This window comes from Salmo salar, chromosome ssa18 (genome assembly GCF_905237065.1).
Source record: "Salmo salar chromosome ssa18, Ssal_v3.1, whole genome shotgun sequence".
Lineage (NCBI taxonomy): Eukaryota > Metazoa > Chordata > Actinopteri > Salmoniformes > Salmonidae > Salmo > Salmo salar.
The window spans coordinates 57881533-58025711 of record NC_059459.1 but is presented as its reverse complement, the minus strand read 5'-3'; the positions used below and the strand labels follow the sequence as shown (position 1 = coordinate 58025711).

Below are 144179 nucleotides of genomic sequence, written 5' to 3'. Positions count from 1 at the left end.
GTCATTGTTTGCCTTTGACCAGGTTATGGGGTGTAAAATGAGCAGATGAGATGGGCCATTGCTTTCTGAATTTTCTGTCAATAAAGATACATTGAGCTTGTAGTAGATGATCCTGTTGGCGCATCAGTCTCATTATTGTGCAATATTGAATAGGACTAAATCTAAAACTTTATTTAAAGTGTAGTTTGATTTTATTGTATTTAGTTCTATTCTTTAACTTAGATTTTTGGTTGAGATGGAGATGTAAATCCAACATATCAATGATTCATTTGTGGACAAACTGGATATTGAATTGTTTGCTTGTCAACGCAACCAAATATCAACATTTAAAGGATGTATCTTCTGCTTGGATAGTTCCATCTGTGCCACTGACTTAGTCTGGCTTTAATTCCAGTTTGTCTACAAATGAATAATTGATATGTTGGATTCATACCTCCGTCTCAACCAAACATCTAAGTTAAAGAATAGATCTAAGTCAAATCAAACTTTAAATGTACTTTAAATAAAGTCTGATTTGATTTAGTTCTATTCTTTAAATGTTGATATCTGGTTGAGTTGTCAACCAAACACAATTCATTACTTTTCTAATACAGTAAATAGCCTAAAGGTATGGCTGTATTGCAAACTAGTCTGACAGTATTTATTCAACCTCAAAATGATTAACACATCCATGGTCACTTTGAGGTTACTATAATTTACGGATAGCCAGAGGCACAGTTCAACACTCAGACACAATTTACAAACTAAGCATTTGTGTTTAGTGAATCTGCCAGATCAAAGGCAGTAAGGATGACCAGGGATGTTGTTCTCTTGATAAGTGTGTGAATTAGTCCATTTTCCTGCCCTGCTAAGCATTCTAAATGTAAGGAGTACTTTTGGGTGTCGGTTAAATGTATGGAGTAAAAAGTACATTATTTTCTTTAGGAACATAGTGGAGTAAAAGTAAAAGCTGTCAAAAATATAAATAGTAAAGTAAAGTACAGATACCCAAAAAAACGACTTAATTAGTATTTAAAATATTTTTATTTAAGTACTTTACACCAGTGGTTACTATAACTATAAATGTCTTCTTATGTAATCATAGAAAGTGTGCATGTTCAAAGATACAATTGTAACGCCCTGGCCATAGAGAGGGGTTTTGTTCTTTATTTTGGTTAGGCCAGGGTGTTACATTGAGTGGGCGTTCTATGTGCATTTTTCTATGTTGGTTTGTTTCATTGATTTTGGCCGTGTGGCTTCCAATCAGGCACAGCTGTAGAGTGTTGTTACTGATTGGGAGTCACACATAAGTGCCTGTTTTTCTTTTGGGGTTTTGTGGGTAATTGTTTCTGTTTAGTGTTTGCACCTGACAGGACTGATTGGCTGTCGGTTTTCTTGTTTTGTTTTGTGTAGTGTTCTTTAGTAAATTAAACTTCAATGATGAACACTAACTCCGCTGCGCCTTGGTCTACTCTCTCTCCCGACAGCCGTTACAACAGTGGAAAGGTCACATAATAATCTGTGCAAAATCTCAAACAGCATTGATCACTTGCACCATGTACTTTTAATGAAATCTCAGGTAATTTAGTTGTGCTATTAGACGAAGCACAGTGATAACACATTACAGGGTTACAACGTTTTAGAAGTGGGGGGGGGCATCAATTAAAAAATGTAAATAAAACAAGATCAGCTTTAATATTGCAGAGATATTGTGGCTTCCATCAATGTAATTGTCTGCATTATTTCCAATCCACCATATATACACTATTGTTCAAAAGTTTGGGGTCACTTAGAAATGTCCTTGTTTTTGAAAGAAAAAAAATGGTCTATTAAAATAACATCAAAATGATCAGAAATACACCATAGACATTGTTAATGTTGTAAATGACTATTGTAGCTGGAAACTGCAGCATTTTATGGAATATCTACATTAACGGTTGTCGTCAGGAATGGAGGACCAAAACGCAGCAGGAATGTGGATGCTCATCTTCATATTTATTTTTAATACTATAACAAAAACGAAAAAGTCACGAACAGCAAAACAGTCTTGTCAGGCACACTCAGCAAAACAAGAAACAATCTCCCACAAAGAATTAACCAAACACATACCCATATATAGGACTCTCAATCAGAGGCAACTAGAAAACACCTGCCTCCAATTGAGAGTCCAACCCCAATAAACTAGACAAAGAAATACAAAAGACTAGAGACCACATAGAAATACAAACCTAGAACATAACCCCAAAAACCTGGAAATAATAAATCAAACACCCTACTACATAAAACACCACCCCGAACCACATAAATAAAATACCCTCTGCCACGTCCTGACCAAACTACAATAACAAATAACCCTTATACTGGTCAGGACGTGACACGTACAGAGGCCCATTATCAGGAACCTACACTCCTGTGTTCCAATGGCACGTTGTGTTAGTTAATCCAAGTTGATTATTTTAAAGGCTAATTGATCATTAGAAAACCCTTTTGCAATTATGTTAGCACAGCTGAAAACTGTTGTCTGATTAAAGAATCAATAAAACTGGCCTTTTTTTTTTTAGACTAGTTGAGTATCTGGAGCATCAGCAATTGTGGGTTCGATTACAGGCTCAAAATGGCCAGAAACAAAGAACTTTCTTCTGAAACTCGTCAGTCTATTCTTGTTCTGAGAAATTAAGGCTATTCCATGTGAGAAATTGACAAGAAACTGAAGATCTCATACAACGTTGTGTACTACTCCCTTCACAGAACAGCGCAAATTGGCTCGAACCAGAATAGAAAGAGGAGTGGGAGGCCCCGGTGCACAACTGAGCAAGAGAACAAGTACATTAGTGTCTAGTTTAAGAAACAGACGCCTCACAAGTCCTCAACGGGCAGCTTCATTAAAAAGTACCCGCAAAACACCATTCTCAACGTCAATAGTGAAGAGGCAACTCCGGGATGCTGGCCTTCTAGGCAGAGTTTCAAAGAAAAAGCCATATCTAAGATTGGCCAATAAAAATAAAAGATTAAGATGGGCAAAAGAACACAGACACTGAACAGACAGCCTACCCGACTGCTCAAAGGCGTTCACATGGTCCTAAAGCACAACGTTGCCTCGTTTTGTAACACATTACAATGATAAAACTGGGAGGGACAAAAATTCTATTTCAGACATGTCCCCCCTGTCCCCATTGAAAGTTGCGCCCTTGACACATTAAGTTGTTGTATATGTACAAAATATTTGAAGTTTTAACTGTCCTTTTAGATGGTTGAAAGGATAGTGATAACACATTGGGAATTCAACAAACTTCTGGCTGTCTTTTTAAGTGGGCGAATAAAGGTTGAATTTTCAATGATCAACATCTCAACCAAATATTACCCACATTTCCACGTTGAAATGATATGGTGTACCCAGTGGGTAGTTACTTTGTGTTGTGACATACAGATCACATTTTTCACTTTTACAGTGTTTTTTTTCTGTGCAAAAATGACATAAAACTCCAAATCAGAATGTTGACTGCACTGGGTTTTTAAGCAGTCATGAAGTAGTGAGAATACGCAGTTAGAATTGAGAAAGAGTCAGTGCTGTACTGAAAATCTGCAAGAACGATGCTCTGAAACCATAGCAACCCACAAGGCTGAAGTGTCAAACTGCAGTAAACTGCAATTGAGCACCAGTGGGAGTGACCATGCTGAACCCATTTGTTTCAAACAGACGCATTACCAGACAGTTTCACAATGTGCCTACTGAAAAAAATAATAATAATACGTTTTCATCATGAAAGGTTGTTTTTACTCATGTCTTAATGATAGAAATAAAAGCCCAACTGCCTTCCCCATGGTCTCGCATAAAGTCGTAGGTTTGCCTGACCAATATAGAGATGGATTATGAATGAGACACCGTACTGCTGAATTAGTAGCTATAGAATTAGACACCTTGAAATTACGTGCAGCTTATAAAGGCCTCAATAAGCCTTCATAAAGTCTTCATAAACACGACATAAATGTGTCAGAAATCATCTATAACCATATGTCATGCTCTACAAAGGGTTAATAAATTTGCCATAACTGTGTGACATAACCACCAATGTCAAATGTGACATAACCCACTATATCAAATATGACATAAACCTGTGTTTTACAAAGGGTGACATAAGCACTGCTTAATAAAGGTTTTATAAATCATATTAAATTGAGGCGTCACAAAGTATTTATAACCTTGTCATGCATCTTGGTAGAGCATTGCTACGTCAGGATAGTGGGTTCTATTCCCAGGACCACCTATACATACAAATGTTTGCACACATGACTGGAAGTTGCTTTGGATAAAAGTGTCTGTTAAATTGTATATATGATATTATATTCCTCTAAAACATTTCAAGGATGGCCCAACCTATTTCCCTCTGCAGTATGAAAACAATCACAGGAAGGTATTTCATTGTTACCTAGAAATAATTTGATATTGAGATAAAAACAGCTGCATTTGACCTTTAAGTTTACATCCTTTTTTGTACTTAATCAATTTAAGGGATTCTGTATACATGTAACGCCCTGGCCATAGAGAGGGGTTTTTGTTCTTTATTTTGGTTAGGCCAGGGTGTTACATTGGGTGGGCGTTCTATGTTATTTTTTCTATGTTGATTTGTTTCGTTGATTTTGGCCGTGTGTAGCTCCCAATCAGGCACAGCTGTAGTTCGTTGTTGCTGATTGGGAGTCACACATAAGTAGCCTGTTTTTCCTTTGGGGTTGGTGGGTGATTGTTTTCTGTTTTGTTCATGTAGGACCAGACAGGACTGTTTGCTGTCGAGTATTTTGTTTATAGTGGTTCATTTGATTAAGTCTTTAAAATGAATACACATCCTCCGCTGCATCTTGGTTTTCTTACAACGACAGCCCTTACAATACGTTTTGAATTCATGTTGGAAAATAATAACAGGGTGGGAAGTCTTCATAAATTTCGCTTTGTGGATTAAAGATTTTGCAAGATGTATTACTACATTGGTCAGATATTCCATATTTTTAATATTTTATAATAGCACCATATTATATAATTTCTTGAAAGCTCAATCTCTGGTAGCCAAACCAGTCTTAAAGTGCAGCCCAGAATTTTTGGGTGAAGGTACAGAAGAAGAATATATGGTCCATAGATTTGATTTCAGTAGTACAAAATACACTCAAGTTTTGATCAAGGTTGAAAGGAAGCCTTAGAAATTCACTGTCTGGATAAATATTGAGAATTTGAATGTGCACTTCTTTAGCTTTCGGGGGAATTGGAAAGCTAAGGTAATTAGTTCTCAATTTATTTAATGATGCTTTATCAAACATACAAAGGATAAAGTTGGTAATTTTTCTAATAAACTTGTCATGACAACCTTTCTCAAGGATATTAGTGTATTTGCTTAAAAGAGAAGGCAGATGTGGTCTTACTAAGTTACTCATAACTATGTTGCTAATTAACAAAATAAGGGCCATAGCATTAAGGTATTTCCTGTACTGCAAAGTAGGGGGTAAAAAAGAGCTAAAGTTGTAAATTAAAATCAGTTTATTGTTGGGGTGCGATTCGTCAAGCCTATTGGTTTTAATGATGTTTGATGACTTTCTCCCGACATTTGTAATGCTGGGGTATGTGAGATACGCGGTGAGATCGTGCCCAAGTCGTTGCAATGTCGCAAGTGTCAAGTGGTTGCAGACGTGTAAAGTGTTTGAGGAGACACTGGAAATAGTTGAAGAACCGAATGGAGATGAGGAAGACATGGGAGTGGATGCACCGCAGAGTGATGAGAATGTTCAGCAGTTGAGGGATATATTTTGTTGTGTTTATTGTACAGGTGAAAATTATGAGTGTTTTTCAGTCTTCCCCCTATTTGGGCTACCGAATGGTGCAGCGGTTTAAGGCACTGCCTCACAGTGCTAGAGGCATCCCTACAGACCCTGGTTTGATTCCAGGCTGTATCACAACCGGCCGTGATTGGGAGCCTCATAGGGCAGCGCACAACTGCCCCAGCGTTGACCGGGTTAGGGTTTGGCCGGTGTAGGCCGTCATTGTAAATAAGTATTTGTTCTTAACTGACTTGCCTAGTTAAATAAAGGTTAAATAAAAATAAAATAAAACATTTAGCAATTTCCCTTTTTGCGTTTCTCAGTTTTCACCCCACACAGTAGGTGGCGACAATATAACATTAAAGGATATAGTTCGCTGTAAAACCTCACCGAAGAAGAAGGAGGACGAGGGAGGACGAGTACAGTCGTGGCCAAAAGTTTTGAGAATGACACAAATATTCATTTCCACAAAGTTTGCTGCTTCAGTGACTTTAGATATTTTTTGTCAGATGTGACTATGGAATACTGAAGTATAATTACAAGCATTTCATAAGTGTCAAAGGCTTTTATTGACAATTACATGAAGTTGATGCAAAGAGTCAATATTTGCAGTGTTGACCCTTCTTTTTCAAGACCTCTGCAATCCACCCTGGCATGCTGTCAATTAACTTCTGTGCCACATCCTGACTGATGGCAGCCCATTCTTGCATAATCAATGCTTGGAGTTTGTCAGAATTTGTGGGGTTTTGTTTGTCCACCCGCCTCTTGAGGATTGACCACAAGTTCTCAATGGGATTAAGGTCTGGGGAGTTTCCTGGCCATGGACCCAAAATATCGATGTTTTGTTCCCCGAGCCACTTAGTTATAACTTTTGCCTTATGGCAAGGTGCTCCATCATGCTGGAAAAGGCATTGTTCGTCACCAATGTCACGACTTCCGCCGAAGTCGGTTCCTCTCCTTGTTCGGGCGGCGTTCGGCGGTCGACATCACCGGTCTTCTAGCCATCGCCGATCCACCTTTCATTTTCCATTTGTTTTGTCTTGTTTTCCCACACACCTGGTTTACATTTTCTCTCATTACTTGTCGTGTATTTAACCCTCTGTTCCCCCCCATGTCTGTGTGTGAAATTGTTTGTTGAGGTTGGCACGCTTCCGGCTGGTTTGCGCCGGGTTTTGTTTTATACCCGTGCTTTCTGGCAGCCTGTACTTTGTACTTGGGTTTTTTTGTACTTTGTGCTGCCTCACTTGTTCGTTGGGCATTTGTATTGGGACGCGGTTGCGTTCTGTGCAAATGATTGCCTAAGTAAAGTGCTTTGTCCACTCATCTCTGCTCTCCTGTGCCTGACTTCTATGCACCAGCTACACTCACTCCTTGACAACCAAACTGTTCCTGGATGGTTGGGAGAAGTTGGATGTGTTGGTACCATTATTTATTCATGGCTGTGTTCTTAGGCAAAATTGTGAGTGAGCCCACTCCCTTGGCTGAGAAGCAACCCCACACATGAATGGCCTCAGGATGCTTTACTGTTGGCATGACACAGGACTGATGGTAGCGCTCACCTTGTTTTCTCCGGACAAGCTTTTTTTCCGGATGCCCCAAACAATCGGAAAGGGGATTCATCAGAGAAAATGACTTTACCACAGTCCTCAGCAGTCCAATCCCTGTACCTTTTGCAGAATATCAGTCTGTCCCTGATGTTTTTCCTGGAGTGAAGTGGCTTCTTTGCTGCCCTTCTTGACACCAGGCCATCCTCCAAAAGTCTTTGCCTCACTGTGCGTGCAGATGCACTCACACCTGCCTGCTGCCATTCCTGAGCAAGCTCTGTACTGGTGGTGCCCCGATCCCGCAGCTGAATCAACTTTAGGAGACGGTCCTGGTGCTTGCTGGACTTTCTTGGGTGCCCTGAAGCCATCTTCACAACATTTGAATCGCTCTCCTTGAAGTTCTTGATGATCTGATAAATGGTTGATTTAGGTGCAATCTTATTGGCAGCAATATCCTTGCCTGTGAAGCCCTTTTTGTGCAAAGCAATGACGATGGCACGTGTTTCCTCGGAGGTAACCATGGTTGACAGAGGAAGAACAATGATTCCAAGCACTACCCTCCTTTTGAAGCTTCCAGTCTGTTATTCAAACTCAATCAGCATGACAGAGTGATCTCCAGCCTTGTCCTCGTCAACACTCACACCTGTGTTAACGAGAGAATCACTGACATGATGTCAGCTGGTCCTTTTGTGGCAGGGCTGAAATGCAGTGGAAATGTTTTTTGGGTGATTCAGTTCATTTGCATTGCAAAGAGGGACTTTGCAATTAATTGCAATTCATCTGATCACTCTTCATAACATTCTGGAGTATATGCAAATTGCCATCATACAAACTGAGGCAGCAGACTTTGTGAAAATTAATATTTGTGTCATTCTCAAAACTTTTGGCCACGACTGTACAGGGTCACAGAGTTTCTTAACCAATAGGCGCTACATCGCAAGACTTTCGGGAACGCTTCCGAAACAGACCAGGCCTGGGTTGTAGTGTTTGAGAAGTCAATGAAAGATGTGTAAAATGATTGCTGATTTTCTCGAAATCTAAAGGCACAACCTAGATTCAAGCCAATGTCTTAAGTAGTTGAACATGTTGTTACTCCAACCTCGTGAAAGTGACAAACTGACACGTTTTAATTTCCGTCAAAACAACTTTATATAGGAGTGCCTTTGATTGACTGCCAGCACATGGGCAGTTCGGCGCCAGACGACCGTTAGACCCGATGACGTGTTTCTACGCATGGGCTTTGATAGCCAACGTCGCCATGATCTCGCCAACAAGTGTCATCGGGCATTTCTATTGGAGGAGCAGTTTTGGTCTGTACTGTTTGACAGGGTCGTCCCTAGTTACCACAGCCACAAAGACGTAATTATGGCTAAATCCCGCTAATTTATCTTCCTAAAATCTGATTGTAAACCTAGCCCTAAACACACTGCTAACCTTATGCATAACTCGAACTTTAAATAAACCAAAAGCAATTTGTTGTTGTCATGAATTTGTACGATATAGCCACTTTGTGGCTGGGGTAACTATCGACATCCAAAGGACAGTAGCTAGCTAGACCTATGTGGAGCTAGCCACAATAATGGAATTTGCGGTTCCCCTTCAAAATAAAAGTAAGTCATTGAAAGTGATGCGTGGTTACAAATAGTGGTATCATGATATATTTGGACTAGACAATGCTAAACAAGATTGTAATGTTGTTATATAAATTCAACAAAAGACAATAATTAGTTAATTTGACAAAAAAATGTCACATCAGTTGAAATCTCACTGTATTATACTTCAGAATTGGGGTCATACTTATATTTCACTCTGCAGCCTTGCCTATAGATTGTGAATCAATAAAATTGAGTATCAGTCTACTCAGTGACACCCACAGTAGACAACTAAGAAGAGATTACACAAATATTAGCGTCGTAGCTCTTATTGCTGGACTCTAACTGTGGGAAATCACCTCCCGTCAGACTATCGTGAATATTTACATTCACATTGTACTTTACAGCCTTACCAATGTATTGTGGATAAATGAAATGGGCTATCAGTCTACTCAGTGACAACCACAGAACACAAATGAGAAGAGATTACACAAATTGTTTCTTGAAATAAATACTGATTAAAACATTATTTCTGTTGCAATTTGTCATTATTCAGAATTGTGTTCTCTGGGTGTCACTGAGTAGGACTTCTAATAAGACAAAGGCCAAGTAGTAATCACTTGTATTTTCTCACAAATTACAATTTCGAGAGATGGGCTATATGGGCCATGAATCTGTCCAAAACCCAAGTATAAAAAGCAAACCTTTTGAATGATTGCGACCAAGGTGGGTTTAAGAAAATTGTTTGAAGACAATGCATACTTGGGGTAATCTAAACCTATAACAACATGATTTTACTAAGATACTGCCCGTCAAAAATATTTCATTTGTTAGGCCAAGAGATTGACCTGATTTATTTTATGTCATGGCTGGCCAAGCTTGGGCTGATTTTAATGTGTAAAATACACAACTGGCTCATTATCATAAGGTTAATCTAGGTTGTTCTATGGGGTTCCATATGTGCCAATACTGTATTGTATAATGCATTTGCTGATGTCTATTGTTTTGTTGTTTGCTATCCACCATGCACAGGTTGATGTCATTTGCTATTATGCACAGATTGATCACATTGTCTATTGCTTCGTTTCATGCTATAGCTTCCTGACCTGTCCCATTGTCGACTGCTGTTGTCGATCGCTTGTTCCAGACGTTCAAGACCCCAGTGGCGTGTATTGATGGAAGCCAAGGGAAGCCAGGCTTCCCCCAAAAAATGTAGTAAGAAAAAAAACAAAATAATTTATCTTTTGTCTCTCTGTTTCATATTTTTTCTTCAATTCACAAGAGGCTGAATGCATCTCACCGGAGAAAGCATCCGAGTGAGTGAAACAGCGCCCCTCTGTCTCAGTATGTGTTGCCCATCTATCTGATGCTATCTTGTCAAAAAGAGTATGACATTTTTGCCACCCGTAGCATTGAATGCAAGGGAAGCCAGTAAGCATTTGGCCTCCCTTGATAATTTCAAATAATAATAAAATAATAGCCAACCAGCGTTGAGCTAAACTGAGCGAGCTCAACTGTGAATGGTCCTGGTGCATCAACAACAACAAAAAATGTCAAGGGAAGACAGTTTGGATTTGGCCTCACACCAATCACATAACATCAAAAGCCAAACGTCATTGATTGAAAAACTTGAATTGTTGCATCTTGTTGTGTTGTTGTCCTCTGGTGGCTAGCTAGCTAAAATTGACCCTTTCTTAAATTAGTCATGGATGAAGATAGGGATTTGGACTTATAATGGTGATTCTGATCCAACCATAATTTTATACATTGTGCCCCTGGCCTGAGAGGATGGAAGTTCAATATGTAGCTAGATGTAGTTAGTAAGCTAATGTTAACTAGCTAGCTTATCGTTGCCCATGAAAGGAAGTTAGGCTAACGAGCAACCAGTTTTAGCCATGTAGCCTAGGACAACAAAAACGAATAGTGTGTACTGTATGACAGTCATAGACCGTTTCGGCAACATGAAAGAGAGGAGGATGGCATTGGCATTTGTGCATGCATTTCTCTACAAGTAGGGTGAGTCAACATGTTTTTTCTACTTGAACATAAATCGATACCATGGATAGCCACATCATATTTAGCTTACGTTGATTGGACTAAATAGTTTTGGGTATCTTTTAATGGTGCTGGAATAGTGGACGCAGCTCCTGTTTTCTTTGCTAGTTGCGGTAACTCTCTGTGGTTCTAAATCAATAGTAAATTAAACATGAATTATTATCTCCTAGATGTAAAGTACCCTGTTTGGGGACCTGTGTGCTTCTGGTACCGGTTCCGACTTACATTTTTGCTTATAAATAGCCCTGGTTCCCACACAGAGTATATTTTCTGAGCCTGTGATATCTGAAACACTTGAGGCTGGAATGTCCCTCTTCCCATTTCATTCGCTCATCCGACTGTCCATCAACACCTGGCTGAACCCTACATCACAGCCACTGACAAAGCGCATGCCTGCAATCGTTAAATCGTAGCGCAGCAGGAGAGAGTGTTTTCATCATGGTAGCACATTCAGAGAACGATTTATAGCCATTAATCTAAAATAATTCATAGATTTTAAACAAAAAACACTTTCTGTGTGTCATACATGGACATAAACTCAGCAAAAAAAGAAACTTTTTCAGGACCCTGTCTTTCAAAGATAATTCGTAAAAATCCAAATAACTTCACAGATCTTCATTGTAAAGGGTTTAAACACTGTTTCCCATGCTTGTTCAATGAACCATAACCAATGAATGAACCTGCACCTGTGGAACAGTCGTTAAGACACTAACAGCTTACAGACGGTAGGCAATTAAGGTCACAGTTATGAAAACTTAGGACACTAAAGAGGCCTTTCTACTGACTCTGAAAAACACCAGGGTCCCTGCTCATCTGCGTGAACGTGCCTTAGGCATGCTGCAAGGAGGCATGAGGACTGCAGATGTGGCCAGGGCAATAAATTGCAATGTCCGTACTGTGAGACGCCTAAGACAGCGCTACGGGGAGACAGGACAGACAGCTGATCACCCTCGCAGTGGCAGACCACGTGTAACAACACCTGCACAGGATTGGTATATCCGAACATCACACCTGCGGGACAGGTACAGGATGGCAACAACAACTGCCCAAGTTACACCAGGAACGCACAATCCCTCCATCAGTGCTCCGACTGTCCGCAATAGGCTGAGAGAGGCTGGACTGAGGGCTTGTAGGCCTGTTGTAAGGCAGGTCCTCACCAGACATTACCGGCAACAGCGTCGCCTATGGGCACAAACCCACCGTCGCTGGACCAGACAGGACTGGCAAAAAGTGCTCTTCACTGACGAGTCGCGGTTTTGTCTCACCAGGGGTGATTGCTGGATTCGCGTTTATCATTGAAGGAATGAGCGTTACACAGAGGCCTGTACTTTAGAGCGGGATCGATTTGGAGGTGAGGGTCCGTCATGGTCTGGGGCAGTGTGTCACAGCACCATCGGACTGAGCTTATTGTCATTGCAGGCAATCTCAAAGCTGTGCGTTACAGGGAAGACATCCTCCTCCCTCATGTGGTACCCTTCCTGCAGGCTCATCCTGACATGACCCTCCAGCATGACAATGCCACCAGCCATACCGCTCGTTCTGTGCGTAATTTCCTGCAAGACAGGAATGTCAGTGTTCTGCCATGGCCAGCGAAAAGCCCGGATCTCAATCCTATTGAGCACGTCTGGGACCTGTTGGATCGGAGGGTGAGGGCTAGGGCCATTCCCCCCAGAAATGTCCGGGAACTTGCAGGTGCCTTAGTGGAAGAGTAGGGTAACATCTCACAGTAAGAACTGGCAAATCTGGTACAGTCCATGAGGAGGAGATGCACTGCAGTACTTAATGCACCTGGTGGCCACACCAGATACTGACTGTTACTTTAGATTTTTTACCCCCCCCCCTTTGTTCAGGGACACATTATTCAATTTCTGTTAGTCACATGTCTGTGGAACTTGTTCAGTTTATGTCTCAGTTGTTGAATCTTGTTATGTTCATACAAATATTTACACATGTTAAGTTTGCTGAAAATAAACGCAGTTGACAGTGAGAGGAAATTTCTTCCTAACGAGTTCAGGAAGCCAAGCTAGATCTCTGTGAGACATTCACAGAAATCTTATAGTTAGTCGTTTTATAATTTGATTATACTATATTTCGAAAGCATATAAGTAATTTCAAGCCTTATTCCTACAGTTTTGTTGAATAGGAAATACATATGAAATGTTATTGTTGTCTCATGATAAATAATTTATTTTGGAGATTACATAGATTACATTTAGTTACATTTAACTGGTTTTAACTTGCTTGACCATGCTGTAGGCCATGTAACTGTTTGTTACATGCAATATGCTTTGTGGACTTCACCGGACAGATTTTGCTCAGGTTTTGTGATGAAACAAAGATGTGGTTGAATTTATTCTGCCACTGTTTCTTCTTATTTGCTCGGCCTTAGGCCTATCACAGTGACAAGGCATATGAACTAACAGGTTATAAAGCAAACAACGCAATTATTACAGCACATCGGTTATAATGAGGCTGTAATGTGACTTTTTTTAGGTTGTAATATGGCATTTTCTCCCCCCCGGGCTTGGCTTCCCAGTGATCTTACCCTTCTAATTGCCTTAATTTTGTGGCTAGAGTCAAATTAGATGCACTATTGTAAAGTGGTTGTTCCACTGGATATCATAAGGTGAATGCACCAATTTGTAAGTCGCTCTGGATAAGAGCGTCTGCTAAATGACTTAAATGTAAATGTAAATACTTTCTGTGGCACACATCAGAGTCAAATACTTTCTATAGAACAAAGTTCACGTCAGGATAGGCAACCGAAATTACTAATTAATGTATGTGTGTTTGTTATATTAAACATAGAGGAGGGAGTCAAATGTAGGCAAGCAATACACATCTCAGTACAACTACTAGTCTAATAAGACATGGGAGAGATGACGAATTTTGGCAAACAGATTTATTTATAGACTAATACACTTGAAACAAATAGCCAAACCGAAAACTGCAGACATTACTCGTGCCTCCCCGCCATCATAAACAAGTAACAGAATCGATCTTCTCAGTACCTGTTAGTGTATTAAGCTGAGACAGAGCAGAATCATTATTTTATGTGGGGTCCTTTACTGGCATATTGGTTGGCCTCCTGCTACATCGTTGTGAACGTATGACAGGTATTGCTTGCAGTTTCATGCATGTTACAGAGGTTTAAGCTAAACATTTAACAAATAGATAAATCAGCTATTTTGCTTACTGTTGAAGAATGATAAATAGCCAGACTTGTCGCATTTTACTGTAAAGCTAATATTGCATGCATTGGGACTGCTGGTGTTTTATTTCTAATGATCAGGCTTGCATTGTATACATTCATACAACTATAACACCCATTCGTATTATTAAATGACTCTGATGTTCAAGATAGCTTGGTTTTATATTCAACTCATACATTGATAACTAATATTGCTAGGCGATATGATGCAATATAACTACATTAGAAGGCCTAGGCTACTTCATCCTAATGTAAGCTAAATGCATTGGACACAAAACAATCACTGGCATATTGTAAAGGATAACTTGTCCAATTGAATTATTTGCATGCATGTAAAACAATAATATATTACATTAAATGAATACACTATTGTAATATTATTCATGCCTTTCTCTCCTTGAAGGGAATTAGACAGATGAACTACAGCCCCCAGATGCCCAAGCTTCAAAACCAGAACTTTGGGGAATGGCGAGACGTCAACACTTGTCATTTTTTATAAATATTAACACTTATTGGTTTTCCTGTATCTGTGCATGAATCCTTAGAACACAGTCCATTGTACAAAATAAGTCATCCCCAAGTGGGGGACATATGAAGGAGATGAACCTCCAACATTGTTGTCTCAATTGTAGACCATGGATAGTTGAACAAGGTGTTTGTGCTGGGCAGGAATAAAAACTTGCACACACTCCAGTACCCTGGGACACAAATCGCCCACATCTTTATTTTAGAATGAGCTGACAATTCTGCATGATAGAGAATAAAGTGTGGATCTACTTCTATCTAACATAGGGATGTTGCACACTGCTGAAAGAACTCCCGACTAAACTCACTGCTCAGATTCGAGTGCTGGTTCAAGTTGTGAGAACCACAACTACCTTTATTCATGTGCAATGGTTCTGTAAACAGTTTTGCATATTCATAGGCTTGATCAAGTTGTCACCGATTTATTTTTAATTGATAATTGAAAAAATTGTCTTCATATGCAATGGTGCAACAAGCTGGGAGGGGAAAATGACAACAAGAAAGTTAGCAAACAGACACTGCATGCATGTATTTACTGATCACATAAGAATGCATAAATAACCTGGCTGGCTGGCTAGCAAGCCTAGATTGAACCAAACACAGCCAACTGCATTTCCTACGTTTTTACTCAGATGTTAAAACATCGTACCTCCAAACCAGTCGGACACGACTGTTATGTACTGCCAAGCCGATGCCATGGAGTGAAATGAACACATCAGTTGCCAGCTGTCCTTGGAAAAAACCGATTTGCTAGATTTGCCTTTAGCTGGTTAGCAAATTCACGAGCTCAGGATTATAAAACTGTTAGTGTCTTCACAATTGACACAATTCTAACCTTAAAGATCGCCTGCTAGCTAGCTATCAAGTCAGACGTTAGCTAGCAAGTAAGCTAATTTAGCTTGGCTAGTGGGCTGATAAATGTCACCAGTGATTCAACATGTTCATTCAAAATTAGAAAGTAATTTGTTGAACTTTAACATAATTTGGTGAATAAATAGACGTAATAATTACATTTCACAAGGTTATTCCAAGTGTGAACTTCTGTCCATCGTTAATTAAAATGTTTGTGTCGCAATAAGTTATGGGATACGGGTCCCAGGCGAAGGGTTTCGACCAGAAAGAATACAGCCAAAGACAGAACAGTATGAAGATAAGCAAAAATTGAAATCCCCGATCTAAGCTCATGCGTAAAAACACATCATCAGGTCTAACGGTAAACTGCGCATGTGTAGGCTGTCAAATCAAAGGCAGTACTTTGATATAAAGTTGTTTTTGACAGTGAGGGCTTTTGCATAGGTGCTTTTTTTTGCGATTTTTGTGGGACAGAAAAAAAATGCCCTGAATGTAAGTTTACGTTATTAACTGGTTCCCATGCTTTTACAATAAAGGTCCTGTTCTGGAACAGTATAGATCACTTTTGTTTTTCGGTTTGGGTTCTGTTCCTCAAATAATTTCTTTATTTTCATGTTTTTGGTTCTGTTCCCTGAATCGGTTCCAACCCTACACTTAAGACATCTGCTCGAATCTACAAAGCGAACTATAAAATATGGTTCATGTGTGCTTTGTTTTCCAGATCTCCCAAGTATCCTTATAGAACTTCCGGTAAAGTAAGTACATACTTAAGTTTACAGAAATATATGGAGATAAATGAAACTCTGGAAAATCATCTGAACACGTGCATACTATGATTGACAGTCCATGCTGTAGGATGGTTCATGAAGTATATTTTTCATTGTGTCGACCTAACTTTTTCAATGCATTTGTCCTTAGGAATGCAGTCTTTTTTTGTGTACCCCACACGGTCCCCACGTGTTTGCCCAAGAGGGTTTCATCTACAATAGGTTAAAAATGGGTAGATGCGCGTGAGGGCCCCCACCGACCCAGAGGACTGGGTCATCTCCCTCTCCAAGGCCAACAACAGTAAGGACTTTAATCAGGTCGACACTAGCAAGGACAGACGGTATTCCAGGGCGCGTTCTCGGAGCATGCACAGAACAGCTGGCAGGGATATTCATTGTCATTTTCAAACTTTCTTTGTCCCAGTCTGTAATCTCCACATGTTAAGCTGACCACCATCATTCCTGTTCCCAAAAACCTCCCTGTAGCACTCAAATCTGTAATCATGAAGTGCTTTGAAAGGCTGGATATGGCACACGTCAACTCCCTCATCCCAGACACCCTAGACTCTAATTTGCATACTGCTCCAACAGATCCATAGATGACACAATCTCAATTGCACTCCACACTGCCCTCACCCACTAAGATAATAGGAATACCTATGTGGGAATGCTGTTCACTGACTACAGCACAGCGTTCAAAACCATTGTCCCGTCCATGCTCGTCACCAAGCTTAGGACCCTGGTACTGAACACCTCCCTCTGCAACTGGGTCCTGGACTTCCGACGGCTGACTCCAGGTAGTGAGGGTAGGTGTAACAGTGTAGGTTCCGTCCCTCTCTTCGCCCCAACCTGGGCTCCTTGCACACATCAACAACTGACACCCACGAAGCATCGTTACCCATCGCGCCACAAAAGCTGCGGCCCTTGCAACGCAAGGGGAAAAACCACTTCCGGTCTCAGAGCGAGTGACGTCGCCGATTGAAACACTATTAGTGCGCACCACCGCTAACTAACTAGCCATTTCACATCGGTTACACCCCCCCTTTTGACCTGCTCCTCCTTTTCCGCAGCAACCAATGATCCGGGTCAACAGCATCAATGTAACATGGTAGGTTCCGTCGCTCTCTTCGCACCAACCTGGGCACGAACCAGGGACCCTTGCACACATCAACAACTGACACCCACGAAGCATCGTTACCCTTCGCGCCACAAAAGCCGCAGCCCTTGCCACGCAAGGGGAACAACCACTTCAGGTCTCAGAGCGAGTGACGTCGCCGATTGAAACGCTATTAGCGCGCACCACCGCTAACTAACTAGCCATTTCACATCGGTTACATAGGCAACATCACCTCCGCCACTCTGACCCTCAACACGGGGTGTGTGCTTAGTCCCCTCCTATACCCCCTGTTCACCCACAACTGCATGGCCACTCACGACTCCAACACCATTAAGTTTGCTAACGACACAACATGGTAGGCCTGATCACTGGTGGCGATGGGACAGCCTACAGGGAGGAGGTCAGTGACCTGGCAGTGTGGAGCCAGGACAACAACCTCTCAATGTCAGTAAGACCAAGGAGCTGATCGTGGGAACGGAGGGCCCAGCACGCCCCTATCCACACTGATGGGGCTGCAGTGGAGCTGGTTGAGCGGTTCAAGTTTCTCGGTGTACAAATCACCTACACTTGGTATGGCAACAGCACCGCTCTCGATCGCATGGCGCTACAAAGGGTGGTGCAGAAAGCCCAGTACATCACTGGGGCTGAGCTCCCTGCCATCCAAGACCTCTATTTCAGGTGGTGTGAAAGGAAGATCCGGAAGATCGTGTAACTCAGTAAAATCTTTGAACTTGTTGCATGTTGCGTTTATATTTCTGTTCAGTATATACACCTTGTTCAACTATTCATGGTTTACAATTGAGTCCACAATTAGTTGAGGTGTTAGTGAAGGGCTGGAACAAATACCTGTAAACTCCTGTCCTGTGTAAAAACAACAACAACCGGTAGTTGTCAGGACTACATTTTCCCTCATGTACTAAACAAGCTTTTGAGGTTCCTCCTCTTGTTATGTACCCCACTTGGGGATGACTTATTTTGTACAATGGACTGTGTTCTAAAGACTCATGCACAGATACAGGAAAGCCAATCAGTTAATATTTCTTACAATTACAAGTATTGTCTCGCCACGGTGTTGAGGCTTGGGCAACTGGGGGCTGCAGTTCATCTGTCTAATCCCCTGCAAGCAGAGAAAGGCATTAATAATATTAGAATGGTGTATTCATTTCATTTAATATATAATGAACAAAAATATAAAAGCAACATGCAACAAGTTCATAAATGGACATCAGTCAATTTAAATAATGTCATTAGGCCCTAATATATGGATTTCACATGACTGGGCAGGGGCTCAGCCATAGGTGGGCCTGGGAGGGCATAGTCCCACCCACTGGGGAGCCAGACCCAGCCAATCAGAATGATTTTTTCCCACAAAAAGTCTTTATTACGGACAGAAATACTCCTCAGTTTCATCAGCTGCCTGGGTGGCTGGTCTCAGATGATCCCGCAGGTGAAGAAGCTGGATGTGGAGGTCCAGAACTGCTGTGGTTACACGTGGTCAGCAGTTGTGAGGCCGGTCGGATGTACTGCCAAATTCTCTAAAACGATGTTGGAGGTGGCTTATGCTAGAGAAATGAACATTAAATTATCTGGCAAAAGGTCTGTTGGACATTCCTGCACTCAGCATGCCAATTGCATGATCCCTCAAAACTTGAGACACGTGTGGCATTATGTTGTGTGACAAAACTGCACATTTTAGTGTGTCCTTTTATTGTCCCCAGCACTAGGTGCACCTGTAACAATTATGCTGTTTAATCAGCTTCTTGATATGCCACACCTGTCAGGTGGGTGGATTATCTTGGCAAAGGAGAAATGCTAACAACACCTTTGTAATATTGAGTTGCCCTCAATGAAGGACTTTTATTTTAAAAACGAACAACAAATCCCCCTATTGTGGCTAGCTTCACATAGGTGCTAGCACTATCACCTTCAAACTACTTAGCACGTTCACATACTTGTCATTGTATAAAGAAAGAGACGACCATGGCGAATTGTGACTATTTACAAACTCAGCTAACATCTGTTTTGAACTCGCTTGTTAAAATTGCGGTCGTAGAACTACTGCGAATTGTAGAGGATAGCGCCGTTGAACTTCGTCTGGAGGTGTCCAAGAGTAAATTTGAGAACGAAGCACTGAAAATTGAGAACGAATCTAACAAAAATAAGTTACAGAGTTTGGAAGCAGAACTGTGGACAGCGGGAAATCGACCATGTTCAATATGTTATCGTTGTGTTGGTATTCCAGCTCGCGGTAAAGGTAGTTCAATTTGCTAACATAGCTAACGTTAGTTTATTCGCTTGCAATGATGGAGGTGTTACAAACTGGACAGTGCATGGATAAGCAAGATAGAGTATCTAGCTAGTTAACGTTCGCTTGCTAATGGTGTTTCTTCTGTTTGTGGCCCAGGTGGATGCGTCAGCCCCAAAAGAGATAGAGATGCTGCTGGTCCTCCTAATTCTTCAGAGGAGGACAATGCATCATCATGGCTGCAACAATCTGCTCATACCATGGAAGAGGTACAGTAGCTAGCTGTCTAACCTATATTGCTACCTAGCAAATATCATAAAAGCAGTCTGTTACCTAATATATTTAGCTAGTTAGATGCTATCATTATTCTGTTCTATTACACATAAATCGGACGAAGGCGTGTTATGTACAGTTTTGTTAAGAGTTTAAGAGCCCGACACTCAATCTGAACATTGAGACGCATTGCTTGCGGTACTGTTACGGTTTTAGAAGCACAAGGACCTTATTTTTCATATCAGATAGAAATAATTTCCAATAAACAAAAGGTTAAATTGATACACACCTTTTTACAGGGTTATCTCCATATTACAGCGTGCGTTTATGAAAGACAGAGCGACCGCCTGTGCTAATTAGCTGTCTAGCGTTCTCTGAACACCTGTGTGTAACGGAAAAAGGCCGCTAGAAATTCACGTTTATAAGAGTACATCTAGCCCAAGAGTAAATCTTGGACTACGTAGATGGATCATTTTCATCCATGTGCATATTCTTTCATGGTCTGTATGCAAACATGTGGGACTTCATTCCACTCTACTTGATTCAGACTACAGCAGCCATGGAGAGGGATGGGATTCACATCGTTGTCATTAAGAACGAAGCGGGGCATGAAGGCACACATCGGAAGAAAGACACACAGGCTGGAAGTTCAACAGAAGGTAACAATTCATATTTGTCTCACGTAGAAAGTATTGTTACATCAGATTGTATCAGGTCCCATTGTCGACGATTTGAAATTATGTACTTCAAACTGTCCTACACCTCATTTACAAAGCTTGTGTCTCTGTTTGCAGGTGAGCAGCCGTGTCCCAAAGTGGACATGGTGTATGGCAAGGAGTGGAGCCAAAGCCTGTGGCGAGACAGAGATGCTGTCAAGGAGGACTCTGCAGGACCATCGGTGACCCAGCGACAGGTCAGTTCTCTTTCTAAGGCAGAGGTCCTTATCTGATAAAGGCATGTAGGCTTTACATACAGAAGCTGTTGACACGGTTGGGAGTGTCCGATTGAGACCTACAGCCACAGAATTAGATTAGAAAATGTTTCTCTACGTCTTCAGTGCAAAATGTGATGACGCAAGTGCATCATATGATAACACTTTTAGATATTAACTTCACCGCTGGCATGCAAAAACATTTGGGGTCCATTTCAACAGTGGACTAATGAAACAATACCACACGGTTCTTTTGAGTAAAATATCCCTTTTTAAGTAGATAAGTCTCTCATACCTTCTCTTGCTACTTCACTTGACTGAGTTCACATTCCAATCGCAACAGACTCAGAGCCTTTGGCAATGAATGGGAAAGAAAACGAAAGGATGTAACGCAAACTCAGAGTTGACAGAAGTGAACTTTGGAGGAGTATGATGGCAAGAACAGTAGGGATGTAATAATTCACTTAAGTTCAAATGTTTAAGAGGAGCCAAACCGATTGAACATTGTGAATCACAGGTTCACTAATGATTTTTAGTCATTATTATATTCTGAAAATATCTCTTATCTGTTGTGACTGAATTGATGCTTCCTCTCCTTCGGTTCAGTAGCCTATGAACTTTTACGCTTGTAACTGTATGACTGTCAGATAACAACTGTGCGCACAGTTCAGGAGACAGCTGCTCGAGCCAACGAGAGGTAGGCCTATCCCTGTACCAATAGGCTATTCATACATCTGCGTGGCATCTTTAACATTCAGATGTTTATAAAATGTCTTTCACAATGTCAAATCATAGGCTTTATTAGTTGAGTGACAAGCAATGTAATTTGCTTGTCACTAAACTAATTGTAACTCGACTAATTGTTATCAAATGCACTGTAGAAAATGGTGTTTTACCGGAGTTGTGTGGCCTAGTCATTTTTACCTGAACTGGGTAAGACGGCAACATTTTTTGGAGCTGTGCATGGTCTCATTCATTGGTCAAAGTATAAAATTCCAAACGGTCTAACCATTCGAGTTTGAGACCCCGTAAAATCCAAAAGCTTTGTTATATTAATTGGCTAAATGCCAGGCTAATTTCTAAAGATAAATATTGTCATAGGACTAGCTCACAATATTTTTTTATCTGTAAAAATTAGAAGTTAATCAATGGGTGATGGTGATTTCAGATTTAAAAAGTGGGGGGACAAAAAGCATAAATTGCCCACACCCCTAATCTGATAGTGGGATGGTAGATGCTCAGTCTGCCCTATGGCTCAGGGGCAGTGCTATCCGGGATCCTTGGGACATCCCTACCCTAATTTTGTTATTATTCTTTAATAAAAAGTTAACTGTACAATCTGCTTCCTGCTGTTTAGGGAAAGGCAAGATCTATTTCTAAAAAAATAAGCTCACTTTAATTCTTAGCTTTTTAATTAACTAGCCCATCAGTATGTTTTTTTAAAACTTTAAATCCTAGTCAATCCAAAAGCCCAGATTTTTATAGGTGGGAACCTGATCAATGGGAGAACCATTCAATTAATAAATAAATTGAGTGTACAAAACATTACGAACACCTGCTCTTTCCATGACAGACTCACCAGGTGAATCCAGGTGAAAGCTATGATCCTTTATTGATGTCACCGGTTAAATCCACTTCAATCAGTGTAGATGAAGGGGAGGAGACAGGTTAAAGAAGGATTTTTAAGCCTTCAGACAATTGAGACATGGATTGTGTGTGTTTGCCATTCAGAGGGTGAATGGGCAAGACAAAATATTTAAGTGCCTTTGAACGGGGCATGGTAGTACATGCCAGGCACACCCGTTTGTGTGTCAAGAACTGCAACGCTGCTGGGTTTTTCATGCTCAACAGTTTCCCGTGTGTATCAAGAATGGTCCACCACCCAAAGGACATCCAGCCAACTTGACCCAACTGTGGGAAGTATTGGAGTCAACATGGGCCAGCATTCCTGTGGAACACTTTTGAGACCTTGTAGAGCCCATGCCCTGACAAACTGAGGCTGTTCTTAGGGCAAAAGGGGTGGGTGGGTGCAACTCAATATTAAGGTGTTCCTAATGTTTTGTACACTGTATGTAGTCCATCAGATTTTTTTGTTGTTGTTGCAAGAATTAGAGAACAACATATATTTAATCTTGGCCAACCAGGGCATTTCGTGAGGCAACAAAGTCAGATTGCAGCTCTAACAACGCCTGGTCTACAGTTGGGGCAATGACATACATTACAGCATAGTCTGCATGCAGATTAATATTACAAGTTAACAGACCAATATTATTTCTATAAATAGTAAAGAGAACATGTCCCAGTACCGAACCCTGTAGTACACCTTCGTTAATATCCAGGAACTTAGACATAACACCATCAGAAATCACAATGTTCTGTCTGACAATTCTCAAACCACTTGCAAGAAGCCAGATACAGGCCTATTTTAGTCAACCTCTGAATTAAATTGTGATGGTCAACCGTGTCAAAGGCTTTCGAACGGTCTATAAATAAGGCAGCACAATGGTTTTTATGATCTAAGCAATTTAACACATCTAAAACAAGAGTAGCAGCTGAAACTGTTCTATGTCCAGGTCTAAATCCAGATTGGTGCACATTAACCATAACCCTAACCATTTTTAAAGTTAAACTTCAATGGGGAAGGGATGTCCCAGGGATCCCGGATAGCACGGATCTGTAGCTCAGCTCCGGTACTGACACACATTCTCTTTATTTGTTTTATTTCTAACACGCTGATTGAAAAACATAGCTCTCTCTCCACAGTGGCTTACACCTGGGCAGTCAAGCTCTGTGGACTTACGAAATCTGCGCCGGCGCCGAAGAGTAAGAACTCAACCGCATCCGCAAAGGAGAGGGACCTACCTCAGGTACACCCCCGAGCAAAGGGCCAAGATTGCGCGGATGTGCATGGAGGTGGGTGCACAGATGGCCGCAGCCATGATGTCTGAGGAATTGGGAAGACGCATCAGCCCCAACACTGTGAGGTCCATGAGGATCAGCTACGAACAGACGGTCGAAAGCATGGGCGTCCAGAAAGTGGAAGACCTACCCCATTTGAGGCCATTCAGAACAGACATGTTTGATGAGGAGATTACTCGCTTCGTAATGGTGAGGAGAAGAGCTGGAGGTCAGGTTAGCCCGTCCATGCTGATGGTAGCCACGCGAGACATTGTGATGCGCAGAAACCCGGAGATGCTGGCAGAGAATGGCGGTCATATCCTAATCAGCACAAATTGGGCCCGTTGTTGGCTCCGGCGGTTGGCAGGAAATAGAATCACGTCAAAGAGGTAGTGAAGATATTGCAGGAGTCCTCTACTGTTAGGACAGTGTTTTTACATGAATGAGAATTCCTCATGTCTGTGTGTTGAAGTTAAGGAAGATGTGTAACATTCCGTGTTGACTGGTGTCCGGTGTGATGTTAGGAGAATCTGCATGCAGCATGTAACTGGATGCCATTGTGCTGTGTTCTCTGAAGTTGGTGTTGGCAGTTCATATCTTTAGTATTTACATTTTCTGAATATTCAAACTTTTTGAAGCGAACTATTCAGATCAATGCTTTTCATATATTTCATAAGGGGATGGATGGGTTTGGTGTTATAACAATGGTATGTAACTTGGCTAATGTCTTGTATGAGGTAACCACATACGGTTTTGTTAGCTTTTTAAATTGGTGTGTATTGTGTATATTGATGTGTGTATTGTGTATATTGATGTGTGTGTGTGTAGTGTAATTGATGTTATCATGCAGGGCTCACCTGCAAAAGAGACCATGGTATCAGCATGACTCCCTGTTTAAATAAAGGTTAAATTAAATCAACTGTATTAGAAGTTTATGAAAATAAATATATATACACCTCACAATCCTTAGTGCCTCTTATGTTTTATTCATTTAGTACCGTGAGAGAGAATGTGTTTATGCGATTGTGCTACCACTACAGAGACGCATCGGCATATGCCATGAAAAAAGTAACAAATGAAAGCTGTAACATGTAATATGTCAAACACACAGGTCAAGACTGTTTCGGCTCAGAAAAGGCGGAGTGTTTGTGTAAAGAAGTCGGTCATAGAAGATGAACCTGCTGACTCATCAGATGCTGGTACCCAGGTACATCAAAATGGACCTCTTTCAATTATTTGTGGTATAAAATAGCTGCTTGTTGCACTCAGTGTGAGAGGAAAAATGATGCTTCTGATCAGTCAAGCCCTGAGAGTGAGGCTGATTACTCCATCAGAATCAAGTACATTTACATATACCTGGAATTTGACTTAGTGAATAGGTGCTGCCAGCAATGGACAATGTACAAACAGAATACAGACAGTCGACATACAGAATATACAGTAAACGTAAAGCTGATTTACAGTGAGGATATACAATTTACAGAGGGGATGGATATCTTTATATGCAGAGGGAAGGGATGCTACCATTACACACACATACAGTGTTGTGTACATAGTGCAAATGCAGTATAGTGCAGTTATTAGTATGAGGTAATTAATGGAAAGGTGCAGTGTTGGGCTCAAATGCGTTGTATCAGGTACAACTTCAGTATATGGAAATGTGTAGACAGTGTGACAAACGTACCTCTTGGTCTTTCCACAGCACCAGAACACCACTGAGTCCTGTGATGTGGAGAAAAGTTGTGCATTTGGAAGTTTTAAACCAGAAAGTTGTTTGAACTTTGAAGAAAACCACTTCTTGACTTCACCAGTCAACATCATGGTCCAGAAATGTGTGAAGCTACCAGGTGCAGCAGCTGTCATGGACACCCAATTAGACAAGTCCAAGGACTTTGACAACATGAACAACTCCGGAAGAAAGAAGAGAGGGAGAAAAAATGGCCCTTGTAAAGGCAATGTAAATTACTGTTTTGTATGTGGAGAGCCTCAATCAAAGATCTCCCGCCACTTGAAACAGCATGAGAAGGAAAATGCTGAAATTGCTTATGTCTTAAGTCTTGACATAGCTTCAAGACAGCGGAAAGTGTTGCTGGAGAAACTGAGGAACAAGGGAAATTTCCAACACAACACTAACGTCGTAAACAAGGGATCCGGCTGTCTCAAAGTAAAAAGGAAACCCAAACCGAATAGTGGCGCGAAGAGATTTGAACCTTGTCTTTACTGTAAAGGTATGTTCATTTGGCAAGATGTGCGAAGGCACATGGGAAGATGCCCTTGTAGACCTGAGGGTGGAGATAAAAACCAAGAGCATCATTATGGCAAGAAGCGGTTCCTACAGAGCTGCTACACTGGACGAGTGAGCAGCATGTTTAATAAAATCGATGTGCAGCTCACGCCTGACGGGGGCGATTAACTAGCACTTGTATTTTGCCTTGCCAAGCTGGCTAAGCACTCGTGTGGGTGCTATCAAGCATGCTAGGCATCAACAGCCAATCCATTAGGGTCTAGAAGCTATAGTGAGCTTCAATTGGTCAATCGCGCTGCGTAATCAATCAAATGTATTTATTAAGCCCTTTTTTATATATCAGCAGATGTCACAAAGTGCTATACAGAAACCCTACCTAAAACCCCAAATAGCAAGAAATGCAGAAGCACGTTGGCTAGGAAAAACTCCCTAGAAAGGCAGGAACCTAGGAAAAAACCTAGAGAGGAACCAGGCTCTGAGGGGTGGCCAGTCCTCTTTTGTCTGTGCCGGGTGGCGATTATAACAGTACATAGTCATTAAGGCCAGATTGTTCTCCAAAATGTTCAAACGTTCATAGATGACCAGCAGGGTCAGATAATAATCACAGTGGTTGTAGAGGGTGCAACAGGTCAGTATATTAACAGTAAATGTCACTTGACTTTTCATAGCTGGGCATTCAGAGGTTGAAATAGCAGGTGCGGTAGAGAGAGGGAGAGGTGAAAACAGGAGGTCTGGGACAAGGTAGCACGTCCGGTGAACAGGTCAGGGTTCCATAGCTGCAGGCAGAACAGTTGAAACTGGAGCAGCAGCACGACCAGGTGGACTGGGGACAGCAAGGAGTCATCAGGCCAGGTAGTCCTGAGGCATGGTCCTAGGGCTCAGGTTCTCCGGGAGGGGAAGGAGAGGGAGAATTAGAGGGAGCATACTTAAATTCACACAAGACAAGAGAATAATACCAGATATAACAGACTGACCCTAGCCCCCCGGCACATAGAGTATTGCAGCATAGATACTGGAGGCTGAGACGGGGTCAGGAGTCCCTGTGGCCCTGTCTGATGATACCCCCAGACAGGGCCAACCAGGCAGGATATAACCCCACCCACTTTGCCAAAGCACAGCCCCCACACCACTAGAGGGATATCTTCAACCACCAACGTACTATCCTGAGACAAGGCCGAGTATAGCCCACAAAGATCTCCACCGCACGAGCCCGAGGAGATGACAAACGGGACAGGAAGATCACGTCAGTGACTCAACCCACCTAGGGATGGCATGGAAGAGCACTAATAAGCCAGTGACTCAGCCCCTGTAATAGGGTCAGAGGCAGAGAATCCCAATGGAGAGGGGAACGGGCCAGACTACACTCAATCATAGGACCTACTGAAGAGATGAGTCTTCAATAAAGACAAAGGTCGAGACCGGGTCTGCGTCTCACATGGATAGGTAGACCATTCCATAAAAATGTATCTCAATAGGAGAAAGCCCTGCCTCCAGCTGTTTGCTTAGAAATTCTAGGGACAGTAAGGAGGCCTGCGTCTTGTGACCGTAGCATATGTGTAGGTATGTACGGCAGGACCAAACCTTGAAATCAGCCTTAGCCTGAGTATTCGAAGAGTTTTTGCTTAAAGTTCAGCTTTCCCCAACTAAGGTCCCGCTCTGTTCACGCTCCCTTGCCAATGCTCACATTGCCCAATGCTCACATTGCCCAACTTCACTTCTCTTCCACTGAAAATGATTGGCTTACCGTAGTTTAATTGTCCACATCGTCTTTAGTTAAAAGGTACCGTGAGAGCGTTTGATGAAGTGGCTCAACCTTTCTCCAGGATACATTCTGTAGCAGCTAAATGCCTACAATGACGGTCTGCTTTCGTTACACCAACGCTACGCCCCCAGTATAGCAGCTCTGTTAGGGGCTGAACTCAAATCGCTAAGCTCATAAACCAGGTTGCAACCATAATGTGTAATACTCTATACATTATCCCAACAGTGTTCAGAGTGGACTGTCAGATTTTTGTTTTGTCCTGTTCTTTTATAGAATTTCCTGATTTAGCCTCGGTTTAAATTCTCCTCTCTAGGAAATGCGACAGAACGAGATTTGGTGTGTGTGTGTTTGAACATGGGAAGCGTTTGTACTTTCACCCTGCCAAAACATTAGTCACTCACCTTTCTAGATAACGTGTAACCAGGTGTTGTCTTGAAGTAGCTTAGACTAGCTAGCAAGCTTTCCAACTTCTTTCGCCAATTAGCTTCAGCCGGCAGGTGTGCGACCGTGGCAGTTGGTTTGAATTTGGTTAGCCTATCTGTGAGGCTAGCAGGAGTTAAAGTTCTCAGTCACTGCTGGTTTGGAGATGACATGGCCTAATACAGACAGAAGCATGTCTGTTCTACAAAATGTATTCCCAAATAAATTTATTCTCAAATATTTTATTTTCTCTGTTACACTGTGTGCACCGAACTGACACGCATGATTGTTGATGACACTGATGTTCAGATGAAGGGAATGAAATAGTCTATAATGTGCACCAAAGCAGAGCTTAACTCAAACAGCGGTGTGTAGCCTACCATAGCTGGTAATTCAAAGCTTATCACTCAGTTTGTAACTTTCAGTGCTACTATTTTTGCCATGTAATGTTATTAAAACATAATGACAGCCCCATAGTAGAATAGTTTACCTATTTACTTAGTTGGCTTGTGTGTTCTGTATGCAAGATAAATATTCCAATCGAGCACAGTAGGTTGGTGGTACCTTAATTGGGGAGGATGGGCTCGTAGTAATGGCTGGAGTGGAATGGTATCAAATGCATCAAACGTATGGTTTCCATGTGTTTGATGCCGTTCCGGCCATTATCATGAGCCGTCCTCCCCTTAGCAGCCTCCTGTGCTCTCAAGATGCATTCAAGTTGCTAGAGCCATAGGAGGGAAAAGTATTCTGACAAATCAATGCACAAAAGTTCTCCATGCAATCGCGGGAAAACACTTTTGGCCTTTGTTGCTAAAACATGTTTAATTCACACAAACTTACACTGAAAGTTTCAGTATTGATTATTTTAAACGGAAGAACATGTTAATTTGCTTTCATGAGTTTATTCTCTCACTGCCCTGAGTTTAAGACAAGGGTTTTGCTATCTTGGAATTAAGAACATTTCCAATAACTTATTTTCAAGAATCTAATTTCTTAACTTTTTGCTTAGTGCAATACATTTTTCAACAACTTTTTTGAGGAATACCAACTTTGCTAAATTTTCTTCTTAAGTCTATAGTTAAGAAAAAAAATGGTAGTTAAGAAGAAATGTCTTATGAAGGTTTTGTGAATCTGGGCCCTTGACTTTTTCCACATTTTGTTACGTTACAGCCTTATTCTAAAATTGATGGGGGAAAAAAACTATTTAATCCGTCTACACACAATACCCCCATAATGACAAAGCAAAAACTGTTTTTTTGAAATTTTTGCTAAATTTATAACAAACTATATGTGATATTTCACATCAGTATTCAAACCCTTTGCTATGAGACTTGAAATTGAGCTCAGGTGCATCCTGTTTCCATTGATCATCCTTGAGCTGTTTCTACAGTTGACAGTGCATGTCAGAGCAAAAACCAACCTATGCTGTTCCTAGGCTGTCATTGTAAATAGGAATTTGTTCTTAACTGACTTGCCTAGTTAAAATAATGGTTAAATAAAAAATAAATGATGTCGAAGGAATTGTCCATAGGCCTCCAAGACAGGATTGTGTTGGCACAGATCGGGGGAAGGGTACCAAGAATTGGCAATGGAGTAGAATGTCCTTTTTACAAGTAATCAGAACTGAGCTTCCCAGTTCATCCATATAAAAATTATCCTGGGGAGGACCCTGTACCCTCTAAGCAAGGGGACTGGAATTGGTAAAACTCGCAGTTTAACACACATACACAATGAACCTCTTTCCCTAAACAGGGGTGGTTCTGGGAGGGGGGGGCAGTGCCCCTGTGACAACAATTTTGGACCCCCTTTGTGAGGTATGAAACAATTTTTACATAACACATTTTTGCTATCGTTCTGTTATTAGACAGTGGCAACACGAAACACTAATGATTATGAACATGGTCTTTTGCCTGCTAATGCCTGCAATGCAGTGAAGAAAACGATATGACAACAATGTCTAATGTAACTGGCCCCTCTAATAGTACAACTGGCCCCAGCTTGGCCCCCCCAGTTTAAATGGTCTAGAACTGCCACTGTCCCTAAAGTATGAAAGGGGAGGTTAACTTGGCCCCAATCGATATAAGATCGACTTTAAGTTTCAGTCATGAGATTTTTTGTTGTTGCTTTAACCAGTTAGGTACCGTCAATAAATTACACAATGTAAATGGGACAATATTTTCATGTTGCACACCTTTTAGTTGTCTAATTTAAATGCGTTCAATATTTGTATATGCATTTTTACAATTTATAGCTGGTTTGAAGTTGTCATTGAAATTTAGAGCTACTGACATTTTACAATATTGTCCCATGTACATTGTGTAATTTGCTGATGGTTCTTATCGAATGCCACAACAAATTGACAATGGGCATTAAGCGTCTATCATAGTCCTAAACGTGTATGCGTACACACTGCAGTGTTGTAGAATAATGGACCGTTGACTTTAATACTTTTTAAATTCTCGGCACAGCTCAAACAGTTTCTCTAACTTTCAACACATTCAAATTAGTAGAGGACGCATACCGGAGCTTTGTTGGTTGGGAATTGTGGGGAGGGGGCGTTAAATTTTTCAGAGCAGTGTATCTATGTCACAAAAAGATGCTGGACTATCGCGTCTCAGCGTCTGGACTAGGATTTGGGATCGGGTCGCGTACAGCAGCACAACGAATTTATGATTTACTTGGATGCTGCCAGCTGTGGGCAGGTTTATGTGTGGTGTTGTTTTAAATGCACCCCCCCCCTTCCCCATTTCTACTGGTATTAGAAATAGTTGATTAATATTGAGATTAAGAATTTAAGACGTCATTTGAGAGACATTTGTAGCACATTGAGTAAACATAATATTTTGACTAGTGACATCACAGTTGCTTGTTGTATAGTTGAATTGATGGCAATTACATTTTAAATCAATCTCAAATTAAATTAATTCAATTCGAAATTAATTTTGTATTTGCACAACACGACACTTAATGCGTGACCTCGTGATAAAATCTCGTCAATAGCTCCGCCCCAAATAGGAAGTCATGCACAACCATTGTTCAACCATTTGTTTTGCCAGGGAAAAGGTAAACGTGGAGGATACGAGTAGATTTAGATAAAGTCTAAACACTTGCGTTCTAAACAAAGTTAAAGATTTACTAGCAAATGACAATGGAGAATGCTGCCCACCTTCAAAGTCAGCTAACCTCTCTCATGAACGCGGTAATGAGGGCAGCGGTCGTGGAAATAGTCAGACTTGTAGAGGGCAGCGCCGTGGCCCTTCGCGAAGAGTTGTCCAAGAGTAAACGGGAGAACGAAGCACTGAAAGCCGAGAACGAGTCGAATAAAAATAAGATGCAAAATTTGGAAGCAAAACTAGCTGCAGAGCAGCGTTCTGTCGGTTGTCATGTAGCCGAAGCTGGTGGCGGTAAGGTAGTGTGTGTGGATAGTTGAAATCTTTCTATTGTATTGATTTTGTTGAAGTTACACGATTTCTTTCCTGGCAAATAAAAATGTCATGGTTTCTGTTTATGGTAATTATATAGATCCGTTTTTCCAAACAAAGGAAGATGTTAAGGCTTGTGCAGAGAAGACCCGTGCAAGGCTGCAATCTTTGGAGCCAGCAGGCCAATCCCAGGTTAGTATATTGTATAAGCACAGATGGAACAATGAGCCAGATATTTCACTGGATGTATATTCAATACCAAATCTGGTAAAGAGCACACTCGCTTCAGAATAGGCGTTCACTAACGGAAATATGCAAATACAAGCTAGAATGCGCCAATAGGATCTGGCTAGATCGTACTTGGCTCTGCCCCACCCTCCTTGTTCTGCCAACTATGAATAATTTGTTCCCATTGGAAATGACAGGCTGTGGTCCGTCTTGTTAGTTATAAAACATCTTTGGTATAAGGGCTGTTCCATGGTAACAGACTGATCCTTGGGAAGGCCCTATACCATCAAAGTTCACATTTTAAATGGTAAGCTTAGGGTTTTGGTATGTGCGCTCTAGCCAACAGCTTGCAGCTACACTGCAGGTTGAGAGCTTGAAGTTCCTTGGTGTACACATCACCAACAAACTATCATGGTCCAAACACACCAAGACAGTCGTGAAGAGGGCACGACAAAGCCTTTTCCCCTCTGGAAACTGAAAAGATTTGGCATTGGTCCTCAGATCCTCAAAAAGTTATACAGCTGCACCATCGAGAGCATCCTGACTGATTGCATCACTGTCTGGTATGGCAACTGCTCAGCCTCCGACTGTAAGGCACTACAGAGGGTAGTGCGTACAGCCCAGTACATCATTGGGGCCAAGCTTCCTGCCATCCAGGACCTTTATACAATGCGGTGTCAGAGGAAGGCCCTAAAAAATGTAAAAAGATTCCATCCACCCTAGTCATAGACTTTCTCTCTGCTACCCCACGGCAAGCGGTACCAGAGCGCCAAGTCTATGTCCAAAAGGCTTCTTAACAGCTTCTACCCCCAAGCCATAAGGCTCCTGAATAGCTAATCAAATGGCAACCCAGACTATTTGCATTGTCCCTCCGCTTTTACGCTGCTGCTACTCTGTTTATTATCTATGTATAGTCACTTTAACTCTACCTACATGTACATATTAACTCGACTAACCTGTTCTCCCGCACATTGACTCTACCGGTACCCCCTGAATATAGCCTCGCTACTGTTATTTTCCGGCTGCTCTTTAATTATTTGTTTTTTTACTTGTCTATCTTTTACTTAACACTTATTTTTCTTAACTGCGTTGTTGCTTAAGGGCTTCTAAGTAAGCATTTCACTGTAAGGTCTACACCTGTTGTATTCAGCGCATGTGACAAATTAAATGTGATTTATAGCCTACTACATGGTGAGATTGTTATGGACAAAAGTGAGAATTTTTTGGTCAAACGGCAGCCAATCATTGATCGTCAATGTCACCAGAATAAGACCCACTATTTATTGGAATGCAGCATCAAGCTCATCACTGCACTTTCATCACCCTGTGAAGTTCATCATAACTTATTTCATCTGTAGCCTAATAAACTACAAGCTTTCCCGAGTGGTAATGGGAGGACCACACAACATATCATAGTGTTTACTTCGATATGGTTGTTATACACTGCTCAAAAAAATAAAGGGAACACTTAAACAACACAAGTCAATCACACTTCTGTGAAATCAAACTGTCCACTTAGGAAGCAACACTGATTGACAATAAATTTCACATGCTGTTGTGCAAATGGAATAGACAACAGGTGGAAATTATAGGCAATTAGCAAGACACCCCCAATAAAGGAGTGGTTCTGCAGGTGGGGACCACAGGCCACTTCTCAGTTCCTATGTTTCCTGGCTGATGTTTTGGTCACTTTTGAATGCTGGCGGTGCTTTCACTCTAGTGGTAGCATGAGATGGAGTCTACAACCCACACAAATGGCTCAGGTAGTGCAGCTCATCCAGGATGGCACATCAATGCGAGCTGTGGCAAGAAGGTTTGCTGTGTCTGTCAGCGTAGTGTCCAGAGCATGGAGGCGCTACCAGGAGACAGGCCAGTACATCAGGAGACGTGGAGGAGGCCGTAGGAGGGCAACAATCCATCAGCAGGACGGCTACCTCCGCCTTTGTGCAAGGAGGAGCAGGAGTATCACTGCCAGAGCCCTGCAAGATGACCTCCAGCAGGCCACAAATGTGCATGTGTCTGCTCAAACGGTCAGAAACAGACTCCATGAGGGTGGTATAAGGGCCCGACGTCCACAGGTGGGGGTTGGGCTTACAGCCCAACACCGTGTAGGACATTTGGCATTTGCCAGAGAACACCAAGATTGGCAAATTCGCCACTGGCGCCCTGTGCTCTTCACAGATGAAAGCAGGTTCACACTGAGCACATGTGACAGACGTGACAGAGTCTGGAGACGCCGTGGAGAACGTTCTGCTGCCTGCAACATCCTCCAGCATGACCGGTTTGGCGGTGGGTCAGTCATGGTGTGGGGTGGCATTTCTTTGGGGGGGCCGCACAGCCCTCCATGTGCTCGCCAGAGGTAGCCTGACTGCCATTAGGTACCGAGATGAGATCCTCAGACCCCTTGTGAGACCATATGCTGGTGCGGTTGGCCCTGGGTTCCTCCTAATGCAAGACAATGCTAGACCTCATTTGGCTGGAGTGTGTCAGCAGTTCCTGCAAGAGGAAGGCATTGATGCTATGGACTGGCCCGCCCGTTCCCCAGACCTGAATCCAATTGAGCACATCATGTCTCACTCCATCCACCAACGCCACGTTGCACCACAGACTGTCCAGGAGTTGGCGGATGCTTTAGACCAGGTCTGGGAGGAGATCCCTCAGGAGCATGCCCAAGCGTTGTAGGGAGGTCATACAGGCACGTGGAGGCCACACACACTACTGAGCCTCATTTTGACTTGTACTTTAAGGACATTACATCAAAGTTGGATCAGCCTGTAGTGTGGTTTTCTACTTTAATTTTGAGTGTGACTCCAAATCCAGACCTCCATGGGTTGATAAATTGGATTTCCATTGATTATTTTTGTGTGGTTTTGTTGTCAGCACATTCAACTATGTAAAAAAATAAATATTTAATAAGATTATTTCTTTCATTCAGATCTAGGATGTGTTGTTTACGTATTCCCTTTATTTTTTTGAGCAGTATATCAATATTTGCGCATAAAGGCATTTCAACCACCATTTCTCATGTAATTCATTTTACAGACATAAAAAGATCCCTTCTTGTCTAGCCTATTTTACTTTTGTCGACATTTTAGAAAGCTAACTGACAAATTAGCTGTTTCCATCAGGCCTGTCGTGACGTTTTGGTATCCGCCATGTACTTTACAAACATAAAAAGGTTGGATGGAAACCTGGTTACTGAGACTCAGATTTTTCACTTTAAAATGTACATGTACCAGTCAAAAGTTTGACACTACAGCCTCCTAGCGCTGTGCCACCAGAGATTCTGGGTTCGAGCCCAGGCTCTGTCGCAGCCGGCCGCGACCGGGAGGCCCATGGGGCGGCGCACAATTGGCCCAGCGTCGTCCAGGTTAGGGAGGGTTTGGCCGGCATGGATATCCTTGTCTCATCGTGCACTAGCGACTCCTGTGGCGGACCGAGCGCAGTGCACGCTGACCAGGTCGCCAGTTGTACGGTGTTTCCTCCAACACATTGGTGCGGCTGGCTTCCGGGTTAGATGTGCATTGTGTCAGGAAGCAGTGCGTTTGGGTTGTGTTTCGGAGGACGCATGGCTCTCAACCTTTGCCTCTCCCGAGTCCATACGGGAGTTGCAGCGATGAGACAAGACTGTAACTACTACCAATTGGATACCACTAAATTGGGGAGGAAAAAAAGGGTAAAAAAAAACAAAACAAGTTTGACACTACTCATTCAAGAGTTTTTATTTTTACTATTTTCAACATTGTAGAATTATAGTGAATACATCAAAACTATGAAATAACACATGGAATCATGAGGTAACCAAGAAAGTGTTAAACAAATCAATTTAATTTTAGATTCTTCAAAGTAGCCACCCTTTGCCTTGATGACAGCTTTTCACACGCTTGGCATTCTCACAACCAGCTTCACCTGGAATGCCACATATGCTGAGCACTTGTTGGCTGCTTTTCCTTCACTCTGCGGTCCAACTCATCCCAAACCATCTCATTTGGGTTGAGGTCGGGTGATTGTGGAAGCCAGGTCATCTGATGCAGCACTCCATCACACTCTTTCTTGGTCAAATAGCCCTTACACAGCCTGGAGGTGTGTTGGGTCATTGACCTGTTGAAAAACAAATGACTGTCCCACTAAGTGCAAACCAGATGGGATGGTGTATCGCTGCATAATCCTGTGGTAGCCATGCTGGTTAAGTGTGCTTTGAATTCTAAATTTATTACTGACTGTCACCAGCAAAGCACACCATCACACCACCTCTTCTATGCTTCATGGTTGGGACCACGCATGCGGAGATCATCGTTACCCGACTCTGCTTTTTACAAAGAAACAGCGGTTGGAACCAAACATTTCAAATTTGGTCTCATCAGACCAAAGGACAGATTTTCACCGGTCTAATGTCCATTGCTCGTGTTTCTTGGTCCAAGCAAGTCTCTTCTTCTTATTGGTGTCCTTTAGTAGTGGTTTCTTTGCAGGAATTTGACCATGAAGGCCAGATTCAGAGTCTACTCTGTTGAGATGTCTGTTACTTGAACTCTGAAGCATTTATTTGGGCTGCAAATTCTTGTAACTCTAATGAACTTATCCTCTGCAGCAGAAGTAACTCTGGGTCTTCCTTTTCTGTGGGGGTCGTCATGTGAGCCAGTTTCATCATAGTGGTTGATGGTTTTTGCGACTGCACTTGAAGAAACTTTCAAAGTTCTTAACTTTCCGTATTAACTGACCTTCATGTCTTTAAAGTAATGATGGACTGTCGTTTCTCTTTGCTTATTTGAGCTGTTCTTGCCATAATATGGACTTAGCCTTATTTGGTAAAAGACCATCTTCTGTTACCATCCCTACCATGTCACTACACAAATATATATTTTGATTAACTCTTTTTTTTTTAGGTTACTACATGATTCCGTATATGTTATTTCATAGTTTTGATGTCTTCACTATTATTCTACAATGTAGAAAATAGTAAAAATAAAGAAGAACCCTGGAATGAGTAGGTGTCAACTTTTAAAGTACCACTTTTAAAATGTACTGAAGATTTTACAAAAACACATTTACTTGAACAGTGCAGATGCACAGTTTGGTAACATAATTATGTTTGTTATTTGTCATCATTCTTTTGCCAAACTTTGCATCTGTACTGTTATTATTGTGCATATATGTGTATGCTTTATTTAACTCTGCAATCATTAAATTTTTAGTTTGACACATTTTAAAGTGAAATATCTGAGTCTATTATTGTGGAATTGCCTATAATTATATACTAACCTGTATATTCAGATGTGTTCAATGCATGTGTTTCCGAGTGGAAATCATGTGGGATGTTATTGTGTTTGATGCAGGCTACAGCTTTCAATAAAGGGGAAGGCCTAAAAGTTGTTGCCACGGAGAAGGATGGAATAAAAGTACTTCGCATCAAGAAGGAAATAAATGAAGGCACAGAACATGACACACCATGTCCAATGACAGGTGAGTGCTACAGTAAATCATCATTGCCCCATAGGTGTTGGAAATATGGATACATCACAACTCTGTTTGAGAATAGTGGATCATTATTTTTCTCCCCTAGACACACAATAAGTTCATTTGAAGAGAAAGTTGTTTTTACTGTAATGGCACCGGTCTCTGTTTGCAGGTGAGCAGCCGTGTCCCAAAGTGGACATGGTGTACGGCAAGGAGTGGAGCCAAAGCCTGTGGCGAGACGGAAAAGAAATAGGAGACCATAGCGACAGAACAGAGGAGAAAGAAACTCCAGGACCGTCAATGACCCAGCATCAGGTCAGTCCCCTTCCCCATCAGAGGTTTTTATCTGAAAGAAGGCCTATGTAATACAAACACACGTGATGTTAACATGGTTGCGATTATCAGGTTGTTTGTGAACTATACACACACACACACCAAGACGGAACTCACACAGTGCTTCATTCCATGATTTGATTCTATTGAGCCACGTTGTGGTCATAAAATAAAAACGAATCAGACATGACGAAGGATGGGAATGGAAAGAGAAGTAAAACACAGCAGTCCAACAGTCAAACCAAACAATGCAAACGTTCTTCAAGAAGGAAACTTGTACCAGCTCTTCAAGTGCTTTGTGTCTCCCAAAGTCCTGCAGCATTAGGACATGAACAACAAACTCAAATCCCCTAAAATGACAATGGAGAACAATAAAAATAAACTCTTGAAGCTTATTGAATGTTCAGAGATATCCCTTTGTATCAACATGGACCTCAGACTACCAGACAGGCTACTGAGTCCCTTTACGTGTTTATTTACATACAATTCGTCGTCTTCTTACAGAACGGAGGTCCACTTCAGTGCAGTAAGCTGAATCCATCCACTCCTAACTTCAAAGTCTTCTGTGATCCTGAACGAGACACGTATCTCGACTAATGACTTGAGGGAATTTCTGAATTCTGTTCTCCTTGTCACTGACTGGTCATGACAGATAGACGGCAACGTTAAGGATCCTTGTCTTTACTTACTGGTTGGCCCACGGGACCTCCTATAAAACTGTCTCAGAGACTTTCGGAATCCCTCTGTCCAATGCTACCTGACTCGTCCGCGACGTTGTGGACAAACTGGCCAAGCTGTCCCCTCTTCAGACGAGCTGGCTCTCATGGTGGGTTTCGGGAAACTGGCCCTTCACCGGAGGTTTGAGAAGGCTGTGGGGGGCCATAGTCGTGTGCCACGTCAGGGTCAAGATCCCCAGTGCACCATTCCCCCAACAATGTCAAGGTGAGAAGCCCCTCCCCACCATCAACTTCCAAGGGGTCTGCGACCACACATGCCGCTTCATCAATGTCTTCGTGGGGCTGCCTGGGTCTATGAGCGACTTGAAGGTGCTCAGGCATAGTCCCCTGTGGAAAAGTGCTCCGAAGCACGACCAGTTTAACCAGCACCGTGCCATGGCTCTCTTCTACTAACCGAGAGGACCTTCGACATGAGAAAGTGCTGACACATCTTCCTCCAGCCCCTCAAGCTCCACCCAAGCTTCATCCCGAAAGTGCTTGCAATGTGCACTGTGCTGCATAACATCTGCCTCCGGTCCGGGGACGTGCTGGAGCCAGTAAAGGTTGAGGACAGAAACAAGGTGACTGAGGCTCTGAAGGAGTGGCTAGTGTCGAATGAGACCAGCAGAGAGGCGTTGAGGGACAGTTTGGCTTAACAGATCTCTACAATGAAATGAATGGCCTCAGTGAATGATGTGCAAGGGACATCTGCACCGGCAAACATGGCGGCAGTGCAAAAAGAATAGGCTTACAACATAGTGGTGATGGAGATTGATTACTTCAGGAGCCCATAAGCGGTGGTGGAACTGTCACTGCCGACCTTCTACGTTTTTCCTAAAACAATTTAGCAAAGTCACCTCTCCTATTCTAATGCTAATATACAGTTCCATGTATAAGATCCTCCACTTTATTTCAAATTTTTATACTGTACATGGTGAAGTGAAACACGATTGATTTTTTTTGTTGTTGGTATGGTGTGAATGTGGGACTGGTATTCTAACTATTAACTTGTTTTTTAAAATAATTGTTATTACTGTATGCATAATAAAAGCATCCCCTGTGGTCTGCAGTGCAGCCCTGGATGTGGTATGCATATGTCTTTGATAAAGCCTTCTTCATTGTGTCACTTAAAGGGACATTTTACCTTAGCGGAAAATACATGATAAGTTCATTATGCCAGGCGTATTTCAAACACTAATGCATTGTATACCAGTGATGAAACAGACCAAACCATCCTTGTATTCTTATGTCGTTACTGAATGCTTTTACCTTGTGTGGTGTTCGGGTCTGCGGGACCCATTTTCAATGTTTACTAAAATGAAAAACCTGAGACTCATTGGCCTTGGCTCATTTTCTGTGAACAACATGTAAAATAACACATTTTCATTGAGTGCACACTGTGTACTCCCCTACACATCTATATTACATACAGTGGGGGGGAAAAGTATTTGATCCCCTGACGATTTTGTACGTTTGCCCACTGATAAAGTATCAGCCTATAATTTTAATGGTAGGTTTATTTGAACAGTGAGAGACAGAATAACAACAAAAATATCCAGAAAAACGCATGTCAAAAATGTTATAAATTGATTTGCATTTTAATGAGGGAAATAAGTATTTGACCCCCTCTCAATCAGAAAGATTTCTGGCTCCCAGGTGTCTTTTATACAGGTAACGAGCTGAGATTAGGAGCACACTCTTAAAGGGAGTGCTCCTAATGCTTGTTACCTGTAAAAAAGACACCTGTCCACAGAAGCAATCAATCAGATTCCAAACTCTCCACCATGGCCAAGACCAAAGAGCTCTCCAAGGATGTCAGGGACAAGATTGTAGACCTACACAAGGCTGGAATGGCCTACAAGACCATCGCCAAGCAGCTTGGTGAGAAGGTGACAACATTTGGTGCGATTATTCGCAAATGGAAGAAACACAAAAGAACTGTCAATATCCCTCGGCCTGGGGCTCCATGCAAGATCTAACCTCGTGGGGTTGCAATGATCATGAGAACGGTGAGGAATCAGCCCAGATCTACACGGGGGGATCTTGTCAATGATCTCAAGGCAGCTGGGACCATAGTCACCAAGAAAACAATTGGTAACACACTACGCCGTGAAGGACTGAAATCCTGCAGTGCCCGCAAGGTCCCCCTGCTCAAGAATACATATACATGCCTGTCTGAAGTTTGCCAATGAACATCTGAATGATTCAGAGGACAACTGGGTGAAAGTGTTGTGGTCAGATGAGACCAAAATGGAGCTCTTTGGCATCAACTCAACTTGCCGTGTTTGGAGGAGGAGGAATGCTGCCTATGACCCCAAGAACACCATCTCCACCGTCAAACATGGAGGTGGAAACATTATGCTTTGGGGTGTTTTTCTGCTAAGGGGACAGGACAACTTCACCGCATCAAAGGGACGATGGACGGGGCCATGTACCGTCTAATCTTGGGTGAGAACATCCTTCCCTCAGCCAGGGCATTGAAAATGGGTCGTGGATGGGTATTCCAGCATGACAATGACCCAAAACACACGGCCAAGGCAACAAAGGAGTGGCTCAAGAAGAAGCACATTTAGATCCTGGAGTGGCCTAGCCAGTCTCCAGACCTTAATCCCATAGAAAATCTGTGGAGGGAGCTGAAGGTTCGAGTTGCCAAACGTCAGCCTCAACCTTAATGACTTGGAGAAGATCTGCAAAGAGGAGTGGGACAAAATCCCTCCTGAGATGTGTGCAAACCTGGTGGCCAACTACAAGAAACGTCTGACCTCAGTACTTGGTGGCAAAACCCTTGTTGGCAATCACAGTCATGTTTTGCAGAGGGGTCAAATACTTATTTCCCCCATTAAAATGCAAATCATTTTATAACATTTTTTACATGCGTTTTTTTTCAGGATTTTTTTGGTTATTCTGTCTCACTGTTCAAATAAACCTACTATTAAAATTATAGACTGATCATTTCTTTGTAAGTGGGCAAACGTACAAAATCAGCAGGGGATCAAATACTTTTCCCCCCTACTGTATGTGGTGTTCGGGTTCACTGGACCAGAGGGTAATAAAAGTGTGTTTGTAGGTGAAAACAAAAAAGGTTTGCGATGTGCCTTCACTCCGTCTTCCTCCTCCCTGCGTGTGCTGTTTCAACAGCACCAAGACCCTATATGTCTCCCTGCCTGTCTCCCGCTTTTCTCGCACTTTTTACCCTTTGTGGTGTGTGAAAGTACACAATGTCTTGCCTGGAACCTGCACAATGTTATTACAATAAATTATTTTGATACGTTGTAAAAAATGCAGTATTTTCCTACACTCTTCCCCAGCCAGGTGCAAATTGGGGGAGGGACACAACAAATAAATAGCTTTGCGTGTGTGTCTCCTTACAACAATCATTCAGTATGGCAAAAATCATCTCTGCTCAGAGGGCCTTTAGAAATCATTTTTGCAGAGAGAGAAGCTAGTCTTGAAGGAGTGTCTTCCACTTTGGAAGATTAAGAATTTTCCAAATATGAGGATCATGTCTCTGTCAATTTGGAGTCTGACAGTTAGTTGGAAGAGGAGGATGAGATTGACCCGCAGCCAGCCCTAGGACCAGCCTGTCAACGGTCTGCAGGAGGAGAAATATAGATGTCAAAATTGTTTGAAATTGAATGGTCTTCTTGACCAAGGAATGAGCCACCCCGCATGGCTGCCAATGTGATACGGATGCAACCAGGGCCGACGCGGATGGCGGATACTCATGTGCAGGACATAGTCTTCTAATGAACTGTTCATCCCAGACACCATCCAGAAAATCATTCTGGACTGCACTAATTTGGAGGGAAGGTATGTTTTAGGAGAGGGATGGAAGGAGATGGACCAAACTCATTTACATGCATACTTTGGGGTTCTTATCCCTGCTGGTGTTTTCAGATCGAATGGTGAATCCACAGAATCCCTGTGGGATGCAGAAACTGGCAGAGAACCATTCTGTGCAACAATGTCTCTGGAAAACTTCCACATTATTTCCAGCATTATCTGCTTCGATAACCGAGACACCAGACCAGCTCAGCAGCAGAGAGACAAGCTAGCTGCAATCAAGTCAGTGTGGGACAAGTGGATGGACAGCCTCCCACTGTTTTACAACCCTGGGCCCAACGTTACTGTTGATGAGCAGGTTACGCCATTTAGGGGCCGCTGCCCCTTCAGGCAGTACATACTGTCTAAACTCGCAAAATATGTAATCAAGATCTGGGCTGCCTGTGTTGCTGCTTCATCATATGCATGGAACTTCTAAGTGTATACGGAAGCCAGATGGAGCCTCTGAGAGGGACCAAGGGATGCAGGTTGTCCTGGACGTGACACAGGGACTCTGTGGCCACAACATCACCTGCGATAACTTTTTTAATTTTTTACTTCGCAAGCTGGGACAGGAGCTCCTCAAGAGGAAGCTGACAATGGTAGGAGGGATATGAAAAAAACAAGTCAGAGCTCCCACCTCAGCTGTTGAATACACAGAACAGGCCTATCAATTCCTCTGTCTTCACGGCCGACATGTCCCTACTGTCCTACCTGCCAAAGAAAGGCAAAAATGTGGTGCTCTTGAGAACGCTGCATAGGGATGGGAGAATTTGTGCCCAGAAATCATAATGGATTACAATGCCACAAAAGGAGGGGTGGACAATTTAGACAAGCTGGTGACTGGCTACAGCTGCAAAAAGAAGAACCCTACGCTGGCCACTTGTGATATTCTTGGACATCTCAGCATACAACACTTATGTCATGTGGAAAGCGTTGAACCCAGATTGGAACAGAGGGAAGCTCCCGGCTCATTCTCGAGGAGCTGGGCAAGGCATTGGTAAGACCACAAATCCAGAGGAAGCAACATCCCAAGGACCCTTGCTTCTGCAGCCATCGTGAGGAGGATGCTGGTGCGCCATCCGCCCGACCCACGGAATCAACTACTCCAATACCGGAAGTAAGTTTGAGTGATGTTGGTGTGTGTGTGTGACTCTCCTACCTTGGCCTGCTGTAACTATATATGTGAGTGAGATGTTTAGTAAAATTCCTGAACTAAGTGTTTTCATCATTCTAGATTGCAACTGGTAGCAACAAGAAGAAGCGCTGCGATGTGTGTGGACCCAAGAAGGACAGGAAGACACAGTACACATGCGTCAAGTGCAAGAAATACATTTGCAGCACACATACAGTAAAACTCTGTCCCTCATGTGGTGTGTAGACCGGCCTTAATTTGTGTTCAATGCGGCTCATTTATCATTTCCATAAAATACTGTATGTAAAATTTGTCCTTCCAATTTGTTCAGTTCAAAGCATTAAACATCGATAGTGATGAAAACCCCTGTTTCATTTATTTGTTCAGTATAACCTTGATTTATTCCACCCATGTCTTGATTATAATAGATTTTCTTCCTAGATTTAAAAAACGAATAGCGCTTTTATTGATAAATGTGATCTAGCAGAGGTAAATGGCAAATATTAACCATGTATGCTGTCTATATTGCTTGTAATTAATATAAGTCAACATTTTAAGTATTTTTACGTAAATTAAGGCTGTATTGTTTTAACCCAATAATGTTGTGGGTCCATCAGACCCAAGAACATTGGGTGAAAAACAAAAACATGAACCACCGCACAACGGTTAATATGCTACTTGACTTTTTCCATATTATGTTGTTACAGCCTGAATTTAAACTGGATTAAAGATGCAATATGCAGAAATCGCTACACCATTTCCTGGTTGCTAAAATTGTAATAGTTCGCCTTATTTCAGTTTGTGACAAAACAAGCAATACAGTGTATTCAGATCTCTTGACTTTTTACACATTTTTGTTACATTACAGCCTTATTCTAAAATGTATTAAATAGTTTTTTCCTCATCAAGCAATATCCCGTAATGACATAAGTATTCAGACCCATTACTCAGTACTTTGTTGAAGCACCTTTGGCAGCGATTACAGCCTTGAGTCTTCTTGGGTATGACACTACAAGCTTGGCACACCTGTATTTGGGGAGTTTCTCTCATTCTTCTCTGCAGGTCCTCTCAAGATCTGTCTGGTTTGATGGGGAGCGTCACTGCACCGCTATTTTCAAGTCTCTCCAGAGATGTTCGATCGGATTCAAGTCCAGGCTCTGGCTGGGGCCACTCAAGGACATTCAGCGACTCCTGCATTGTCTTGGCTGTGTGCTTAGGGTCGTTGTCCTGTTGGAAGGTGAACTTTCGCCCCCAGTCTAAAGTCCTGAGCGCTCTGGAGCAGGTTTTCATCAAGAATCTCTCAGTATTCTGCTCCGTTCACCTTTCCCTCGATCCTAACTAGTCTTCCAGTCCCTGCCTGGCACCATCCTTCGTCGTAGGGATGGTGCCAGGCTTCTTCGTCGTAGGGATGGTGCCAGGCTTCTTCCAGACGTGATGCTTGGCATTCAGGCCAAAGAGTTCAATCTTCATTTCATCAGACCAGAGAATCTTGTTTCTCATTGTCTGAGAGTCCTATAGGTGCTTTTTGGCAAACTTCAAGCGGGCTGTCGTGCCTTTTACTGAGTGGTTGCCGTCTGCCCCCTCTACCATAAAGGCCTGATTGGTGGAGTGCTGCAGAGATGGTTGTCCTTATGGAAGGTTCTCCATTTCTGCAGAGGAACTCTGGAGCTCTGTCGGAGTGACCATCGGGTTCTTGGTCACCTTCCTTCTCCCCCGATTGCTTAGTTTGGCAGGGCAGCCAGCTCTAGGAAGTGTCTTGGTGGTTCCAAACTTCTTCCATTTAAGAATGATGGAGGACACTGTGTTCTTGGGGACCTTCAATGCTGCAGAAAGTTTTTGGTACCCTTGCCCAGATCTGTGCCTCGACACAATCCTGTCTCGAACCTCTACGGACAATTTCTTCGACCTCATGGTTTAGTTTTTGATCTGACATGCACTGTCAACTGTGGGACCTTATCTAGACAGGGGTGTGCCTTTCCTAATCATGTCCAATCAATTGAATCTACCACAGGTGGACTCCAATCAAGTTGTAGAAACATCTCAAGGATGATCAATGGAAACCGGATGCACCTGAGCTCAATTTCGAGTCTCATAGCAAAGGGTCTGAATACTTATGTAAATAAGGTATGTTTTTTTATTTGTAATAAATATGCAATAATGTCTAAACCTGATTTTGCTTTGTCATTATGGGGTATTGTGTGTAGGAATGGGGTATTGTGTGTAGGAAAAAAATGTAATTTATTCCATTTTAGAATAAGGCTGTCACATAACCTAATGTGGGAAAAAGTCAAGGGTTCTGAATACTTTCCAAATGCACTGTATATAGTGTACAGAATCATTGTACCATCTAAACCGCTGTGATATTTTCAATAACCAAAAATATTGTATTTTCAGCTGTTTGAAGCTGGTGTACAAAACCCGAAAAGTAAAAGACTCAAAAAGCAGATGGGAAGCATAGAAATAGAACACACAACACATCTACAGCTTCTTAGACCTGCTTTCAATGAGTGACAGATCTTTAACTCACATTTCTATTTGAATTTGATCGGGTCGCCTAAAAAGTTATATATTGCAGCTTTAAATAGGGCTTGTTGGTCACTGGCCAACACAATACCCCATAATGTCAAAGTGGAATTGTGTTTTTAGAATATTTTTACAAATGATTAAAAAATGCCTTGTCATTCAACCCGTTTGTTATGGCAAGCCTAAATAAGATCAGGAGTTAACGTTTGCTTAAGTCACATAAGTTGCATGGACTCTGTGTGCAATAATAGTGTTTAACCTGATTTTTGATTTACTAGCCTCATCTCTTTACCCCACACATAATTATCTGTAAGGTCCCTCAGTCGAGCAGTGAATTTCAGACAACGATTCAAGCACAAAGACAAGGTAGATGTTCCAGTGCCTCGCAAAGACGGGCACATATTGGTAGATGGGATAAAATAAAAAAGCAGACAATGAATATCCCTTTGAGCATGGTGAAGTTATTAATTACATTTTGGATGGTGTATCAATACACCCAGTCACTACAAAGATACAGGTGTCCTTCCTAACTCAGTTGCTGGACAGGAAGGAAACCACTCAGGAATTTCACCATGAGGCCAACGGTGACTTGAAATCTGTTTTAATGGCAGTGATATGAGAAAACTGAGGATGGATCAACAACATTGTAGTTACTCAACAATACTAACCTAAATGACAGTGAAAAGGAAGCCTGTTCAGAACAAAACATATTCCAAAACATGCATCCTGTTTGCAACAAGGCACTAAAGTAATACTGCAAAAAAGGTGGCAAAGCAATTCACTTTTTGTCCCGAGTACAAAGTGTTATGTTTGGGGCAAATCCAATACAACACATTACTGAGTACCACTCTCCATATTTTCAAGCATAGTGGTGGCTGCATCATGTTATAGGTATGCTTGTAATCCGTTAAGGACTGGGAGTTTTCCAGGATAAAAAATAATCAAAATGGAGCAAAAAATCTTAGAGGAAAACCTTGTTTTCTGCTTTCTACCAGACATTAGGAGATTAATTCACCTTTCAGCAGGACAATAACCTAAAACGAATGGCCAAATCTCTACACTGGAGTTGCTTACTAAGAAGACGGTGAATATTCCTGAGTGGCCGAGTTACAGTTTTGCCTGAAATCTACTTGAACATTTATGGCATGACCTGGAAATGGTTGTCTAGCAATGATCAACAACCAAATTGACCGCTTGAAGAATTTGTATTTTTTTTGTGTGTACATTTTACACATTTTTCTCCCCAATTTCTTGATGTCCAATTAATAGTTAAAGTCTTGTCCCATTGCTGCAACTCCCGTACGGATTCGGGAGAGGTGAAGGTCGAGAGCCATGCTTCTTGACACACTGCTTGCTTAACCCGGAAGCCAGCCACGCCAATGTGTCGGAGGAAACACTGTACAGCTGGCAACCGAAGTCTGTGTGCATTCCCCCAGCCCACCACAAGGAGTCACTAGAGCGCGATGGGACAAGGACATCCCAGCCGGCCAAACCCTCCCCTAACCCGGACGACGCTGGGCCAATTGTGCGCCGCCTCATGGGTCTCCCGCTCGCGGCCGGCTGTGACACAGCCCGTGATCGAACCCGGATCTGTAGTGACGTCTCTAGCACTGCGATGCAGTGCCTTAGACTGCTGCGCGACTTGGAAAGCTTGAATAATTTTTTTAAAGAATAATGGGCAAATGTTGCACAATCCAGGTGTGGAAAGCTCTTAGAGACTTACCCAGAAAGACTCACAGCTGTAAATGCTGCCAAAGGTGCTTCTACAAAGTATTGACTCAGGGGTGTGAATACTTATGTACATTTGATTTCTGTATTTAATTTTCAATAAATTTGTGACAATTTCTAAAAACATGTTTTCACGGCGTAATAGGATATTGTGTGTAGAGGGGTGAGAAAAAAATATTTAATCCATTTTGAATTAAGGCTGTAACACAACAAAATGTGGAATAAGTCTATGGGTATGAATACGTTCCGAAGGCACTGTATATTATTTTGACAACTGATCATTTTGATTATTTCGTTAATTATCATTATTTGGACTTTTCACAGAAAAGGAGAATTGTACATTATGCGGATGATTGGATTGAAGAGGACTGGATTAAAGAGGAGGGCGTACCAGTGGAAACCAATGAAAGTGTAAGTGTTTGCCGAGTAACCATATTTAGTGTTGGTGAAATGAATGTTAAGGTCACTTAGTAGCACAACATTTACAGTCAAAACCAAAATAATGTTATTTTACAATTGAAACCTTGTTTATAATAAACAAATCATTGTTTATAATAAACAAATCGTTGTTTATAATAAACAAATCGTTGTTTTCCATGTTTTTGCAGATTGATACTTCAGTCATCCCATTCATGGCGGACAGTGATTTGTCAGAGTATGGAGACGGACTGTCCACACTTTGCAGCCAAGCGAATTACATGGATGCCATGACAGAGAGCTTGAAAGGCAGATTAGGGTCTGTTAGGGATAAACAAACCACACGATTAAAAACTGGATTGTTGGGGAATACCAATGCCAAGAAGAAACAGAGAATAATTGAACTAGGCTGGATGGACTTCAATGAAAAGGGGCAAGAGTTCAAGCAAGTCAGGACAGTAAACGGTGGCGGTACAAGACACCTCTATGTTGACAAAAAGAAATCTGTTGAGGAAATCAAAGTAATGGCAGAGGAAATGTTTTTCCCAAATGGACTTTCAAAGAAAAACACCCAACTGGAGGACTATCGCAGAGAAATCAGATGGAGGTACACTCAAGTAAACAATTCAAGCACTGTGGAAGAACTTTATGAGGAAACCAAAGTGGGATGTCTACGACTCTATCTTTGCACAAAGGCACACAATGTCCGAGATTTTGGGGTTGTAGTCGGTGCCGCCTCCGCCTATACCCAGAGTACGCGCTGCGCGTAGGGCCCCGCCTATACACAGTACACGTTGCGCTTAGGGCCCCGCGGCCCCTAGAGGGCTCCCCACCCAGGGACTTTAGGAACTCAGTCGGGGTCTCAACTTACTGTTGGGAGTTAAAACAGCAGAATACATATGGTTGCAATTCCAAATGTGGTTGTGCATCAGCAGTTTTCTTTTCGTGTCTGTCACTGACAGTCACTCAATTAGCCCATGTCAACTAACATTTTATAGATTGCTAGGTAACTTAGTCTGGCCAGCTTGTAGTAATCATGGCTGAATTACATGGAGGGGGGGCCCTCCAACCAAATTATTTGATCAAATTTGGTCTTTACTACTATAGCCCATAGAAACACGTTGAATAGCACATTCATAAATGGCAAAAAAAATACAGTCAAAAATAAATCATAAGGTTTTGTAGTGTCTTTCCTATGTCTAGGAGATCTAAGAAAGCTCAGGAAATATTTTAGTTTTTTGGACACATTTTAACCCCTTATTCTTGTTGGCACAACTACCTCCATTCATTTGTATGGTTTACCTTCAGACGAGTCCCGAGACACTTGTGTTGGTCGTAGAGCAAAATGGAGAACACCATCGATTGGTCTGACAATCAGGGCTGTAGCTCTGCCACATTCCAGATATCTATAGTTTAAACTGACGGATTTTGATGGGGGTATCTTTATCACATTAGTTAGATTGCATCAAATAGACTCAACAGCCTAATTCTTGAGGACACAATTACCATATATTTTTTACTCATTAGATTATAATGTATATACAATAATCTAGCGTGGAAATGTTTACTCAATGTATTAAAACTGTGACTTGTTTTGTTTGTACCAATGATCTCAAATGTCATTTTTTGCTGATGTGGAATTTTTTTATGATGCTTTCTTTAGTTAGGCGGCAGGTAGCCTAATGGTTAGAGCGTTGGGCCGGTAACCGAAAGTTTGCTGGATCGAATCCCCGAGCTGACAAGGTAAACATCTGTCGTTCTACCCCTGAGCAAGGCAGTTAACCCACTGTTCCCCGGGCGCAGAAGACGTGGAATGTCGATTAAGGGATTGGGTTAACCCTTGTGCGTTTGCTGAAAAAAATGACGTCCATTGTGATATGGGTCAGATTGACCAGCACAGTTTAAACACTCAAGACAGTCAAAGAATCAAGTAAAAACATGACAACTTTATTTAGTCTTCTGAGACCTTTCAGAAAGAAGAAATACAATACCAAAACTCTTTATTTAATAACTATTTGTTAAACATATTTCACAAACAAGCATTTGTTTCCCCAAGTGGGCATTTTATTTTGTATTTCCCAGTAACAGTAACACTTAGGTGTCATTTGACCCTGTTGTTCAAAAGTATCCCTTCAGTCTTTCTCTCCGCATGTTGAACACAATGTACGTGTGTGCTTTCTGCAGCTGTATTTATTGCATTCTACACAAGTGGTGCTGGTTTTACTGTCTTGGCGAGGGAGGCAGAGCAAATCCTGTAGGCCCTGGAACAATTTTGTATTACATTGGAAGCTGACAGTCTACCTTGACTTTGTTATGGTGACGGTGACCATTCCATATTACCATCTTTAGACTTCCATGTCCTCTCTTCTCTGGATGCTGGTTGTTGCATGCTCTCTCTCTCTCATCTGATGGAGGAGATGGTATGGCAGAGTCCTCCTCTGAATCCTCTTCCCCAAAGAAAAATTCACAATCTGGATCATCAACAGCATTGTCCTCATCTCTGAAACCTCTTCTTCTATTTCACTGTCACAGTCCAGAATTTGTGACAAGGCTTCATTGACTGAAAATCTTTTGGAGCTCATTTTTGACTGTCTGTGTCCAGGGGCGAAAATCTGATATCAACTTTGGAGGGGACAATTACATGAAATTTTCTCAAGAGCAATTCCTGAGGGGGACTCCAAAAGTAGTGCTGTAACACATAGCCTACATTGTAATATGGTAAATGTATATTGAGGAACCAAAGAAATAAGGTGTTTGCTGTACTCCTAACTACCGGTACCCAAAACTACACAACTAATCACAACAGCAATACCATCGCCTTTAACAAATCTTAATTCAGTCACCAGTTTAAGTTGAGAGTGGGGGTATCCATGGCATTTTCCAATTATGTTCCTATTTTACAAGTCAAAAAAATTGAGAACCTTTCATAATGTTGCCAAACAAAGACTCAACAAACTTACCTGAGACTCCCTGTCTCTGCCAGTCTGTCCCTGCATATCTGTCCCCAACTCTGCTGTCTGTGTGCCATCTTTGCCTGCTCTGCCTAATGACATCATTGTGAAACATTTCCATTAGAATTTCATTTCTTTCTTATGAACATTTTATCAACTAGTCTGAGATATTAGGCTACTAGGGTTCTTACTATGCGTTTTGGTGTACTGAAAAATACTCTGATGTCCGTCTTTTATTTTTCTGCCATTTTTCTACCTGGCAGTAGGAGATGGGCTTCTATCATCTTCAATCATTCTATTTGGGCTTCGATCTAAAAGGTAGCTAGCAAATGTGAAACGGATTAAAATGCCAAGAGTTGACAGCTGTATGAGTTCACCATTTACACAACATATGCTGCAACCTTTTGTAATTTTAATAGTTTGTTTCATATTGGCTGGCTTCCAACAATAGCTGAATTTGCAAAGCTAGCGAGCACCAATTCAGTTTCAGTGGTGTTTGCTATAATCTTTGCTACCCGAGTTAAATAAAGGTGAAATAAAATAAATAAAAAGTTCACTTGCGACAATTTAGCTTTTGCAACGAGACCATTAAATATATTTAAGACAATGGTAGAAGAGAGTGTAGTTCTGTTAAGTTTGGATTTCAGTTAATAGCTAACCTTATCACAGGGACTTTGAAGCACTAATTTACATCATCTGCATGCTGATTCCATTTTTGACGACGCCACATAAATGGAATAGGTACTAGCTAGCTTAAGAGTTAATATTTGCGCGCTAGCTCTGCATATTCAGCTACTGTGTGTGCGAGATTGACTGGATTAACCTCACGTCAGTTACGTTCATTGAGTGCCTTTCAGACAGTGGATACCACCCCTCTGTTACCTTGCCAACTAAGGAACTGGCAGTGGATCAAACCATTGTGAGGCAAAGGGTGGGGGGGTTGCAATCTTTTGAAACTTAAAAACGCGCTATTAAGTGTCTATAATCAGCACAATTGCTTTCATTGCGTATTATTAATATTATTTAAATTACATAGTTATGTTTCAGTGATATATTGGGGGGGGACAAATCATATTTTTCCCAGGAAATCCCCCCCCGGGATTTCCGCCCCTGTCTGTGTCAGAGATCTGCTGCTCTCGCACTGAGAAAGAGAAGCTTTGGAAACTCTTTTTCACCCAACATAATCATAAAAGTGCAAACAGAACCAGTCAAAGCAAAATACATTTAAGACACTTGTTTATTTTGGACCCGTGCAAATATCGATACACATGAAAGCCTCCGGGTCGAAATGACCCACAACATCATGTTTGTACACAGAATATACACAGACATTCCACAACATATCAGTTTCCACATTTTGAAGTTAGGTTCATGACCCTAAATGAGGAAAAGGTATTTCATTTCATGAAGAAAAAGACAGGGTAACTAGTATTTTAGACAACTCAAACGTGGAAATGGGTCAAACTGACCCGCAACATTAAGACACATTTCAGTTGAATGCATTCAGTTGTACAACTGACTAGGTATCCCCTTTCCATTGCCCCTGTGTGGGAAGTTGAACACAACAGTTCATTGCAGCCCTACCATTATCACTTCATATTGCCGAAAACAAATAGTAGGTTTTGATTTACATAATGGGGAGGATCACAGCAATATGCTATGCTGTTTTTGATTCTACCGGTATCACGGAAAATGAAGGTTACGCTCAACGTTAGCTTGTTACTTCCGTTCTTAACGATTTGACGCTCGGGCCACGTGGAGTGATACATTTACCGTGTAACATTTTTTAACTATGACCTTCATTTTATCGCTTTGGTATTCACAACGACATCAGCTTTGTTTACCGTCGCGACAGTGAAAACATTGAGCTGACTACCACGTTTCTCGTCGCTACAAGGTGAGTAGGCGCAATATGAGTCTGGCCTCTTCTGCGGCTTGATACGGAAGGCGCGAATGAATTAGTACAATTGTTTCAGTTAATTGTAGCAATCAATTGTTTGGGAGTATAATCGTGTGAATTGGTTTTCTTCATTGTCGGTCTTGCCGTTAGGTCATGCGACAGACAAAGCCGCTCTTGTTCGCCTGGTTTCTGGGATTTATAAAGGGGCCCCGTTTTGTAGTGTTGCTAGAATACTGTTGCCTGCTACTGTCAAATGGGTTGTTTAGTGAAATTAGATAATTGTACTTAATATGCTGAAGGGAAATATACATCACATTCCCCGACATCTTTAGGCTGAGTACAAGTAACGTTACTCAAGTTTGCTCGTAATGCAAATGCCAACGGAGGGATGCTGTAATTCACAGAAGTCTACGTCTAATTCTAAACTGTATTTTCAATTAACTAGATGTATTTAATTCTATTGAAATTGCATATCTGTTTAAGAATGGCGCGGCAGGTGTATTACAGCATGCTCTCAACATTCAGCCAGTCAGCCTTTACAAACGGAGTCTTTCACATCATGCGCCATGACGGAGTGCTTGGAAATCGTCACCAAAGGACACGCAGATTTGAAAATTCATAATGGAAATTTCAGTAAATCGCTATGCGACATGCTTGCTTTCTGGACACCACATGGCCAAGACTGACGCCGTCGAGAATTACTCGTAATCCCTGATAAGAGATTCAGTGATAAACTGCGCGGCCTTTAGGCTATCTCTTCTGGAAATTCTGGGTGATCGATCAGACGGGTTTATTTTGTGTACTGGTGTCTGCCATATGATTTGGAAGTGAAAATCAACAGTTCCACTGAGAAGGGCTCTTTCATTATTTGTTACTTTTATTTATTGTATTTTTCTTAACCGCATTGTTGCTTAAGAGCTTGTGAGTAAGCATTTCACTGTAAGGTCTACTACAACTGTTGTATTTGGCGCATGTGACATATACAATTGGATTTGATAGGCTATATTTACATCTAGGTTCTTAAAATGTTTCCCTTCATAGCCTAAGTAAATAAATCCTAATCTTTCTGTTTTGGTTATGACAGTAAAAACTAGGCCAGTTGGTGTTCAGACACACTGATAAATCTGGAAGTGGAGCAGCGCCCTATCTAGTTTACACGCTTGTGTGTGTGTGAGTGAGATGGAGAGAAGAAAGAGCAAGAGAGTATGTGTGTTGCCCATGAAAGTAATTTCACAATTACACAGTGCTATGACACATCTATGGCTTGGGAAAACTGGTAAAGATCTCTTTGTAGTCCTGCTGTTCAAGCGAGCCCATGTCCCCATTAAATGCCGCTTTAATCTGATGGACAGCAATTCTGTATGCAAGACGGCCCATTCGCAGTCATGGAATTAAAAACCTAAAATGATTGTCATTTATCCTACTGTACCGTTAATAGGCTACTGTCTGTGTGGACTAGTCTGCTAGTGTGACTTCTAGTCTAGAGGAACAGCAAGGTGCTGAATTGGTGCCTGGGGGCTAGTTTAAGGCAGTGACAGAGCGTTCCCAGAAACAGCCCAGAATCAGCGCTACAAACACTTTACTTACTAATTCACGAGACAAAGGGTGTCCTGTTCATGAGGATCCTGAGTGCTGTGCTTCCCTCATCACAGAGCAGCAGCATATTTACAACACCACTCTGGTGGTTCTGGGCCCTGTTTCTCAAAAGCTTCTTAAAGGAAAACTCTACCCCCCAAAAATATTTTGGTATTTGTTTAATTAGTCCATTGTTGATATAGTCCCAAAATGTTTTGCATGTTAGCAATCAGGTTTTCAAGATGTATAGCTTAAAAAATACAGAAATACAGCTTCTCTATTCGCTGTAGAAAATTGTAGAGGAATAATGTTGGGAAACAAGAATCTCAACCTACAGTGGTCAAATGATTTGGCATAAATAGAAGCAGGCACCAACAGCTTGAGGAAAAGTCTAAAACACAAATGTCAAAGCTTAATTACAATATTAGTGGGAATATGTCCATTCAAAACAAGAGCAAGGAATATAATTGGATAAATTAGAAAAAAGATTAGAGATGCAGCCAGATCTGTTTCTAAAATCAATATGGACAGCGGCCAGTGCTGAAAGTTGAGTCGGCACATTTTACTAACAAGAGGGCTTTGTTGGAGCACTAAGAAATAAGAGGTATGCTTACCTGTTTGACCGACGCAATTATATTTATCCATATATTTGTCGGTATAGCTATTTCCTTCAATACTGTCACCATGCACTCCTTAAATAGGCCACCTACCCCCTTTCTGCGTCGGCCTGAGCAGGTGTGGTATTAGGCCAATATACCACAGCTAAGGGCTGGTCTTGTGCAAGACGCAATGCGGAGTGTGGACCACAGCCCTTAGCCGTGGTATATTGGCGATCTATCACAAAACCCTGAGGTGCCTTACTGCTATTTTAAACTGGTTACGAACGTAATTAGAAGAATAAAAATAACAGTTTTGTCAAACCCGTGGTATGTGGTCTGATATCCTCTACGGGATTGGTGACCCTATACCGGGATGGTTGATGCTAATGTGCGCTAATGTGACTGGAGTGACGTTGTAACTCACAGCAAACTTTCCAGGACATAGACATGTCTTATATGGGCAGAAAGCTTAAATTCTTCTTAATCTAACCTCGCTGTCCAATTTACAGTAGCTGTTACAGTGAAAAAATACCATGCTGTTGTTTGAGGAGAGTGCACAACATCAAACTTATCACTTCAACTGGTTTGATACATTCACCTCTGAAGGTAAATAATGTACTTACATTCAGTAATCTTGCTCTGATATGTCATCCTGAGGCTACCAGAGATAAAATGTAGCATAGTTTTGTTTGATAAAATCCATTTTTATATTCAAATTGGGAACTGGGTTTCTAAAGTCTGAACCCCTGCGGTTTCTGGCTCCACACCCACCCCGCCCGGCCATCAAGATGTGTGGAAGTTAGTGTATAAGCTAATGATCCATCATGTGTGACATTCCTGGGAGTGGGTAAACTTCCATTTTGTATTATCATATCATTTTTGTATGTTCTCTATAGTTATGTACTTAAATGTATCAATTGACCAATTCGGCACATTTGGACAGACTTGATTAAACATTTTGTGCAGTATTGCAATGCTTCACTGGATCAGTCTGAAACTTTGCACATACACAGCTGCCATCTAGTGGCCAAAATCTAAATTGTGCCTAAACTCCAATATTATATTATGGCTTTTCTCTTGCGTTTTCAAAGATGAAAACACAAACCAAAAAACATGCATTCTTTTAAGATGTAATGTGTTATATTCTCCTACATTTAATTTCACATTTCCACAAACAAAGTGTTTCCTTTCAAATGATATCAAGAATATGCATATCCTTGCTTCAGGTCCTGAGCTACAGGCAGTTAGATTTGGGTATGTTATTTTAGGTGCAAATTTAAAAAAGGGTACGATCCTTTAAGAGGATATACCACGGCTGTCAGCCAATCAGTATTCAGAGCTCAAACCAACCGGTTTATAATGTAAATTCAATCACCCCGTTCACCACCATCATCATTCAAAAATGTGTGGATACACTGCTAAACCAAGAGAACCAGGAGTTCTTCAAGTTAAGTGAAATTATGTTGTTGCTCGCCAGTTTGCTCTGAAGAAGAAACAACGATACAATGTAGCCTAACATCGCTTGCAAACTGCAAAGATGTGAGATTTGTTTCACTATAGAAGCACTGGTCATCTAACATTTTTATTCCAGGTTGCTTCGAAGTATTTAAGGGCATATCGGATGATCTCCTCTTCCCATAACAGTCACGTTTAGGTTTGCTATAAGATTGAAATCGGAAAGTAATATACCCATGAAAAAACTATGAAATATCTCCACAATACCGTTTGACGTATATACAGTGCCTTCTGAAATTATTCAGACTCCTTGACTTTTTCCACATTTTGTTAAGTTACAGCCGTATTCTAAAATGGGTTAAATTAAGCTGTCCAGTGACACCACAAGTGGGCATTTGATTTGCGAACTCATCACGTGAGCTTAATGCGCTAAAGAAACAACGCAAACCAAACATGTGCACTGAATTAAAGGGCAACTAGATTTTTCCCAGAACTCAAAAGTCATCCCGATGTGGTTTAAGCATGGTTGTGAACACAGGAAATCAAATGTTGTTTTTCTATTATAAAGGTGTGAAAACCAGAAAAAATGGGGAAATCAGAAACCTGGAAAAACAAAACCGAGAAAATTGAATTTTGGGGGGGGGGGGAATGAATTAGAATAAAAATGTATTTTAAAAGGCCTTCCAGTCTTTTTTGCTGTACATGACTGCACTTTAGAGTGTGTGTCATCCTGCAGCACAGCATTTTGGGGAAAGTTGAGGACCGGTCCAATATTTGCTATGCACCCAAGAGGGAAGAGATTGGGTCATCCTAGAAATGTTTTAAAGGAATATAATATATACAACACAGCTGACACTTTTATCCAAAGCGACTTAGTCATGCGCGCATACATTTTTACGTATGGGTGGTCCCGGGAATAGAACCCATTATCTTGGCGTTGCAATGCTCTACCAAGATGCATGACAAGGTTGTAAATACTTTGAAGCCTTAATTTAATGATTTATAAAGCCTTTATTAAGCTGTGCTTATGTCACCCTTTATAAAACACAGGTTTATGTCATATTTGATATAGTGGGTTTCAACAAAGAAACCACTGATTTGCTCATGGCAAAATGCTATAAATTGGAAGGGAAACAGAAGAAGGGGGGGAAAACCAGATGAAAAGCAAGGAAATCAGTAAAAAATAAGCTAAAAACCTACTTGGCTTGTGAGACGTATTATTTTGATATAGTGTGAAAACATTAGTAGACCCTTATTGCTATGTTATTAGCTTTTATCGTACTGTTCAAGTGTTGAACTTGAAAGTGCGATGGGGGAAAATGCTGAGAAGAACATTGTCCAAGCCTCATCTTATAGCTAAAAGTCCTGTATTTTTTTAAAGAACGCATATCATAAGGTTATATAACCTTCAAGTACCAGTCCTTACTTACCCATTCTTTGCATTAAGTCATAATGCATTTATAATCCCTAACATCACCTGGCATGTGATTGTGTGCTGATAAATCAGCTAGACAGCTGGCTGATTCTGCGTTTTTCATTTTCCTCCCAAAACCTGTTTGACAGCAGCCAATGCCAAGTTATGTGAATGTGGGAGTAACATTTTGGTGTTCTTTTTGACAGATTCCATTAAAAGTTCCCAAGGTCTGTTATCACACGACTACTGGCCACAGTGAAACCTTCCCCTAGTGTGACCTCGCCTGTCTATGACCTTCTGTGATTTGTCTTGAAAAAAATGACAAGTAGCCTGAAACACTGAAAGGACAACTTTACTGAAATGACTCTTTCATGCCACAGAATCAGGTTGCCCTGTTCTGTTTTTTTTCTTCTTCAGAGCCCTCGGTATATAGGTGTTTTCTAATGTCTCTTTCAGGAATTGTAATATTAGTCTGTAATAAACTTTTTTTTTTTACATATTCCCCAACCCATCAATTCTTAGCCTCTAGTCTGCGAAAATAAGTACACAAGAATCCTCAGTCTCCAAGTTTCTGCTTAATCAGCTGATTAAATTGTCATGGGGGAGTGATTTGTGTACGTGCTATTCTCTTGATCGTCTAAAGCTCCCCTTCTCTCTGGGTGATGAGGTTGAGCAGGTCTCTCTCTCATTCCTTCGTAAGGTAGCGTTGTCCATGGTTTACCCAGTTTCATCAGTTCTGCTTGACTGCTTGTTGTGTAGTTAGTTATGTTGAAATGACTTTGACCAGACAGATTCACAGCATGGCCGAGCTATAGGCCTACCTCCGGTCTATCCCTAGAGGACTGGGTGATCGCGGTCTCCGAGGCCGAGGTGAGTAAGGTCTTGAATCAGGTCAACACTCACAAGGCTGCGGGGCCGGACGGTATTCCAGGGCGCTTTCTCAGAGCATGCGCAGATCAGTTGGCAGGCGTATTCACTGCAATTTCACATGTAATCCCCACATTTTAAGATGGCTACCATCATTCCTGTTCCCAAGAACTCTAAGGCTTCATGCCACAATGACTACCCTCCTGTTGTACTCACATCTGTAATCATGAAGTGCTTTGAAAGACTGGTTATGGCACACATCAACTCCATCATCCCAGACACCCTAGACCCACCCACCTAGATAAGAGGAATACCAATGTAAGAGTCCTGTTCATTGACTACAGCTAAGCGTTCAACAGCATTGTCCTCTCCGAGCCTGTCACAGAGCTTGTCACCAAGTTTAGGACTGGGTGACTGAACCTTTTTTATACATTTACATTTAAGTCATTTAGCAGACGCTCTTATCCAGAGCGACTTACAAATTGGTGCATTCACCTTATGATATCCAGTGGAACAACCACTTTACAATAGTGCATCTAAATCTTTTAGGGGGGTTAGAAGGATTACTTTATCCTATCCTAGGTATTCCTTAAAGAGGTGGGGTTTCAGGTGTCTCCGGAAGGTGGTGATTGACTCCGCTGTCCTGGCGTCGTGAGGGAGCTTATTCCACCATTGGGGTGCCAGAGCAGCGAACAGTTTTAACTGGGCTGAGCGGGAACTGTGCTTCCTCAGAGGTAGGGGGGCCAGCAGGCCAGAGGTGGATGAACGCAGTGCCCTTGTTTGGGTGTAGGGCCTGATCAGAGCCTGAAGGTATGGAGGTGCCGTTCCCTTCACAGCTCCGTAGGCAATCACCATGGTCTTGTAGCGGATGCGAGCTTCAACTGGAAGCCAGTGGAGAGAGCGGAGGAGCGGGGTGACGTGAGAGAACTTGGGAAGGTTGAACACCAGACGGGCTGCGGCGTTCTGGATGAGTTGTAGGGGTTTAATGGCTAAGGCAGGGAGCCCAGCCAACAGCGAGTTGCAGTAATCCAGACGGGAGATGACAAGTGCCTGGATTAGGACCTGCGCCGCTTCCTGTGTGAGGCAGGGTCGTACTCTGCGAATGTTGTAGAGCATGAACCTACAGGATCGGATCACCGCCTTGATGTTAGTGGAGAACGACAGGGTGTTGTCCAGGATCACGCCAAGGTTCTTAGCACTCTGGGAGGAGGACACAAGGGAGTTGTCAACCGTGATGGCGAGATCATGGAACGGGAGTCCTTCCCCGGGAGGAAGAGCAGCTCCGTCTTGCCGAGGTTCAGCTTGAGGTGGTGATCCATCATCCACACTGATATGTCTGACAGACATGCAGAGATGCGATTCGCCGCCTGGTTATCAGAAGGGGGAAAGGAGAAGATTAATTGTGTGTCGTCTGCATAGCAATGATAGGAGAGACCATGTGAGGATATGACAGAGCCAAGTGACTTGGTATATAGCGAGAATAGGAGAGGGCCTAGAACAGAGCCCTGGGGGACACCAGTGGTGAGAGCGCATGGTGCGGAGCCTTGGAAAATAATACATCATCATGCTACTTCCCTAGCAACACGGCAAACAAAATAAATAATACATCATCATGCCACTTCCCTAGCAACACAGCAAAACAAAATAAATAATACATCATCATGCTACTTCCCTAGCAACACGGCAAAACAAAATAAATAATACATCATCATGCCACTTCCCTAGCAACACGGCAAAATAAAATAAATAATACATTATTTATGTCACTGTACTTGTGCACGTGACATTAAAAACTTAACTACTACAGTGCCTGGTGGAAGTCTACACACCCCTTGCATATGGAACGCCGTTTTGGTCTTTACGTGTCAAATAACACTATTTGACGCGTTAAATAAACTGGTTGACCAATCAGGACCTGAATATGACGTCACATAGTAATTTAACACATTCATACATTTTTTTCATAGTGTAATCGATGTGTAATAACTATCGCTCGTATTTCATATGCACAGCGATTCACCGATACGTATGCCATGATGCTGGTAAAGTTTTGTCTCGTGCACCTGGCGCTGCCGCAGAAGCGCAGACATTTCCCCAAGCTCTGGACAGTGCTGGTCATAAAAAAAAGCTAGCTAGCTGATGGATACAAACCAATGTTCTAACCTTATCATAGCAAAACGACATCTAGTTCAGTAGCTACATCTAAAATACCTCTAATTTATAAGACTGTTCTTATTTGATTGATGGTGGGCGGATCCACCTATGTGAAGCTAGCCACAATAGGGATTAGCCACAGTAGTGGACTTTGCGATTTGCCTTCAAAATAAAAGGCTGTCATTGACAGTGATGCAAATGAATACAAATAGTGGAATTATGCCATAATTGAATATATCATGCTAAACGAGGTTGGAATGTCATAGAAATTCAACAAAAGACAATTTGTTAATTTGACAAATCTATTGTAATCACACTGGATATATTAGATTTTAGAATTGCATTGGGGGTGTACTTATTTCATTGTACAGCCTTACCTATAGACTATAGATTGTGGATCAATGACATGGGGTATCAGTCTACTCAGTGACACCCAGACAACATTAGTGTTGTAGCTGTTATTGCGGGACTCTGAAACCACTGAATTAAGCCACATTTATTGTACCAGTCAACCTACTATGTGTATTGAACACTATTCCAGAGGAAAAACAATACTGTGTGGATGTTTTGGAGTCTGAGAACTCTGAACTCTGAGGAAGACATTGGGGGGGGGAGCACTTGGGTACTGAGTAGACTGATACCCCATTTCGGTCAAGCAGCCTCCGGTCAAGCAGCCTCTCTAGTCAGAGGAAGCTAGCTGGCTGCTTATAACATAAGCTTTGGACAACAAATGCTAGCTAGTTATTTACATGAACTGAAGTTAAACAAAAGTGGTTACCTAGCTAATACTTACTCACATGGATTCCTAAATCATTGCTAAGAATATTGAAAATTACTGCAGTTTTTACTGGTCATTGTTTTCAGGCTGGTTGCATTGGTGCTAGCTAGGTACCAAGCTAAAGCTAGCTAGCTTCCGCAGAAGTTGCTAATAACGTCTGTATCAAAGATATTTGCAAACATTTTTGATCCTGATCATATTTCAAATGCTCACACAGACGTTTTCCCATTTCGTTGAACAAATAATGCCTTATTACCAACGCCGTATTGTAAACGCATCGTTCGTGGTTGGTGTGTGCTTGTTTGCAAATGTATTTTTTGTTAAAAGTTTGTTAAAAGAAATGAAAAGCTTATTTGATACAGTTCAAATAACACTATTTGACGCATCGTTTTTGACACGCAAAGACCCAAACAGCGTTCCATACTTGCAGTCTTCACATTTTGCTGCCTTTAAATTAAATTGGGTCAATTCTTTTTTTTTTTCTACAAATCTGCACAACGTACTCCACATATTCAAATTGAGTGAAAGTTAGAGAACATTTTCTAAATTAAAAATAAATTGAAAAAAATGATTGATTGCAGATGTTTTTACACCCCAGAGTAAATAGTTAGTGGATTACCTTTGGCAGACATTACAGCTGTGAATAATATTCTACCAATTTTGCACAACTCTTATGGCAACATTCAGTGCCTTCGGAAAGTATTCATACCCCTTCACTTATTCTACATTTGTTGTGTTGCAACCTGAATTCCATATGGACACATTTTTCCTCACTTATCTACACACAATACCCCCCAAAGCGAAAACATGTTCTTAGAAATTGTTGCTAATTTAATGAAAATGAAATATCTAATTTATATAAATATTCACACCCCTGAGTCAATATATGTTAGAATCACTTTTGGCAGCGATTACAGCTGTGTCTTTCTGGGTAAGTCTAAGAGCTTTGCACACCTGGATTGTTTAATATTTGCACATGATTATTTCAACAATTCTTCAAACTATGTCAAGTTGGTTGTTGATCATTGCTAGACAGCCATTTTCAATTCTTGCCATAGATTTTCAAGAAGTTTTCAGTCAACTGTAACTTAGGCCACTCTGGAACATTCAATGTCGTCTTGGTAAGCAACTCCAGTGCATGTTTGGCCTTGTGTTTTAGGTTATTGTCATGCAGAAAGGTGAATTTGTCACCCAGTGTCTGTTGGAAAGCAGACTGAACCAGGGTTTCCTCTAGGATTTAGCCTATTCTTAGCTCTGTTCCGTTTATTTTTGTCCTAAATAAACTCCATAGTCCTTTCCGATGCCAGTGATGTGTTGGATTTGCCCCAAACATGACGCTTTGTATTCAGGACATAGAGTACATTTCTTTGCCACCTTTTTTGCTTTACTTTAGTGCCTTATTGCAAACAGGATGCATGATTTGGAAAATGTGTATTCTGTACAGGCTTCCTTCTTTTCACTCTGTCATTTAGGTTAGTATTGTGGAGTAACTACAATGTTGTTGTTCCATCCTCAGTTTTCTCCTATCCTTGCCATTAAACTCTAACTGTTTGAAAGTCACCATTGGCCTTATGGTGAAATCCCTGAGCGGTTTTCTTCCTCTCCGGCAACTGAGTCAGGAAGGATCATCTATGAACATTTGAACATCTTGGCCATGTTCTGTTATAATCTCCACCCGGCACAGCCAGAAGAGGACTGGCCACCTCTCATAGCCTGGTTCCTCTCTAGGTTTCTTCCCAGGTTCTGGCCTTTCTAGGGAGTTTTTCCTATCCACGGTGCTTCTACACCTGCATTGCTTGCTGTTTGGGGTTTTAGGCTGGGTTTCTGTACAGCACTTTGTGACATCAGCTGATGTAAGAATGGCTTTATAAATACATTTGATTAATTGATGCCTGTATCCTTGTAGTGACTGGGTGTATTAATACACCATCCAAAGTGTAATAATTTCACCATGTTCAATGCGATAGTCAATGTCTGCTTTTTTTTTTACCCATCTACCAATAGGTGCCCTTTCTTGCGGGCGTTGGAAAACCTCCCTGATCTTTGTGGTTGAAACTGTGTTTGAGATTGAGTGCTTGACTGAGTGACCTTACAGTGTTGTTGAAAAGTATTTGCCCCCTTTATAATTTTCTCTACTTTTGAGTATTTTTTTTATACTGAATTATCAGATCTTCAACCAAAACCTAATATTAGATAAAGGGAACTTGAGTGAACAAAACACAACAATTACATACTTTTTCCCTTTATTTCATGAACAAAGTTATGCCCGTGTGAAAAAGTAATTTCCCCTTTACACTCAATAATTGGTTGTGTCACCTTTAGCTAAACGCTTCCTGTAGTTGTTGCTCAGTCTCTCACGTCACTGTGGAGGAATTTTGGCCCACTCATCCATGCAGAATTGCTTTAACTCAGCAACATTTGTGGGTTTTCAAGCATGAACTGCTCCTTCAGGTCCTGCCACAACATCTCAATTGGGATTAGGTGTGGACTTTGACTATGCCGTTCCAAAACGTAAAATGTGTTGCTTTTTAACAATTTTCACGTATACTTGATTGTGTGTTTTTTATCATTGTCTTGCTGCATGACCCAGCTGCGATTCAGCTTCAGCTCACAGACGGATAGCCTGACATTGTCCTGTAGAATTCTCTGATACAGAGCAGAATTTATGGTTCCTTTTGTTGAGGCAAGTCATCCAGGACCTGAGGCAGCAAAGCATCCCCTAACCATCACACTACCTCCACTATGCTTGACCGTTGGTGTGAGGTTCTTACTGTGGGAATGTAGTGTTTGGTTTTCACCAGACATAATGGGACCCATGTCGTCCAAAAAGTTTACTCAAGTTTGCCAAAAAGCACCTGGATGATCATGAAGACTCTTGGAAGAATGTTCTATTGACACGCGAGTCAAAAGTATAACTTTTTGGACGACACGGGTCCCATTATGCCTCGCGGATTTTGTGTTTCTTAGTAATTTGGAAAATGTAAAAAATATTATTTTACTTTGAAAATGTGTCGGTTGTGTCGATCGCTAGGGGGGGAAAAAATCACATGCAGCCATTCATTTTGAGGGAGAAAAATGTGAAGAATATGTGTTTCGCTCACGTCTTTTTGTCCATAGTGAATGGTTTGTGTTAATGGATGGTGTAAAAAATATTATTTTAAATAGATGTTTTACTACTTATTTTTTCCCCATAATTCTTTGTATTTTGCTAAGCTTTTTTGTTGATAAATGTTTTCTAGTGAATGGTTGGCGTTAGTGGATGGTGTAAACAGTAGATAAAATTAAAATACAATCTTTAAAATGAAAATACAATGTAAAAACTAGAAATAGGCCTAGGTATAGTCTGTTTTTAGCCTTCAGTCTGTATATAACCATATGAATGAATTTATATACAATATTCTGCCCATATTAATGAATTTATATAGCCAAGGGGTTCCCAGACCTTTTCACCCCTTCCAGCACTGGGGAACATCCCATGGCCCTCCCTTGCGTGCTCACACCACATCTATTTCTATGGGCACAATTATTCTTCATGACAAACACCTCTCTTCTTGGTGGAGAGAATTTGGAGAGAACTTTGCTGGTTTTAAAGCTTATTTCCTGCAATTCTACACATTTTGTCATGGGGTGCAAAGAAAATGTTGCCGGTTTTTAAAGCAAATGTTCATGCACTTCTATTCACTTTGCCATGTCTAATGTGTATTCATGTGATATTTGAGTGAGTAATAAATTATAATAATATCTATAGGCTAAAAAACCTACCTTAAAAATAAAATAAAAAAACTGTTGCTGACATGGGCTAGTCGATCTGGACATTTCTTTTTTTCTTTTCCCATTTTTCTCCCCAATTTCGTGGTATCCAATTGGTAGTTACAGTCTTGTCTCGTCGCTGCAACTCCCGTACGGACTCGGGAGAGGCGAAGGTCGAGAGCCATGCGTCCTCCAAAACACAACCCAACCAAGCTGCACTGCTTCTTGACACAATGCCCATCCAACCCAGAAGCCAGCCGCACCAATGTGTCGGAGGAAACGCAGTACACCTGGCAACCTGGTCAGCGTGCACTGCGCCCGGCCTGCCATAGGAGTCGCTAGTGTGCGATGAGACAAGGATATCCCGCCGGCCAAACCCTCCCTAACCCGGATGACGCTGGGCCAATTGTGCGCCGCCCCATGGGCCTCCCGGTCACAGCCGGGCGACAGAGCCTGGACTCGAACCCAGAATCTCTGGTGGTACAGCTGGCACTGCAATGCAGTGCCTTAGACCACTGCGCCACCCCGGAGGCTGATATGGACATTTCTGACAAGTTATAAATAGCTCTCTAAGGTATGCAATGACTAACATGACGAGGAACTGATGAAGCCTTGTACATTCTACTATTACAACTTTCAAAACTAAGTTTAAAGCACGGCAGGGAAGTGCGGCAAATTGCATCCAATTTGCTGAGTAGAGTGTTGGAGGCTATTTTATAAATGACATCGCCGAAGTCAAGGATCAGTAGGATAGTCAGTTTTGCGAGGGTATGTTTGGCAGCATGAGTGAAGAAGGCTTGAGAAACAAGTCCTCAACTGGCAGCTTCATTAAATAGTACCCGCAAAACACCAGTCTCACCGGGATGCTGCCTAGAAGGCCAGCATCCCGGTGTCGCATCTTCACTGTTGACGTTGAGACTGGTGTTTTGCGGGTACTATTTAATGAAGCTGCCAGTTGAGGACTTGTGAGGCATCTGTTTCTTAAACTAGACACCAATGTACTTGTCCTCTTGCTCAGTTGTGCACCAGGGCCTCCCACTCCTCTTTCAATTCTGGTTAGATCCAGTTTGCGCTGTTCTATGAAGGGAGTAGTACACAGCATTGTACGAGATCTTCAGTTTCTTGGCAATTTCTCACATGGAATTGCCTTCATTTCTCAGAACAAGAATAGACTGACGAGTTTCAGAAGAAAGTTATTTGTTTCTGGCCATTTTGAACCTGTAATCGAACCCACAAATGCTGATGCTCCAGATACTCAACTAATCTAAAGAAGGCCAGTTTTATTGCTTCTGTAAATCAGCACAACAGTTTTAAGCTGTGCTAACATAATTTCAAAATGGTTTTCTAATGATCAATTAGCCTTTTAAAATTATAAACTTGGATTAGCTAACACAACGTGCCATTGGAACACAGGAGTGATGGTTGCTGATAATGGGCCTCTTTACACCTATGTAGATATTCCATAAAAAAACAGCCGTTTCCAGTTACAATAGTCATTTACAACATTAACAATGTCTACACTGTATTTCTGATACATTTTATGTTATTTTAATGGACGAAGAATGTGCTTTTCTTTCAGAAAAGTGTAAATACAATATTTATAGCCGTACATGGTTTAATGAAACGTAGTAAACATAACATTGTTTCACACAATCACGCCTATAGACTACAGCTCGCTTCAGATTCCCCGGCGCTTCACAGCTTCCCTGGGGAAACTCAATGTATTGTAGCCTCATGTGGAGAAAAGAGTAGCGGTGGAAGGTTAGCTTCTGTTGCAGTGTTCTTGGTAAAATATTAATGGTTGTGGTGGTGCTTCAAGACCTTCACTAGCGACTGTTTTATAATGCTTCTGTGACTTTCATGCATTGGTGAGCACTTCAAAGGAAATGGAGTGTATGAATCAGACATCACACCAATAGAAAGCTTGGCTTTTAACTCAGCCTTAGTGTGAACATGCTGGCAAGTGGTTGGTTCTTGGTGAAAGCATGTCTCCTGGCAGACATGTTGCTCTCTGTGAAATTAAATGTAACAAAGCAAAGAGTGGAAGGGTTGTTTGCATGAATGCCTTGCTTGTTCTCACCCACTCACGTTCTGAATTGAAATATCACTCTCCAACTTAAATTCTTCATTAATATTCTCCTGGTAGGCCACAGGTGTGTGTGCATGTTAGAGCTGGGCGAAATGGCCAAAAATCCCTATCGTGATAAATTGCCTGAATTGATAAGTAACATTAATGTGCTCTGCAGATTTAATTTTTTTTTATCCTTTTAAACTACTACTACTGTGATAGTTGAATTGATAAGTAACATTAATGTGCTCTGCAGATTTTTTTTTAAATTATCCTTTTAAACTACTACTACTAGTGTGATAGTTGAATGGGTGTAACTATCACTCATATTAGCAAACTTATTTTTATTTATTTTTATTTCACCTTTATTAAACCAGGTAGGCAAGTTGAGAACAAGTTCTCATTTACAATTGCGACCCGGCCAAGATAAAGCAAAGCAGTTCGACACATACAACAACACAGAGTTAAACATGGAGTAAAACAAACATAATATAGTAGAAAAATAAGTCTATATACAATGTGAGAAAATTAGGTGAGAAAATGAGGTGAGATAAGGGAGGTAAAGGCAAAAAAGGCCACAGTGGCAAAGTCAATACAATATAGCAAGTAAAACACTGGAATGGTAGATTTGCAGTGGAAGAAAGTGCAAAGTAGAAATAGAAATAATGGGGTGCAAATGAGCTAAATAAATAAATACAGTAGGGGAAGTGGTAGCTAAATTATAGATGGGCTATGTACAGGTGCAGTGATCTGTGAGCTGCTCTGACAGCTGGTGCTTAAAGCTAGTGAGGGAGATGTGTTTACAGTTTCAGAGATTTGTGTAGTTCGTTCCAGTCATTGGCAGCAGAGAACTGGAAGGAGAGACGGCCAAAGGAGGAATTGGCTTTGGGGGTGACCAGAGAGATATACCTGCTGGAGCGCGTGCTGGAGCGCGTGCTACAGGTGGGTGCTGCTATGGTGACCAGTGAGCAGAGATAAGGGGGGACTTTACCTAGCAGGGTCTTGTAGATGACCTGGAGCCAGTGGGTTTGGCGACAAGTATGAAGCGAGGGCCAGCCAACGAGAGCATACAGGTCGCAGTGGTGGGTAGTATATGGGGCTTTGGTGACAAAACGGATGGCACTGTTATAGACTGCATCCAGTTTATTGAGTAGGGTATTGGAGGCTATTTTGTAGATGACATCGGCGAAGTCGAGGATCGGTAATATGGTCAGTTTTACGAGGGTATGTTTGGCAGCATGAGTGAAGGTTGCTTTGTTTGCGAAATAGGAAGCCAATTCTAGATTTAACTTTGGATTGGAGATGTTTGATGTGAGTCTGGAAGGAGAGCTTATAGTCTAGCCAGACACCTAGGTATTTGTAGTTGTCCACATATTCTAAGTCAGAACCGTCCAGAGTAGTGATGCTGGACGGGCGGGCAGGTGCAGGCAGCGATCGGTTGAAGAGCATGCATTTAGATTTACTTGTATTTAAGAGCAGTTGGAGGCCACGGAAGGAGAGTTGTATGGCATTGAATCTCATCTGGAGGGTTGTTAACACAGTGTCCAAAGAAGGGCCAGAAGTATACAGAATGGTGTCGTCTGCGTAGAGGTGGATCAGAGACTCACCAGCAGCAAGAGCGACATCATTGATGCATACAGAGAAAAGAGTTGGCCCAAGAATTGAACCCTGAGGCACCCCCATAGAGACTACCAGAGGCCCGGACAACAGGCCATCCGATTTGACACATTGAACTCTATCAGAAAAGTAGTTGGTGAACCAGGCGAGGCAATCATTTGAGAAACCAAGGCTATTGAGTCTGCCGATGAGGATGTGGTGATTGACAGAGTCGAAAGCTTTGGCCAGGTCAATGAATACGGCAGCACAGTATTGTTTCTTATCGATGGCGGTTACGATATCGTTTAGGACCTTGAGCGTGGCTGAGGTGCACCCATGACCAGCTCTGAAACCAGACTGCATAGCGGAGAAGGTGCGGTGTGATTCGAAATGGTCGGTAATCTGTTTGTTGACTTGGCTTTCGAAGACCTTAGAAAGGCAGGGTAGGATAAATATAGGTCTGTAGCAGTTTGGGTCAAGAGTGTCCCCTCCTTTGAAGAGGGGGATGACAGCAGCTGCTTTCCAATCTTTTGGAATCTCAGACGACACGAAAGAGAGGTTGAACAGGCTAGTAATAGGGGTTGCAACAATTTCGGCAGATAATTTAAGAAAGAAAGGGTCAAGAGTGTCTAGCCCGGCTGATTTGTAGGGGTCCAGATTTTGCAGCTCTTTCAGAACATCAGCTGATTGGATTTGGGAGAAGGAGAAATGGGGAAGGCTTGGGCGAGTAGCTGTGTGGGGTGCAGTGCTGTTGACCGCGGTAGGGGTTGCCAGGTGGAAAGCATGGCCAGCCGTAGAAAAATGCTCAATTATAGTGGATTTATCAGAGGTGACAGAGTGTCCTATCCTCAGTGCAGTGGGCAGCTGGGAGGAGGTGTTCTTATTCTCCATGGACTTTACAGTGTCCCAGAACTTTTTTTGAGTTTGTGTTGCAGGAAGCAAATTTAATTTCCTACATCACATTTCTCTAGTATAGGCTATCGTAATGAATGATATCATCAGAATGCTTGAGATAAGTGATCGGTATGGTCAGTTTATCTTCCCAGCTCTGGTGTGCGTGCGTGTGCAGGTAGTGTTTGTTTTTTTGGAGACAGGGCGTTGTTGATGACTGAGGTCAGCTATGTCCAAGAGGGCAACAAAGCACGTCTGAAATGCAACCCACGCTTTGTGTACTAGCGACCAAGCTCAGGCAATATTTGGGATGTGTGGTGTGGGTTACAAACACACTTTTCATTGCCAGGTAAATGACGAGACCCAAAACCCAAGAGCTTTCTGTCAAATGACAGCCCTTTTTAAAATGTTAATCCTACCTCAACAACTGGGATTTGTAAATACAAATTTAAAAAAGTCACCCCCCCCTTCAATTTATGGATTTCTGCATTGAAAAGAATATCTCTGTTTGACGCTCACAGATATGGTTTCTCCCAGTCAGCACAGGTAGGGACTTGCCAGCCCATCCCTTCACACCCACCCTGCCACTGTTCCACACAGACTAGTCAAAACATGTTGGGTAGCCGTGTTTTTCTCCCACAACAGAGCTCAATGGCAGACTCAGATGATACGTTTCAACTGACGGGATTGTCAATGGGGTACAACTTTCAAATAGAGTTACGTTCTTCGTACGGCAGAAGCACTAGGACCTAAACAACTTTTGGATAGATTTTTGTCAACTACACAGCTGTGCTACCTGGGCCATTTCTATTTGTGTTGGGTGCGGGGCCTATCAGTTTGTGTGTGTACAGAACCAAGTGTGTACATAGGGAGTGGACTCTTGCTTAATCCACAGCTTTATAGAACTGACTGTTCCTATTGAAATCAATAGAGTGTTTAGTTGTTGAACTGGGAGAGGGGTCAGGTCTCTCTCTATCCAGCTAACATCCTCACAGTACAGGCTACTATCAAGTGGCTCTTGAACTAGGCTTGGGCCGTATACCGTATACCGGGGTATTTGGAAAAAGCCACGGGAAGCTTTTTCAATAACGTCAGTGCCGTCAACTATTTCTTTTGAAGTTTTTCAATAAATTAGAATATTTGTAGCTACTTTAAGTTACCACCTGCAGTCAACTTGTGTAATACGCTAGGAGGTGAAGCAGATTGTGTTCTTCATTTCACCTGTCACATTATTTTACATTATGAAGCTTACCGTAGTTCACCAGAACAGTTGAGCCAGTCACGTGTTTGTAAATAGCACAACGGGAGAAAGCGGGAGCTGGCGAGTCCAGCTGTGTCTTTGGTTTAACTTGCTAGTTAGCTACAGTGCATTCGTTAAGTATTCAGACTACTTCACTTTTCCACATTTTGTTATGTTACAGTCTTATTCTAAAATTGATTAAATTGTTTCCCCCTCATTAATCGACACACAATACCCAATAATGACAAAGGGAAAAACTGTTTATTTGAGAGAGAAAAAATACAACTACTAATACAAATACTTTCCGAATGCACTGCAAGTAAGTGGCTGAATATACAAGGAAACAGGGCATTTTATTTATTTATGTGTGTGTGTGTGTTTAGCTTTTTGCCTTGTTTGAGAAGTCAAAGCGCTTTGGATGAGTGATCTGTACAGCTGTTAACTTGATTTCCTGTTTTTTTTTCTCCTCCGTTCTCAGCCCATCTGCTCCTCCCTTTTCTTAGAGCAGAGCAGGCAGGCCTGTTGCCCTAGCGATTCCACACAGACACAGCATATACACATACTGCTCCAGAACCAGCCCTGTTCTTCCTTCAGACAAGCATGCGTCAAAACATTGTTCATTTGCACTCAGCTACTACCTATACTTGTATTTATTTATTGAACCTTTTATTTAACTAGGCAAGTCAGTTAAGAACAAATTCTTATTTACAATGACGGCCTGGGAACAGTGGGTTAACTGCCTTGTTCAGGGGCAGAATTACATATTTTTACCATGTCAGCTCAGGGATTTGATCTAGCAACCTTTCGGTTACTGGCCCAACACTCTAACCACTAGGCTACCTGCCGCCCCCTGCCGTATAACTTTATGAGCTGGATTGCCTGACTTTGCGCTTGTTAGCATATTTAGCTATCATCCTCTATTGAAATTCTCTATTAGTTTGTGACAATTTTGTTAGCATTCTGTTTATAGATGCCCAATGGGCTTTTTTGCGTTTTTAGAGCCCCTTTTTATATACTAAGACTGTAATACCATAAATCCCGGGATGAGAGAAGGCCGGTATCACAATATGAAAATCTGAATACCGCCCAACCCTATCTTGGACATACTGTCGTGTAGTGGGAATGGCTCCTACTCCTTGCCGCAATGTTCTAGAATGTGGAAAATGAACTGTATTTTTATTCTGTAAATAAAGTGCTTAGAGAGGATAGACAAATCTACACTTGGTCTTTATGTTGACTATGTTCCCCTTTCTTTTGCCCCTAGTTTCAACCGAACCCCATAGCACAGGATGAAGGACCGGACAGACGCCCCACGTGATAGGTGAGTCGCTGGCGACGCTTCCTCTTGCAAACTATAAGTATCTACTCTCATTTCTTTCTCGTTTCTGCTCTCACTCTCAACCAGAGTCCTATTTTTATATTTTGAGTTTAAGTGAAATGCGCTCCAAGCAAAGCAGTGGTGCTGAAAAGGAACTTTGTACTGTTTTTAATCAATTTACGTAGTGAATTGATTTTAATTTCTGATGTACTTCTATAAAGTTCACTATTGTTGCATTTTATCTCCCTGACTGGTCGCACTTTATTTCACGGTACATAAACTACCTGCTATTTTTTAAGAAATAACATGGTAAATACATATAAAAAAAACTAAGAATGACATGCTTGTTTCTGATCTTTTCATATTATCCTCCCGTTCCCAGGGGCTGGTTGGTGGGGATCACCTTCTTCATTCTGGGCCTCGGGACGCTGCTACCATGGAATTTCTTTATGACCGCCTCCATGGTAAACCCAACCTCATATGTCTTCATAACAACAGGTCCAGTGTCAGATAGTTATTCACCACCCTAAAAGCTACAGTCAGGATTAGGGCAAGGTAGATCTGATCCTAGATCTGTAGCTTTGGGGAAACTTTTGTATTAAAGTTTCCCAAAGCTACAGATCGAAGAGCAGATCTACTTTGGCTCTGGTTCAGCAAGTGCAATACTTTATGTATCATGCCAAAGTAGAGCATTGGCTTCTTAGGGAATTATCTTGGAAAAGTAGTTTTTAAAAAGCAGCCCCTGAAAGTCAGATGTTTGTATTTGTTCTGTGTGTGTATTGTACATAGAGGATTAGCTGAGTTGTTGGTATGTTCAAGTCAAGTATTTTGTCCGAGAGGGATTTAGTGTGACTGGCCCCCTGTTGTTATGTAGTCTTGGTGTCCACTAAGTATCTGTATGTTGAAGTTTACCCCTTATGGTGTGGTTGGAGGCCCCTTAAGCTATAGAACATTACATGAGTTTTCCACTTTGGAGGTGTGTGTGTGTGTGTGTGTGTGGCCTAGCCTCTAAGGCTAAGCTCTCCCCATGTTCAAATGTCAAACCCCACAGCTCGTAGGGTTAGCTCATAGGGTTAGCTTTGATTCTTGGTATACAGTACACGTTTGTAGAATGACTAGACCTATTTGTATAGGAACAAGTGACGTGTGACCACTGATGTACCATTACTGTATGTACTTAGCCGATAGCAACTAACAGCATATTGATTGTTGATCTAAACTGGGTCATCTCTTGAGTCCTGTGTGGCTCAGTTGATCGGGCATCCTTGTAACCTACCAAAATGTGGATAAGTGTTTGCAAAAAGACCATTTTATCTCTTCTGTCAACAGTATTTCAATAGACGCCTCAACAAGGTAGAATGGAGCAACGGCACGATGGTGGTCCAGAAAGAGTACTACTTCAACAACTGGATGACTCTGCTGTCCCAGCTCCCCCTGCTGCTCTGCACTCTGCTCAACTCCTTCTTTTATCAGCGGTGAGACAGCACTTCTCCCTCAGGTTTACATGTCATCCAAATGCTAAACACACACCTTTTCTTTTTACTGTATACTTGGCTGACAGTCTAGTGTGTGTGTGTGAACAACCCTTTTGTGTTGGCCATTTTATTCAACTGCAAATAGGTGCAAAAAAGCCAATATGCTTTGTGATACAGTGGATTTTAGGTTGGCCTCAGTTTAAAGTAAAAATGTGTAATATTGCGTGAAGGTGGTGTTGCTGTCTAATCCAGTGAGATTGTGAACTAACCTTTTTTAAATTTGTGCGTAGGATATCGGAGATGGTGCGTATAGCGGGCAGCCTGGTCTTCATCCTCGTCCTCTTCATCCTCACTGCCATCCTGGTCAAGGTCCCTATGGAGGAGGACTGCTTCTTCTCTGTTACCATGGCTACCATCTGGTTCATCAACTGTGAGTAGGACATGGTTGTCTGTGTATGTGGGGGGGATCATTGTGGTTTGTGTGTGTGAAAGAGAGAAACCATTTGTCACAACATGTGTGTGTGATGGCATTAATATAGTGTGCGTGTGTGTGTGTGGGCGGGGTCGGGGGGTGGTATCATTAACTGTTTGTTGATGATGATGATGATGATGTGCGCTATATTATTAACCCTGCCTCTCTCTCTCTCCCTCTCTCTCTCTCCTTGTAGCGTTTGGAGCGGTGCTGCAGGGCAGTCTGTTTGGCCTGGTGGGCTTGCTGCCTCAGAGGTACAGCGCTGTGTTTATGAGTGGCCAGGGGCTGGCCGGCACCTTCGCCTCTCTCGCCATGCTGGTCTCCATAGCCAGTGAGTCACACACACAAACCGATATATCAAATATACAAAGAAATACTTGGAAATAAACACGCACAGCTCCCATCAGATTTGCTCAGTGGCTGACTAGCAAACCATTCAAATGAGGCAATTAGTCAAAAGAGTACGGTGTGGCCTTTGCAACCCCACTTGGAATTGACCTCTCCTTTTTCTTTCCTGCGTGTGTGACAGGTGACACAGACCTTGAGACGGCTGCGTTGGGTTACTTCATCACTCCTTGTGTAGGAACCCTGCTCACTCTCCTCAGCTACCTCCTCCTGCCTCGCCTGGTGAGTGGCTCAGCCCTACGAAGCCTCAGGACTGGAATGTAATAGAATCATTTGATAGATATCACACGTTGGGCCTCAGAACAGACCCTGTATCCCTCGGGACTACAGCCAAGTTTTATTTTGTAACGTCGACGCAGGGAGACAGGAAGCAGGTGCAGTTAGTGAGTTAAATAACAACGAAAATGGACCGATAACAAAACAAGAGCAGCGTCTGATATGGAAACACAAACATACTACCCGATGACTGATAACAAAAGAGTGCTATATAAAGGGTTCGTAATCAAGGGAGTAATGAAGTCCAGGTGTGACTGATAATGAGACGCAGGTGTGCGTAATGACGGTTGCCAGGTGTGCTTAAAGGCGGGTTGCCAGGACCGGTGGTTAGTAGACCGGCGACGTCCAGCACCAGAGAGGGGGAGTGGGAGTAGGCGTGACATATCTAAAGAATCTGTGTCACAGGTTGGGGCTCAGAACAGACGTTGTGTCCCCCAGGGCTGTAGCTGACCAGCACAGCATTACTATGTTTCATCAAAGGAATCCGTGTTCGAGTTCAACGAATGTTCTGTCTGTCTCATTTGGCCTCTGCTCCGGTCTTATCTAGGAGTTTGCCCAGTTCTACTTGGACAAGAGCAGGAGCTATGAGGTGGAGACCATAGACGAGCTGCTGAAAGGTGAGGCTGCTGAAAGCTCTGAGAGACCTATTCATTTTGTGCTCCTATACATCTCAATGACCATCCAGTACAGTGCGGTCTGTCACTGCTAGTATTCCCCTTTAAACTCAGGGGGGCTGTATGTATCAAGCATCTCAGAGTAGGAGTTTCGATCTAGCATCAGGTCCCCCTGTCCATGAGGGTCATTGGCTGCCACCTGCCCTCCATCGAGATCTGCACGACTCCAGGGCAAGGAAGCGTGCAGGAAAGATCTTTGCCGACCCCCTTCCACCCCGGTCACCCCCTCCTTCAACAATTCCCTTTTGGCAGGCAGTTCAGATCACTCATGACCAAAACCTACCCACCACCTGAACAGTTTCTTCCCCCGGGCTGTGGCCCTCACTAACCGTAGTAGTCTGGTGGGCACATGCCCCAGAAACTAGTGTCACAGATGGCGCTGCATCCCTCCCCCCAACATTGGCCATTACTCCCTTACACATTTACACATGCCTGTTAATTTATCAATGTGAGGTCAAGTTGACCGTTTTCCCTGGCATTTTCCCCGTTCTTCCTCACCTGGCAGAGAGTGGCACGGCGCAGAACGGCAAGCTGAATGGCAAGGCCAACGGCTCATTGGCCAATGGTGATGCCAGCGGCGAGGAGGTGGAGGTAGACGGGGGCAGTCCCAAGCATAACTTCCTACCCCTGGAGCAGGCTGAGGACAGGGACCGGAAGTCCACCGTCATGGAGGTGTTTAAAAAGGTAACGCTGACCTCTGTTATTACTCAGCTGTGTCTGTAGCGGAGATATATTAAATAAATAAACTCAGCAAAAAAGAAACGTCCCCTTTTCAGAACACCGTCTTTCTAAGATAATTCGTAATAATCAAATTAACTTCACAGATCTTCATTGTAAAGGGTTTAAGCACTGTTTCCCATGCATAAACAATTAATGAACATGCACCTGTGGAACGGTCGTTAAGACACTAACAGCTTACAAACGGTATGCAATTAAGGTTACAGTTATGAAAACTTAGGACACTAAAGAGGCCTTTCTACTGACTCTGAAAAACACCAAAAATAAAGATGCCCAGGGTCCCTGCTCATCTGCGTGAATGTGCCTTAGGCATGCTGCAAGGAGGCATGAGGACTGCAGATGTGGCAAGGGCAATAAATGGCAATCTCCGTACTGTGAGAAACCTAAGACAGCGCTACAGGGAGACGGGCCGGACAGCTGATCGTCCTCGCAGTGGCAGACCACGTGTAACAACGCCTGCACAGGATCGGTACAGCCGAACATCACACCTGCGGGACAGGAGCAGGATGGCAGCAACAACTACCTGCACAATCCATCCATCAGTGCTCAGACTGTCCGCAATAGGCTGAGAGAGGCTGGAATGAGGGCTTGTAGGACTGTTGTAAAGGCAGGTCCTCACCAGACATCACCGGCAACAACGTCACACCAGATACTGACTGTTACTTTTGATTTTTACCCCCCCTTTGTTCAGGGACACATTATTCAATTTCTGTTAGTCACATGTCTGTGGAACTTGTTCAGTTTGTCTCAGTTGTGGAATCTTGTTATGTTCATACAAATATTTACACATATTAAGTTTGCTGAAAATAAACGCAGTTGACAGTGAGAGGACATTTATTTTTTTGCTGAGTTTATATAATTTTTATTTTATATATATATTTTATATAAGGCTCTGGTCTATAGTTGCGGTCCAATTCCCTACCCTTTTCCCAAAGTGTACACTTGTTCACTCCCCTACATGCATTTAGAAGTAGTGTAAGCATGGACAAAAATTTTCCACCATATTTTTTACCTTGTCCCTGTCCCCCTCTCTTCAGATATGGGTGATGGCGTTCTGTGTGGTTTTTGTCTTCACCGTCACTCTCTCTGTGTTTCCTGCCGTCACTGTGGACGTCAAAACCATATACCCTGGGAAATGGGGTATGTATACTCTCTTTGATAAATAGGTTTCAAAAGGGTTCTTCGGCTGTCTCCATAGGAGAACCCTTTCTCGTTCCAGGTAGAACCCTTTTTGGTTCGAGGTAGAACCCTTTTAGGTTCTATATAGCACCTTTTTGTATACTGTATGTTTAGTATGCATGTCATGAGACTTAAAACCACCTATTAACCACCTCTTCCTCCCCATCAGAGTCCTATTTCATCTCAGTGTGTTGCTTCCTCATCTTCAACGTGTGTGACTGGATCGGTAGAACCGTCACCACCCTGTTCCAATGGGTAGGTTTCTGATTCATTTGATCTGTGTGGATTGTCCTTGATAGGATCATTTTTCCAAGTTTCTCAGTGTTTTATAATCCTCTACAAATTGAAATTCTCTCACTTTCTACCCCTGCATGAAAGCTTCGGTTATTACTCGTATTACATTTAGTTGTTATTATTACTTTGTCTTATTAGTGTCTTACTAGTAACATTTCTCTCTGTATTTGTTCCGCAGCCTCCCAAGGAGAGTCATCTGTTCCCGGTGCTGGTGGTCTCCAGGGTGGTGTTTGTTCCCCTGCTGATGTTCTGTAACGTCCAGAGGCGCTCCTACCTCCCCGTCCTCTTCTCCCACGACGCTGCCTTCGCCTTCATCATGATGCTCTTCTCCCTCTCTAGTGGCTACTGCGTCTGCCTGTCCATGACCTACGCCCCACAGTGAGTAGAAGTAACACACACACACACGGCGGCAGCTTACACTGCAGGTAGCCTAGCGGTTAGGGCTGCTGGTTCAAATCCCCGCGCAGACAAGGTGAGAAATCGTGCCGATGTGCCCTTGAGCTAGGCACTTAACTAATTGCTCCAGGTGCGCCGTTCATAATGGTAAACCCCGGCTGTGACCCTACTCTCCAAGGGTGTCTCAGGGAGAGTGGGATATGCAAAAAAAACAAATTTAAATCACACACTTGGTAACGTGTGAAATAGGACAAGTACAAGTGCACGCTCCGCACGTGACAGTCCACTGTCGTAACACTACGCCAGTTATGCACATATTAACTCCTTCAATCTCATTTTCATGGCTTGTTTACACACAATCTCTCTCTCTGGCATGTCACTCTGTTGACTTAATCAAATTAGTCTAATTAGCATAATAACAAAGTCTGTTTAAACTAGCTATATTTGTTTTTTTTGCGTGGGCTGTGTCTCAATCCACCACATCCGCTGATGTCGGTCTTCCACATCTACGGTTGAAGGTGGCTGAGCTACAGCAGTGTTTGTCAGACCAGGAGACATAGCCAAAATGGGTCTTCTCACCAAAACGTCTGTAGTGTCTGAACGGTTTGGCCTACAAACTAATATGCACAAAGCGAGCTCCATATAGAAATGGTTTGTTGAGATCGGTGTGGAAGAACTTGACTGGCCTGCACAGAGCCCTGATCTCAACCCCATCGAACGCCTTTGGGATGAATTGGAACGCAGGCTGTGAGCCAGGCCTAATCGCCCAACATCAGTGCCCGACCTCACTAATGCTCTTGTGGCTGAATGGAAGCAAGTCCCCGCAGAAATGTTCCAACATCTAGTGGAAAGCCTTCCCAGAAGAGTGGAGGCTGTTATAGCAGGAAATGGGGGTACCAACTCTATATTAATGTCCATGATTTTGGAATGAAATGTTCGACAAACAGGTTTCCACATACTTTTGGTCATATAGATATAAGAAAGATGAAGAATATACACTATCTCTCAGATATAGGACAGACGCTTCAAAACAAACTCCTTTTTGATAGTAAAATATTTTACTATCTGTTTTGCCATGTAATAATGTTATTCAATGTGTTTCTAATCGTTAATAGCAGTTAGGCCAAATTCAATGTTTTATAAAATATTTTAGATAATTCAGGGATGTTTTTAAATGTTTTACTTTTTAGTAGTTACAGTCTTGTCCCATCGGTGCAACTCCCGTACGGACTCGAGAGAGGCGACGGTTGAGAGCCAAGCGTCCTCCAAAACACGACCCTACCAAGCAACACTGCTTCTTGACACACTGCTCGCTTAACCCGGAAGCCAGCTGCACCAATGTGTCGGAGTAAACACCGTCCAGCTGGCGACCGAAGTCAGCGTGCATGCGCCCTTCCCGCCACAAGGAGTTGCTAGAGTGCGATGGGACAAGGACATCCTGGCTGGCCAAACCCTCCCGTAACCCGGACGACGCTCGGCCAATTGTGCGCCGCCTCATGGGTCTCCCGCTCGCGGCTGGCTGCGACACAGCCTGGTGTCGAACCCGGGTCTGTATTGAAACCTCGAGCACTGCGATGCAGTGCCTTACACAGCTGCGCCACTCGGGAGGCCCCATAATTTGAGGTACTTACAGGGGTCCCAAAATTCAAAATCAAATAGCTAAATGATCCTTGGTATGACCATCTTAAAACAATTCCATATGTTAGCTTAGTAGAAACCCAGCCCCCACACATACACATTCTTCTGAAATTACATTTTCTATCTCAGGCCAACTTCCTTGTTTACTTCCTGTAAAACCAGAACCATGTACTGACTCTACACACACACACATACAGTACCAGTAAAAAGTTTGGACATACCTACTCATTCAAGGGTTTTTCTTTATTTTTCATATTTTCTACATTGTAGAATAATAGTGAAGACATCAAAACTATGAAATAACACAGATGGAATCATGTAGTAACCAAAAAAAGTGTTAAACAAATCAAAATATATTTCATATTTAAGATTCTTCAAAGTTCCCACCGTTTGCCTTGATTTGCACACTCTTAGCATTCTCTCAACCAGCTTCATGAGGTAGTCACCTGGAATGCATTTCAATTAACAGATGTGCCTTGTTAAAAGTTAATTTGTGGAATTTCTTTCCTTAATGCATTTTAGCCAATCAATTGTGTTGTGACAAGTTAGGGGTGGTATACAGAAGATAGACCTATTTGGTAAAATATCCAGTCGATATTATGGCCAGAACAGCTAAAATAGGCAAAGAGAAACAACAGTCATTCGTTGCTTTAAGACATGAAGGTCAGTCAATCCAGAAAATGCCAAGAACTTTGAAAGTTTCTTCAAGTGCAGTCGCAAAAACCATCAAACCATGAAACTGGCTCTCATCAGGACCGCCACAAAAAAGGAAGACCCAGAGTTACCTCTGCTGCAGAGGATAAGTTAATTAGAGTTACCAGCCTGAAATTGCTGCCCAAATAAATGTTTCAGAGTTCAAGTAACAGACATCTCAACCAGGGGCGAAAATCTGATATCAACTTTGGAGGGGACAATTACATGACATTTTCTCAAGAGCAATTCCTGAGGGGGACGCCAAAAGTAGTGCTGTAACACATAGCCTACGTTGTAATATGGTAAATGTATATTGAGGAACCAAAGAAATAAGGTGTTTGCCCGTACTCCTAACTACCGGTACCCAAAACTACACAACTAATCACAACAGCAATACCATTGCCTTTAACAAATCTTAGTTCAGTCACCAGTTTAAGTTGAGAGTGGGGGTATCCATGGCATTTTCCAATTATGTTCCTATTTTACAAGTCAAAAAAAATTGAGAACCTTTCATAATGTTGCCAAACCAAGACTCAACAAACTTACCTGAGACTCCCTGTCTCTGCCAGTCTGTCCCTGCATAGCTGTCCCCAACTCTGCTGTCTGTGTGCCATCTGTTGCCTGCTCTGCCTAATGACATCATTGTGAAACATTTCCATTAGAATTTCATTTCTTTCTTATGAACATTTTATCAACTAGTCTGAGATATTAGGCTACTAGGGTTCTTACTTTGCGTTTTGGTGTACTGAAAAATACTCTGATGTCCGTCTTTTATTTTTCTGCCATTTTTCTACCTGGCTGGCTGGCTGGCTACACACACACACACACACACACACACACACACACACACACACACACACACACACACACACACACACACACAGTGTGTAGGTTATTTACAGTAGGAGATGGGCTTCTATCATCTTCTATCATTCTATTTGTGCTTCGATCTAAAAGGTAGCTAGCAAATGTGAAACGGATTAAAATGACAAGAGTTGACAGCTGTATGAGTTCACCATTTACACAACATATGCTGCAACCTTTTGTAATTTTAATAGTTTGTTTCATATTGGCTGGCTTCCAACAATAGCTGAATTTGCAAAGCTAGCGAGCACCAATTCAGTTTCAGTGGTTTTTGCTATAATCTTTGCTACCCGGGTTAAATAACGGTGAAATAAAATAAATAAATAAAAGTTCCCTTGCGACAATTTAGCTTTTGCAACGAGACCATTAAATATATTTAAGACAATGGTAGAAGAGAGTGTAGTTCTGTTCAGTTTGGACTTCAGTTTATCGCTAACCTTATCACAGGGACTTTGAAGCACTAACTTACATCATCTGCATGCTGATCTTGGAATAAATTGACGATAGCAAAGATTCCATCTTAGACGACGCCACATAAATGGAATAGGTACTAGCTAGCTTAATAGTTCATATTTGCGCGCTAGCTCTGCATATTCAGCTAGTGTGTGTGCGCGATTGACTGGATTAACCTTACGTCAGTTACGTTCATTGAGTGCCTTTCAGACAGTAGACACGACCCCTCTGTTACCTTGCCAACTAAGGAACTGGCAGTGGATCAAACCATGGTGAGGCAAAGGGTGGGGGGGTCGCAATCTTTTGAAACTTAAAAACGCGCTATTAAGTGTCTATAATCAGCACAATTGCATTCATTGCGTATTATTAATATTATTTAAATTACATAGTTATGTTTCAGTGATATATTGGGGGGGACAAATCATATTTTTCCCAGGATGGGGGGGGGGGTCGTGTCCCCCCCGTCCCCCCCGGGATTTCCGCCCCTGATCTCAACATCAACTGTTCAGAGGAGACTTCGTAAATCAGGCCTTCATGGTAGATTTGCTGCAAAGAAACCACTACTAAAGGACACCAATAAGAAGAAGAGACTTGCTTGGGCCAAGAAACACGAGCAATGGACATTAGACCGGTGGAAATCTGTCCTTTGGTCTGATGTGTCCAAATGTCTTTGTGAGACGCAGAGCAGGTGAACAGATGATCTCTGCATGTGTGGTTCCCATGTGAAGCATGGAGGAGGTGGTGTGGAGGTGCTTTGCTGGTGACACTGTCAGTGATTTATTTAGAATTCAAGGCACACTTAACCAGCATGGCTACCACAGCATTCTGCAGCGATACGCCATCCCATCTGGTTTGCGCTTAGTGGGAATATCATTTGTTTTTAAACAGGACAATGACCCAACAACCCTCCAGGCTGTGTAAGGGCTATTTGACCAAGAAGGAGAGTGATGGAGTGCTGCATCAGATGACCTGGCCTCCACAATCACCTGACCTCAACCTAAATGAGATGGTTTGGGATGAGTTGGACAGCAGAGAGAAGGAAAGCAGCCAACATGTGCTCAGCATATGTGGGAACTCCTTCAAGACTGTTGGAAAAGAGAATGCCAAGAGTTTGCAAAGCTCTCAAAGGCAAAGAGTGGCTACTTTGAAGAATCTCAAATATAAAATATATTTTGATTTGTTTAACACTTTTTTTTGGTTACTACATGATTCCATATGTTATTTAATAGTTTGATGTCTTCACTATTATTGTACAATGTAGAAAATATAAACAATTATATTTTAAAGAAAAACCCTTGAATGAGTAGTTGTCCAAACTTTGGACTGGTACTGTACATACAATCATCATATACACTGCTGCTACTCTGTTGATCATATATCCTGATGCCTAGTCACCTCACCCCTCTACATATCTACCTCTATCACTCCAGTATCCCTGCACATTGTAAATATGGTATTGGAACTGACCCTGTATATAGCTTAATTACTTTGCTGTGTTCTTATTTCTATTTCTTGTGTTTTTGTTCTACTTCACTTTATTGAATAGTACCACTGATATTGAGTACTGCATTGTTGGGCAAGAGCAAGAAATACATTTCACTGTACCTGCATACTGTATCTATGTGTATACTGTCTGGCTCATCATATCTATCAGTATGTGTCATCCTCTATCTCCACTAACATCAAGGCGGTGACCCGATCCTGTAGGTTCATGCTCTACAACATTCGCAGAGTACGACCCTGCCTCCCACAGGAAGCGGCGCAGGTCCTAATCCAGGCATTTGTCATCTCCCGTCTGGATTACTGCAACTCGCTGTTGGCTGGGCTCCCTGCCTGTGCCATTAAACCCCTACAACTCATCCAGAACGCCGCAGCCCGTCTGGTGTTCAAACTTCCCAAGTTCTCTCACGTCACCCCGCTCCTCCGCTCTCTCCACTGGCTTCCAGTTGAAGCTCGCATCTGCTACAAGACCATGGTGCTTGCCTACGGAGCTGTGAGGGGAACGGCACCTCCGTACCTTCAGGCTCTGATCAGGCCCTACACCCAAACAAGGGCACTGCGTTCATCCACCTCTGGCCTGCTGGCCCCCCTACCTCTGAGGAAGCACAGCTCCCGCTCAGCCCAGTCAAAACTGTTCGCTGCTCTGGCACCCCTATGGTGGAACAAGCTCCCCCACGACGCCAGGACAGTGGAGTCAATCACCACCTTCCGGAGACACCTGAAACCCCACCTCTTTAAGGAATACCTAGGATAGGATAAAGTAATCCTTCTAACCCCCCCCCCCCTAAAAGATTTAGATGCACTATTGTAAAGTGGTTGTTCCACTGGATATCATAAGGTGAATGCACCAATTTGTAAGTCACTCTGGATAAGAGCGTCTGCTAAATGACTTAAATGTAAATGTTAAATGTATTTCTACATCCCTGTAACCCTTTCTCTCTGTCCTCCCAGGCTGGTGGCGTCCAAAGATGCAGAGACGGCCGGGGCCCTGATGGCTTTCTTCCTGGGCCTGGGCCTCTCCATCGGGGCTGGCCTTTCTTTCCTGCTGCGTCTACTTGTCTAGACAGGCACACCAGAGGGACCACCGTCACCAGTCCCTGTTGTTTTCGAACAACGGTCGCCTACATGGCCATTCGTAAATTGAGCGACCACTGCCACCAAATGCCCTTTTTATTCCTAGAAGGACCTAGGCTGGGAATAGAGAGCTGCCTGCATCAAAATGTATTTAGTACTGACCACAATAGATATTATACAAGCGATTTGAGTATTACCTCTCCATCTGCCACATACATACACTATACTCACTGAAATAACTGAGAGAATGGCCTTAAGAGCCGACTTTGAGGGAATAATGCTACATGAATGCTAGCTACCTACTTCACAAGTGGTTTACAGTGATAAGAAGGCATCACTGGTTGACTCCCGGAATAATGGACACAGTCAGTACCAGACCGCTCTAAACTTGGGTCGTTTTCGTTATTTTTGAGTTGGGCCATTTTAAGGATTTTTTTATTGTTGTATAAAGTTATTTGTTTTCTTAGCTTTAGATCTTTTTACGTAAGGCATTAACTTTAGTCAAGTACTGTAGCTGTGAGTTTTTCGAGAGCTAATCTATTGTTACACTAAGTAGTTCCATTTATTATAATCCTCTCTGGAAACGACATCAGAGCAAATCATACGATTACCGGCTCTGAAGTTGATTTACTTATTCTTTTCAACTACCGTAATTTCCGGACTATTAAGCGCACCTGAATATAAGCCGCACCCACTGAATTTAAAACAAAATATTATTTTGAACATAAATAAGCCGCACATGTCTATAAGCCGCAGGTGCCTACCGGTACATTGAAACAAATGAACTTTACACAGGCTTTAACGAAACACGGCTTGTAACAAAAAATTAGCAGTAAGCTTTAGTTGTATTTTTGTACTGAGTCAATTCCTCACGCTGCTGTTTCCAACGTCTTATCATCGACTCATTAAGACCAAGCTCCCGTGCAGCAGCTCTATTTCCTTTTCCAACAGCCAGATCAATCACCTTCAACTTGAAATCTGAATTATATGCATTTCTCCGTGTCTTTGCCATGATGAGGGTGACAAAATTACTACGTAATCAGAATGATGGGAAGTTTGAGAGCGCTCGATTTAATCTAAACAGTAAACAAAAAAGTTGTTTGACCTTAACCCGTTCGGCAATTTCATTGGTCTAATGAAAGCTTCATGCCGCCCAAAAACTGAGCACGTCACAGAATGTGTTTTTTTGGAGAGAAAAAAATTGAAAGCGGGAAAAATCCATATATTAGCCGCGTCATTGTTTAAGCCGCGAGGTTCAAAGCCTGGGAAAAAAGTTGCGGCTAATAGTCCGGAATTTACGGTAAACCTTTAATTTGATTTAAAACATACGTTTCAGTTTTATTGACACATCAGAACAAAGTTACCATATTACACAGAAAACGTGGCCATTAGTCTGTCGACATCAGCACAGTCATAACTTTTTAGCCCATCGGAGTGGAGAGGACCGCCTATGGCGTGTTCAGTAGAGTAAAACGGATGTCATGGACAGGAAAAAACCCTATTCACCATTCCACATTATAAGATTATCGTGTCTGCTCAATTATGTTACCTTTCTATCTGTGACTCATCGTTTCAACCACCTGACCTAGGTGTCACAGTCATCCGATTGCCCTGTGTCTGACTCACTTCCTGTTTACGCGAGGATAATGGCCCAGTAGGACTGGTTTTAGAAACAAAATATGTTTATTGACAGGACCACTCCAGCCCCCTGTTAGCCAAGCTGCTTCTGTTTCGATGTATTTTCACGAGAGGGCAGGCAGGTTATGGGAGCCTAAAAATATTCCTAACCCATTCCTGTCCTCTGTTCTAAGGGTACTGTCGAGTCTGACCTTAACACCATTCCGCTTGGCCAACCTACCCAGTCACTTTGTTTAAATAGAATTTTTGCCTTAGGTGCGGTGTACAAAGGCGTGCTGTTCCAGCTAACTCAAAAAGGAAAAACCTAGGCTTCATGCTTTGTCGTAAGCAAGGGTGTGTTTGTCTCTATGTAATTAAATGTTTCATGTCTGACAATGACCACGAAAAAGTGGCAGCTATTCTGTAGGGTTGATGAGGTGAATTGGTTGGATTTAAAGTAATGGTTTTGTTTCGCTGTTGGTCATTTTACTAGAGTAAACTATAGTGTTTGAAGTAGGATCACAGACTAGAATGGCTTCTAGCTGTCATTGATTGACGAGTTAGCTCTGGGCAAGGTGTCTGTATCTGCCAATCTTTGAGCTTCATACTTCATAGAGTGTCACACAGACAGTGGGAGTACTAGCTAAACTGCATTACAGTAGGCCATTATAGGGCCTTACATTTTAAGACATTACCATAACACTAAATCACAATTCGAGACACAATTCTCTGCCAATTTTCATTTATTGAATGTGTCATGGCCACAATGACTGACTTGGAGTCAGATTTTACATTTTTAAACTGCCAGTATTAAGAGTGCCATGAACACAATAAATGACAACAAATCACTTTATTTTCTAAAACTGGGCTTTCAAGCTATAGATTTTTAGGACTATAAATGTATTTATTTTTGCCCATTTCCAGTTTTGTTCTAGAAATGAACGCAATGATTAGAACCTTACAAACTATTGCATGAACCATTTTGTGTGTGTTTGCTCTTTTTTGGTTTCTAGACTTTCTCCATTACTCTTATTTTATTCTCCATTGTTTTATTGTTTAATGCTCCGGAACTTGTGACTTCTAAGTATTTTTTTAACCTTCCACTTTGGGCTGTGTCAAGGTGTAATTTATACATGCGTAGTCTATGAGCAGAATTACTGTCTTACCTCAATTAGCAACAAAATCCCTAGTTTGAAAGCCACTTTTTCTAGAAGCTGTTTCATTTTCCCCGACATTTTCCCCCACGTTGGGCCAACATAGCAATTCGAGTTATAGCCATTTGAGTGACCGCTAGCAAGATGCACACACAGCAGTGGGAGAGCCATGACGTGGTGGACATATCTGCACGTGACGTAGTATGCAATTTTCGGGAACCGCTTTTGGCTCATGAGCGCTACTTTCACAACTACTAGCTAAAAGGTATACAAAAGTACCAGAGAATCTCTTTATTCTAATTTCCCTCTCATGAAATCTTTGCTTTTGATTTGATCAAGGTGTATGAGTGAGTTTTCGGAATGGAGTGAACTAAGTCATAAACGAGGTACCAGTGCATAAAGTGTTATTGAGTGAAACAGCCGTTTGGTTTCAAAAGGGCTGGATGAAGGGCTGATGAGAACAATGGCCCTGTTTGACCCTGGTTATGAGAAGAGAGTATTCTCAGGAATATAAATGCCATTGTTGCATACATGTATACGGTACACTGTTTTGTTTTATGGAACCACAATGGTGCCAATCAGTTTTAGGTTGTGGCTGTGAGCAGGGCTTTGCTCTGTCAGGGTCGTACTGTATGATTGCGCAACAAACATTTAACATGCGCTACTACAGCGAAGGGAATCGTGGCTATGTCTATGTACATGTTTTGCGTAGTTATTCTGTGTTGAGGAATTTGACTTGCTGTTGGAATAGTTTTTATGCCATTAAATGGATTGTTTTTAGATTTTGGTTCATGTCTTTGTTCAGTACTTGAGTGGACATCGAAACAAACAAGGATTAATAATGGATTAGGTGTTCTATTTGTTTCTGCATCGAAGGCACGATCAATAAAATAAAAAATACAAAATCGCAGCATCTAATAAAAAGGTTTATTCCCCATTTGAATTTATTGAAAACCCAGCAGTCGTCATTAACACCTGTTCTTACTGGATAGGAATGAAATGCTCAACTGGAACTAGTAGCCCGTCATTCTGTCATAAGCCCAAAAACGCAAGAAGGGAAACAATGAAGAAGAAAAAACACTTCTGCAAACAGAATGACTACTTTAAAAACATCAAGTGTGGTTGGTTACACAGTTGCTAAAAAAGCCTATGGCAGGAGAGCGGTGCGTGACAAAAGTTCAGAGGGAAATTAAAGTAAAAAAAAATGGGTGGGGGTGGTGGGGGGCATAAAATCAAAAACTTTGCTTTGGGTTTTATCTACTTTCTCTGACAAGTGTTTCTCTTGTGGAAAGCGGATGAGGGACCGTCGCTCGTCCACGACGTCCGTTCATCTCCTTCCTCGCTCTCGCTCCCGCCTTCACCGTTTCTTTGGCGGGACGGCTGTGCGGGGCGGGGTGACGGGTCGGCCGGAGTTCATCCCTCCGTACTGGTACTTGGCCTTCTTCTCAGATGGCTTCAGGATCTGCACAGTTATAGTGGACAGGGACAGATACACGGTCATACATCTAAATCCCAATCAAAGGCATACACCACCTGTATAATTGTACCCAATTCTTTAATATGTTTGGGGAATCATTAATACTAATAGACACAATAAGAGACTAAACAGTATAATTATATCACACCTAAGGGTTGTTCGGCCCCAGGTGTATCCGAGTGGTAGTCGTGATATAGTTACAATATAGAATGGACAAGAGGCTTATTGCTGAAACATTGTACAAACTTCACTGTGTGGAATGATACATTTTAGGGACTTATGAGAATGTTCGCAGTCGGTGTCTCTTATTTTTACATCCGCACCAATTGTACGCCATACAGACGGAAGCCAGCTGTGGTTGTCAGTGGTGGCAATGGCACTGCTTTTACCTGGAAGGAGCACATCAGGGTCTCGTCAACACTCATCATGCCGCCGGCGTTGTCAAACTCTCCACAGTAGTTAGGAGCTGAGAACAGAGTCACCAGCTGCCGCTTGGCAAAGAACTCATATCCATCCTCCACCACCTGGTGGAGACACACACACACACACACACAGTCAGCACATCAGAGGACCCGCAGTATCACAGTCAAGATAGTCAATGTATTTTACAGAGTTAAGTTGTAGTATTGCAACAGCAAGTGAGGTGTATGATACTTTTCATGTGCTGTTGTCTGTGTGTATGTCAGTGTATGAGTGCTTTATCTAAGAGTGAAGGTAGTAAAAAAAATGTTTTTAAAGAGTGGCTTATGAGCCTGGAGGGTAGGAGCGTTGGGCCAGTAACCAAAAGGTCGCTGGATCAAATCCCCGAGCTGACAAGGTAATAATCTGTCGTTCTGCCCCTGAGTAAGGGAACCCACTGTTCCCCCGGGCGCCGATGACGTGGATGCCGATTAAGGCAGCCCCCCGCACCTCTCTGATTCAGAAAGGTTGGGTTAAATGCGGAAGACAAATTTCAGTTGTACAACTTACTAGGTATCCCCCTATCCTTTATGGGAAAGATAGACCGTTGGAAAGACACAGGAAAGGTAGAATAGGAAGGGCAAAGGTCACTGGCCATGAATGTAGTACATTATGATTATGAAGTTGCTTAGTCTAGAACCTAGCATAAACTATAGGCTACCCACTGGGCATATGTGGATAATTGGGTCATATTTGGTTGAGACGTTAATCAATGAGTTTACAACCTATATTCACCCACTCAAAAAGACAGACAAAATGTAGTTGAATTTGCAATGTGTTATCACTATGCTTTAAACCACCTAAAAGCACAACCAAATTCCAATGGAAAAATTAGGTCAGATATTTGGTTCAGTTCAGTTGTCACCCAAATGTCTTTCGCTGTGCTTTCAACCATTTAAAAGCACAGCAAAGTTCAAATGGGAATACAATGTCAGATATTTTTGATAACAGATGAATGTGTTATCACTGTGGTTCATTTAATAGCAGAACCAAATGACCTGGATTGCAGTTGAGATTACATTAAAAGTACATGGTACAGGGCCTCCCGAGTGGCGCAGCGGTCTAAGGCACTGCATGTCAGTGCTTGAGGCGTCACTGCAGACCCGGGTTTGATCCCAGGCTGTGCCGCGACCGGGAGATCCATGAGGCGGCGCACAATTAGCCCAGCGTCATCCGGGTTAGGGGAGGGTTTGGCCGGCCGGGATGTCCTTGTCCCATCGCGCTCTAGTGACTCGTTGTGGCGGGCCTGGACACATGCACGCTGACTTTGGGCGCCAGTTGTACGGTGTTTCCTCAGACACATTGGTGCAGCTGGCTTACGGGTTAAGCGAGCAGTACGGCTTGACAGAGTCATGTTTCGGAGGCTCTCGACCTTCGCCTCTCCGGAGTCCATACGGGACTCACAAAATTAGGGGTAAAAAGTCAAAAAAATAAAACTAAATCGTACCTGGTACAAGTAATCAATACTGTACAAGATTCTGCGCAGACTATTACAGCAATTGTGAAGTTCTCTACAGACCTGCGACAACCTACGCATGCGATCTTGAACATTCATCTTTTACATGATTACAGAAAGAAGACCTTAACATGTGGCCATGGATGTGTTACTCATTTTAAGGTTGAACGTTACAAACGTTCGTAAAAGAGCCTTAACTTTTAGTCTATTTACTGTATTACAATGTAATATTGAATTGTGTTTGGTTGACAATATAACCCAATATCAACATTTAAAGGAGATGTATCTACTGCTGTGATAGTTCCATCTGAGAAACTCCCATTCTTTAACTTACATTTTTTTGGTTGAGATGGAGATGTGAATCCAACATAACAACGATTCATTTGAAAACCGATTGGAATTAACACCAGACTAATTCAGTGGCACCGGTGGAAGTATCTAAGCAGAAGATACATCGCCTTCAAATGTTGATATTTGGTAGCGTTGGCACTAAATATCATTACATTTTTAATCAACCAGAGCTTGAAGCCCTAGGCCTATTGTATTGTCTATTTTTAGTTGCATCCTTGGTTTAATTGAAACAATAGCTGTTGATGACTTTGCAGATGCTATATAGGCCTAAATAGCGTCATTGATGATAAAAGCGATAAAGTATGGTCACATTTCATTTGCTCTGTTAAATATACCCTTTGAAATGACGTATAGCAACAGTGAATCTATTTAGTTTTAAAGTGGCGATCTCCCAACGATCATTCTCACGATAGCACATTGGTAATAGTCAGTGTCAAATATCATAGATAATCAGGGCTGGGCTTGGTTAAAACCCTGGATGGGAGACTGTAGATATATCAATTCTTTAGTAGGAGGTGCTGACCCAGCCTATTGTTTTTTTTTTTTTTCTGATAGTGGATATAACATTGAAGATCTGACATTGTTTTATAGGTACAAATTCAACATATTTCATACAAGGTTTGTCTATGTTGAAATTTGGTTACCATGATGACACAATCGTGTGGTTGAAATGTTACCGTCAAAACAACAGTTTATGTTGATGTCTTTTTTTTCCAATAAAATGTATGTTCCACATAGATTCCACGTCACAATGCGTTGACTAATTATGTTGAAACAATGTTGACTCAACCAGTTTGTGCCCAGTGGGTAGTGCCTTTATTTCCTATCAGAATGACAGGTCAGTTCAGTTGTACCTGGTGGGCTCTGCAGATGAGGTCCAGATCGTGACGGTTGAGGAACTTGCTGACCACATCAGCCCCAAATGTGAACGAGACCCCACGGTCGTTCTCCCCCCAACCCTGAACGTCTTTGTCTGGGTCCGACCACAGCAGGTCACACAGCAACCCTGGAACACACACACACACACACACACACACACACACACACACACACACACACACCAGCAGGATCTGAGACATGAACAATGGCTTCGGTGGTTCACATCGCTCCCATATAAGGAGATGTGTTCTAGAAAGGTCTGATGAGCCGATACTGGACTTGGTCAAAATGTACTTCTCTTTAAAATGAACCAGACAGTCAGGTTTTCTGTGACTTATACAGTGAGTATCAGAACCTTATTTAGATATAACTATACATAGGTCTACTGTAGTGACATAACAATAGGTTGATCCTGGACACATGAACAGTCTTTTAAATAATTTTTAAATATCCCATATATGGTCATGTCAAAAGTCAATTGATTTAGAGAATCTGAAAATCTTTAAAGAATTAGCTACATTGTACAGTACAATAATCTGGGATCACACTTTACTGTGGGCAATTCAATCACATTTTGCTTAGGAAATACTGACCACTACTGTCCGCTAAAGGAAATAGCACTTGTTTTTGTAACGTTGGAGAGGTGTGTGTGTGTGTGTGTGTGTGTGTGGACCTACCCGTGTCAGGGACGTCTGTGGGTCTCATGATGCGACGGATCTGCTCCATAGACTGCAGGTCTGGAGAGAGGCCTGGTAGGAGACAGAGGAGCACAGAGACAATAGCACTCAGTCACAGTAATCGAAAACACATCCATTTAAAATCCACACACTTTCAAGGTCACTTTTCCTGCCAGAACCAGCACGTTGTAGGATACTGCTCTACACAGAGCCTTTAACTATTTTTTTGCACCTAGTCATAGTCATGACTCATGTCCAATGCCTGCTTGCATTGTTATTCCATTGTACACACGTTGAATACATGCGTAGTATGTAATAATTATTGTAACGCACAAAATAATGATGTGACTTATTTGTTCTATAGGGTGTTCGTTTGACTGACAGTTAGGAGAAAAGGTTTGCTACATCAACTTTCACATTTCACGTTTTGCTGAGCAAGACGATGATCGTTTAACAGCCAAGTCATCGACAGGGAGTTTGAGTGACAGCTCCTCCAGCCGTGCCGTACCTCCATGGCAACAGAAGATCTTCTCATCCACGATGGCAGCGATGGGAAGGCAGTTGAAGCAGTCAGTAAATGTCTTCCACAGTTTTATGTTGAATCTGCGCTTACCTGGAGAAACAGTGAGACAAAAAAACACACTTTATAACATCATCTGGGATCTTGTAATTCCAGCAACTTGACTCTTGTAACAGAGGCCGCCCTGTGTTGAATGGCTGCATTTTGTTTTTCCAAATAAGCATTCGTTAGTGTGTGTGCCGCGGTGGGGTATTTGGCTCAGTTACTTGTATGAAACGCAAACAATTGCACTAGGCAATGTATTGAAGTTTATGTGTGTGCAGAGCGTGCGTGCAAGCAGGCGTGCTACTCACACTCGTCGTAGAAGCCGTAGATACGGTTGATGGAGGCACACTCGTGGTTGCCCCTGAGCAGGAAGAAGTTCTCTGGGTATTTGATCTTGTAGGCCAGCAGTAGACAGATGGTTTCCAGGGACTGCTTCCCTCGGTCCACGTAGTCCCCCAGGAACAGGTAGTTGGCCTCGGGTGGGAAGCCCCCGTACTCAAAGAGCCGCAGCAGGTCCGTGTACTGGCCGTGGATGTCACCTGAGAGAGGGAGGAGGGGAGAGAAAGGAGGAACGTAAACTACCCTAGCCTAGCTATCCACAGTCAGGGCAATTCATGAATGACAGGTGCGGAACTGGACATGAGGGGAAACGATGTGTGTTCGAGATACGCAGATTCTGCGCAGACCAACAGATCTTCATAATCCCCCGGAGAGGCTTTTACTCAATGCGCTAGACAGAGATCCTATACTAATGTAATTGTATGGCGCTATAATAATCACACTCGATGTGATGAGGTTAGAAAGTGGAGGGGAGATGTAGTGGGGATTCATCATCACTGTCGTCGTCATCACCACCTACCACAGATTTTGAGGGGAGCCTCCAGTTCCAGGAGGATGGGCTGGCTGAGGAAGATCTCTCTGGACTTGATGCAGAGGCCCCTCACCTCAGCCTCTGACATCTGCACGATCTTCCCAGGGCGACATCCCCGCACTGACACAGAGACCGACAGAGACAGTTAGATTTGATGGCAAAGGGTACTGGAACTTAAAGACACATTTCACTCAAAATTCAACTGTCAGATGTTTTCAGACCTCAAAATGTAGAGTGGGGTCAAGATTATACCACAGCCCACGGCATCAGTTGTGGTTTCATCTTGACATTAGAATACTTCAGAGGTCTGAAAACGTCTGACAGACTTTGATTTGAAAGTGTGATGTCCCTTTAAGAACTGCATCTCATCTGCAGTGACACTTCATCTTTCTGCCAAGTGCAACAGACCTACATTCTATACGTGTCGTTCTTTTCGGCTTCTCAGTAGTCAGCGTGATAGTGCAGTACTACCGAGGCCTGCCTGAAGTGATGACTGAAGGGGGGAGGAGTGGAGAGTGTGGGACTAATCCAGTTCAGGTTAAGAGCGCAGGACCAACACTCTACTAAGCAGGTACCGCCTACTACCCCCGAGCACGCACCCCTACTTTCTTTTTCACGTTTTTAAAATCTGTGTTTATAACCACAACAGGAACACATGGCAAGTCAGTCCGGCCCAATGTCCCGAGGGTGAGGTTTTCATGAAACAGCCAAAGAGGGTAAATATGAGGGCCTGGGTTGTGTCAACACAGTGGTCCAAATAGACTGACAGTCTATTTGCCCTCACAACGCCAGCCATTCAGAATAACTGGGGCAGGGCTGGGACTGTGTACAGTAAGTGCCTTTTCTCACACTATGGCAGCTACAGGTAGACCTACTCCTATTGTAACAGTAAAACAGTACTGGCTGTGGTTGTTGTTGTTATTATTTTACATGACATTAAGTACATTTGGAAAATATTCAGACCCCATGACTTTTTCCACATTTTGTTACGTTACAGTTTCCTCCCCTCATCAATCGACACACAATACCCCATAATGACAAAGCAAAAACTGGTTTTTAGAGATGTTAGCAAATTGATAAAAAATTTAAACCAGAAATATCACATTTACATAAGTATTCAGACACTTTACTCAGTACTTTGTTGAAGCACCTTTGGCAGCGATTACAGCATCGAGTCTTCTTTGGCATGACGCTACAAGCTTGGCACACCTGTATTTGGGGAGTTTCTCCCATTTTTCTCTGCAGATCCTCTCAAGCTCTGTCAGGTTGGATGGGGAGTGTTGCTGCACAGCTATTTTCAGGTTTCTTTCTTCCCTTTTTCTCCCCAATTTCAAGGTATCCAATTGGTAGTTACAGTCTTGTCCCATCTCTGCAACTCCCGTTCGGACTCGGGAGAGGTGAAGGTCGAGAGCCATGCATCCTCTGAAACACGAGGATCCAGCCGCACCAATGTGTCGGAGGAAATACCGTACACCTGGCGACCGTGTCAGTGTGCATGCACCTGGCCCGCCACAGGAGTTGCTAGAGCACGATGGGACAAGGACATCCCGGCCGGCCAAACCCTCCCCTGACCCGGACAAAGCTGGGCCAATTGTACGCCGCCCCATGGTTCTCCCGGTCAAGGCCAGCTGCGACAGAGCCTGGACTTGAACCAGGATCTCTTGTGGTATAGCTAGCACTGCGATGCAGTGCCTAAGACCACTGCACCACTCTGGAGGCCTCTCCAGAGATGTTCGATCGGGTTCAAGTCCGGGCTCTGGCTGTGCCACAAGGACATTCAAAGACTTTTCTCAAAGCCACTCCTGCTTTGTCTTGGATGTGTGCTTAGGGTCATTGTCCTGTTGGAAGGTGAACCTTCGCCCCATTCTGAGGTCTTGAGCGATCTGGAACAGGTTTTCATCAAGGATCTCTCTGTACTTTGCTCTGTTCATCTTTCCCTCGATCCTGACTAGTCTCCCAGTCCCTAATGCTGGAAAACATCTCCACAGCATGATGCTGCCACCACCATGCTTCATCATAGGGATGGTGCCAGGCTTCCTTCAGAGGTGACACTAGGCATTCAGGCCAAAGAGTTCAATCTCGGTTTCATCAGACCAGAGAATCTTGTTTCTCATGGTCGGAGAGTCTTTAGGTGCCTTTTGGCAAACTCCAAGCGTGTTGTCATGTGACTTTTACTGAGGAGTGGCTTCCATCTAGTTACTCTACCATAGAAGGCCTGATTGTTGGAGTGCTGCAAAGATGGGAGAAACTTCCAGAAGGACAACAATCTCCACAGAGGAACTCTGGAGCTCTGTAAGAGTGACCATCGGGCTCTATGTCACCTCCCTGACCAAGGCCCTTCTCCCCCGATTGCTCAGTTTGGCCAGGCAGCCAGTTCTAGGAAGAGTCTTGGTGGTTCCAAACTTTTTCCATTTAAGAATAATGGAGGCCACTGTGTTCTTGGGGACTTTCAATGCAGCAGACATTTTTTGGTACCCTTCCTCAGATCTGTGCCTCGACACAATCCTGTCTCGGAGCACTACAGACAATTCCTTCGACCTCATGGCTTGGTTTTTGCTCTGACCTTACGCTGTCAACTGTGGGACCTTATATAGACAGGTTTGTGCCTTTCCAAATCATGTCCAATCAATTGAATTTACCACAGGTGGACTCCAATCAGGTTGTAGAAACATCTCAAGGATGATCAATGGAAAAAGGATGCACCTGAGCTAATTTTCAAGACTCATTTACAAAAGGTCTGAATACTTACAGTAGCAGTCAAAAGTTTGGACACACCTACTCATTCAAGGGTTTTTCTTTATTTTTACTATTTTCTACATTGTAGAATAATAGTGAAGACATCAAAATTGAAATAACACATGGAATCACATAGTAACCAAAAAAAGCATTAAACAAATAGAAATATATTTTATATTTGAGATTCTTCGAAGTAGCCACTCTTTGCCTTGATGACAGCTTTGCAAACTCAAACCCTTGAATGAGTAGGTGTCCCAACTTTTGACTGGTACTGTATGTAAATAAGGTATTCCCGATTTAATAAATGTGCAAAAATTTCTAAAAACCTGTTTTTGCTTTGTCATTATGTATTGTGTGTAGATTTGATTGTGATTTTGATTTTATTTAATCTATTTTAGAATAAGGCTGTAACAAACACTTTTAGAAAAAGTCAAGGGGTCTGAATACTTTCTGAATGCACTGTAATTGGGTCACATTCATTTAGGTAGCTATATGTAGACACGGGTGTCCCTAAAGTATTCCAAATGAAAAAGTCAATTGTGAACAATGGGCACAATTCATCATAGATTTTAGCAAACTAGGTTTCTTCAGTTATAACTAAGAGAAAGGGTTTTCATAGCATGCGCATTTGGGAGGAAAGAAAGCACAAAATATTCAGTCTGTTAAAAAATAGCACATTGCAGATGTAGATGGCAGATTCCCAAAGTCATGCACAATGGATTAGTTACCATATCCCTAAGCATGTATACCATTTAGCAGTTTCATTGATGCCAATTTAATGACAGACTACAGTTCCGGCATGAGCCAGAGAACCAGAGATTCCTAGAAGTGACTGAGCCACTGCCTAGCACCCCACCCATAGCACTGGGGTAAATCTATTTGACTTGAATGAAACCTTCCAAACATATTTGCCCTTTGTAGAACTGCACAGAAAGCAATAAACGGTTGAGATTGATATCGTTTAAAAGCTTACAAACAGGGTTGTCAAACTATTTTATAATTTATTCAATTAAAAATAAAATCATGTAATTTTTTTTAACCTTAAAATGCTAATTATCTAAAAACGTGTAGCTTAGACCCTATTTTACATCAACTGAGGTTTTTGTGTTGTGCCCGCCAACGGTTGAGACAAAAAATGCTCTTGAATACAGGGTGGGTGTCATGTTTTGGCTGATAAATGTACTAAAATGGGAATAAAATTTCAACTTTCAATGGTTGGAGGTCCACACATCAGAGAATATCTGTTGTTTTAAATTATACTGTCAATCCTCCATAGGAAACCTATTGAAATCATAGAAATATAGATAATAGAATGGACATGACCATTTAAGTTGACATTTGAGGGTGGGAGTACCGGTGGCCATCTTTGTGGTAGTAATTAGAAGTTACAATTAAATTAAAATGTAAATGGTGTACCAGCTAAATTGCAGTGGTCTGATGGGATATGACCATTCTATGATTTATATTTCTATGATTGAATTGACACCCACCCTGTTGTATTCAAGAGCATTTTGTGTCTCAACCGATAGCAGGCACAACACAAAAACCTCAGATGATGTAAAGTAGGGTCTAAACTAAAAAAAAAAAACAGAGTTTACGCGTTTAGATAATATAAGTTAAAAGTTTAAGAAAGGCATAATTTATAAAATAGTTTGACAACCCTGTTTGTAAGCTTTTAAATTATATCAAACTCAATCGTTTATCTTTTCCAGTGATAAAGACGCGAATGTCTGAGTATGTTGCGGTTTGCAAAATGGGTCAACTTTGAGCACCTTTTATGTTTTGGCATTCAGATCCAAAAGTAATTTTCTGACCACTTTTTCCACGGGCAAACATATGAAAAGTTTTGTTTAAATCAAAAGGAATGCTGTCAAAAAGAGATTTTGAATTCAAATGGATTGACCCCCCTGTCGACTGGTACTTTGTGTGACCCGGCTATTTCTGTATTGAGACCTTAAATCAAGCTGTATAAACATTCCCTCTTCTCCTCCAAACCCACAGGAGAACGTTATCTAAACACATATCATATTTCTAGTATCCCAAAGAGAGTCATATACAATGAGGCCAGGAGGTAGACCAAAAGTGGACCTAGCCTCCCTATTGAACAGTCTGCCTTTCTAGTTGTTGATTTAGACGGGGGTCTCTATCAGAAAATATAATCACATTCAGAAATATAAACAACACCGTCTGACTTCCAGCACACACACACACACACACACACACACACACACACACACACACACACACACACACACAACACAAACTCCAGTGAGGATGAAACCCGAGGAGGATGGGGTCAGCGAGGTGTGTGTATGTCTCTGTGTGTGTTGTCCTCAGACCCTCCACACACCTCCTCCACCTCAGACCAGTGGTGAGGTGTTAGCAGAGAAAGCGACTGGGAGTCCCAACATATGAGAGGAGAGAATCAACGCAGACTCCACAGCCGGGCCACCACCGCACTGCAACACTGGACCGGAGTGGATCGCCTTACATGTAATGGAAAGGTCTACATGACAGACATGCACATTCGCAGCCGAAGCCACAGGGCAATTCTACGATGACGGAATTACACGTTGACTCAGATTTCTCACTTTAAAAATGTCTGCCACAAAAGGATTATATTGATTTGTACAGTCAATTGCACACAAGGTCCAACCAAAACTTGACTTCCACGTTTATACCCAACCCCTCTGAATCAGAGAGGTGCGGGGGACTGCCACATTGGTCATCCGGGAGTTGTTGTTGAGGGGGGTTAACTGCCTTACTAAAGGACAAAACGACAGAAACAGATGTCTATGACTGGCTCAGATTTGGCCCGGCCAGGGCAGACTGACCGAATTTTGACTACTTTTCAGAGTCCATGGACGTCCGTTGTGGGTCAGTGCTCAATGGGTGAGGATGCTTGTCACAGTAAATGGAAAGAGGGTACATTCTTAGAATGGTGCTACCTTCCACAGAGGGTTCTACATGGAACCCAAAAGGGGTTCTACCTGGAACCCAAAATGGTTCTAGCTGGAACCACAAAGGGTTCACCTACGGCACGTGTGAAACTCATTCCACGGAGGGTCGAGTGTCGGCGGGTTTTCCCTCCTCCCTTGGACTTGATTGATGAATTAAGGTCACTGATTAGTAAGGAACTCCCCTCACCTGGTTGTCCAGGTCTGAAAAACTAAAAACCAGCAGACACAAGGCCCTCCATGGAATGAGTTTGACGCCCCTGTCCAATGGGGACATCCGAGAAATCCTTTTGGAAGCATTTTTTCTAAGAGTGTGGGTGGTAGGTTTCATGGCAGGTGTCAGAGGTGGCATTAACTGGAGAGAAATAGGAGAGAGAGAGAGAGAAAGTGAGAAGGAGGGGTTGTCCAGACTGTTTTCGCAGTCTTGCGTTGACAACAGAAAGAAGGCAAAAAAAACAGTTATGAGCTGAACATAACAGTATACCAGTGGAAGGGAGAAGAGTAGCAGGTGACCCAACTGTAGTTTGTGACTATTATCATTTCCCATTGTTGCCAGTTCAATTGCAGTAATTTCGTTACTGATTTGGTAACATAACTGAGTTTTAATCACTTAATAATGAATAAACTTGACTAAACTGGACAACACCGTCCACCTTAATCGGAATGGCCGATTAATTAGGGCCGATTTCAAGTTTTCATAAAAATCAGTAATCTGCATTTTTGGACACTGATTATGGCCCATTACATTGCACTCCACAAGGAGCCTGCGTGGCAGGCTGACTACCTGTTACGCGAGTGCAGCAAGGAGCCAAGTTAAGTTTCTAGCTAGCATTAAATTTATCTTATAAAAAACAATCAATCTTAACTTAATCACTAGTTAACTACACATGGATGATGGTATTACTAGTTCATCTAGCTTGTCCTGCGTTGCATATAATCGATGCGGTGCCTGTTCATTTATCATTGAATCATAGCCTACTTCGCCAAACGGGTGATTTAACAAGCACATTCGCGAAAAAAAACACTGTCGTTGCACCAATGTACCTAACCATAAACATCAATGCCTTTCTTAAAATCAATACACAAGTATATCTTTTTACACCTGCATATTTAGTTAATATTGCCTGCTAACATGAATTTCTTTTAACTAGGGAAATTGTGTCACTTCTCTTGCGTTCTGTGCAAGCAGAGTCAGGGTATATGCAGCAGTTTGGGCCGCCTGGCTCGTTGCGAACTGTGTGAAGACCATTTCTTCCTAACAAAGACCGCAATTAATTTGCCAGAATTGTACATAATTATGAAAGAATAAACGTTTTGGTTTCGAAATGATAGTTTCCGGATTTGACCATATTAATGACCTGAGGCTCGTATTTCTGTGTGTTACTATATTATAATTAAGTCTATGATTTGATAGAGCAGTCTGACTGAGCGGTGGTAGGCAGCAGCAGGCTCGTAAGCATTCATTCAAACAGCACTTTCCTGCATTTGCCAGGAGCTCTTCGCTGTGCTTCAAGCATTGCGCTGTTTATGACTTTAAGCCTATCAACTCCCGAGATTAGGCTGGCAATACTAAAATACCTATTAGAACATCCAATAGTCAAAGATAAATGAAATACAAATGGTATAGAGAGAGATAGTCCTATAATAACTACAACCTAAAACTTCTTACCTGGGAATATTGAAGGAGGAAGCACCAGCTTTCATATGTTCTGAGCAAGGAACTTTTTTACATGGCACATATTGCACTTTTACTTTCTTCTCCAACACTTTGTTTTTGCATTATTTAAACCAAATTGAACATGTTTCATTGTTTATTTGAGACTAAATTGATTTTATTGATGTATTATATTAAGTTAAAATAAGTGTTTATTCAGTATTGTTGTAATTGTCATTATTATAAATATATAAAAACCGGCCGATTAATCGGTAGCGGCTTTTTTTGGTCCTCCAATAATCGGTATCGGCGGTGAAAAATCATAATCGGTCGACCTCTAGTCCTTTTAGATGGAAATGCCACACACACACACTGCCCCTCGCCGTCGAAACGCTGCAGTGCAGAGAAAAGGTGTACACACACACACAAACACACAGAAAAAGACGTGTACACTGACACGTACACCGCTGCCTGACACCCACAGTCTTGTGACCTTGACTTCAGATGCAACCACTGGTGGATTCACGGGAGGTATCAACCCACTAATCCTGCCCCTTTTCTCTGCACTGCAGCGTTTCCACGGCGAGGGGCGGTACCACAGGCAGTCACCATGGCAACACACCAGGGAGGTCATCTGCGAGGCAAGGCGTTGATGAGCGTTGGTTGCTAGCTGAAGGCATAGCTGATTGGCAGACACAGAGCCTCCACCACTCCACCTACCCCATGGTGTGAATACTAATGTGTCATGTCATGGCCACTGACTGACGTGGCGAGCAGACTAGAACAGCACACCCTAGGCCCTGGATGTTTATGAACAGGCGTCACCACTTGTTAGGTTGCGCCGAGTCAAAATGAGCAAGAGCCCTATAGAATAAACTGTAATTTTGACAAATGTGCTTGAGTTGAAAAGACATTGAAGTGTGTTGTGGATTTCTATTGCTTTGTATGAGAGGTTGGTACGGGTTACACAAGTTAGGTTTTTCTTTAGTTTTGTTTGAAAAGGGAATCTCTCGCGCCAACATCCAATTCATTACTCCTAATTTGGCCATGTTCTGACAGTGTGTGTTTGTGTGTGTGTGTGTGTGTGTGCGCGCACACATGTACAGACTGTACGGGGGTAAGAGGAGAATAGGGGTACAGAACCTGACCTTTCGTACGCCAGTACAAAATGTCCTTTCCAGTGCCCTGCAATCTTCCCTCTGCCAGATCAGATCACTGCTATGCAGCTCTCCCATCAAGACCCTCTCCTTCTATCCTCTCCTCTTCTTTCCCCCTTTCTCCCTCTCTCATCTATTTATCTTATGGTTCTTCTAAAAGCTGTGGAATCCTGCCCAGCTAGCGCATAACGTTCTGAGAACCATATGTTTCTTAGAGCTTGGTGAGAGCATGGTTGTCCTTAGGTTATTTTGCATACAACCTTCCCACATCTTTCTGGGGATGGTGCAGGATCGTTGCTTGGCTTTGGAACATTCTCAGCACATTTAAGGAACTTGGATAGGGGGCAGTATTTTCACGGCCGGATAAAAAACGTACCCGATTTAATCTGGTTATTACTCCTGCCCAGAAACTAGAATATGCATATAATTAGTAGCTTTGGATAGAAAACACTCCAAAGTTTCTAAAACTGTTTGAATGGTGTCTGTGAGTATAACAGAACTCAAATGGCAGGCCAAAACCTGAGAAGATTCTGTACAGGAAGTACCCTGTCTGACCATTTCTTGGCCTTCTTTGTCATCTCTATCCAAAACAAAGGATCTCTGCTGTAACGTGACACTTTCTAAGGCTCCCATAGGCTCTCAGAAGGCGCCAGAACATTGAATGATGACTCTGCAGTTACTGGCTGAAAAACAGTAGCGCATTTGGTAAGTGGTCGATCTGAGAACAATGAGACGGGTGCGCGCGTGCACGTGAAGAGTCCATTTTAGATTTTGAGTCTTTGAACGGAAAGGATGTCTCCCGGTCGGAATATTATCGCTTTTTTACGAGAAAAATCGCATAAAAATTGATTTTAAACAGCGTTTGACATGCTTCGAAGTACGGTAATGGAATATTTTCAATTTTTTTGTCACGATACGCGTTCCGCGCGTTACCCTTCGGATAGTGTCTTGAACGCACGATCAAAACGCCGCTAATTGGATATAACTATGGATTATTTGGAACCAAACCAACGTTTTGTTGTTGAAGTAGAAGTCCTGGGAGTGCATTCTGACGAAGAACAGCAAAGGTAATCCAATTTTTCTTATAGTAAATCTGAGTTTGGTGAGTACCAAACTTGGTGGGTGTCAAATTAGCTAGCCCGTGATGGCGAGCTATCTACTCAGAATATTGCAAAATGTGCTTTCACCGAAAAGCTATTTTCAAATCGGACACCGCGATTGCATAAAGGAGTTCTGTATCTATAATTCTTAAAATAATTGTTATGTTTTTTGTGAACGTTTATCGTGAGTAATTTAGTAAATTCACCGGAAGTGTTCGGTGGGAATGCTAGTTCTGAACGTCACATGCTAATGTAAAAAGCTGGTTTTTGATATAAATATGTACTTGATTGAACAAAACATGCATGTATTGTATAACATAATGTCCTAGGAGTGTCATCTGATGAAGATCATCAAAGGTTAGTGCTGCATTTAGCTGTGGTTTTGGTTTTTGTGACATTATATGCTAGCTTGAAAAATGGGTGTCTGATTATTTCTGGCTGGGTACTCTGCTGACATAATCTAATGTTTTGCTTTCGTTGTAAAGCCTTTTTGAAATCGGACAGTGTGGTTAGATAAAGGAGAGTCTTGTCTTTAAAATGGTGTAAAATAGTCATATGTTTGAAAAATGGAAGTTTTCGGATTTTCGAGGAGTTTGTATTTCGCGCCACGCCCTATCATTGGATATTGGAGTGGTGTTCCGCTAGCGGAACATCTAGATGTAAGAGGTTTTAACCGAACGTTTCCTAAAAGTTAAAATATGGTTACATTTAATAACATTTTTGGAACGTTTTCCAACTGGTTTGACATTCAGAGAACGTTAACAAACAACGTTCTTCTGTGGGGATTTCAGTATTTCATAACATTTCTTACAGGCTTCCTCATGGTTCTATTTAAAGTCATGTACTCAGAACATTAAGAAAACGTTCCATAAAAAACACAAGAAAACATTAAAACATTAATAACGCTCAAAGAACGTTCTAAGAATGTTATTTAAAAACATTTAATTCTCAGCGTCAACAACTCTCTCTCTATCCTCTATCTTGTTAAGTGTGTTCAGCTGTGTTGGCTGCACCCACTAATTGGCCACACCTGATCTTAACGAGTGCTTGTTTCATTTGAAATGTGGTCAGTTTGAATAGACTTAAATGAACAGCTTTGTATGAGTAAAAAAACAAACATGGCATGCTAGCTCCATCTTGGTGGTGCAGTGGACTAATTCATGGATAAAGAACAAAAGATCATATATTCAAATCTCACCAACGCCGTGCCACAATAAAAATACGTGTTTGCATTAATGTCTAAGCAAATGAATTTCCATGTGTCCTGTGTTTGAAGTTCCAAACAGTTAATCCAAACTAAGCTAGTAGTGTTATTAAAAGTCTTATTGAAACATTGTTAAAGTTAAGTTATTCAAAAACCTCCAAATAACCTAGAATTTCTGTTCTAAGAACGTTAATAAAACCTCCAAGGAAAACTCAAAATTCTCACTACCGTTCTCAGAACATTCTGTTTTACCGGTCAGGAAACTGATAGCTTTGTTCTCAGAACCAACGGGAAACCAAAAACGTACATTCCCACAACTTCCAAGAAACCAAATGTGCTAGCTGGGTGGTCCTTCCACCCCCTCCCTTCTTTCTTGTATCTGTCTGTGAACTGTGTGTGACTTCACAAGACAGCCTGGCCCTGCCCCTGCCCTGAGAAACAACATTCCACATGACCTATATACACACACACACACACACACACACACACACACACACACACACACACACACACACACACACACACACACACACACACCCCAGCTAGCGCATAACGTTCTGAGAATCGTGTTTCTTAGAGCTTGGTAAGAACGTGGTTGCCCTATGCTTATATTGTATACAATCTTCCCACAACTTTCTGGGAATGATGCAGGATAGTTGCAATATAGAAACAACAATCTCCTGTGGGAATTTCAGTACTTCAGCATAACGTTTCCTACAAGTTTCCTCAAAGCACAGACACACAACACAGCAGAACACCTCCTGAGGGCTAGCTTGTCTTGTCTGGGCCGAAGAGGAGTCAGTCACGTTCCTACACTACACCTTGATGTAACATGCCCAACCAGAGAGAGAGAGTTGTGCCACAAAGCGATCCCTGGTAGATGATGAGCCTGAAAGGAAGGTGTGGAGAGGGAAACTAAAGCAGAGTACATATCTAAGGGGCTTAGAGCAGAGAGCGACAAAGGCGAGCTGTGTTCATTTGAGAGCGCTGTTATTCAGAGACAGGGCTGAAGGCATTGGAGTTAAAGAAACATTTTTTCATTACTTTTCCCCTGCTATTGTTGGCTTGTGTTTTTAGTGTTTGGACAACGGTCAACATTTTCACGTTTAGCAAAGTAATGAAAGGCTGTCTAGTTGGGTAAAATATAACATTAGGGATTTATCTTAAAAAAGGGGTGGTTTATGCAATTCAACAACATTTGGAACATGGAAGACTTAATAAACATTTGTGTGGGGGGGATTGTAATTTCAGTTTGTGTACGTATGTGGTTGTATTCTAGACAACACAAAGATGGTCTTGTGGTTAGTTGTAGGGCATCTTGTAGCCTACTTAGCCGTCATCTTTTTCACTTCCTTGCCTGTGTTTTATTTAGGAACGGAGTCAGGTGGGTTAAGAAGTTTCCGTTAATGTTGGCATAGAAGGAGAGAGAAACTGATTCACAGAGTCAGACCGTGCTTCTCCCAGCATTACCATATATGGGGTGCTGTTTCGGAGGAGAGGAAGTAGGAAGTAATCTCTCAGGACAAATGAGGACAGAAATACATGTAAAAAAGTTTGCAACAGATGCAGTTAGTATGTTCTAGAGCACTTCAAAAGTCTTCAGCCACGACCAACTGATGCTAAGTGCACTAGCTAGCCACTCGGGGCTGTAGCCAGGGTCTGGGTTTTAGTGTGGTCTGGAGAACAGCAAAAATAAGCTAAAATGACCCCAGCCATTATCACATTGGCTGCTGTAGCTTCATTAATCTCAGTCGATATGCAAACACATAGCGGTCATAGCCTATTAGCTATACAGTTAGCCGCTACACATTAACTCACATTAACTCAGCACTGGCATTAAAAGCTACAGTTTAATACGTACAGAGGGATCTGTTAGCAGAACAAGTATTTTATAAATAAAAAGGTAAATAAATACATTTGCTTTTACATGACTTTTTGTTGTTGCAGTTTTACAACTCATTTCCTGCAATTCTACACATTTTGCCATGACTTTTTGCCAAGTTACAGTAATATGATATCTAAGTGAGAGTGACTAAGAAAATCAATGGGGGCTCCCTGTAGGTCAGGGCCCCTGGGCCTGGTTGGTAATTCGGCCATGATTACTACAAGTTAAGATTCCTAAATTAGTCTAGTTAGTCTAGCCAGCTATCTAAAAAAAAATGTTTTACTGACATGGGCTAATTGAGTGACTGTCAGTGAGTGACATAACAAGAGGAAAACTCCTGATGCACTACCAAATTTCGAAATTTCACCTTGTGTATTCTACTATTATAACTCGCAACAGTAAGTTGAGACCCCGACTGAGTTCCCAAATTGTATTTGATTTCATTCAAATAAATGACCGAGGTCCGGACCTCGGCGTCCTCATAGGTACTGTAGCTACGGCCCTGTAGCTACGGCCCTGTAGCCACTAGCTAGCCTGGTTCACTTAACAACAATCTGACAAGAACAACAACAAGTCACACCACTGGCAGCCATGACGACCGAGGCCCATAACAATACATCCCCTGTCAGCTGCAGTCAGCCAATCACAACGTCAGCCCATTCACTATGTGGCAGCAAGGGCAACTCAGACTGATGTCACAGTGACATACCGCACTGAATGGGAATGCTTTTTAGTGTGGTTTTAACAGAGAAGTTTTAACACTATATTGTCAGATGAAATATATTACCTTTTTCTACATCCAATCCAGCTAGAAATATTCAAACTCCAATCAAGGCTTAAAAGTCTCCACAAAAACATTGCAGTCTCTTCACACGAGTGAACAAAACTCGTGAATTTCAAGCAGCTTTTTCCAGGACCCCCACAGGCGTAATGACTCAACTATGGTAATAGCCTCTGTGGCCTTTCGCCAGTCTCCATCTCCATTCTACTTTGTTGTTGTCATGCACCTCGCTTTCTCCCATCGGGCACCAGGCCAGGCTGGCTCAGCTGCCCCCCCCCCCCCATCCACTCCCGCCATACCTCCTCCGTCCTCCTCTCCCACACACAGGGGATGGAAACCAGTGACCCCACAGTGGACACGCAGTGGCTCGAATCTGGGTCCGAGAACAGGAGAGAATGTCAAGCAGAAATCCCAACTGCCTTCCATGGCATTTCAGAAATGTTTTTCTCCTTAGTTTTTCTTCTGAGTGCTTTTTTGTTCTTTGTGAAGTGTCGTGGTGAATGGCCGTCATTGTGGAGCGAAAGAAAGTAAGAAGGGGAGGGAGAAATGGAGAAAGAGAGGGAGAGAAAATAGAGAACGAGAGAGTGAGGGAGAGAGAAAAAGATCAAGTGATGGATGGAGAGAGAGAGAGAGAGAGAGATTAGAGAATGAGAACAGTTTATCTGAAAAGCTCTCGAGCTGAAAAGCCTCCATGAGCCCAGTGCTGTGCCATGGCTGGTGCCAGTGGGAGACACTCCGCGCTGCCCGCCCCGGGCCACACACACAGGCACCACCATTGTTGTTTCCATAACAGTGGAGCGCCACCCTCACTGTCATTGCCCGACATCCATCCATCCTCTACCCCTTCACAGAGGGCACCATCATACCCATCAATAACAACAACAACAACAGGTTAACAAACATAGCTATACTACGTATACTGTACTACGCTCAGTTCAGGAACGGATTTGGACACTTAGGGCCTAATCCCAATTTGTGATTCATGAGCATAATTTATGCACGTACATTTTCGTGTAAATCTTCCATTGACATCAACTCAAGATTACAAGTAAGTAAGGATCTCAAGTAGGTGTTGGTCCAGAATGACACAAACAGCATGGCTTGCTTCTCAAATAGCACCCTATGGGCCCTAGTCAAAAGTATTGCACTAGCTAGGGAATAGGGTGTCATTTTGGACACAACCCCATAGCTGTAGTGTCCCCACAGTGAAGGCTCTATCAACTCAACTCAGTTCACATGAATAGAAGAAAAAAATGGCCACCTAATGCCCCGTAAACAAGAATAACACAAAACAACTCCAGCTCTAACTGCAGGTCGCCATGCTCATGTACGGCAGAATGGTGTTGTTTGTGCCCTATAAAATCTGTACAAAGGCCATGGGCCACCTGTGATCGCAATGAGACAGAGGGGCTGTTGTTGGGATGTTGTTGGTAAGCTAGGGCATGTGGGCATACAGAGAGAGAGAGAGAGATGGGGGTGAGAGAGAGAGAGAGATGCAGTAGAATAGTTAGGGCTGGTTCCCTTGCATATTACACTCATACTAACAAAGCTAACGAGAAGAGGGGGGGAGATGTAAAACTGAAACAAACATAAAAACACACTAGATGAAAATGAATGGTGGTATAGGAAACTGGTAGTATAGACAACTGCTATAGGAAACAGTTAAATTACATTTTGTCCTTTGATACGCTTCCTAGCAGGCATGCACTAGTGGCTGGAATTCCAATGACTTTCTCTCATGCTCACGTTCCTGTACAAAAGCCAGGCACTAAATAACACAGAACAGAGTGTGACAAGAGAACATATTGTATATGTACGGTATGGAGAATGAGAGAGACCCCCTGAGAGATAGAGAGTCCATCTATCAGAAGACCGTACTATACAGCCAGAGGCCAGTGGCTGAGGGACAGACAGACAGACAGTAAAGCAGATGGAACAAATGTCAAACAACCTCGGTCCTTGTGTGTGGCCGTGACATCAAAGACCACAGGGATGGGACTGATGTAAACAGTTCATCACACACAAACACACAGACACACACACAAACACACACACACACACACACACACACACACACACACACACACACACACACACACGGCTTATACTAATTGCTGGAACGGAGAATTGGAATGGCATCAAACATATGGAAACCACGTGTTTGATGTATTTGATACCATCCCAGTCATTACTACGAGCACGTCCTCCCCAATTAAGGTGCCACCAACCTCCTGTGACAGACAAGTACACAGACACACACAGACAGACAGAAACACACAGATACAGAGCAAAGTCGCTTATTTTAAAGTATTGTTACATTACTCCTGCCGCATTCTTCACCTCCGCATGATACGGCCAGAAGGCTTTCTCTGGTCATCAACAGGAGGGAGGGCAGACTATACTCTTATCACTAGATCAGTTAGGCAGCTATGCAGTAGAAACACAGGCTCCCCCTGTTCCTGCCTATTGCATATCACCATCAATAAACCACAACGTGTTCTCTGTCTGTCTGTCTGTCTGTCTGTCTGTCTGTGAGAGAGAGACACAGAGATAGATAGAAGTGGGTATATGTGAGAGAGAGAGAGAGAGAGAGAGAGAGAGAGAGAGAGAGAGAGAGATAGAAGTGGGTATATGTAAGAGAGAGAGAGAGTCTTCGAAAGCCAAGTTAACAAACAGATCACTGACCATTTCGAATCCCACCGTACCTTCTCCGCTGTGCAATCCGGTTTCCGAGCTGGTTATGGGTGCACCTCAGCCACGCTCAAGGTACTAAACGATATCATAACCGCCTTCGATAAAAAACAGTACTGTGCAACCGTCTTCATCGACCTGGCCAAGGCTTTCGACTCTGTCAATCACCACATTCTTATCGGCAGACTCAACAGCCTTGGTTTCTCAAATGACTGCCTCGCCTGGTTCACCAACTACTTCTCAGATAGAGTTCAGTGTGTCAAATCGGAGGGCCTGTTCTCCGGACCTCTGGCAGTCTCTATGGGGGTACCACAGGATTCAATTCTCGGGCCGACTCTTTTCTCTATATATATCAACGATGTCGCTCTTGCTGCGGGTGATTCCCTGATCCACCTCTACGCAGACGACACCATTCTGTATACTTCTGGCCCTTCTTTGGACACTGTGTTAGCAAACCTCCGTGGCCTCCAACTGCTCTTAAACGCTAGTAAAACTAAGTGCATGCTTTTCAACCGATCGCTGCCCGCACCCTCCCGCCCGACTAGCATCACTACTCTGGACGGTTCTGACTTAGAATATGTGGACAACTACAAATACCTAGGTGTCTGGCTAGACTGTAAACTCTCCTTCCAGACTCATATTAAACATCTCCAATCCAAAATTAAATCTGGAAACGGCTTTCTATTTTGCAACAAAGCATCCTTCACTCATGCTGCCAAACAAACCCTCGTAAAACTGACTATCCTACCGATCCTTGACTTCGGCGATGTCATTTACAAAATAGCCTCCAACACTCTACTCAGCAAACTGGATGCAGTCTATCACAGTGCCATCCGTTTTGTCACCAAAGCCCCAAATACCACCCACCACTGCAACCTGTATGCTCTTGTTGGCTGGCCCTCACTACATATTCGTCGCCACACCCACTGGCTCCAGGTCATCTATAAGTCTTTGCTAGGTAAAGCTCTGCCTTATCTCAGCTCACTGGTCACCATAACAACACCCACTCGTAGCACGCGCTCCAGCAGGTATATCTCACTGGTCATTCCCAATGCCAACACCTCTTTGGCTGCCTTTCCTTCCAGTTCTCTGCTGCCAATGACTAGAACGAATTGCAAAAACCGCTGAAGTTGGAGACTTATATCTCCTTCACTAACTTTAAGCATCAGTTATCTGAGCAGCTTACCGATCGCTGCAGCTGTACACAGCCCATCTGTTAATAGCCCATCCAACTACCTACCTCATCCCCATATTGTTTTTATTTACTTTTTTGCTCTTTTGCACACCAGTATTTCTACTTGCACATCATCATCTGCACATCTATCACTCCAGTGTTAATTTGATAAATTGTAATTACTTCGCTACTATGGCCTATTTATTGCCTTTCCTCCTCACGCCATTTGCACACACTGTATATAGACTTTTTCTATTGTGTTATTGACTGTACGTTTGTTTACTCCATGTGTAACTCTGTGTTGTTGTTTGTGTCGCTCTGCTTTGCTTTATCTTGGCCAGGTCGCAGTTGTAAATGAGAACTTGTTCTCAACTGGCCTACCTGGTTAAATAAAGGTAAAATTTTTAAATTAAAAAAGAGAGAGAGAGATAGAAGTGGGTATATGTGAGAAAGAGAGAGCGAGAGAGCGAGAGAGAGAGAGATAGAAGTGGGTATATGTGTGTGTGAGAGAGAGAGAGAGAGAGAGAGAGAGAGAGAGAGAGAGAGAGAGAGAGAGAGAGAGAGAGAGAGAGAGAGAGAGAGAGAGAGAGAGAGAGAGAGAGAGATAGATAGATAGATAGATAGATAGATAGATAGATAGATGTATGTGTGTGAGAGAGAGAGAGAGAGAGAGAGAGAGAGAGAGAGAGATAGAAGTGGGTATATGAGAGAGAGACACGGAGATAAAGAAGAAAGAGAGCAACAGATGTGAACCATAGGAGGGAATTTCCACAACTGTGTAGTATGCTGCTGCTGTGTGTTTGTGTCACCAGAAGAAGTGTGTGGGTAATTCCTCAGAAGGGGGACAGCTGCGTCTGTTGACATTTAATGGTGGATCAGAGAGGGGTCGGGAGGAGGGGAGCTGAATAGCACTAGGGCTCACCTTTAAAGAGGGGAGGCAACGATTTGAGGGAGTAACCCGGAACCTCCAACCCTGGGATGTGTTCATTAGGTGTGTGTGTGTGATGAGGGTCTATCCATGGCCCAATGTTTTGATTGTGCGCCTATTAAAAAGGGGTATTCTGCTATTGGTACATACATTTGAAGACGTTTAAATTAATGATAAATACCCATTGATTCTTGAAGAATAGTACTTAGGTCAAATGAGCTTAGGTCAAATGTCATACTCCATCATAACCCAAAGTATGAACTGGTTTGAAAACAATGTAATTGTAATCAAACACTGTATAGCCTCAAAACGTGGTTGAAAATATAATTTTGACATTGTGTATGGTCAGTCCTTAGATCCATAGCTCTGTTTATGAATTTAAGAGTGGTTACATTTCTCCAGCCCCATCCTTCAGCTGTTTACAAAAACAGTGGTAGGGTGATCGCTTTGTTGGAGTTTGATCAGTTTTGAAATTTTAACTACAGATTGCACCTTTAAGGCTTGACGTTCAGTGTTTTTCCTGCCAACAGGATAGAAAGTGGACCAGCAGTAGTGCATGAAGCTAGCTCTCCTAATTCTCCTCCTGCTAGGTCTCTGGTGGGACACACACACACACACACACACACACACACACACACACACACACACACACACACACACACACACACACACACACACACACACACACACACACACACACACACACACCTGGAAGCCTTTAGGAACAGATCAGGAAAATTTCCCCATCTGAGGTTCCTCAGTGCTACAGAGCGCTTGGCCAAAAATGCAGCCTGCCTCTGGCTCAGTCTCTGGGCACAACTGGCTCTGTTCTGAAGACATCCATCCTCTCCACTGCTGGCTCTCTCTCTGTTTGTCCAGAGACTACATTCCACTAAGTGTGTGTGCGTGTGTGTGTGTGTGTGTGTGTGTGTGTGTGTGTGTGTGTGTGTGTGTGTGTGTGTGTGTGTGTGTGTGTGTGTGTGTGTGTGTGTGTGTGTGTGTGTGTGTGTGTGTGTGTGTGTGTGTGTGTGTGTGTGTCCGTCCGTCCGTCCGTCCGTCTTCTGGTCTGTGTGTGTGTGTGTGTATTCAACGTTTGTACATCAGTACTTCGGTCCATATACAGGTTTACAAAACACACAGGAAGAACAGTATCTTTGACGGTCGTTCCTAAGAGCACATAGCCACACCTATCTGGAAATCTCTTATTTAGCCTTGCTTCAGTGAGACATCATCCCCAGCTAACTCTGCTCATAACACTGGCTATGGGCACAACAGGCTTTCACTGAAAGGTAAAAGGTTACCTACTGGGTCAGGAGCACTTTAGAGTATTCTTATTGATGTAGTAGCTTTAAGGTTAAAACTCTAATGCTGTGTTGCATTAATAATACAACATATTTCATTTTGCCATGTTTAGGAGATCAGCTTCTTAACTTTAGGAAAGAACTGCCAAAATGTAGCCTTCTGAACAAACAGAGACTTTCCAAATGGCTGAGACCTAAAGTCTGTGTAGTTATGATGTACCTTACAGTGTGAAAAGTGCCTACTGGTGAACAGAGAAGCCTGTCCATCACTCTGTGGCTTATACAAAATAATTGGCATGCAAGAAGGGGAGCACAGCCCTCCTTAAATTGTTTATGATGACTATACATAAGGTAATTTCTCAACTTCATTAGTGACATAATACTAGGCATCTGACTCAGAGTACAGTTGAAGTCGGAAGTTTACATACACTTAGGTTTTCAACCACTCCACAAATTTCTTGTTAACAATCTATAGTTTTGGCAAGTCGGTTAGTACATCCACTTTGTGCACGACACAAGTAATTTTTCCAACAATTGTTTACAGACAGATTATTTCACTTATAATTCACTGTATCACAATTCCAGTGGGTCAGAAGTTTACATACACTAAGTTGACTGTGCCTTTAAACAGCTTGGAAAAGTAAAGAAAATTATGTCATGGCTTTAGAAACTTCTGATAGGCTAATTGACATCTTTTGAGTCAATTGAAGGTGTACCTGTGGATGTATTTCAAGGCCTACCTTCAAACTCAGTGCCTCTTTGTTTGACATCATGGGAAAATCAAAAGAAATCAGCAAAGACCTCAGAAAAGAATTGTAGACCTCCACAAGTCTGGTTCAGCCTTGGGAGCAATTTTCAAATGCCTGAAGGTACCACGTTCATCTGTACAAACAATAGTACGCAAGTATAAACACCATGGGACCATGCAGCCGTCATACCGCTCAGGAAGGAGACGCCACACGTTCTGTCTCCTAGAGATTAACGTACTTTGGTGTGAAAAGTGCAAATCAATCCCAGAACAACAGCAAAGGACCTTGTAAATATGCTGGAGTAAACAGGTACAAAAGTATAACCTGAAAGGCCGCTCAGCAAGGAAGAAGCCACTGCTCCAAAACCGCCATAGAAAAGCCAGACTACGGTTTGCAACTGCACATGGGGACAAAGATCATACTTTTTGGAGAAATGTCCTCTGGTCTGTTAAAACAAAAATAAAACTGTTTGGCCATAATGACCATCGTTATGTTCTGAGGAAAAAGGGGGATGCTCGCAAGCCGAAGAACACCATCCCAACCGTGAAGCACGGGGTGGCAGCATCATGTTGTGGGGGTGCTTTGCTGCATGAGGGACTGGTGCACTTCACAAACTAGATGGCATCATGAGGAAGGAAAATTCTGTGGATATATTGAAGCAACATCTCAAGACATCAGTCAGGAAGTTAAAGCTTGGTCACAAAAGGGTCTTCCAAATGGACAATGACCCCAAGAATACTTCCAAAGTTGTAGTAAAATGGCTTAGGACAACAAAGTCAAGGTATTGGAGTGGCCATCACAAAGCCCTGACCTCAATCCTATAGAAAATTTGTGGGCAGAACTGAAAAAAGCGTGTGCGAGCAAGGAAGCCTACAAACCTGACTCAGTTACACCATCTCTGTCAGGAGGAATGGGCCAAAATTCACCCAACTTATTATGGAAAGCTTGTGGAAGGGCTAACCGAAACATTTGACCCAATTAAACAATTTAAAGTGAAACAATTTAAAGTCAATGCTACCAAATACTAATTGAGTGTATGTAAACTTCTTACCCACTGGGAATGTGATGAAAGAAATAAAAGCTGAAATAAATCATTCTCTCTACTATTATTCTGACATTTCACATTCTTAAAATAAAGTGGTGATCCTAACTGACCTGAGACATGGATTTTTTACTAAGATTAAATGTCAGGAATTGTGAAAAACGGAGTTTAAATGTATTTGGCTAAGGTGTATGTAAACGTCCAACTTCAACTGTATATGCAGTGTATTATAAGCATTATATAGTGATATAGACAAGCATTTTTAGAATAGTTCTTTGCAACAGTTGAATAGGTAAATGAAGTTGTAAAGTCCAACAATTGTTTATTTTTTAAAACCGTTAATAGGGAAAGATATTTGGTGGTTTGCTTCTATGTTGTGCTTTTAGTAGGAAGGCTACTTCAGAAAGAGACAGTAACTTACCTAATTATGTAGGCTAGACTGTTCACTTTTCTGCACATCATAACAAATCGAGATTGAGATCGATTGACTGCTGTTCTACCTCTTATCATATGTGAGTAGCAGTTGTGTAAAGCACTTAAGTAAAAATACTTGAAAGTACTACTTAAGTATTTTTGGGGGGTATCTGTACTTTACTATTCATATTTTTGACAACTTTTACTTTACTACATTCCTAAAGAAAAGTATGTACTTCTTACTCAATACGTTTTCCCTGACACCCAAAAGTACTCGTTACATTTTGAATGTTTAGTGGACAGGAAAATTGCCTAATTCACACACTTATCAAGAGAACATCCCTGCTGCCTCTGATGTGGCAGACTCACTAAACACGTTCTGTGTTGGAGCATGCACCTGGCTATCCGTAAGAAAATAAGAGGAAATTATTTATACTTTTGATACTTAAGTATATTTAAAACCCAATACTTTTATACTTTTACTCAAGTAGTATTTTACTGGGTGACTTTCACATGAGTCATTTTCTATAAAAGGTATCTTTACTTTTACTCAAGTATGACAATTGGGTACTTCTTCCACCACTGACTGTGTGTGTGTGTATAGAGAGAGAGAGAGAGAGAGAGAGAGAGAGAATTATTGACCTAATACTCAGTTTGTTTTCCTAAAATAGAGTATATCCTTTCATTCAGCCTGACAGTAACAGTCTATATATACAGTACAAGTCAAAAGTTTGGACACACCTCCTCATTCAATGGTTTTTCTTTATTTTTTACTATTTTCTATTATAGTGAGGTCATCAAAACTAGGAAATAACATATGGAATCATGTAGTAACCCAAAAAAGTGTTAATTAAATCAAAATATATTGTAGATGTTATATTCTTCAAAGTAGCCACCCTTTGCCTTGATGATAGCTTTGCACACTCTTGGTATTCTCTCAGCCAGCTTCATGAGGGAGTCACCTGGAATGATTTCAGTTAACAGGTGTGCCTTGTTAAAAGTCAATTTGTAGAATTTCTTTCCTTCCTAATGCATTTGAGCCAATCAGTCGTGTTGTGACAAGGCAGGGTTGGTATACAGATGATTGGCCAATTTGGTAAAAGACCAAGTCCATATTATGGCAAGAACAGCTCAAATAAGCAAAGCGAAAACAACAGTCCATCATTACTTTAAGACATGAGGGTCAGTAAATCCAGAACATTTCAAGAACTTTGAAAGTTTCTTCAAGTGCAGTCGCAAAACCATCAAGCGCTATGATGAAACTGGCTCTCATGAGGATTGTCACAGGAAAGGAAGATCCAGAGTTACCTCTGCTGCAGAGGATAAGTTCATTAGAGTTAACTGCACCTCAAATAAATGCTTCACAGAGTCCAAGTAACAGACACATCTCAACATCAACTGTTCAGAGGACACTGCGTGAATCAGGCCTTCATGGTCGAATTGCTGCAAAGAATCGCATGTGTGGTTCCCTGCGTGGTTCCCTGTGGCTCAGTTGGTAGAGCATGATGTTTTCAATGCCAGGGTTGTGGGTTCGATTCCCACGGGGGGCCAGTACGGAGGGGGAAAAAATGTATGAAATGAAATGTATGCATTCACTACTGTAAGTCGCTCTGGATAAGAGCGTCTACTAAAATGTAAACCACTACCAAACGACACCAATAAGAAGAAGAGGCTTGCTTGGACTAAGAAACACGAGCAATGGACATTAGACCAGTGGAAATGTGTCCTTTGGTCTGATGAATCCAAACATAAGATTTTTGGTTACAACTGCTGCGTCTTTGTGAGACACAGAGTAGGTGAACGATTGATCTCCGCATGTGTGGTTCCCACTGTGAAGCATAGAGAAGGAGGTGTGATGGTGCTTTGCTGGTGACACTGTCAATGATTTAGAATTCAAAGCCCACTTAAACAGCATGGCTACCACAGCATTCTGCAGTGATACGCCATCGCGTCTGGTTTGCGCTTAGTGGACAATAATTTGTTTTTAAACAGGACAATGACCCAACACATCTCCAGGCTGTGTAAGGGCTATTTGACCAAGAGTGATGGAGTGCTGCAACAGATGACCTGGCCTCCACAATCAAACAACCTCAAACCAATTGAGAAGGTTTGGGCTGAGTTGGACCGCAGAGTGAAGGAAAAGCAGCCAACAAGTGCTTAGCATATGTGGGAACTCCTTCAAGACTGTTGGAAAAGCATTCCAGGTGAAGCTGGTTGAGAGAATGCCAAGAGTGAAATAGAAAATGACTCAAGTAAAAGTCACCCAGTAAAATACTACTTGAGTAAAAGTTTAAAAGTATTTGCTTTAAAATATACATAAGTATTAAAAGTAAATGTAATTGCTAAAATATACTTAAGTATTGAAATATATGATAAGTGCGTGAATTGGACCATTTATCTGTCCTGATAAGCATAAAAAATGTAAGAGTACTTTTGGGTGTCAAGGAAAATGTATGGAGTAAAAAGTATATTTTCTTGAGGAATGCAGAAAAGTAAAAGTAGTCAAAAATATAAATAGTAAAGTACAGATTCCCCCCAAAACTACTCAAGTAGTACTTTCAAGTATTTTTACTTAAGTACTTTGCACAACTGCAGAAAGAGGGGGTGTTAAACGTATAGGTGTGCCTGTGTTTCTGATAAGTGACGGATAGTCCTATACAACTCCGGGCTCTCCTTCCCTCGAACCAGGGCCTCCTGTTGTAAACTAACCACTACAAGGACAGGGTTTCAGACCGCAACGCAATGGCCAGCGTCTTGATTTGAAATGTGAAATAAAGAATGTAAAGGCTTTGATAAACTCACCCTCTAACAGCCGGGCGATCAGCGAGTCGACGTCCAACTCCCCCTCCGCCATTTCTATAGTGGGTGCTGCTGACAGACAGGGCTCTCTCCACTGTTCACTGCTGCCACAGACCCTGGCAGGCACCGCCTGAACACGGGCGCCGACTCACAGCCGCGGAATGCATGCTCCCGGGTCTCTCCGCCCGAATTTTTATTTGTACTGGGAGGGAATCAAATGTATGCTATAAGCCTATATAATACAACAGGTTCATGATAATAACACCGTTCCAATATGAACATGTAGGCTATTGTATGTTTTATAGATCAATAACAATGCAGTCATAGTCTAATAATAGTACTGAATGAAATCCAATATGCCCAAAACCCAAGCGTAATATTCAGTAGGCTATAGGTAGGTTATAGGAAATTGCAATAAGCGATTTCTTCATTCATGGTTTGCTTATGTCAGTGCTTGATTAGGGTTGGAAGAGGTCGGTCCATTAGACTAGCATATGTTAACTGAAATTCACAAATTACATGACGCTATAAAGAGCTCTGATTATTCACTATTAAGGGTTCATACACATTTTGACAGATGGAATGTCATGACTTTTCCATGACTTCTCCATGACTTTTAACATTTCCATGTCCAATAATTGATGGTGTCTCCATGTAGCCTATAAATGAAAAACGAACGTTATGCCCTTGATCAAGGCACTTAACCAAACTATAATAAATGCACTGTTATGTTATTCTTGATTAAAGCAGAAAACATAAACAAATGAGTAAATAATTCAGTAACAATTAAATACATCTCACAGGGTAGCCTAGATTTGTAAATCACTTCAAAATCAATGGTGAATTTCTTTGATTTAAATACTGGCAATATGGTAGACTGGCCTGTTTTTATTCCTCCTGGAGTGAAACATTTAATCCCTCTTGGAGTTGAGTTGACTTTCTGAGTAAACTAGTGGAGACTGGAGAGAGGGTGATGGGGCAGCTCCCGCTTCTAAACTTGGCTTTTGGCGCTCTCTCTTGGCCTTTTGGCGCATGATCCAAGAGCGCACGAGGATAAATGCGCACACTGGTGACTTTCCCCTTTTAACTCGCTCGAAGACAGTACCAATTTATGTTCTATAAAGAACTTATACAGGTACATGTACTTTAGCACACTGCATATAGGTACAATAAGGACTTTACCTTTTGTGTTGTATAGTATAGTGATAGCACATGACAGTAGATCTACTGGCCCAGTTGCATATACAAAACCACTGTATTCTGCCTTGCTGACCTCGTCTCTGACGTCTCTACTCAGCTTCAACATATTAACAGGCCTTTAATGTAGGCTAAAATAATAAAATAGAATGGAATAAATGGGTTTATGAGTAGAATAGAATGTAAAATACAACTAATATGGCTGTAAATTCACTAGCGGTTCTGGGGGGGGGGGGGGGGCAGTGCCCCTGTGACAACAATTTAGGACCCCCTTGTGGCCCCCCTAAATGTGGAGAATGAAATAATTTTTACATAACTCATTTTTGCTATCGTTCTTTTTTTTACATCAGTTATTAGACAGTGGCAACGATGATGATTATGAACATGGTGTTTTGCCTGCTAATGCCTGCAATGCAGTGAAGAAAACGATATGACAACCACAACGTCTAATGTAACTGGCCCCTCTAACAGTACAACTGGCCCCAGCTTGGCCCCCCCAGTTGAAATGGTCTAGAAACGCTACTGTGTAAATTGCACTAAAACACGACCTATTCACTCCGCTAACATCCAGAAGGAGGAGACGGTACAGGTCCATCAAAGCTGGGACCTGGAGTCTGATAAACAGCTTCAATCTCCAGGCAATCAGACTGTTAAACAGTCATCACCAGCCGACCTCTGCCCTGTCCTGAACTTTAGACACTGTCGCTAGCCGATTACAACTTGGTACTCTACCCTGCACCTTTGAGACTGCATTCGGAAAGTATTCAGACACCTTCCCTTTTTCCACCTTTTGTTACGTTACAGCCTTATTCTAAAATTGATTAAATGAAAAAAATGAACTCATCAATAAACACACAATACCCAATAATGAAAAACAGAAATACCTTATTTACATAAGTATTCAGACCCTTTGCTATGAGACTCAAAATTGAGCTCAGGTGCATCCTGTTTCCATTGATGATCCTTGAGATGTTTCTACAACTTAATTGGAGTCCACCTGTGATAAATTCAATTGATTGGACATGATTTGGAAAGACCCACACCTGTTTATATAAGGTCCCACAGTTGACAGTGCCAGTCAGAGCAAAAACCAAGCCATGAGGTTGAAGGAATTGTCTGTAGAGTCCCGAGACAGGATGGTGTCGAGGCACAGATCTGCGGTAGGGTACCAAAACATTTCTGCATCATTGAAGGTCCCCAAGGACAGTGGCCTCCATCATTCTTAAATGGAAGAAGTTTGGAACCAACAAGACTCTTCCTAGAGCTGGCCGCCCGCCCAAACAGAGCAATCGGGGGAGAAGGGCCTTGGTCAGGGAGGTGACCAAGAACCCGATGGTCACTCTGACAGAGCTCCAGAGTTCCTCTGTGGAGATGGGAGAACCTTTCAGAAGGACAACTAACTCTGCAGCACTCCACCAATCAGGCCTTTATGGTACAGTGGCCAGACGGAAGCCACTCCTCAGTAAAAGGCACATGACAGCCCACTTAAAGTTTGCCAAAAGGCACCTAAAGAACTCTCAGATCATGATAAACAAGATTCTCTAGTCTGATGAAACCAAGATTGAACTCTTTGGCCTGAATGCCAAGCATCACGTCTGGAGGAAACCTAGCACCATCCCTACGGTGAAGCACGGTGGTGGCCGTATCATGCTGTGGGGATGTTTTTCAGCGGCAGGGACTGGGAGACTAGTCAGGATCGAGGGAAAGATAAATGGAGCAAAGTACAGAGATCCTTGATGAAAACCTGCTCTAAAGCGGTCAGGACCTCAGACTGGGGCGAAGGTTCACCTTCCAACAGGAGAACGACCCTAAGCACACAGCCAAGACAACGCAGGAGTGGCTTCGGGACAAGTCTCTGAATGTCCTTGAGTGGCCCAGCCAGAGCCCGGACTTGAACCCAATCGAACATCTCTGGGGGAAAAAAAGATTTAATAAATGTTTGAATAAGGCTGTAACGTAACAATATGTGGAAAAATGAAAGGGGTCTGAATAGTTTCCGAATGCACTGTACATAAAGACTAATTGAACACTGGTCACTTGAATAATGTTTCCATATGCATATACTGAATTTTAGTCATGGCTCATCCTATGTAACTACTGCTGTACACACCTTTTCTATTCACACATGCTACTGTCCATGTTGTCTATACACACCATTCACATACATACAGTGGCTTGCGATAGTATTCACCCCCCCTCACATTTTTTCTATTTTGTTGCCTTACAACCTGGAATTAAAATGGATTTTTTGGGGGTTTGTATCATTTGATTTACACAACATGCCTACCACTTTGAAGATGCAAAATATTTTTTATTGGGAAACAAACAAGAAATAAGACAAAAAAACAGAAAACTTGAGCGTGCATAAATATTCATCCCCCCAAAGCCAATACTTTATAGAGTCACCTTTTGCAGTAATTACAGCTGCAAGTGTCTTGGGGTATGTCTCTATAAGCTTGGCACATCTAGCCACTGAGATGTTCCCTCATTCTTCAAGGCAAAACTGCTTCATCTCCTTCAAGTTGGATGGGTTCACAGATTCTCAATTGGATTGAGGTCTGGGTTTTGACTAGGCCATTCCAAAACATTTAAATGTTTCCCCTTAAACCACTCGAGTGTTGCTTTAGCAGTATGCTTAGGGTCATTGTCCTGCTGGAAGGTAAACCTCTGTCCCAGCCTCAAATCTCTGGAAGACTGAAACAGGTTTCCCTCAAGAATTTCCCTGATTTTAGCGCCATCCATCATTTCTTCAATTCTGACCAGTTTCCCAGTCCCTGCCGATGAAGAACATTTATTTTTACATTTTTTATTTCACATTTATTTAACAAGTTCTCATTTACAACTGCGACCTGGCCAAGATAAAGCAAAGCAGTGCCACAAAAAACAACAACACAGAGTTACACATGGGATAAACAAAAGTACAGTCAATAAGACTATAGAGGAATCTATATACAGTGTGTGCAAATGGAGTGAGGAGGTAAGGCAATAAATAGGCCATAATAGCGAAGTAATTACAATTTAACAAATGAACACTGGAGTGATAGATGTGCAGATGATGATGTGCAAGTAGAAATACTGGTGTGCAAAAGAGCAAAAAAGTAAATAAAAACAATATGGGGATGAGGTAGGTAGTTGGATGGGCTATTAACAGATGAGCTATGTACAGCTGCAGCGATCGGTAAGCTGCTCAGATAGCTGATGCTTAAAGTTAGTGAGAGAGATATGTCTCCAACTTCAGCGATTTTTGCAATTCGTTCCACATGCCTTTTGGCGAACACCAAACGTGTTTGCTTATTTTTTCTTTAAGCAATGGCTTTTTTTTGGACACTCTTCCGTAAAGCCCAGCTCTGTGGAGTAAACGGCTTAGTGGTCCTATGGACAGATACTCCAATCTCCGCTGTGGAGCTTTGTAGCTCCTTCAGGGTTATCTTTGGTCTCTTTGTTGCCTCTCTGATTAATGCCCTCCTTGCCTGGTCCGTGAGTTTTTGTGGGTGGCCCTCTCTTGGCAGGTTTGCTGTGGTGCCATATTCTTTCAATTTTTTAATAATGGATTTAATGGTCCTCCATGGGATGCTCAAAGTTTCTGATATTTTATTATAACCCAACCCTGATCTGTACTTCTCCAGAACTTTGTCCCTGACCTGTTTGGAGAGCTCCTTGGTCTTCATGGTGACATTTGGTGGTGCCCCTTGCTTAGTGGTGTTACAGACTCTGGGCCTTTCAGAACAGGTGTATATATACTGAGATCATGTGACAGATCATGTGACACTTATATTGCACACAGGTGGACTTTATTTAACTAATTATGTGACTTCTGAAGGTAATTGGTTGCACCAGATCTTATTTAGGGGCTTCATAGCGAAGGTGGTGAATACATATGCACACACCACTTTTCAGTTTTTTTCTTTTTAGATTTTTTTTAAAACAAGTACTTTTTTAAATTTCACTTCACCAATTTGGACTATTTTGTTTATGTCCATTACATGAAATAAAAATAAAAATCCATTTAAATACAGGTTGTAATGCAACAAAATAGGAAAAATGCCAAGGGGGAAGAATACTTTTACAAGGCACTGTATATATTTATATTCTAGACACTGGTCCGGAAGCTAAATTCCTGCAATTCTATCCAGTTCATGGGGTTTTATATTTGTCAGGATCCCGCTTCCTGAGTCTGTTCCTGCCTGAGATGACTGTTTTTGTTTGAGTGTTGTCTAGGGTTCATGAACGCACCGTCTGGTTGCCGGGCAACGAGGTTAGGCGGGAGATCTATTTATTACCCGCACCTTTATCTCATCAACCTTCTGCACACCTGGTCCTGATCTTCACCTCTTCTTAAACCCTGAGCTGACATCCATTCCCTGCCGGATCGTTAGCAACGAACAGTATGTTGTGTCAGCGTATCAGCCTCATGTTTCCTGAGATAGTTTTGTTGTTTTGTGCTTGTTACTGGTTACTCACTCCCGTTTACTCTGTCTACAGTCATTCTCCCGGAACATTCAACTCCCTTGCCTGGCCGTCGGTGGATACAGTGACTTCATTGGATCAACCCATTTACTCTCATCAACTCGCCTCCGCTGCCGCTCCGTCTCCTGGATCACTCAAATTACACATCAAGACTACCAATAAATACTCACCTTCATTTTACTCACTTTGTCCTGGTCTGCTTCTGGGTTCTGTCTTAGAGAATCGTGACAATATTTTGTATTTAAATACTGTATTCCTGACACAGCTCATTCTATCTATTATTTCTACTACTGTACATTGCATTTTAGTTATACTGTATATACGTACTGCGTATTTATTAATATAGGGCCCACTGGATTCTTGACATAGCTTACTCTAATATATCTACTGTTGTACATATCATTCTCAGTAGGCCTATATCTTCTGTATATACACTGCTCAAAAAAATAAAGGGAACACTTAAACAACACATCCTAGATCTGAATGAAAGAAATAATCTTATTAAATACTTTTTTCTTTACATAGATGAATGTGCTGACAACAAAATCACACAAAAATAATCAATGGAAATCCAATTTATCAACCCATGGAGGTCTGGATTTGGAGTCACACTCAAAATTAAAGTGGAAAACCACACTACAGGCTGATCCAACTTTGATATAATGTCCTTTAAACAAGTCAAAATGGGGCTCAGTAGTGTGTGTGGCCTCCACGTGCCTGTATGACCTCCCTACAACGCCTGGGCATGCTCCTGATGAGGTGGCGGATGGTCTCCTGAGGGATCTCCTCCCAGACCTGGACTAAAGCATCTGCCAACTCCTGGACAATCTGTGGTGCAACGTGGCATTGGTGGATGGAGCGAGACATGATGTCCCAGATGTGCTCAATTGGATTCAGGTCTGGGGAATGGGCGGGCCAGTCCATAGCATCAATGCCTTCCTCTTGCAGGAACTGCTGACACACTCCAGCCACATGAGGTCTAGCATTGTCTTGCATTAGGAGGAACCCAGGGCCAACCGCACCAGCATATGGTCTCACAAGGGGTCTGAGGATCTCATCTCGGTACCTAATGGCAGTCAGGCTACCTCTGGCGAGCACATGGAGGGCTGTGCAGCCCTCCAAAGAAATCCCACCCCACACCATGACTGACCCACCGCCAAACCGGTCATGCTGGAGGATGTTGCAGGCAGCAGAACGTTCTCCACGGCGTCTCCAGACTCTGTCACGTCTGTCACATGTGCTCAGTGTGAACCTGCTTTCATCTGTGAAGAGCACAGGACGCCAGTGGCGAATTTGCCAATCTTGGTGTTCTCTGGCAAATGCCAAACGTCCTGCACGGTGTTGGGCTGTAAGCACAACCCTCACCTGTGGACGTCGGGCCCTCATACCACCCTCATGGAGTCTGTTTCTGACCGTTTGAGCAGACACATGCACATTTGTGGCCTGCTGGAGGTCATTTTGCAGGGCTCTGGCAGTGCTCCTCCTGCTCCTCCTTGCACAAAGGCGGGGGTAGCGGTCCTGCTACTGGGTTGTTGCCCTCCTACGGCCACCTCCGCGTCTCCTGATGTACTGGCCTGTCTCCTGGTAGCGCCTCCATGCTCTGGACACTACGCTGACAGACACAGCAAACCTTCTTGCCACAGCTCGCATTGATGTGCCATCCTGGATGAGCTGCACTACCTGAGCCACTTGTGTGGGTTGTAGACTCCGTCTCATGCTACCACTAGAGTGAAAGCACCGCCAGCATTCAAAAGTGACCAAAACATCAGCCAGGAAGCATAGGAACTGAGAAGTGGTCTGTGGTCTCCACCTGCAGAACCACTCCTTTATTGGGGGTGTCTTGCTTATTGCCTATAATTTCCACCTGTTGTCTATTCCATTTGCACAACAGCATGTGAAATGTATTGTCAATCAGTGTTGCTTCCTAAGTGGACAGTTAGATTTCACAGAAGTGTGATTGACTTGGAGTTACATTGTGTTGTTTAAGTGTTCCCTTTATTTTTTGAGCAGTATACATTCGGTGTATATACAGTACCAGTCAAAAGTTTGGACACACCTACTCTTTCAAGGGTTTTTCTTTATTTTTACTATTTTCTACGTTGTAGAATAATAGCGAAGACATCCAAACTATGAAATAACACATGGATTCATGGAGTAATAAAAAAAAGTGTTAAACAAATCTAAATATATTTTATATTTGAGATTTTTCAAAGTAGCCACCCTTTGCCTTGATGACAGCTTTGCACTCTCTTGGCATTCTCTCAACCAGCTTCGCCTGGAATGCTTTTCCAACAGTCTTGGAGGAGTTCCCCACATATGCTGAGCCGTCGTTGGCTGCTTTTCCTTCATTCTGCGGTCCAACTCATCCCAAACCATCTCAATTGGGTTGAGGTTGTTTGATTGTGGAGGCCAGGTCATCTGTTGCAGGACTCCATCACTCTCCTTCTTGGTCAAATAGCCCTTACACAGACTGGAGGTGTGTTGGTTCATTGTCCTGTTTAAAAACAAATGATATTCCCACTAAGCACAAACCAGATGGGATGGCGTATTACTGCAGAATGCTGTGGTAGTCATGCTGGTTAAGTATTTCTTGAATTCTAAATAAATCACAGACAGTGTCACCAGCAAAGCACCCCCACACCATCACACCTCCTCCTCCATGTTTCACGGTGGGAACCATACATGTGGAGATCCTCCATTCACCTACTCTGCGTCTCACAAAGACACGTCTGTTAGAACCAAAAATCTAAAATTTGGACTCATCAGACCAAAGGAAAGATTTGTTCCAGTCTAATGTTCATTGGTCGTGTTTCTTTGCCCAAGCAAGTCTCTTCTTCTTATTGATGTCCTTTAGTATTGGTTTCTTTGCAGAAATTCGACCATGAAGGCCTGATTCGCGCAATCTCCTCTGAACAGTTGATGTTGATGTGTCTGTTACTTGAACTCTGTGAAGCATTTATTTGGGCTGTAATTTCTGAGGTGAAGTTAACTCTAATGAACTTATCATCTGCTGCAGAGGTAACTCTGTCTTTCCTGTGGCGGTCCTCATGAGAGCCAGTTTCATCATAGCGCTTGATGGTTTTTGCGACTGCACTTGAAGAAACTTTGAAAGTTCTTCATTTTTTCCGTATAGAGTGACCTTCATGTCTCAAAGTAATGATGGACTGTCATTTCTTTTTGCTTATTTGAGCTGTTCTTGCCATAATATGGACTTGGTCTTTTACCAAATAGGGCTATCTTCTGTATACTACCCCTACCTTGTCACAACACAACTGATTGGCTCAAACGCATTAAGAAGGAAAGAAACTCCACAAATTAACTTTTAATTAACAAGGCACACCTGTGTTGTGTCTTTGGCCATCATTAACTTGAAGACATGTTTATTAAATAACTCTCTGTAATTATTATTACGCGATTAAACTGATTAATCATGTAACTGTAATTAACTAGGTCGGGGCACCAAGGAAAATATTCAGATTACACAGTTATAATTTTCCCAATATAACTGTCAGATATTATAACATTATATATTATATTATAAAATCTGATCTATTATCTTCTTGTTTTAATTATGTGTTATTACCTCGCGTCCAGTCTCATTCCAAACGTCGTAAATTGTTGTTATCTGCACGAACCCAGTCTTCACTAAGTCATCCATACATCAATTGTCTTAAAATCATTTATTTACTAAACTAAGTAATTCACAGAAAGCATACAAAACAGTAGGTATCGTTACAAAGCAATGGTAGAGGAATGTGGCCTAGTGGGCTAAACCGGCATGGCGGCTTGTTAAACAAAAGAGTATTGGGGAGTCAGCTGAGAAGACCCTACAGAGTTAATAAATATTAACAATTGATAAGCTAATCCTTTGCACATGAACGCTCACTCATTCGGGAACAATTGCAATCAATATATATTTACGCTCAGTGTGTCGTCGGGATCCTTGTTGGAGAGTTTGGATCTGTTGGAGAGTTTTGTCCGCGTTCTATCTCTCTTGGTTAGGATGGATCTTTCAAAGCGACATTCGTTCATGTCGTTATAGAATGGATGTTTCATCGGTCTTCGCGTTCAATGACACCGAATTTCTAGCTGCAGACTAGTAATTAATATCAAAGACTTGTTATTATTCTGTCGGTATCGATAGTCTAAAAGTTTAACCACGTGGTATGGTTAAAGTTCAGTAGAGGAATGCATGGTCAAACCTTGGCTCTCTCTCCTCGAGGTAAGCTGGTCTGCAGAAAGAAACCCTGTGTGGGGGTTCATATACTGAACGTAGAAAAGGCTGTCACATGACGCCTTGTCCTGTCTGTGTCCCTGGGGGCATGCCGGTGACTTGGTAAAACTTTAAGTAGAAAATACAATTCTCTCGCATTAACATCTTACAAGCATCTCAACATATTCCAAATAGCTTTATCCTTATTAATACATTTTATACAACCATTTAGATGTAAGTCCCATAGCTGAGGCTATTATATAAACATTATTATGGTAATATGGCAATATTGTCTCTCATGGGTTTCATAAAATTGTACGAAGCGGACCAGTTCGTAGCTGGATTCTTCAGCGATCTTTTATACCTTCTCCAGAACATAAATGTCGTTTGGTTCCCCCGTCCGGTGAGGTGGAAGAATTCCTTTGTCTCTCTATGAAACCCTTCTGTCTCAAAACTGTGGCCTGTGAGGCAGAACATTCCCTTTGGAATTTACGACCGCCGTCTGACCGCAGCAGCCTGGGTAGGGGGAGGTAGGTAGGGGGATGGTGCATAGAAAAGGCCTGGTGCAGAGGCAGGGGGGTTTAACTGTGCTCGCTGTACCCAAAGAGGGCAACGTCATGACACCTGTTAACCATTTATATTTTTGACAACTTTTACTTCACTACATTTCTAAAGAAAATAATGTACTTTTTACTCCATACATTTTCCCTGACACCCAAAAGTACTTGTTACATTTTAAATGCTTAGCAGGACAGAAAATGGTCCAATTCACACACTTATCATTAGAAAATCCCTGGTCATCCCTAATTCCTCCGATCTGGCAGAATCACTAAACACAAACCCTTTGTTTGTAAATTATTTCTGAGTGTTGGACTGTGCCTCTGGCTGTCATACATTTTTTTTTTTAAGAAATCGTGCCATCTGGTTTGCTTAATATAAGGAATTTTTTAATATTTGTACTTTTACTTTTACTTTTGACACTTAAGTATATTTTAGCAATTCTATTTAATTTTGATATTTAAGTATATTTAAAATCAAATACTTTTAGACTTTTACTCAAGTAGTATTTTACTGAGTGACTTTCACATTTTCTATTAAGGTATCTTTACCTTTACTCAAGTATGACAATTGGGTACTTTTTCCACCACTGACTGTATATATATATTTGCATTTGGATTACTGTTACAACTCTATTTCGGTTAATTGGATTTGTTCAAGATTTGTTGTTTAATAAAAAAAACTGAATATGATTATTTGTGTAGGCTACTTGTTTGCCATTGTACTATATAGTTAGTAACATTAGCTAGTAATATAACGCTGCACCCGCTATAGCATCTGCTAAACTGTGTAAGTGACTAATATTGATTTGATTTGATCCTTTCCCATGCAATAGTCGAATAGTTTTTTTTACTTCGAATACCTGCGGTAGGGCTATGATTGCTACTAAACCAATATGTTCCTTTAAAACCTCTATGGGATCAGTGTCCTCCCCTTGGGACGGTAGAGCTAATGTGCGCTAATGTGATTAGCATGAGGTTGTAAGTAACAGGAACATATGTTCATCTGATATGGGCAGATAGCTTATATTCTTGTTAATCTAACTGCACTGTCCAATTTAGAGTAGCTATTACAGTGAAATAATACCATGCCTTTTTATTGAGGAGAGTGCACAGTTATGAACTTGAAAATGTATCAATAAACCAATTAGGCACATTTGGCCAGACTTGATACCACATTTTGAACAGAAATGCAATGGTTTACTGGATCAGGCTAAAACTTTGCACAAACACTGTTGCCATCTAGTGCCTCTAAACTGGAATAATACGTTGTGGCGTTTCTCTTGCATTTCAAAGATGATGGGGGGAAAAAGAAAAAATATAGTTTACCAGATCAAATGTATTGTATTCTCCTACATTAATTTCAAATTTCCCCAAACTTCAAAGTGTTTCCTTTCAAATGGTATCAAGAATATGCATATCCTTGCTTCAGGTCCTGAGCTACAGGCAGTTAGATTTGGGTATGTCATTTTAGGCGAAAATGTAAATAACGTGTCCGATCCTTAAGAGGTTTTAAAGCAGCAATAAGCAGTAAAACAAATTAAAGCGTTTTCCTTCCTCTGTTTAGGTAGAAAGCTGAGGGATGGGGCTGAAGAAATTAGAGCATTTTCAAATTCATAGACAGAGCGATTGATCCAACGACTGACCATGCATAATATCATTTTTTTTTTTATCCATGTCTTGGGGCTATAGTGTTTAAATTGTTTACAGAATTTTGAGGAAAACAAGCTTATATTTGGGGTATGGAGAGTTGAACTAAGCTCATGAGGCAATTTCTAAGTTATATTTTCAAGAATCTATGGGTACATATAATGAATTCTAAATCCAAAAATGGATGTAGCAACTACAGATTGCCCTTTTAACATAGGCCTACGTCATTTGGGTATTTCCGCACCATTTGAGGGGGAGGTGGTAAGTTGCATTGGAGACTCGAAGTTGGGGGTGGCGAAAGAACAAGCTGTCAAGAGAAGGTAACAACACTGCGTTCAAGGGACAAACAACCTATAGGGAAAAGGCTATTCGATTAATCACGGTGGCCGAAGCCGAAGTTGGAAATGGATGGTAAGTTTGTTTACAAACTGATCCTCAAGGTAAATGCATGTTGGAGTCTCGTGTGAAGCTTAGCAATTTGTTTGCGCACAAGGGTGAAGCCCGCATACCATTGGTTTTGTACTATATCAGGAAGAGCCAATACAAAATAATGGAGTTAATTGGCGCTGACTTGCCAGCACTGTACTAGGAAGTAGATAGGCCTACGTCTATTAGGCTATAGTTCTAGAACTGCACATCATATCTAGTAGAACATGTCATAGCCCATGTTCATTATGGATGCTTTAAAAAAAAAGTTTTATCCAAACATTAGAGTAGTACGGCAGTCAAGCGCCTACGTGATTCTCCAAGATATTTGACTTTAGCCACAGGGAGATATTTAACTCGTAGGCCTATGACAAGATATACAAATTTGACACTTAATTGATAAGGGGACGCCGTTGTTTCCGAGATTACGTCATAAAATAAATGATGAACGTATGCTAGCTGTGGGTAAATGTTTGCAATGTAACGTTATGAAATGATCCTACGTCATCAATGTGTTGTGCTTATACATATATAGGTGTATAGCTTGTTAAGAAAGCCACGCAACAATATGACATTACGAAAAGTTACATTGTCGACTTGAACAAACATGGAAGGCATCCCTTTCTCTTAGAGAGTGGCCATTTAAAAGAAAAGTCTTCCATGAAACAGTGGTGGGTGGGGCTATGAACAAGCGCCACAAATCAAGTTTCCAGTCTTTTTCTATGTACCAGGACAGTCTTTTTCCATGAACCAGGACAGTGCTTTTAGTGAAGATGTATTAAATTCGACACCGACTGCTCACAGACACAATAGGAGCGATGTAATCTGAGACCTTTTATTGTCCCCGTCTAGATAATTTTCTTTATTAATTCGCGGTACACTTTCAGGGCGATCCTGGCAGGTCAAACATTATGAGCGATTATGCCGTGTCTGCTATTGTGTTTAAGATCAACCTCCAGTGTTTGCAATGTAAACCTATTAACTTCTACTCTTAGTTAACACCCTTCTGCATATCGAGGATATTAATTTCTATCGCAGATCTGTGCTGAACTGTTGTGATCTTTAATGTCACCAGTTCTTGTGTGCCTTTACTTATCAGAGAGTAGTTGAGGGAAATTATAGGTTGTGGATTTTGATTGCTCATCCTTTCTTACTGATATCTTTGTTCTAGTAAATGTTTGTCAATTCCTCCCATCTCCTTAGGAATTTATGGATGGGAACAGCCCCCTTTGAACCAAGGTAAGGAGATTTCTATCACTCTGTGTAACTGTTTCCTGTTCCTCTCAACTGTTCATGTTGATGGGTGACAATCAGTGAGTCAACTTTTTGGCTTCTCACTCACTATTGACTTGAATCTTCAGCTGTGCTTTAAAACGCATACAAACATGATGAATCACAGCTGTTGCAAAAGCTCAACACTGCTTTAGGTACATTACATTGTGATAGTTTAGAGATGCACTATGACCTTCGTTACATTGGTCTCCCCCTCTCTCCATCTGTCTCATATATATATATATATATATCTATATCTCTCACTCTCTCACTCACTCAAATTTATATATCTGTCTCTCTGTGTGTGCAGGTAATCCCTTCATAGAGATCATTGAACAGCCCAAGCAGAGGGGCATGAGGTTCAGGTACAAATGTGAGGGGCGCTCTGCGGGAAGCACCCCGGGAGAGAAGAGCAATGACACCACCAAGACACACCCCGCCATTAAGGTGAGGGCGCCCTTTAATGACACAGATAATTAACCTGTCATTTTATAATGATTCCATGCCATTGTTTACTCTGTAGCTTAATGAATTCATTCCAAGACCTTAAAGGGATACTTTGGAATTTTGGCAATGAGCCCCTTTCAGATTCAGATGAACTCGTGGGTACCATTTTTATGTCTCTGTATCCAGTATGAAGGAAGTTAGAGGTCGATTTCTTGAGCCAATGCTAACTAGTGTTAGTGCAATGACGAAGTCTATGGGTAGTGGATACCCATAGACTTCCAGTCATTGCGCTAGCGCTAGGTAGCAATTGTGCTAGCACTGTTTAGCAACTTCGTTCAAACTGTACACAGAGACATAAAAATGGTATCCACAAGTTCATCTGACTCTTGGAAGTAGATGAAGGGCCTCATTGCCAAAATCTCGAAGTATCCCTTTAATAATTGTAGCTAAGTCACCATATATTCTGAGATGGTCGATGGGAAAACTATTAATGAAAGTAAGATTTGTTATGCAAATGAGCCGTTTTGTCTAGTTATAACCACGGTAGAGCAGTCTAATTACTACTACACCATGCTTTACGACACTTGATTTATGGAGATCTGAAGGTGATAAGGAAGTGGTGGAGATTCTAAGGTGAGTGATGATACACATCCTGCTAACCTGGTTGGTCCCATGCAGGTGCACAACTACAATGGCCCCTGCGTGTCCGCGTCTCCTTGGTGACCAAGAACCCACCTCACAAGCCCCACCCCCACGAACTGGTGGGGAAAGACTGCAAACATGGCTACTATGAGGCAGACCTGCAGGAGAGACGAGTACACAGGTTAGACGCAGGCTCTGTGTGTGTGTGTGTGTGTGTGTGTGTGTGTCTGTGTGTGTGTGTGTGTTGGGGGCTTGAGGGTGGGTGTGAGGGCACGTCTGGGAAAATGACTAGATGGGTGTGTGTGTGTGTGGGGGGGCAGACTTGTTAGTGGGTGGGTGTGTGATGAAATACAAAATGTTTGTTTGGTGCAGTGTGTACTTGCCAACATCTTGATAGAGGACATATACTTGGATGACAAAAGGGTACCAGTTAATGATTTATATAACCATTCAGAATAAGTTGTTTCACATTTTTAAAGGCCAAAAGCAGAGGATGGTGGAATAAGCACCCTCTTGTGGTCGATATCTACAGTATCTCACTTTCACACGTGTTCACTTTGACTCCTTGTCTTACTGTCTGCTCTCAGTTTTCAGAACCTGGGCATTCAGTGTGTGAAGAAAAAGGATGTGGCCGAGGCAGTTTCCTGTAGGCTGCAGACCCAAAACAACCCCTTCAACAGTGAGTGTACACACACACACACACACACACACACACACACACACACACACACACACACCTTTCTTTTACTATCCTTGTGGGGACCAAACAATTGATTCCCTTTCAAAATTATATTTTCTCTAACTCCTGACTCCTACGCTTAAAATAGCCTTTTTCCTTGTGGGGACTGGCGAAATGTCCCCACTTGTCCGAATTGTCCTTGTTTTTCTATCCTTGTGAGTACTTCTGGTCCCCATAAGGATAGGTAAACCAAAAACACACACACTGTACGTGACAATCCACTGTCATAACATTATACCAGTTATATAATTCACTCCTCCAATCTAATTTTCATGTTTGTTTACCTTGGTTAATTACAATAATATCGTGTGAGTAGGAATTTATTTTTCCTCTGTTGACTGTGACTGGCTATCTGACACCGACTGTATCCTATCCTATCTCCGATGCCACACCAATTTGCTTTGTGTTTGATGTGTTGTTTTGTCTGCAGTTCCTGAGGCGAACGTGTGGGAGGAGTTTGACCTAAATGCAGTGAGGCTGTGTTTCCAGGCCTCGATCACTCTGCCTACCGGGGAACTCTTCGCTCTAGAGCCCGTGGTGTCCCAGCCCATCTACGACAACAGTGAGTCTGCTACACACACCAAACGCTCACTAAGTACACACTGACTCCCTCGCATGTCACTGTTCTGTCCTGGGGGTGTTCCTGTTTTATTGTGAACAATTATTTTTTATTATTTTCATATAAGGCTAAATATAAGCAGTACATACAAGCAGTACCCAGAGGGAGCAACATCACACAAAAAGAGGAGAAAAAACTAAAGAATAAAGACAAGAATCAAGGAAGACGCAAAACAAATTGCGTACATACATATTCACATTTGGGCTGTCAAACTTTTCAAATAATTGAGTTAATGGCATTAGTAAATTGCGACGAATCACAGTTTTTGAATTTGTTCAAATTTGGCACTAAATAAAGTTTTTTCTTTTTGAACAGCAGTACATTAAGTTGCAGGCATACTATGCTTTGATTGTAAGTGTCGGAAACACAGAAGGATCTACATCAGAACGTTTTGACATTTTCACTATTAACAACACAGAGGTCACTGTAACATTCAGCTATTAATGCTCTCAATGTTTAAGTAGGCCTGCTCCCTCTCATCAATGCCCTTGATGTTTAACACTTGCACACAGTTTTTTTTCTTTTCTTACACACACCTTTTAAGTACTGTTAAAACTTCAGGCATTCTAAATGGGTGTGACTATAGGCAAAAAGACCTGGCTCTATGGACACAAAGAGCTTCTAAACTTGTCTGGCAATGTTATGAAAACACTAACCATCTGTACTGTTCTGGTAACTTTACACACACAGGCCTACACGCTCTTCCCTTCCTCCCACACCCTCTCTCACTTACTCCCACTCTCACACACATCCTCTCTGACACACACACACACAATCATACACACCCCACAATTTTGGCAGTTGATCTTACGAATATACAAATGTTGTACATTAAAACCCAAAGCCTGCACAGTTCAACGTTGGGTTCAAACCAGCTTTTTGAGAGCGTTTTTTTTTAGTAATTAAAAAAAAAAAAATTCTTCACAGCTGTTGAAACTGCTCAAGTTACATTTCTTGAAAAGAAATGTGGACATTTGGGTTATAACCACAGAGCATGAGAGCGGGACATCATTTCCCTAAGACGTCAACAACATATTTCCAAAGAACTTCCAACAGTTAAACAGTGCCAAAACATATGCAGGCATGTTTCACAGTTGACTCAGTGTCAGTTTCACTCATTTATGAAGCCCCTTCACACTCCATCTCTATCGTTTCTGTCTCACAGGAGCACCCAACACAGCAGAACTGAAGATCTGTCGAGTGAACAGAAACTCTGGAAGCTGCAGAGGGGGGGATGAGATCTTCTTACTTTGTGACAAAGTGCAAAAAGGTTTGTCTGTTACACACACGCGCTTCTATTTTTGTTGGCATTAATGTGTTGAGCCTTTTTAGTTTCTTTAACCTTACGTCAACGGCTTTGTTCATGTATGTCTTTTTTTGTAGTTCCTCTTTGCCAGACACACATTTGAAAGTATTGTGTGTGTATATAAGCCCACTGGTAACCACTTATTTAATTGATCAAACTTAACCTAGTTCATTGGTTCTTTCTCCTTCCTGTATGACATGAAAAGGGGGCCAATGAAAGAATGTTGTTACAGAATGTTACCAAGGCAGTTAGACTGGCTGGGAGAATTGATTCTGAGCCGGTCTCTCACATCTCGCTGTCCCACCCCATTCTTTCTCCCCTCCACAGAGGACATTGAGGTGCGGTTCTTCCAGGATGCGTGGGAGGGGAAGGGCACCTTCTCCCAGGCGGATGTCCACAGGCAGGTGGCCATTGTGTTCCGCACCCCTCCCTACTGCGACACCAACCTGACCGAGCCAATCCGAGTGAAGATGCAGCTCCGCAGGCCCTCGGACCGTGAGGTCAGCGAGCCAATGGACTTCCAGTTCCTGCCCTCCGACCCAGGTCACTTCCCTTTCCGTTACAATGGCGATCCACTTTATTTTCTATGGCATAACTCCTGTGGTTGTCATGCAAAACATTTTACCCAGGCTAACTCTAGAATTTTTCACTGTACAGATGAATATAAACTGATGGAGAAGAGAAAACGGACAGAAGGAATGTTACAGAATCTGAAGCTGGGGTCCCTGATGTCAGGTAAGTGTCTAAAATGATCCATGTCGATGAACTAGACAGCTGTGTCCTCTGATGGTTTTAATGTGTGATGGTGTATGTTTGAATTCCAGGGGCCATGCCAGCAGAGACGAGGCCTTTCAACATTGCCAGGAGAACAGTCACCGCTAAGCCAGCAGCTAGCCAGCCTGGTAAACCGTACTATTTATTTAGATGTTTATTATTAATGGGTGTGTTAGTACGTTAAAGGGTGTTATTCTATATGTTATCAAAAGTTAACATGGATACTACTGTTTAGGGACCCTACGTTTTATTTGTACATTTGGCAGTATACAGAATTGGGTAAGGGACAGTGGCATTGACTGTGTCTCTTGCAGTGATGAACCAAGTGGCGCCCCCTAGTGCTGTCTCTGTGAAGCCCCAGCCCTACTACAACGGTCCCCAGCCAGGCCAGTTGTTTCAAACCCAGCCCAAAGCAGAAGCCTCCACCACAGCCGAGACCTGGAAGTTCCTCAACAGCCTGACCCTGGACTCCCAGCCCAAAGCCACCCCCGTGGCCAGCTTCATCACCAACCCCCAGGCCTCTGTAGCCACAGCCGCCTCTTCCCAGGACTTTCCCACCGTAAACCTGTTGGACCTCCACGGATACGCTTTCCACACCTTTGCTAGTCCCCAGGAGCCGGTGAGTGCAGCTGCTACCACAGAGCCCACCTCTACCTTCGGGGTCCAAGGCTCCCAGTTCAAGGTGGACGAGGAGCTACCCGAATTCCCCAGCTTTGAGGCACAACCGACCGGGACTCTAGATAGTATAAACTTCGACGACTTCCAGGCTATGCTGGGCCAGAGTTGTCTGGCTGGAGAAGGGCCAAAGAGCAGTGAGGCGTCAGCCCCTCAGGCACCCTGCCACTTACCTTCCACCAACACTGTGGCCAACAACGCGGCCCAGAACCAAGCAGACCCAGCCAACCACCACATCAGCTGTGGCGGCAGCACCTGGATGAACTACCCCAACAGCATTGTCAACCTGCTCCAGAACGAGGGCATGATGGACAGTTCCCCCGGCAACGCCAGCCAGCCGGCCGCCCTTGACGACCTGGACGTCTTAAGCTCCATGGATGAAGACCATCTCATGTCCATCCTGAGCAGTGGCAACCAATACACTTTTGTGTCCGGACATCAGACCTAAGAGACAACCGTGTGATTTGACTGACATGTTTACTGACATAATCCCCCTGGTAGACTACTTTTATCTCTTCCCTCGCCCTTGAGACCCTGGGCCCGGTTGCGTAAAACAACTTAAGTTAATTTTCCACTCATATTTTCCTGTAACTTTAAGTCAGTTGCACAAAATTTGTGAATTTTAAATTAAGTACAAAAGTTAAAGGTGTCCATGAGGTCCCTTAAATGCCTCATTATGTATGGATATCAATGTAAACAGCATTTGTAGAGGTCAATGTTGATTTTAATCTGCTCTGGTTACAAAAGGAAAACGTCAACCAGCTAGCTACTTAGCTAAACAATGGAAGGTGCACGATCCATGGCTACAAAGCTAGCTGGCTAGTTAGCTACAGCTACTCTGTAAGCTAGCTTGACGTACTAGGAAGTAATATAAACAAGTTGAGAAAAAAGTAACTACAAGAAAAGTGGTTTATTATCTGAAGCAATTTGGTTATCCTGTCTTGATTGTAGAAGTTCTATTTTGCTATCTCACAAAATGAAAGCGATCTCTTTGAAGAGACATTCAGTCAGTGAATCAGGCCATCTCCATGGTAACCAGATACTCTTTCTGCCATATGTGCCTTCAAACTACCGTAAAATCCCTTAAGTATGCCCTTACCTAAGGAAATATTTGAGTGGCTCTATGCATCGCCCTTAAACAATTCCCTTAGGTAAGGGAAAATTATTCCATAAGGTCAACCCTTACGGGAAACACTTAAGATGTTTTATATGAAACGGGCCCAGCTCCCTTCCAACCTCCCTTTGTACTTGCTATTCTAAAGGGCTTCAAAGGAGAGTCATTTGAAGACTGGCAAAAAGGAGAGTCCGAAAGTGGTGCTTTCTGCTCTCTTCTCTATGTGGATTGTGGACATGCTTATTAGGACAGCTGCAGAACCCTGCCTGTACAGAATTAACAGAGTGAATAGAAGGGAGAGCTACAGGGAAGTAGCCAGTTTGTATCTGCCAGTATGTGGGCAATTGCAACACCCGAGGATGAACTGGATGAGCTGAATCGTCCCTTTTCGTCACCCCTAAAGATACACAACCCACTGGGTTGTGTATAAACCCAGGCTTGTTTCTAATCTCCAAAGGCAGTGGTCTTCCCTTCTGGTCCCAAAGAGCTTCAGGGTTTCTAAATGTCTCTACTTCAATCGTTCAGTTAAAGAATACGACTAAATCAAATCAAACTTTAAAAGTTTGATTTAGTCCTATCTTCCTCTAAATATCATTACATTTTTAATCAACCAGAGCTTGAAGCCCTAGGCCTATTGTATTGTCTATTTTTAGTTGCATCCTTGGTTTAATTGAAACAATAGCTGTTGATGACTTTGCAGATGCTATATAGGCCTAAATAGCGTCATTGATGATAAAAGCGATAAAGTATGGTCACATTTAATTTGCTGTGTTAAACCTACTCTTTGGAATGACGTATAGCAACAGTGAATCTATTTAGTTTTAAAGTGGAGATCTCCCAACGATCATTCTCACGATAGCACATTGGTAATAGTCAGTGTCAAATATCATACGATAGCACATTGGTAATAGTCAGTGTCAAATATCATACGATAGCACATTGGTAATAGTCGGTGTCAAATATCATAGCTAATCAGGGCTGGGCTTGGTTAAAACCCTGGATGGGAGACCAAAGGATAGCTGTAGATGGATCAATTCTCCAGTAGGAGGTGCTGTCCACCCTGTTTTTTTCTTATACGTTAAAGATCTGACATTGGTTTAACTTCAACATTTTATACAAGGTTTGTATATGTTGAAATTTGGTTACCATGATGACATAATCCTGTGGTTAAAATGTTGTTGATTCAACCAGTTTGTGCCCTGTGGGTATTGACTGAATAGTCGAGGTGTGGAGAAATTGCTGAGCCAACAGACCAGGAGTTGAACCTGCCAACCAATCAGTTGATCACAAAATGTGACCATTATTCTATTATGGGGAGTAGGGTGAGTTTTGCATTTTCCCCACTTACAGTTGAGTGAGTATACTAAAGTAGTGGAATATCACCAAAAAGCAAGATTGTAATTTCATTGTGCATAAGCCTTAGTTGATGATATACACTGAGTATACAAAACATTAGGAACACCTTCCTAATATTGAGTTGCACCCCCCCCTTTTACCCTCGGAACAGCCACAATTTGTCAGGGCATGGACTCCACAGGTGTTCCACAGGGATGCTGGCCCATGTTCCAATGCTTCCCACAGTTGTCAAGTTGGCTGGAGGTCTTTTGGGTGGTGGACCATTCTTGTTACACATGGGGAAACTGTTGAGCGTGAAAAACCTGCAGCATTGCATTTCTTGACACAAACCGGTGTGACTGGCACCATAACACATTCAAAGGCGCTTACATTTTGTCTTGCCCATTCACCCTCTGAATGGCACACACACACACAATCCATGTCTCAATGCTTAAAAATCCTTCTTTAACCCGTCTCCTCCCCTTCATCTACACTGATTTTTTTAAATTGGATTTAACAGGTGACATTAATACGGGATCTTCGGTTTCACCTGATCTGTCTCGTGTCATGGAAAGAGCCGGTGTTCTTAATGTTTTGTATACTCTGTGTACGTGACCTATAGTACTCACCTTGATGACATATCTTAATGTTATGTACAGCTTTACCATGTCAACACCTGCAAGTATAACTTGTCATTTTAGGTTCAAATGTTCAATACATCTTTGGAACAGGAAGGATATTGCTGTTTATAAATGTACAATATGTTAGAATGTAGCAGATTCATTGTTAATATCAGTTAAAAAGACTTATTCCATATCATGTTAGTAGTTTTGAGTCAGTATCTCAATATATTTCTGTCCATCACTATGTCAATTATGCTTATTCACAGTGCGGTTTGCATTTAGACCCATGTACTATTATTACATTTTGCTGTATGGTATATGAACATCAGTGGCAGTTTATTTTACATTGTCAATTAGGACATGTTTAAACCATAACTTTGTACTTATTCAATGCTGCCTTAATGAAAATGGAAAATGTTATATTTTGTACAAGTATACAGTACCAGTCAAAAGTTTGGACACAACTACTCATTCCAGTGTTTATTTTTTATTTTTTTACTATTTTCTACATTGTAGAATAGTAGTAGAGACATCAAAACTATGAAATAACATATATGGAATCATGTAGTAACCAAAAAATTGTTACAAAAATCAAAATATATTTATATTTGAGATTTCAAAGTAGCCACCGTTTGCGTTGATGTTAATTACAACATATTTTAAGCTAACTGATAACTGAGTGCAAAATATGTTGAAGCCAAACAATAAAAAAGGTAAGACATTTTCACGTGTAGGCCGGGAGTCAGGATGCAGGTGCAGAAGGTGAGTTTAATAATGATAAATGCAGATAAACATAAGCGTACAGAACATGAATCAAAACGAACAAATACTGCCTGATTACTGAGGGCTAAATAAAGGGAAGGTAATCAAGGTGATGATGTAGCAGGATAGAACAGTGGCATTTGGTAAGACAAGGGGTGACAGACTATGTATTTTTGTAAATAACAACTGGTGCATGATATCTAAGGAAGTCTCAAGGTTTTGCTCGCCTGACGTAGATTATCTCATGATAAACTGTAGACCACACTATCTACCTAGAGAGTTTCTGTATTTTTCACAGATGTCTACATACCGCCAGAGACTGATGCTGGCGCTAAGACCGCACTCAATGAGCTGTATTCCGCCTTAAGCAAAGAGGAAAACGCACACCCAGAGGTGGCGCTCCTAGTGGCCAGGGACTTTAATGCAGGGAAACTTAAATCAGTTTTACCAAATTTCTATCGGCATGTTAAATGTGCAACCAGAGGGAAAAAGATCTCTGGACCACCTTTGCTCCACACACAGAGATGCATACAAAGCTCTCCCTCGCCCTCCATTTTGCAAATCTGACCATAATTCTATCCTCCTGATTCCTACTTACAACAAAAATTAAAGCTGGAAGCACCAGTGACTCGATCAATAAAGAAAGTGGTCAGATGAAGCAGATGCTAAGTTACAAGACTGTTTTGCTAGCACAGACTGGAATATATTCCGGGATTCCTCCGATGGCATTGAGGAGTACACCACATCAGTCATTGGCTTCGTCATTAAGTGCATCAGTGAAGTCGTCCCCACAGTGACCATACGTACATACCCCAACCAGAAGCCATGGATTACAGGCAACATCCGCACTGAGCTAAAGGCTAGAGTTGCCAATTTCAAGGAGCGGGACTCTAACCTGGAAGCTTATAAGAAATCCCGCTATGCGTTCTGACGAACCATCAAACAGGCAAAGCGTCAATACAGGACTGAGATCGAATCGTACTACACCGGCTCTGACGCTCGTCACGTGGCAGGGCTTGCAAACCATTACAGACTACAAAGGGAAGCACAGCCAAGAGCTGCACAGTGATACGTACCTACCAGACGAGCTAAACTACTTCTATGCTTGCTTCGAGGCAAATAACACTGAAACATGCATGAGAGCATCAGCTGTTCTGGAAGACTGTGTGATCACGCTCTCCGCAGCCGATGTGAGTAAGACCTTTAAACAGGTCAACATTCACAAGGCCGCAGGGCCAGACGGAATACCAGGACGTGTACTGCGAGCATGCGCTGACCAGCTGGCAAGTGTCTTCACTGACATTTTCAACCTCTCCCAGTCTGAGTCTGTAATACCAACATGTTTTAAGCAGACCACCATAGTCCCTGTGCCCAAGACCACTAAGGTGACCTGCCTAAATAACTACCGACCCGTAGCACTCATGTCTGTAGCCATGAAATGCTTTGAAAGGCTGGTGATGGCTCACATCAACACCATTATCCCAGAAACCCTAGACCCACTCTAATTTGCATACCGCACCAACAGATCCACAGACGATGCAATCTCTATTGCACTCGACACTGCCCTTTCACACCTGGACAAAAGGAACATGTGCGAATGATATTCATTTACTACAGCTCAGTGTTCAACACCATAGTGCCCTCAAAGCTCATCACTAAGCTAAGGACCCTGGGACTAAACACCTCCCTCGGCAACTGGATCCTGGACTTCCTGACGGGCCACCCCCAGGTGGTAATTGTAGGTAACGACACATCCGCAACGCTGATCCTTAACACGGGGGCCCCTCAAGGGTGCGTGCTCAGCCCCCTCCTGTACTTCCTGTTCACTCATGACTGCATGGCCACGCACGACTCCAACATCATCAAGTTTGCTGATGACACAACAGTGGTAGGCCTGATCAACGACAAGACTATAGGGAGGAGGTCAAGAGACCTGGCCGTGTGGTGCAAGGACAACAACCCATCCCTCAATGTGAACAAGACAAAGGAGATGATTGTGAACTACAGGAAAAGGAGGACCGAGCACGCCCCCATTCTCATCCACGGGCTGTAGTGGAGCAGGTTGAGAGCTTCAAGTTGCTTGGCGTCCACATTACCAACAAACTAACATGGTCCAAGCACACCAAGACAGTCGTGAGGAGGGTATGACAAAACCTATTCCCCCTCAGGAGACTGAAAAGATTTAGCATGGGTCCTGAGATCCTCAAAAGGTTTTACAGCTGCACCATCGAGAGCATCCTGAAGGGTTGCATCACTGCCTGGTATGGCAACTGCTCGGCCTCCGACCGCAAGGCACTACAGAGGGTAGTGCGTACGGCCCAGTACATCACCGGAGCCAAGCTTCCTGCCATCCAGGACCTCTATACCAGGAAGGCCCTAAAAATTGTCAAAGACTCCAGCCACCCTAGTCATAGGCTGTTCTCTCTGCTACCGCACAGCAAGCGGTACCGGAGCACCAAGTCTAGGTCCAAGAGACTCCTAAATAGCTTCTACCCCCAAGTCGTAAGACTCCTGAACAGCTAATCAAATGGCTACACAGACTATTTGCATTTGCCATTATTCCATTAAAAATAAGCCGTTTCCAGCTACAATAGTCATTT

General features: G+C 42.3%; 5 protein-coding genes and 1 pseudogene across 11 annotated transcripts in view; 5 read left to right on the top strand and 1 right to left on the bottom strand.

Moving 5' to 3' along the window:
• Window positions 1-110, top strand: part of shbg (sex hormone-binding globulin) — a 5531-nt gene extending 5421 nt beyond the window's left edge. The window contains exon 8 of the mRNA XM_014155667.2: window positions 1-110. This exon is cut by the window's left edge and continues 1008 nt beyond it. The gene's annotated coding sequence lies outside the window, so the exon portion shown is untranslated.
• A 19183-nt stretch (window positions 111-19293) lies between these two features.
• On the top strand, window positions 19294-28694 carry LOC106577548 (uncharacterized). Of its 2 annotated transcripts, none has more exons than XM_014155665.2 (6): window positions 19294-19698; window positions 19849-19958; window positions 20510-20621; window positions 20757-20875; window positions 24903-24998; window positions 25494-28694. In XM_014155665.2, exons 1-6 carry the CDS (start codon window positions 19425-19427, stop codon window positions 26202-26204), a joined length of 1422 nt encoding a protein of 473 aa, XP_014011140.2. In that variant the 5' UTR covers window positions 19294-19424; the 3' UTR covers window positions 26205-28694. The 2 variants fall into 2 exon arrangements, with proteins under 2 accessions (XP_014011140.2, XP_014011141.1); XM_014155666.2 differs by having other exon boundaries at window positions 19319-19698; window positions 23657-24998.
• A 2396-nt stretch (window positions 28695-31090) lies between these two features.
• LOC106577546 (uncharacterized) lies at window positions 31091-49599 on the top strand. Of its 4 annotated transcripts, XR_001322166.2 has the most exons (7): window positions 31160-31622; window positions 31741-31832; window positions 37202-37328; window positions 37495-37637; window positions 43431-43566; window positions 47904-47990; window positions 48188-49599. XR_001322166.2 is itself a non-coding variant. In XM_014155663.2 (6 exons), exons 3-6 carry the CDS (start codon window positions 37322-37324, stop codon window positions 48764-48766), a joined length of 816 nt encoding a protein of 271 aa, XP_014011138.2. In that variant the 5' UTR covers window positions 31091-31627; window positions 31741-31832; window positions 37202-37321; the 3' UTR covers window positions 48767-49599. The 4 variants fall into 4 exon arrangements, 3 of the variants coding, with proteins under 3 accessions (XP_014011138.2, XP_014011137.2, XP_014011139.1); XM_014155663.2 differs by lacking the exon at window positions 43431-43566 and having other exon boundaries at window positions 31091-31627; XM_014155662.2 differs by lacking the exon at window positions 43431-43566 and having other exon boundaries at window positions 31122-31622.
• Window positions 49600-52479: 2880 nt separating this feature from the next.
• LOC106577545 (equilibrative nucleoside transporter 2) lies at window positions 52480-88234 on the top strand. Of its 2 annotated transcripts, none has more exons than XM_014155660.2 (13): window positions 52480-52844; window positions 72499-72555; window positions 72935-73016; window positions 73882-74027; window positions 74318-74457; window positions 74696-74830; window positions 75029-75126; window positions 75728-75797; window positions 76360-76538; window positions 77630-77732; window positions 77941-78026; window positions 78244-78443; window positions 84561-88234. In XM_014155660.2, the coding sequence occupies exons 2-13, from the start codon at window positions 72524-72526 to the stop codon at window positions 84670-84672; spliced, it is 1383 nt and encodes a 460-aa protein (XP_014011135.1). In that variant the 5' UTR covers window positions 52480-52844; window positions 72499-72523; the 3' UTR covers window positions 84673-88234. The 2 variants fall into 2 exon arrangements, with proteins under 2 accessions (XP_014011135.1, XP_045557288.1); XM_045701332.1 differs by lacking the exon at window positions 52480-52844 and adding an exon at window positions 53747-53768.
• A 128-nt stretch (window positions 88235-88362) lies between these two features.
• LOC106577544 (serine/threonine-protein phosphatase PP1-beta catalytic subunit) lies at window positions 88363-118954 on the bottom strand. The gene is made up of 8 exons (XM_014155659.2): window positions 118765-118954; window positions 94178-94309; window positions 93627-93857; window positions 93262-93366; window positions 92754-92825; window positions 92052-92203; window positions 89321-89455; window positions 88363-88916 (listed from the first exon to the last, which is right to left on the bottom strand). Exons 1-8 carry the CDS (start codon window positions 118814-118816, stop codon window positions 88812-88814), a joined length of 984 nt encoding a protein of 327 aa, XP_014011134.1. The 5' UTR covers window positions 118817-118954; the 3' UTR covers window positions 88363-88811.
• A 12130-nt stretch (window positions 118955-131084) lies between these two features.
• LOC106577543 (transcription factor p65-like) lies at window positions 131085-141281 on the top strand (annotated as a pseudogene). Its single transcript, XR_006760466.1, has 11 exons — window positions 131085-131256; window positions 132475-132510; window positions 132854-132990; window positions 133669-133813; window positions 134220-134311; window positions 134802-134933; window positions 136156-136260; window positions 136624-136839; window positions 136954-137031; window positions 137121-137198; window positions 137385-141281. The product of XR_006760466.1 is annotated as a transcription factor p65-like (transcript).
• Window positions 141282-144179: the final 2898 nt, after the last annotated feature.

Excerpts from the sequence above, each read along its gene's own strand:
- LOC106577544 (XM_014155659.2), bottom strand. The coding sequence starts at position 118,816 with ATGGCGGAGGGGGAGTTGGACGTCGACTCGCTGATCGCCCGGCTGTTA. Across the intron at positions 93,858-94,177 it reads GGCTCCCCTCAAAATCTGTG|GTGACATCCACGGCCAGTAC; the intron begins GTAGGTGGTGAT and ends TCCCTCTCTCAG. Across the intron at positions 92,204-92,753 it reads CACAGACGTCCCTGACACGG|GGTTGCTGTGTGACCTGCTG; the intron begins GTAGGTCCACAC and ends TGTGTGTTCCAG.
- LOC106577548 (XM_014155665.2), top strand. The coding sequence starts at position 19,425 with ATGGCGAATTGTGACTATTTACAAACTCAGCTAACATCTGTTTTGAAC. Across the intron at positions 19,959-20,509 it reads CTGCTCATACCATGGAAGAG|ACTACAGCAGCCATGGAGAG; the intron begins GTACAGTAGCTA and ends TACTTGATTCAG. Across the intron at positions 24,999-25,493 it reads CATCAGATGCTGGTACCCAG|CACCAGAACACCACTGAGTC; the intron begins GTACATCAAAAT and ends GTCTTTCCACAG.
- LOC106577546 (XM_014155662.2), top strand. The coding sequence starts at position 31,361 with ATGACAATGGAGAATGCTGCCCACCTTCAAAGTCAGCTAACCTCTCTC. Across the intron at positions 31,623-31,740 it reads TGTAGCCGAAGCTGGTGGCG|ATCCGTTTTTCCAAACAAAG; the intron begins GTAAGGTAGTGT and ends GTAATTATATAG. Across the intron at positions 37,638-47,903 it reads CGTCAATGACCCAGCATCAG|AAAAGGAGAATTGTACATTA; the intron begins GTCAGTCCCCTT and ends GACTTTTCACAG.
- LOC106577545 (XM_014155660.2), top strand. The coding sequence starts at position 72,524 with ATGAAGGACCGGACAGACGCCCCACGTGATAG. Across the intron at positions 74,831-75,028 it reads CATGCTGGTCTCCATAGCCA|GTGACACAGACCTTGAGACG; the intron begins GTGAGTCACACA and ends CGTGTGTGACAG. Across the intron at positions 76,539-77,629 it reads TCATGGAGGTGTTTAAAAAG|ATATGGGTGATGGCGTTCTG; the intron begins GTAACGCTGACC and ends CCCTCTCTTCAG.